Genomic DNA, 117499 nt, shown 5'->3' on the forward strand with positions numbered 1-117499 from the left:
ATAGGGAACAGATTATAGGTAATGGGATCACAGGGAGGCCTGCGTAAGGTATGCAGTGTAGCAACTTTGCTGATCAGTTGTTTTATTTTGGAAGAGGGTGAATGAACAAGGGAAAATCAAACTTTTTCAGTGGAAGTCTGGTACCTATATGCTTTAAAGTATCTGAGTAATGGTGTTTTACTGAATTGCAAAGTTTTCCTGCCCAAGAACAAATCAGAAACGCTTAAAACAACTGCAGCAAAGCTCTTTTCAGTTTTTTCACGTAAGAAGTCTTTAGCGAAAAGTAACCTCTTTGCTGACTTAAAAGATGGGATGGTGAAAAGTAAATGGAAAATAAAGATGCTATAATGGGAAAAACCATGAGCACATTTGGAGGACATCTGCTGAGATGTTATCAGTGGAGAAAAAGCCCTGCCATTTGGTGACATCATTTTCTACAACTTCCAGCCTGTCCTGGCAGGCTCAGGGGCTGCAGCGGGAACACTGTGCAAGAGCCAGGCTGGATGCAGCAGGAAAATACAGCCGGACTAATTCCCTCCAGGCTGGCAAGGAGTGTCTGGCCAAGGAGAAGCCGCTTCTCCAGCTGAATGCAGATGGCAAGGCTGAGGGCAGTGAAGACCACAAGGCAGGCCAACAGGTTGATTTCTTTCACAGTTGCCTTTATTATTTTAATATCTAGTGTGTGTGTTAGGCAAGCACCAAGAAGCTCCTGCAGGGACTGCGCTTGGCACTGGACACATGTGCCGAGGGGCAGGTCCTGTCCCACCAGCCCCGAAGGAATGGTCGCATCCAGATTTGCACAGGCTCCTGGTGGACCCAGCTTAACGCACGAGATATTCTGTTCAAGGCTGGGATGGGAACTTCAGCAGACAGGCAACATTTGATGACTTGAGGTCCAAGAAAACTGATTTTATGTGCTAAATATGGCAAGAGATGGGGTGGGGAGGGCAGCCAAATGGGTACTTGTTATATCAGCACACATGCAGAGCTTTTAAGCCTGAATTTTGCAGTGTTTATGCATGTGCCTGATTCTTACTCTTAATATCATCTTAAACTTCTTCCTGATATCTTCTTAACTTAAGGACACCATCAGCTCATGTAGCAGCAGTGTTGTCAATGCCTGTGTCTACATTAGCATGTTAGACTGGATCAGGAATGTGCTTTCGAAGCAAATCTCATGCTGCATTATTGTGCTTTGGTTCGTATCATGGTCTGCTCTGGGGGCGCATGAACTTCCAGTGAACCTAAAGCAGTGAGATCCTCCAGATCAGTTCACATGAGCTCTGGCCACCATTGAACATGCAGTGGGCATCCATGGGACCCCGTTGCATGCAAGTCCTTGACACAAGCTGAATTACTCCAGAAAACCTCTCCTCCAGGGCCAGGACTGCTCAGGCATACCCAGCATGTCTCAGCTAGTTGCCCACAGGAAACTTCAGGCCTTGGGGAGAGCAAGAAGGTTTGGACTTGGAGGGGTGCCCTGCCCCTCAGAGCAAGGTGGGCACAGCTCACTCTGGCCACAGGGTGCAACAGCCACAAGCCTGTCTGTAGGCACAGCTAACGAAACCAGTGCAGATGTAGACAAAGGCTAGTAAAAGCACTTGAAAGTTTTGTGACAATAAGAAGTGAGGCAGAAAAGGAGACCTCAGTGATTTCACTGAGGGCAAACCTGATGAGACATCAAAGAACTACAGGAGAGAGATGCTCTAACAGCCAAAAAAACCCTTGATATATTTTTAAAAATATATATTTATATATATGTGTATATAATTTGTAAATTATTACCAGGGCTGTCCGTTCATAGGACTGCTTCTTGTATTATAAATAAAGCAGAAACCTCTCTCTCTTGTTGCTCCATAGGCCATTGTTTTTTGGTTGGTGTCTGCATGACTGCAGAAACGCAGATGCAGCAGGGTGCTTAAGTAAAAAGAGCACTGATGATAGGAATTTATCTTTCCTCTCTTTTCCTGCTTTTATTCATGGTAGTGTCACCCCTTTTACATATGAGGTGTGAATACAGGTGAAGACATCACTAAGTGCAATTTTATGGCTGCAGTAGCCTGAGGGTCAGACCAGAATGATGCTGAAGAGGTCTCTTCTGCCCTTAAAAGTTTCCCAACTACACAATTTTGAGGAGGTAATTCAAAGAGTAGCAGATTTTCATGTGCATGCAGATGCCATTAAAAATGGACTAAAGAAATTAAAAGCAATCCCTGCTCTTCTAGCATCAATATACAAATAATTAAAAAATCTGTCAGTCCATATGTATATACATTTTGAAGGATCTAGGAAGTCCCTGTCACCATAATGCCTAAAACTTTGACCTATGGATTACAGCTCTTGATCTCAAGGAACGTGCAGACATCATGAGGAAGACTGACCTGCTCTTTGCTGGCTTCCACCTGGAGCTCACTGCAGCCAAGGCCAGCGCCCTGAGAACCCATCGCTGTGCCCATGTCCAACAGCACAACCTCTGCTCCTTCCACCTTGCCATGTGGGGATCTGCAGGGGTAACCAACCACTGAAACTGCACCCCAATTCCTATGCCAACGTTGTACTTAGCTCTGTAATTTTAGGTGAACAGCATAATCAGGATTGGGTGTGAGAGCTGGGAATGCAACAGGAACCTGCAAGTTTTTACCTTTGTTTTAATATGTGTATATAACTTCAGTATTTCTGTCCCAGTAGTTGAGGACGTTCCCGCCCGTTGCAGGAGGGGTGGACTAGATGACCTTTACAGGTCCCTTCCCACTCAAACTATCCTATGATTCTGTAAGATCATAGAATCACAGAATCAGAATAATTTTGGTTGGAAGAGACCCTTAAGATCATCAAGCCCAACCATAACCTAACTCTGGCACTAAATCATGTCCTAAGCACCTTGCCTATGCACCTTTTAAACACCTCCAGGGATGATGGCTCCGACACTTCCGTGGGCAGCCTGTTCCAGTCCTTCACAACCCTCTCTGTGAAGAATTTTTTCCTAATATCCAATCTAAACCTTCCCTGGCACAACCTGAGGCCATTTCCTCTTGTCCTAGCACTTGCTACTCAGGAGAAAAGACCAACCCCTCCATGCTACAACCTCCCTTCAGGTAGTTGCAGACCGTGATAAGGCCTCCCCTCAGCCTCCTTTTCTCCAGGCTGAACAGCCCCAGATCCCTCAGCCGCTCCTCATAAAATCATGGTGTTTCCTCACGCAGATCATTGGAATTTCAGCATTTTCAGGTATCTTCCCAGAAGTTAGAACTCATGACATGTTACTTTATAAGCAAGGGGGTAAAAGCAGGGGTTTGAAGTGGACTTCAGACACTTCAGATCAATGACTGTGTCTTCTGACATGTCTCTACAGCACTAATGGTGCCTGGTCCACACTGGGACTTGCAGTTATTACTGTAACACCTGCAGTGGTATATGGGACAGAAGTGTTATATTTGCTATTTTTGTATGTTCTACACCTAACTAGTGTGTTTTCTGTACAAACCAATTCGGTTCCTGTTCATGTACCAAATTCCCCACAGGGTGTTTGCTGCCCCGTGTCACAGCTCTCATTATTCCTGGTGAAGACGACTGTACGGCTCTCACTTTGGAGTTTGTCAACACTATCCATGGCTCAGCCAGAAAAGCTCTTTGCAGGACCGTGAAGTGTGACTTCTTCCTCCAGCTGGAGAAACCATGCTGCCAACCCAGGGCTGTCCAGCTTGGGCACCCTGGAGACCAGGAACAGGGGCTGGAAACCAAACCTCGGTCTCCTGTCCTACCTTTCCCAGGGCTTTTAGCCAGCCATCGGGAAAAGAAGCTTCAGCGCTTCACTTAGTCTTGTAGGAAATTCATTTGAGAAGTACAAAAAAATCCATACTTCTATTTATTCACAAGATGGATTTCTAAATAGCAAAATTACAACGTTTCAGTATGATTGTTATTTTTTTCCAGATAACCTGCCATTGTTTTGCTAATGAGAAATACACCTTCAAATGTTGGATTAGTTCAATTTTAGAAGCACAACTATGTTTCTTGTATTTGGCACTGTGAAATGCACTTTTAAACTTGTATTTTTACTGAGATAGATTTTTGTCTGATATCAAACCTGAGTTGTTTGTTTAAAAGCTGTTAATACCTAGACTGAGATGCTAGTTCTGTAATTCCAGGATGTCATATAGTCTTTTTATTTGAGTACAGCCCACCTTTTAAAAAGAGAGGAAGAAATTCACTGTTGGCCCATAAAAGTGCTCTCATTACTTGCAATTATGGAACAGAACTTGTTCTACTGGGGGTTACCTCAATAATTCCACTTCATCTTACAATGCTAGTCTTTCTTCCTATGTCTGACTGGACAAGAATAATTTTTATCTAAAGCTGCATAATTTTAGTTTTTTAAAATAACTTTAAAAAGTTACATCAAATTATATGTTACCTATATATTTTTTAAAAATGAATGAGAACGGGAGTGCCTGCTCCTCTAGTGTGGTATTGACACATTGTCTGGCAATCAAGCATCCTTTGCCACTAACCCCTCCGTTCAGTATTTTTTGATATTATAATACCAAGGGATAGTTGATGCAACTTATCCTGAAGCACTTAATAAACTAGAGTCAACAGATGTGAAATTTGAGGAAGCGCTCAGGGAAATCTAGGGACTTCCCTGAAAATTAGAGTTTATAGACTATAATCCCATTGATGATAACTGAGTGATAAAACCCACATTGTTTGCATTTGTAACAATTCCTGAGTGATTCCATTGTTCTCAGAGAAAAAGGAAAAAAAAAAAAGCCTGCTTTTGTTCCTTGTTGGTACAAAGTCACTCTTGTTTTTGTACACCAGGGACTTCCTACTTTACCTGGGTATTTTTATCCACAGCATTTTGCTGTGTTTGAGAGGTAAGCCCTTACTCCAGACTCCGAATCGCACTTCCCCCTCAGATTTAGGGAATGTCAGATCTGGATCGGGATCCAAACTTTCTAGTTTGGGCCTGTCTTTCATCATGGTAAATCAACAGTCAGCAAATCTAAACAATCTGTTCGTGTTGAATTTTTTTGTTTTTTTCTTTTTAATTGTGCTTCCCTTCTAGCAAACAACGGAGCTTTATTTTCTGCTCTTCAGGACAGAAAACTGTTTACTGTATGACCTTATTTTTTAAACTGCTGCTTCATTTGCAGGGGGAAGTCCTAAAGACCTCACTCACCACGCAGCCTGGGAGCTTATCCATCAGGACAGGCTTTGGCAGGAAGGGAAGAAAGCTCTTCTGCAATCAGATCTATTACCAGAGATCCCCCTACCTAGACAGAAGTGTCTTACAGCCAATAAACTGCTATACTTACATGCACTCTTTATTCCTACTAGGTTTACTGCAGGCTGTAGGCTCAAAAGTAGTTCATAAACAAATTTTCTTCTTTTTGTTTTGCTAAGTTTAATACATGTCTTCTGAGCTGCCTGCAAGCTTTGCACACTGACGATTTATTTAATTTTAAATATATCTTTAAGGCCTACCAACGTTTTAATCTACACCAAATATTCTGTATGTAATGCACAGTAGGCCGAAACGTGATCACAAACCCAGATTTTTTCATTTCCATTACCTTTGCAGCTTAGAGAGTTCTCACAGCTCTTTTATTCTGCCCTGATATTAACAGAAATCTTTCCACTGACTGCAGCAGGTGAGGATCTGACCCTCAACTGGGTAGCTGGACCCGTACCACAGGGTCTGCTTATTCCACTAAGTTGCCCAAATGGTACATTTCAAAAATTGTACTGAAATGTGCTCCATTAAACCTAAAGGAGAGCCACAGAAAACACCACGCTGCAGCAGCAGCTCTGCCATGAGAAACTGGTCTGCTCCATGGTGGGAAAGGGGATCTTGCTCCTTCTCCCTACAGCATGAGAAGAGTGAAGCCTTTCCCACTCTGCCTCATCAATGGTTCCTCTAGCACACTGGTGTACCCCAAATCCAGCAATGCTCAGGAACCCTTGTGACAGATATGATTAGACAGACCTAGGTGATCAAAATGGCAGAAGAAAGTGAATTTCACTAAACATGTACAATCACTCAAATGATGTGACGGAAAAGCCTCTTATCAAATAGGTTTGCTACTAGTGTAAAGGTAGTTGTATTCCCCAGCTTTACTACTGTAAATGCATTTTACGCACCTTTATGTTAGTAATGGTGCAAAACTGTGGGAAGATGTCCTGTTTTCAGAATTCCAGCTTGCTTCTGATTGCAGAAATGCAATAATTGGTGAACACATTTCTGAAGAAATCCAATCAGTTCTTACAGTCCAGTTAACATTTATGGCCCTGTCAATTAGAAAATAAACAAACCCCCTTAATGACCAAAGAGAGCAAATTTTGATACTGGATGCATGCAGAAATAATAAATCTGCCAAAGGCTTTTCCACAACATCGTCTTTCTAAGCAGAATGGCTGTTTAAAGATGTCATAAAACATTGCCGTGCTGTAAGGAACAGTTCAAGTGATTTGCAGTGTTCTGAGACATTCCTTGTTGCCAGAGCAAGACAAAGCAGCATCCAGCCCCATCACCTCGGCCCCTTTGTCACCCTGAGCGCCCAGGGAATTGCTGCCCCATCCCACATCTCACAGCCCGCTGTGGGATGGGATATTGCAATATCCTCCAAGGTACCGTGACACCGAATTATTTTATCAATCGGTACTTCACAGGGTGAGCGGACTGGCACCCCTCGCTTCCAGGGAAGCTCGCTGGTGGCACCTCAAGAGGTTTACAGGGGCTTGGCTCTTCCCAGAGGTTGAAACACCAGGGGCTGGCTCTGCCCTGCGGCGGGGTCGAGCCCCCGTTTGTTGGGGCAAATCATCCACACTCCGGGCAACAGGATCCTGACAGTGGCGACTTTCCCGCAGGGCTGAGTGAGGTGAGGCCACTTCATCTCGGGGCACCGTGTCCCAGTCGCCTGGGTCAAGGGCCGCAACAGCGCCGCGAGGGCGCCCCCGCCGCCGGGCTGCCCGGGGCCAGGCCAGGCCGCGCCGGGGGCCCGGAAACGCGGCCCTCGGGGCCTGGGGCCGGCCCGGCGCGGGGCGGAGGGGGGCGGCTGGAGGGCCGGGCCGGCGGGCGCTGCCCCGGCGCGGGGACGGGAGCTCTGAGGGCGGCGAGGCGGGGCCGGGCGGCGAGGCCCCGGCGGCGGGCGGCGAACCCTCCCCCGGGGAGCGACGCGGAACGGGGCGGCTCCTCGGCACGGCGGGGCGGGCGGGAAGCGGCGCGGCGGCGGTAGGACCCGGTGGCCGCTCCCCGGAGGATGTGAGCGAGCGCCGCGGAGACGCGTGTGGGACGAGCTCGGCCCCGGCTGCGGGAGCTCGGCCCGGCGGCGCGGGGGGAGGCGGCGGCGCCGGCGGAGGGGCTGCTGAGCGAGGCGAGGGACGAGGGACGGCCCCCCCTCTCGGCCGGAGGCAGGGCGGCGGCAGGAGCGAGGCGGAGCGGCGGAGAAGGCAGGCCGGCAGCCGGAGCGGGCGTGTGAGCCCCATGGGCCGAGCGCCTGCGAGAGGGGGAGGAGGAGCCGCCCCACCGCCCGCCGCCCGGGGATGGTGAGGAGGCGCCGGCTGCCGGGAGCCCAGTGAGGCCTTCGCTCGGCACCCGCCGGAGAATCCGCCCCGCCAGCCTCCCCCTTCCCCCTGCTCGCTCGCTGGGTCGCTCCCCTCTTCCCTTCCCCTGCCTCTAGCCCCGGCTCCCTTCTCCTGCCGCCGCCACCCTCCCATCACCTCCTCCCCGGCCTCCAGCCATGTAAGTGACCCGCTCCCCCGGCTGGGAAGGGCTGGGGGAAGGAAGCGCCGGGGCCGGGGCCTGCTCCGCTCGGCCGCGCCGTTCCCGCCGCATTGTGCGGGGCCGGGAGGGGAAGGAGCGGGGCGGGCGCCCTCCGCCTTCCCCGGGCGGCGGCCGCTGACCCGCCTAGGCCGCGGCGCCGGGCGGGGGGCTGCCCCGCCGCTTTCCCTGGGCACAGCCGGGCTGCGGAGCCCCGGGGCAGCCGGGCAGGGTGGGGGGGGTGAGGGGGGCCGGGCTGCGGGCGGCCTCGGCCGGCGTCCTGCCGGCGGGCCCGGGGCGGACAGGAAGCAGTTGGCTCCCCCGGGATGCGGTGGATGAGAGGGCGGCGGGGCGGGGGGCTCCTCCGGCGGCTCTCGGGCCTGACCCCGCCTCGCTGTCCTGGGGGCCGCGGCTCGTCCAGCGCCGGCGGGGCCCAGTTGGTGCCCGAGCATCCCCCCGGGGAAACGGGGGTGGCGGGGAGGGGGCGAGGGAGAGGGAGTTGTTTCTAAAACTGTGGTAAATAAAGTAGCCAAGTGCCTCTGCTGCTTCTCCCACTTCACCCGCCCCCATTTTCTCCCCTTGTCTTCTGTAGCCGCGTTGTTCAGCCCAGCTCCGCTTTACGGACCACGAAGTGTTTGCCGATGGGGGTGTGATTGTCTCCGTGGGCATTTGGCGTGTGTAGGCGGCTGTGCAGCGTTTGTGGACTTGATTTTTTTCTTATTTTTTCCTAGTCGTGTTTTGCAGAGCTGTAGGGAGCTGTCTGCAGATGCTCCCTACCCCCCACGGCTTCCTGGAGACTTCTAGGACTTTTGCTTCTGTTTCTTTGTAAAACACCTAATTGTAATCGAGTATATGAACAGGGTGGGAGTTTATTTTACTGACAGTATGCGACTGATGCTAATGCAGTTTGCACCTTATTGGTATCCCACCGCTCCTCCCACCTCCCTGGGAAAAGCATTTAACTGTTTTGCTTTGTTTTCCTACCACCTCTAACATACAAAAAGCAAATCCCTGATTTGCTCTTGTATGTTTGATTTATACCACAGAGGGATGTACATTTCAAAATACAGTTATAAAGGGAAGTTACTAACACTTAATTCAGAAGAATATTTGTTTACAGGTAAATAAATTTGACATACTGCATGACTAGTAATTACTTTTATGTAGTTGTTAATTTCCTGATGACAGCCACAACATTTGTCTGAGTTAATAGATTTAAAGACACTGTGGAACTACCTTTGATTTTTTTTAAATAGGAGGGTTTTTATTGTGTGTGATGTTTACAGAACTGTCTTTGGTGTGCAGCAGTGGTAAATCAAATTTAAGAATTAATCCAGTGTCCGCAAATAACTTGCAGCTCTGGCATTCACTTGCCGGCTTATAAAATGTCCTGTAAGTGACTACATTAAGAATTAAATAGGTTCACGACTGACTTGATTTGTTTGGGGACAGAACAAAACTTCTGTTATAAATACTGTAAAATGGAATTTGATTAAATGCATCCCAAGTTGGTACAGAAGTTCTGAGCAGCACAGTTCTTAAATTATATGAGGAGAGACTATAAGAGGACTTGTTCTTGTATGAGGACATAAAGAGGATTTTGTCTGGCCTGTGTCTGACAGAGAGGGTATGAAGAAGTCTCTTTTCTGCCATCACCGAGTTTTGAAATAAGCAGCATAGTTTGTCCTATCAAACTATAGTTGTGGTTGCAGCTTGGGCAGCTGAATGTCGTAACTCTGGCCCCTCACTGGAACAATATTAACCTCCTGTCCATTGATCAGCAAAGACACGAGAGCGCAAGCGTTTCAAATGACAGTTTTGTGAACCTAGGTTAGGCTAACAGATTGAAAGAAAAGTGGATGTGGCTTTAGAAATTTTTATTCTCCACTACATATTTTACCCATAGCTCTTAGTATCAGGGAAACGTTTCTGAACCGCGTGATAAACCACGCTTGCTTCCATGAAATAGCAGTTTAGATGCGGTGTCGTTCTATGCAGTACATGCGGTAGCAAATGCTATTGACCACACCTAACTCGTGGCCCACACTGCATTTTTGTAAACTAAGCCAAGATGCTGTAACAACCTGGTCCTTCTAAGCTTTCTTGAAAGCTGTCTGCCCCGATTTGGTAACTGGGTCACGGTGCGAAGCTACTGTGGGCTTAGAGAGCCTTGAACGGGTTGGAACCGCTGCTGCTCCCGCAAAACACCCAAGGCAGGATTTGCATAATGCAGGAGATGCACTTCACTGGTCAGAGCCTGGTGGGACACCTATCTGTACGCTCCACTTGAAATGCTGGCTGGAGCCCAACTTTGTTGTGTCTGTGCTGTTCAGGTGCAATTGGCTGTCAGCTCTGAGCAGATCTGGGATCTGCTGTGAAAAGAGAGCTTAGGTTGCTCATGATATCTCATGTAATGGGCCTAAACAGACACCCCCTGCCCCCCTCCAGTTCCTCTGTATCTCATCTGCTCTTCTGACAGTATCAGGTGTCCAGGAGTAGCTGGATCCTTTTTTGCTCGGTCCCGCTGTTGTGCGTTATGAGAACGTGTAAGGATGCGCAGCACAATTGCAGCTCAGGGTGTCCTGGGAGCATCGGGGCTGTGCCACACCAGGGCAGTGGGCATTGGTAACTGGCGGTGCAAGGGTCACAGTGTTAGTCCAGGAGCGTGCTTTGCTGTAACCTGCTTTCTGAGCTGGGCCGACTGGTGGACACAGCCTAATGTGCCAGGTGAGGCAGCAGCAGGACTGCGGTTGGCGGGTCTGATCTTCCTTCAGTCTCTTGTTTAGTCTCCTTCATAACGATGAGGTGATTACCATAGATGCTCCTGCATCCTGTAAGCTTACATTTCAGCTTCAGCCTTACAGAAGAATTCCTTTTCCTCCTGCTCTGCTTTAGGATATGAGTAGAAACAAATGTAAAATTTCATCTTTGAAAGAAGGTAAGGAGGACATATTCAGCTCTTGATTTTGCGAAAAAAGGTGAGCATAATAAATGTAAGAGAAGGAGAGAAGGAGCTCTAATGCGACTCTCCAAAATATATAGAAGTTGGTTCTGCTCCACCTTCTGTTGGATGGTTGGTTTGACTGACTCCTTAAAGTATGTTTCACTGCTGCACTAGGGAAGTGAATTATCTCATTATTTTGAAGAAGTTGTTAACCTTTAAGGAATTAATATGCGCGTAAAACCAGCGTCACTGTGATACGATGCTGATGTCATGCCATTCATGATTTACTGCACTTGAGCCACATGAGAAATACTTTGGTATTGAAAAAGGTATTACAGAAATGCATATTAGAAAAAAGCAAACAGAAGGCTAAGAGAAAGATGGGGTTGTTTAGCATTTGACAGTACTCAGTCATGTGCAGACACAGGCTGGAGCAGCCAGGTCATGCTTACCTCAGATGCCCTCTGTTCACTGGGAACCATTCCTAGATGGCCATAAATGAGGACTGTATTTTTTTTTTTCCCCCTCTAAGGATTTTATGGAAAAGGAACTTTTTCTGGTTTACGCATCTTCAGTAGTACATTGACCTGTAGTTAGCTTGCTCTTCTATTCTGAGAAATTACTCTTACTTGCTGCCACTGTCTTCAATAGCGTCTTTTACTAAATAAGATATATTAGGCACAGCTTGAGCGTGTGTTTTAAAATAAACCAGGTAGAGCGGGTTTGCTGCTGTTGCAGCCGTGTCTGTGAACATTTTGTTGGACAGTGAGAAGGGATCCCCAGCTCTTCGCAGCGTGAACTAAAAATAGCTTAAGATCCCCCTTATGAAATGAACTTTCTGATATAGCTGACTGAAGGACTGAGGTGGAGCCCATGCTGCAGGCTGGTATCAGGGAATGTTGAGTGTTTTCCTGCTTTGCTGTCCCGTACTGCCCAGTCTTCTGTGCGTGGCTCCTTTATAATACCCCCTTTATAATACGTCTTCTTGAAGGAGAGAGGTGGGTAAAGACATCCCTGATATCAGGGCTGTAGTAGCAGGTGGGGAATGTTTCTTTGGTTGAAATTGTAGGGAAAAGGAAATCCAAACTTTTTGAACGCTGCAGAGTAGAAAAAGTTCTTCCTCTGAACTTTGGATTTCTTTGTTGATCTGCTTTGTTGGGCTGTATTGTCATTCAAATTCAGATTATGGGATGACAGTTCAGCCGATGAAAAGCAGGAGGTTGCCAAGTGGCAATCTTGGCGTTAACCCAGAAAAACCTGCAGTAAGTTAGCTGCAGATCACAGAATTTTGGGCCTTCGCACTATTTTTTGTTTTTAATAACAGGATTGTCCTTTCTACAGACTACTTGAGCTCATAGCTTCCTTTTTTACATGTGGTTATTGAAAAGGATATTGATCGTTCAGTGCAGCTAAATTGTTGAATTCAGGCCGCAGAGGTAGGTTGCACGGTCTGTTATGGCACAGTGTTAGAAGCGTTAAGTTTCACACCGGGTGTTGCATTTCCAGACGTAAGCTGTGGTAACTTAGGGGTTTTGTTCAACACTTTGCAAATTGCTCGATGCTTAAACGCAGCCTCTAAATAAGGTCTAATCTCCTCTCAATATAGATGAGTTAGTCTAGCTCGCATGACTATTGTGCATGCAGTTTTGAAAGGTGAACGGAAACCTGCCATGTTCGTCAGGTTCTGTCCTAACTGGTCTGGATCTAAAGGAGTTTGTTTCAGGATAATTCTGGCAGCTGTGCGATACTGGTCTCTATTCTGCAGCATATGGTGTTCTCATATTTATTTATGAAATTAAGGAATTTTTACATGTCTCTTATTCCAGTGTCATTTTTCGTGTGTTTTCCCTTCCTCAGGCAAATGTCTTATCTATTTCTTGGAGTTCATAATTATAACCACTGAGATATGGCAGATTTGTAATTTGTGGAAACAACAACAACAACAGCTTGTTTCTGGGGGAAAAAAACTAGAAAAGTGTTACTGGAAAAGCTGAGGAGTAGTGATAAAGAGTGAAAGTTCATAGGCAAAGTATCGGGGGAGCGGCCTCTCTTCTCCCCATCCATTTCTGCTTGCAGTGATGGTACTTGTTCAGATTTGGCCTCCTTGCTTTGAAGGCGGCCTGTTTCAGAGTGCTGGTGATGTACCGTACAGAGTCCCCTGTCCCTGCTGGGGTTGCAATTCTAGGTTGGATTAATTGTGACCACCTGTTCTTCCAGCCAGGATTGTGTTTGAGTGAGTTATGGGGAATTAGTTGCTTTTTAATCTAGTTTCTGATGGATGGCTATCACCTGCGTGTTCAGAGGTAACTGATGCACATGTGCCAAATGCATGCAGAGATGGCGTATATTTGTTAGGAAGGAATGTGACATCTCTGTGGTTGGAAATAGGGTCCAGTAAAAGCCACATCTTTGGTGGTGAGTTACAAATGCTACCGGGTTCTGTTTTATTAAAATTCCTGTTTATTGCTGGGAATTCGTCACCAATTCCATGTTTTGATCACCCAAGTAATACTAAATTGCATGGCGGCATGGACGCTTTGGAAAGCACAGAAGTCATTAAAGAAAAACAAACAGAGAACATTTGTACCACAAGCAGAAAAACAATCAGATTCAATTTAGAAAAATAATAAAAGCTGATGCATTAGGGAAGAGATTACTTTCATTGAGGGAGAGAAATGCGAATAACATTTCTGTGGTAGTCAGCCATGAGCTAGACACATTTTCAATAAGATACGGCAATTTTGAGCTATTTAGGTAGGGACTGCATGTCATAAAGCTGAGAGGTGAAAATCCTTATTTGTGCTTAGGTGTAATTCATTGCAAGAAAGACGGCAGCAAACTGCGGTGTGTTCAGGGAAGTGCAATAAAATTGATCAGGGTGCTATAAGGACTGATTTACTATAATAGAAAGGAATGTGAGCTTATCTGAGATTCTTTGTATGCCTCTAGGAGAGGCAGGAATTATAAATACCCACGGTAGGGGATACACTTTTTGGGTGAGTCAATATCCAAGTGGGATTAACAGGATGATGCTTAAGCTATGAAAATTTGAAGGATAGAATTAGGAATTTTTACTGTTAGAGGTATATTTTTAAGATGCATTGTGTTGATAGATGGCTATACATCGACCTGTAAAGAAACCTTCCAGAACACGTTTTGGAAATCTTCTTACCAGGAAGAATTTAAACCCTGACTTTGTGAATCTCTGCATTTTTATTGTGGTGAAGAGTGAGGTGATGTTGAAGAGATGGTGGTCTTCTGGGCAAGGTCTTGCATTCACTTCTAATCCAGACAGTGTCTGGTGACGTGAGTCTTCCACAATCAAACTGCTCAGTGAAGAAGCAGGACTTTAGCAAGCATGTGTTTTGGCACCTCCACCCGCCAAGATATAAAATTCCTTGTGAAAAGCAAAGCCCTCATTTAGGATTTGTAATAATAATGTAAAAAAACCCCAAACCAACAACCCAGCAATGAAAGCTACTCCCTGTTGTATTCCTTACTGTACATGTGTGACATGCTTCAAAATGATGGTGCACTCTTCTTTTGATCCTTTTAGAAACAGCTGAGAAGGAGAAAAACGGAAAAAAAAAAACCCGTTCCTTTTGTGGAGCCTTCTGCGGGAGTTCCGGAATTTCAACAGAGTGATCTTTTGCTATAAACTGCTTTTTCAAGAGACATTCCCGCCATTATGAATGAAGTAGCAATAGTGAAGGAAGGGTGGCTTCACAAACGAGGTAAGTGTCTCTTCCCTGCAGGACGGTAGATTGGCTTTCTCTCTCTCCGGGTGATCTGTCCTTTAATAACCTATCTTCAAATAGTCTGTTATTTTTCCATTCATGCTAATGGGAAACCACATACAAGGAGCATGCGAGACTTTCTCTAAGTTTGAGAAAACGCACATAAAAGGGTTTTCTTTGGATGTGACTGTGTGTGTGTGTTCACCGAAAACTGTGTCAACTGCTTTGAAAATGATGATAAAGATAGCAACTGAAGGAGATGCTACTTGGAGTGTTAAAGGTTAAACTGCAGCAGATAATTTTATCGGTAGGTCTGTAGCTTTTCTTTTTATGTTACAAGGTAGAATTGTCTTGAAGTGAATCTTCATTTGAACGGTGAAAAATATGCCTGTATTTTGTGCACAAGGCTGTGCTCTTGCAGAGACTTGCTGGAGAATGTGCTGGTTTGTTTGTGTCTGAGCCGCTCTTGGTACCAGTGTCCTAGACAGGAAGAATTGCCTGGAGTTCGTGCGCTCTGTGCATTTCTGTCTTACCACTAATGACACTTGATTTTTATAAAAAGTCTTGACTGGGTGGCAAAACTGAAATAGCATAGTTCTGTGTACTGTTACGCTTCTTTCATTTTTAAGTGTTTTATTCCCAAAACAGTGGGTTTGTTCTTTTTTGGGGGGTTAGGAGAGTGTTTGTTTTCAAGTACTACGGCTTTGCTCCTATAAGGTACTTGACTTGCCTGTTTCTTTGTATTCTACTATTGTTTCTTGGAAAGGAGAGAGCAGCATTAGGTACTTTCCATAATATCGTCATTTTTTTGGACCAAAACCAGAGTCTTTGTGCTCCAGCACTAGGGAAGCTCACATGGTTCTACAGACTCAGGATTTTTCTAGAGGGTTTGCAACAACTTGCCTAAAGGTGCAAAAGTGTAGCAAAATTATTTGTGGAAGAAAGTTGAAATAAGTTATCATAGCCTTGATAAAGGCTGATCTGTGATCGTTCCACAACAATAAGAAATTTCTAAGAATTTAATAAACATTGATAATCTATGTTTTGAAAAGGTGGAAACATAGATTTCTAACAGCTGGATATACAGCTTAGTTTAGCTTGATGTAAAAATGTTTTGACAAAGTTTTTTTCATATTTTTTTTTCCTAGTTTGAGTTAGACATGCCTTTCCACTCATTGTCTCAAATAACTTATTCAATAATTCTGGTGTACCCAGGCTACCTTGTTCTGATAAAGTATTTGAAAATTATGCTGTGTTTGAATAAAATAGGAGGATTATGCTTCCTATTCCCATTTATGAATCTAGAAACTCTAAAAACACCTTTTTGGTGTGAGGTTTTAAATAATGGTTTTAGGCTGAGTTGTTTTGTTTTGTTTTGTTTTTTTAACTGTCTATTGTTACAATTCTCTCTGTGCTTACCTGTAATTTAAAAAAGAAAAACAAAACCAACAACCTGTTTTATTATTTTGGGGAGACACATATATTTTAAAAAATACAAAAATGGAATTGTATTGTCAGGATGATTCAGAGGCAGATGTGTCTGAAACTTTAAACCAATCATATTTTCTTTCAAGTTTGTATTTATGCTTGGGAACTGAGTGTTCGTTGTTTCTAGGATTGCAATAAAGCTACTCTGAAGTAAGGAAACCTCTGGAGGAGCTCTTAGTAAAAGATGCCCTGATCTCCTGATCTTTTTTTTTTAATTACCTTAGAGAAACAGATTATTATCTCTGATGGTTTGCTGATAGTATTATGATGTGATTATCTGCTGAACACATTTCCATTTCCAAAATGTTACTCTGCATGTTCTGCATATTTGAGACTGAAAATTTGTGCCCAAACTGTTAAACTCATCTTGGCGTTTTTTGGATGCCAGGTTCCCTAATCTTTTTAACCTGTTCCCCAATGCCTTCTTGCCTTCTCGATATGTGCGGTGACACCTATTTCATTCCACTACATTGACTTTGCAACTGTTAGCTTGGCATTGTCCATGCGAGGAGGGTTTTAGAAAGCGGTGCCATCTCCTTGGTTTGCCAGCGTGTCTGCTCCGTTACTCTCTTGGGTTTTGTAGCTGTTTTGGGATCAGTTGACAACGTTATTTTGACTGGGGGTGCTCATGGGGGGAGCTGATCCACTCATGTGCTCGTGTATTTTGTAAAGGATTTCTTTTTTTTAATCGTCTACATTTATTGCCAGACCCTATCAGTTTACTGGCTCTGCAAGATCAAATGCTTCAACCACAGGATGTTTCCAAAACTGATGTCTGATACTGAGCTTCTGAAGTTAAGGCATAAACAGTAATTACTGCAGGGAGGGACTGCTAGAGGAGGATTTTAGATATAGGAAATGTATATTGTTTGTCTTTTGGATCATTTATAAAACTGAACGTTGCACTGCATGTGTTCTTTAAAGATCCTAGGGCTTTCCACATGCAAATATTTTAAGTAGCAACTGGCCGAAATCCAGATTGGGCAATGATGTTCTCTCTACCTAACGTTCCCTCTGTAGCTTTGGCTGGATCTGGTGTCTCTTAGTTCACGTCCTGAGCAGTTGAACAGCATGGCTGTGTGCAGTTAAACAGTTGCTACATCTCACCCAGCAGTGGCTTAATTTTGGAAGTTTTAATGATTTGTGTAGGTATAAATCAGGCTGCAAAGTGCTCTGGAGCCCTTCTGGATGGCAGGTGTATATAAGCGTAAAGCCGTCATTAGCAGTAGCAGGTGTTTTGGCCTGGCAGGGAAATAGCAGGGCTTTCTAGAATTGTGGGGTTGTTTTCTTCTGTCAGCGTGCTTTACGTTTCTGTTTTTGTTTCCAAGATTAAGAACACAAATGGAGAAATGAAATTAAACGTCGCTGCCTGGCCGAGAGCTCTTGGCAGTTCTGTAAGTCAGTTGCTTAAAGGAAGTGCTACTTCCAGTAGCGCAGATGTTTGTTTGTGCAGGGGCCAGAGTCATCTCTATGACATGTCTAACCTCAACCAGGCAGAAATAGAAGAATTCATGAATGAACTTTTTTTGTTTTCCTCCTCCCTCTTCCCCATTGGCAACGCTTGGTGCTGTTACTTTAATCACAGTGACCAGATAGACTCTTGTGTGAAGACAAAACCAGTAGTTAAAATACTAACCGCTCTTGGGATAACTGCGTGGCTGAAATGTTCATGTAGAAAACATGAAGAAACTCTGACTGGACGGTAGCGATTGTATGTGTTATGGCCAGAATATGTAGTCCCTGCTTGTGTTACGCTGAAGATTTGTTTAGTGGGAATGGATGAGGGAAAAGGGGTGATGCAAAGGTGCTGTACTTGCGACTATGTGAGGGAAAGAGAAAATTATCTGCCTAAATCACTGCTTGTTCAGTTCCGAGATTACAGGTTTTCTGGATGTATTTCATGAGTATCCTTTCCGTCGTGTGTTGTGAAACTTTTTGGATAAAAGAAGTACGCTCAAGTATATTTCATTTATTTACTAATCCATTCTAAAGATCTCATTGGATTTCTTGCATCTTTCTGCCTGGCCCCTGTTTATAAAGGTCCTTCTATTGTCTTCAGTTTTCATCCTGTTTTTTTTTTATGTAAGTCTTCTGCGAGGCTAACAAAGAGGGGGATTGTGCGTTTTGATACTCTGTCATCTCTGTCTTCCCTAGTATGTCCGGTTTTCTTATTAGCGCATAAACTTGTATAGAAAAGGAGTCTTTTGGAGGCAGGGAAAGAGGGGGATGGAAAAATGTACACTGACATTTCAAAAAGGAAATAGAAATCTCAGTTTCTCACTCTGAAAACTCTGAAGCAATTATAAGCAGTAGGAGGGACTTCTGTGTTCATCCATTAATATTTAGCAGCAAAAGTTGAGCTACTTTTTGCCTTTTTTTTTAAATAGTACATAAACACTGCACAGTAATTTTAAGCATGAAAACCAAACCAGAACATGTCCTCCACATGTCAATTTGTGTGGACTTTAGGCAGGTAAAACTATTTGACTGGTTTGGAGGCTGGCTGCCCAGCTGATCAAAATTACTAGAGGTCCTTAAATGAGAAATTATACAAATTATAGGAAAAATTATACAAAAGATACTTATTCCAATTCTGGAAATACTACTCTTTTTTTTTGTTAAAAATTATTTCTGTGATGAAATGGAGTAGTCCATGGCGATTTGTCTTCCTGTAACTTCATTGCATAAAATGAATGCAGGTTCCATATGTAAAATACAAGCCAGGAATTAAATGCCGATTGTTTCTCTTTTAACTTTCTCTAGCAGAATAGCACAGCCGGTGAACTTCAGCTTTGTTATTCTGAGCATAGGTTCATACTTCCAGTATTCTGCTATTATGAATCAAAACAGGATCTTGCAAGATATGACCAGAAGTTAACTATTTTTTTTAGCCAGTGAGTCTCCTGTGTTACTGTTCTTCTTCACTTTTTTTCTTTTCTGTTTTCTATTCTCACCATATTACCTACGTCTGTGTGTGTGTGTTTTATTTTGGAGTGGTTTGGATTTTTTCTACCTTGGCTTCTGTCTGTCCCTGAGATGTAGCGGTGCACTTTCTTGATGACCTGTGTAACCAGAACCTTTGAGGTTCAGCTTAGTTCAAGGCTTGTCTGGCTTTCATGGTATTTCAAAGGAGTGGCTGTGGCTCTTGATACAAAGGATCCTAAGACACATCTGAACTCTGAAGATGCCAGCTATAGAGGTCACAGCTGCTTCAGAGGAAAAGCTGAGAGGAAGAGGAAAGGTAAGAAACAAAATAGGGGCTGAACAGAGAACAGAGAGGGGAAATTAGTAACAGAGGGAAATAAGCTGATGCTACTTCCAGAGCTGAAGGGTTGGGTTTATACGGAAATCTGTTGCTCTTCTTATTGGAAACAAAAGATAAGCTGTGTCAGTTTGTGGTTTGTGTGTCTCTTTTTCAACACAAGGGGCAATAGTTTTGCAACGCTAGCTCTCGGTTGCTTTCATTTTGCTCGCTCTGTTCTGGGAAAAGGGGACTGGGGAGGAACCAGGAAATCGTCGGCCAATAAATCTGACCTTGGTGGTAGGCAAGATGCTAGAGACATTAAGAAAGGATGAGATCACAAAACATCTGGAGAAATATGAGCTGATAATGGCTAGTCAGCTAGACTTTTGGAGGGTAAATCTCATCTGATGGAATTATTTGTGGAGAGATCATAGGAAACAGGCTGGATCCAGTGTACTGTAAAAAGTCTACTTGGGATATGGGCTAGTCAGATGCTGAGAATTACCTAGTACAGTGTAACTATACTGGACTATATCTTCGAAAGAGCTAGCATAGTCTAGAGATTGCTCATCTTCCACTCAGCAGACTACTGAAGTCTTTGACCACCTTTGTCACTTTGCCAGTGTCCTTCTAGAAAAGCCTTTCTTCCACAATATTTTTTTGTGTAGGAAAACCCATTCTTTAAGCCACAACTTCAAAGTTTTGAAGGGTGAAGTCCAAATGTTTCTTTTTTTCAGTAAAAATTACCCCCCCAAAATTTTTATTCCAACATTTTCCACCATCTTTCTTGCAAAACGCTTTCAGTTCTTTAGAGAAGTCGTGCTAGGTCAGCTGTTTTTCTCTATAAACTGTCTGGAACTTATATGCAAGTGACACCCAACAAACTCGCGCTTTGAATGGCAAAGAGGAAGAGCTCAGATGTTGATGCCCACATTATTTGTGTCAGTCCTGGAAGTTTACTTTCATATTCTGTTTATTGTACATCAGAAGCGAAACAAACTAGGTCTCAATTTTATCTCTGAAAGTGGGGTAGCATCATAAATTACTGTTACTTGTTGTTAAAAGAGATTTGAGAATGAGTGATCTAGGACGTTGCGAGCCCTGTTAAAGTGAGCCTGGGAATGCTTGATACAGTGGATCATGCAGAAACTGCCTGCATTGGCTTTCATCCTCTATTCCACGGTTCCTTCAAAAAGGAAAAGGTAGGCCTGTGCAAAAAAAAAAGAAAGTTGTCCACGTGTGGTTTTCTGTTCTTTTTTGTTTCCTCTCTCAGTAGACATATTGAGAAGTCATCAGGTTTGAATTTAGGAAGAAAGAAGTACTAAGGGAATATGCTATTTTGAGGTAAAGAGAGATCAAGAGAGTAAAGCTTGCTCGTTCTTGCGGGAATGCTTTTAGGCAAGGTTCTGTGCCGTGTGTTTTAAATTCGGCACATTGTCCTTGCTTGAAAACGTTCTTCCCTGCAGCCCCTGTGTAGATTCCAGAAGGTTCCTTCCCGGCCCGCATTCCCTGCTGATGCTCCCCCTGCTCCAGCACCCCCCGTCGCACCCCTGGCCTGTGCCCACGGCTTCCCCTGCCCAAACTTGCTCTGTGTTTGGCCCTCTTAGCCCTCAGCTTCACCATCTGAAAAGGCTGGGGAGGGCTTTGCTCTTAGAGCAGTAAGTGGTGACATGTCCTGTATCTCCTTCTATCCACTTTTTACGTGAGACTAATAATTCTCTTAAAAATTAGGGTAGTTGGTAGTCTCAGACTCATTCAGGAAACAAACCTCAATATGTGGTGGAATAAGGGATTTGGTTAACTTTTGAACATTTGATTTGAATGCATTGTAAAAAATGACTGTCAGCCTTGCGTGTTTTTTTTCCCTTTTACATATCAAAGTAACTGATTTACTAATAGAAAAAAAGGCTTCGATCTTATTTTAAAAGTCATGTCTCATGGGGGGAAGACAGAGGAAGGATTATTATTTTCAGATGTATTATGTTGCAGGTACAATGTGCCTCTTAAAGGGGGAACAAAAACCAGGAAACTATGTGAGGAAAGAGGAAGAAAAAGAATGGAGAAAGAATAGCACCATATTAGGTGTGAAGTAGTGTGCTTCTGTGAGAAATATTTACTGCAACTGAAAGGGGGAAATAATGAAGACTGGCTTTGAGTGCAGTTGAAAACATGTTACGGAACTCTGGGATTATTATCCTACCTCTTAAAGTCGAGCCAAAAATGTGAAAAAGATAGCTCGTCAAACAATGTTGTGAAATTTGTCAATTTATTCAAAAGTGCATGGTCATATTTGAGGACAGCCGAGTTAAACAATCATCACAGACTATGGGCAAGTCAGTTACTGTTCTCCTGAGTGTCTTGGCTAAGTCGGGAGAGCATGTTTTGAAGTGCCGTCCAAAGCCCAGACCTTTGGTGAACTGCATGTAGAAATCCACTCTGGAGTCAGTGGTTCTGTGCATGACTTGCAGTGTTTTTTTGTGCTAATATTGAGACTGAACACAGCTTGTGAACTATTTATGGGCCTATCAAATCAATCTCCTCTGCCTGTGCTTTACTAATGTACTCTTCATGAGTACCACAGAACATGCACGCCAGAAAAGTGGATTTTGTGTTGGTTGTGAACCACGGCATTCATAGGAGATACCTGTTTTGGGAGGGAGCTCCAGGCTTCAAATGGTTAGAGTTGGAAGAGACCTTTAAAGATCATCTGGTTCCAACCCCCTTGCCCTGACCAGGGACATCTTTCACTAGATCAAGTTGCTCAAAGCTCCATCGAACTTGGCCTTGAACACTTCCAGGGATGGGGTATCCACAGGTTCTCTGGGCAGCCCATTCCAGGACCTCACCACCCTCATAATATAGAATTTATTTCTTGTATATGTGTAGTTATAATTGACTCTCCCATAGTTTAAAACCATTAAGTGTTGTCCTGTCTCTGTAGGCCCTGGTAAAAAGCCTCTCTCAGTCTTTATTATAAGCCCTTGGTATATATTGAAAGGCCACAATGAAGTCTCCATGTTGCCTTCTCTTCTCCAAGCTAAACAGCCCCAACTCTCCTAGCCTTTCCTCATAGGAGAGCTCTTCAAGGCAAGCGTTATTGTGCTGGTGTGGAAGTCTAACTCGTGAGGCTGACACTGGTTTCTTGAGTGGACTTCAGGGCTGCTCACACCAATTGCTGCTAATTCTCAAATGTTAAATGCAGCCCTTCTGTTTGTGGTGTCTTTATAAATCAGTTCCCACCTGTAGAAGTCAGAAGATTTTGAAAGTTTTGCCTCTTTTTCTTTCCAAAGCAGAGGAGCTTGCTGATCCTCACCATGTAGAGAAAAACTGGAAAACACAACCTGAGCGCCTTCTTCACCATTTAGACTAAGAAAAAGGGCTGTTTAATTACTTTTAATGACAAATCTAAAAAAAATAGAGGATTTGAAGTAATTTATAATGTATGTTTTTACTTTTTCTGAGCTCTTAGCGTTAGCAGTATACGCTGTTTCCGACATTGTGTCAAAGGATGTGGGAATCAAGAAATGCATCCTGATAACCCTTCAGAAAGCAAGTGATATGAAAGAACAACTTTCGCGTTTTGTGGAGCTTTGCAATCAGAGTGTCAGTAATAAGTTACAGCCTTGAACAAACCTGTTGAGCTGTTCAAAATCCATTGTCAGGCCTCTTCATAGGTGCAAAGTGAGAATACTACCTTTTGTTTGCTGGTTGCTTCTCAGGGGCTTCTGGACATGGCTGTCCGGACTGGTGTGTTTTCGTGTGTCATACATATTCCTGCACCTGTCTGTGGTCCGCAAAACTTCTATAAATAGCAGTCAGTTAGCTAAATAAAAGTGTTTTCTCTGTAATGCAGATTTTCAGGGGTTTTGCTGTTTGGTGGGGTTTTTTTTGTGTGTATGTGTTTTATTTGTTGTTTGGTGGTTTTTTGTTTTTTAATTTTTAACTTTCGATCACACAATCTCCTTCCCCTTCTGTTCTCATTAAGTATAAATTAAATTTTGGGAACACGAAGAGAAGGCATTTATTTCTTAATTCAAGACTTGACTTAAACGTGCAGTTGTATAGGTTTAGCCATACTATATGTTTATTATTCCACTGCAAGCTTATTCATGGAGCAAACGAGAATCCAGTTGTGATAATCTGTGGTGACAGTGCTTGTTGTAAGGAAGTATTTTAATAGGTGGAAGTTGATTTCTGAACATGAAAGGATATGGATCCTTTGCCGCTATAAATTTAGTAATAAAGTCATTCTGTGAAAAGTGTTCTTTGTGCTGCTCTGGCAGTGTCTTGAGAAGACCGTGCTATAGATGGGGCGGTTAAGTGCCACTAATCATCATGGATTTTTCTTCAGTAATTTTTAAAAAAAGAAATCTTGCCTTTTTACATGGTTGTTAATATAAAGATGGTTTTTTGGCTTTAATATTGCCTTTGGGGATACTTTGCAGACTGTGAACGAGTAGGATAGTAGTTGACTTTTTCAACTTGAAATTTTCTTTGCATCAGAGATCATTGTAGTAGTAGGTCTTCTTTTCTGCTGGAGATACATTTTAACTACAGCGTTTGAAGGTATATAACTGATGTATCTCCTGGTATGGAAGTTGAAGTTGCCTTGTTACTCGCATGAATGGAAAAGTATTTATTCTAAATAAGAATTAGGGAAAAATTACTTTTTCATACATGGAAAATCACGACAAACTTGCCAGCAACAGCCTTCAGACTTGCAGAGATAGTGCCTATTGAACACTATTGTGACAGCTTCTTTCTGTCATTTTCGCTGGAGTTCAGCCTGTGAAGTTCAAGATGTCTTGATCTGAGAGATGGGGAGATAGTTGAATTACATCATCATGGAAGAATACCAGCGTAGTTAGCTTTAAAGCCATTCAAGACTGCATTGGCACCCCTTTGTTATACAGTGTAGCTGAAAACGAACTGCAGCAATAATGAACCAATCCATCTAAATCACAGCAGCTGAACAACTGACTGTTCTATCTCAAAATGCAAATGCCTTGTGCAGAATGAATTTAATTGTAAATGTTTGCTTAGTAGGGAATATGAGCCTTTTAGTTTGCAACAATAATCAGGAATACAAAGACCCACAGAATTTTAAGGTTTACATAGCTTGTCCCTGTTCTCATAACAATATTTCAAAGTCAGATTTTTAAAATTTGCCTTTTTTCCAGCCAGTGAATGGAAGTCTAATGCCCAATCTCTAAGCAGTGTTTCAAAAACTGAAAGATGAATTTAGCCCTATGTGTTTAGATCAGGCAGAATCTTCTGTTGTGTTTCTTTTAAATCTATGTTAGGGCTTTTATAGAGCTTCAGATAATAAGAGGGAAAAGTGCTGACTTTCAGAGCTTGGATTTGTTTTTGCACTGCAGAAATGCCAAGTGTAACTTAAGAGTATTAACATTTTCTATGAGATTCTAGTAAGGTGCCTCTGAGACAATGAAAAGGTTGTGGATAGGAATTTTTATTCTAGTAAAAAACTCAAACCTCCCAGTTTTATATTAAAATCTCCATTCTTTGCTAAATTCTTGAAATCTGGCTGCTGAATGCAACTCAGGAGAATGAAGCTCTGTCACCGATTTGAACAAATTCAAATAGAACATCATTGCCATTTTATGGCAATGCAAGGAAAAAGCGCTCAGAACTTCACTAGTAAAAAGAGGGAGAGCAGAAATACCTGCCCCCAGGCTGCTGCTAGGAATCTGTCTGTGTAAGGAAAGACAGATAAAACTTTGAAAACACATATACACACACAAAAAGTGTGCATGTTTATTCTTCTGTTGGCATTTTGTGTGCTCTTTAATAGCCTTCACGTGTGGATTAGTCCTTCTGGAAAAAAAAAAACAAGCAACCAAGCCCCCTGAAGAATAGGCCTTTGTGACACTGGACAAGTTTACTGCGCCAAAGTTATGGTAAGAATTTGTAAATTTTGGCTGCTAGAGTACTTCCTTCCCCTGCTGTGTTTTTAATGTTGGAAACTTGTTAAGTGTGGATAGAGGGTGTTTTTTGGTTGTGTGTGTTTTTTTGTTTTGGGTTGTTTTTTTTTTTTTTAGATGACAATGCAAACATTCATTTCACAAACTAAACCACCCGTTCACATGATGCTGCCGGCTGTATATAAACACCCTGTTGATCTTGTTCTGCAGAAATCTTTGGGCTTCCTGAGTCATACAGAAATGCTCCGCTGCTCTTTTTGGGGCTGTGCTGTGGACTTGGGCTGTATATGCTCAGATGTAGTTTGCAAAATTAACGTCCGTGAAAAAAACGCTTTTACTTGGAACCGGGCCCTCAAAGCCAGGATGTTTTTCTACGTCTCTTTTTCTCTGTGTGTTTAAAATATTTCATTCTGCTGTCTTGTGAATGGTTTTTATTTTGCCTGTACTCCTTGGATAAAGCTGAACCTGTTGGTGAGATGTTTAGTATTTCTTAGTTGCAAAACCATCTTCCTCTTACATATGTTGTTTCTTCATGCAGATCTTATGCTGAATGTTCTGGTTTGTGGTAGGCAAACCAGCTGGGGCTGAGCGAGCCCCGCAGAGCACTGGGGGCCGAGAGGATGCCGGTACCTATGCTGCCAGGTGCCTTCCTGGTGGCCTGGGACGTGGTGACAAGCTGTGCAACACAATTGACTTCACAGGGGTTTTCTGGAGTAACCAAAGGCAGAATTTGAGTCCAAGGCTAAACTGTCATGGTGACAAAATATTTAGAAAACATTTTCTTGCTCGAAACAAAAGCTTGGATTGTGCAACACAAAGTACCGTCCCAGTGTAATAAACAACGTTGTGCCTTTTTTAAAGGGTTCTCTGTGTTCCCTGACTGTCAGCTCTTGCCAGATTCAGCGTGTTCAGGTAAAACGAAGCAGTTTTCCTCTGCACAGTTGGTTTTACAAGCTGGGTCAATTCTCCCCTTTTACGCAGTGGGACTGCAAAAATGGAGCAGCCAAATCTGGCCTCATGTTTTGAACATGGTGGACAGTCCTCTTAAAGACAGATGCTATGGAGCAGCTTCTTCAGCCATTATTACTCAGCTGCATTAAGATCAGTTGCTTAAAACTTTTAACTTGCCGTTCATGTAGACTGATCTGATCCAGAAGAAGCTCTAAGACTAGACTTGGTGATCGCTTTTTTTGGGTTAGAACATACTGTCCTTGTTACAATAGGAACCTTTCGTGCTGTAGGTGTTTCATCTTTCCATAGTAACTGCTATAACTTTTTGTAATGCATGAGGTTTTGAGATGTCCCAACCTTCCTGATATCTACCCTCTGACTTAAAAGGAAGCCGGAGGCCTAAAGTGGCTGTATTAGATTGTTCATGGGGAATAATATAAAATGATTTTAAGATGAGCAAACCTGTGACAACTGAGTGAAGACTACTAGCCACCTGTGTACAATTCAGTTCAGCATAACTGTGCCATTTGGAGTTCATGCATTTTTATTCCCAGTCTAGTCTGTCTTCTTCCTGTGTAATATGCATTGTAATATCAGAGAAAAGCATGATTTTACATGTATACCACCCTCTCTGCTTAGAGCAGCAGGTGGCCAAATTTCTTTCTGAACTAGGAATTTCTCTCAACTCTACAGCAATTCTTGTTCTTTGCAGAGACTGTATTTTTTGGTCTTCAAAGAAGTCAGTGTTTTCAAAGTTGCTGTAGTTGTTGGAGTATACTGTTGTTCATGAAAATGGAAAACAAAAGCAAAACTTGGAGGGAGGGAATATGCATTTCTAAGGTTTGCATCATCTTGCATCTTTGTATGCTTGGCATGTAACCTTGTCCCATTCAGAGCGCTGCTCTGAACCAGGCACAGCTCATTCTTTGGGCTGCGGCTTTGTTGCTGTCTACTAGTTCCTCTGTTGCATTGAGCTGCAAAACCAGCTGCTTTTGCTTTTCATACCTATTCTTACCATCTGTAATTTGCTGTTAAGATGTTAACTTCTGCCTCCAGTTAGCTTAGCGTGTCTCTATACCAAGACTACAGCGTGGGGACAAGCAACCACTTCTGTGCTTTCTCTTGTGCTGCCCTTTCACACTTGGGAAATGGTCCCTGTAAACAGCTGCAGAACTGCTTTATTATCCTCTGTAAAAACTCTCGCTCCGTGTGTTGCTTATAAAAGGCCTTGACGGCCTTACAGTGCATGTGTACTGAGGCTGCCATTCGCTGCGGTGCCCAGTATCGCTCCCCTTTTTTCATGTGTCTGTCTGGCCTTCCGTTGTCCCCGTCCTGCGACAGTAAAATCTGTGGAACAGGGACTGTCACATTACTCTGTTTGTACAGCAAGTGGTCCAGGTTCAGATGTGTATCTGAAGTTGCAGTGTTCTGCAGTAGTACAAATCAATATCACCTAGAAAGCTGTATCTAGAATAGGTAAAAAGAAACAGATCAGATTTACTGGTTTATGCATTTCTAAGGGTTTTTTGGTGGGATTTTTGTGGTCATTTTTGGTTTTTTTTTGAGGGGGTTTCTTTGTGTTTATTCTCTGACAGGTTAGTGGCAGAAATGTGCAAAAATCAGTATTTATGAAGTTTTCCTCCCACTCTAGGGAATCCTCCTCCCTGTGGGCAGAGGAAAGCTTTCTTCTCAGCACCAACTCCAGTCTGTTAGGAACAGGCTACTTCACAACAGCTCGTGTTGGTGTCTTGGAGAGGTTTGTTTACTGCCTCGACTAGACTGGGTGTAATTATGGCCAAACCTCATGTTTCTGGAGACTTTCTCTTTTCAGGCACCATTTTAGACGTGGCATGATACAGAGCAGGATGTGTGTGGTTGTAGATACATGTTCATGCTTCAGAGGCCGCGCATACCTTTTTGGCCAGGTGCTGTGCTATTTCTCTCATCATTCATGTGGGGAAATAAAATGTGGAGGAACACAGAATTCATTTCTTCTTTTTTATGCCCAGTACACACACAGAATATTTACTGATACTCATCTCCTTGCTGACTCTTACAATACTCAGGCCAGTTGCTGGAGACAAGGAGATTAAAATGAAGACACATGGCCAAGCAGACTTGAGGTTTTGTTCCTCAAATTTGATTTGAAAGTTGCAGTTTAATAAAGTTGCATTCATTCTGGTTTTTGCCTTTGTATTTTTATAATTCTCCTGAATTACCTACAAATACTATTAGTGTTAGGATTTCTTTTGTAGGGTTTTGGATGGCCCTGCTTTGAGTGGACGATTAGACCAGATCACCTCTAACGACTCCTTTCAACATAAAGTATTCAGTGATTTTATGATTCTTGATGGTTTGATACTGTGAATCTCATGAAAAGCCCAGCCTGATTTTTGAAGGAGAATAACCACCCCATTTGTAGAAGTGTTTGGTTTTAGTTTTGATATTCCTTGTGATAGCTGTCAAACAGAAAATAAATAGCAGTTCCTCTGTTGTCGACAGGCCTTTTCATTTTTCAGTATTGACTGATCTGTTCAAATACAGAAGTTGGAATTTTTCAAGGAAAAGGTTCAAAACATGCAATAATAAACAAACCTTGCTAATTTACTACTTGTTGTTAGTGCTCTGAGTCTCTGCTTTGGAGCCAAAAGTTGCTTTTTGCTTTAATCACGAGAATGTCTGGTTTACTCAGATCGCTGTGTAGCTGTGAAGCTGCAGGGAGTTTTGCTTTCGTTTGTTTGTTTGGCCCTTGTTGCTGTGAGGCTCGCTGTCAGAAAGCAGAAAACCTCGTCCCAGCCTTTCTCTTTCGCCCTTTTGTAGCCCTGGTGTAAAAGAAGAGTGAGAAATAGGGGTAGCAGCATGTGTGGTGGGGCTAGATCTTTTCTTTCTGGTCCTCTTCAAGCAAGGCTTCAGTTATTTTATATCTCTGATGGCAGTTTAATTTGATGCCTTGATGGTCACCTTCAGCAAGAGCTGGTTGGCTGCAGCTCCTTGAGACTGAATATGGCAGAAACGTGCTTTAGCTTCACATTGTGTTGCTGGTGGGTGAAGTTCAGCAATAGCCCCTTGTAAAAGTAGAGGCCCGGGCCATAAGGTCCATCTTATCGGCAACATTTGACAGGATAGTCTGCTGACAGTAGAGGTGACCTGGAAGCTGAGCATGGCCGATCTGGTGCCCTCAGCTCACACCAACTCACAAACTTCTTCCTTTGTCCGAATCAGCATAGTGACTGTGTCTTTCGTCAAAGCCCGTTTGTGTTGGTTTGGTAGCGATCTGTCATCCTCTGGCCATAACCGTGAGCAGCCACCTTTTGGAGTCAGACTCGATAAACCAGGTGATCCATAGGGTGGTGGATCTCCATGCTTTCTTCCAGGGTAATAATCACCTCAAAGAGTTTATACTAAATACTGCTTTATGAATGCCCTTAAGTTGTAGAAGCTTGTTTCACAACTGGTGCTCTGGGTGGCTGCAACTGGAGTCCCAAAGGACAGAGTAAATTTTGGACCTGATGTGACATTTAGCTTCGAAAAGAAAGTCTTTGAGAGCAGTGTTGAAGTCTGGGTCAGCCAGAAATAGGAAACCTTGAGCAATCTCCAGCCTCTGGAATTTGTTTTATCTGAGACAAGATAGTTGTGTGAAGTCTGAAGCCAAGGTCTCCATGTGAAACTACATCAGATCTGTGTTTAAATCAGTGTCTGAAATGAGATAATTGTAGTCCAAAGGGATTTTAAAAAATTTCTTACTACTTTATAACCTAAAATCTCCAGAACAGGAAGCTTCTTGAAGAGTACATGTCTAATACCACCTTCATATTAAAACTTTCACGTACTATTTTAAAATTGTACTTATGACCTGCAATGGATTGTTGGGTTTTTTTTAATTTTTCTGCTTTGAAAACTTGATATGTCTTCCTTCTTTTTCCCAGAACACCAGGATAGTGCTAACTATTGCGGAAATTGTTTTCTTTGTTCAGATTTGCGCTTCTAAATGCAAACAACACCTGCATCTGATACCCTCTTCCATTTTTGCTGGACCACCTGTTAACAAAAAGTGTAGATATTCCCTGTTCCTTGTTTCCCAGGGAAGACAGGTAGGTCAAACCAAAGGCAGAGCATCTAGAAGCTGAAAGAGGTGGCTGGTGTATTAGAGGTACTGTCCTGGAACTGAGAATCGAAGCCAGTCCTCCCCAGCTCTGCCACAAACTTCCTCCTATATGATTGTCTCGGATAAGGTTATTTTTATCTCTCTGTGCCCCAGTTCCCTATCTGTAGAATGGTGATAACAGCACTTCCCTACTTCACAGGGATGTTGTGAGGACAAATGGGGCTAGGCTGTGGGGCTCTTGGATACTGCGGTAACTGGGGCCACAGATGGAAGAAGGGAAATGTTCCGCATAAAAGCTTTCTGTTCTTTGAGCCCAGTGGTAGGTTACAGCACTGATGTGAGTGTGGTTTCCACTGAAGTCATGGCTTGACTAGTGCCATGTCTTTTCCCCAAATGTTTCCTTCCTCACTACTGTGTGCACACCAGCAAAGCACTTAAGGTCCTTGCAAAGTGCAGTTATTTGCATCCTTGGCTAAAGGCTCCGAGAGCCCAGGAGCCTGGGTGAGACTTGCTACTCCCGTGTTTGCTGGCTCACAGTGACTTAGTGGAGAACGTGCTTCTGGCAACAGCCACCCAGTGCATTGCACAGACTCACTCAGGCCTTGGAAGTAGTTAGAAATACGTATGAATGAATCTCCACTTCTGAAATTCAGACTACTGTAGCTGTTACTCTGAACAAGCAATGGACTGCAGCCTGACCAGAAGAAAGCAATTTTCCTTGACACAACTGGTTAATTTTCATAGAAACCACATCCTTTGTGTTGCCACTGACAACATAACATTCCTTAACGTTTGATTTCAAGTGGTGCTTTATTACCCAGCTGTACATGCAAAGATGTTTTCTTCGGAAGAGTTTCTGTCCAAAGACACCACAGAAGGGTGCAAACCTCTTTCTGTTTCAATGTGGACTTTGTAGTGTTTGTTTATATATAGTACAAGCAGGTAAGAGACAGGAAATCTATCTGCTTAACATTTACATTGTCTCATGTCCAAAGGGAAGGCTGTGGTGAGTTGAATATTTGTTCAATCAAATCTTGCTCATGCAAATTGAATTGTGTTTTTGGAGAGCTTTTTGGCCAGGAGATAGGAGTGTACTTCATTTATTGCTTGCTCTTTGAAACATGTGGCTCGTGTCATCTTCCTTGTTCACCTGCTTTGATAAATTCTATATTTAGTTGTCACTGCCCATCCACTTGAACAGGACAAAAATAACTTCAGTGTAATCCATCCTCTCTGTCCTTTCCTTTCCACCGCTTCCCTCCCCTTCCCTTTCCTGACACTGGGTTTAGGGTGTTCAGTTGTTTGGAAAGTGGTGGATTTTTTGTTTGTTTTGCTTTGTTTCCATACAAGTAGGGCAGGAGAAGACATTTATACCCTGCAATAAAATTGTTGTGAGGAGTATGCAAACTGTCAGAAACACTTCCTCTTGGAACATTTGGTGAGGGGTCAGAGTGTGTGCAGAGTGCATGGAGGGAGGTGGAGCAGAGGGGTTGGGAAATGACTTGCATGTGGCATACATCTGTCTGACAAAAAGCCAACCGTGCCAGGGGATAAATGGACAAACAAATAGTGTTTCAGTTCTGAACTCCGAGGTTGAACCTGATGTTTGCGCAGGAGCAGCTCTTCAGATAAGTTTCCGGTGGACCTTGACTCCGATTGTGCAAATGTATAGTAGGTAGCACAGAGGAGACTGTCCTCTCAATCCCTGCTCGGCAGAGGATCTACGCATAGGTTGTGCTTTGCACAGCTTCTGCATCCCACGATGGGCACAGATACACAGTCATCAACACTAGCCAAAACCCCCCAGAAGTGTTCAAACACCTGACCCCTTGGCTTTAGCATGAATTAAGCACCAAATTAGTTAAGCACTTTTGTTAATCTAGCTGTGAATGTTGAGTGTTCTTAGCTGCAAAGTAGATAAAGAATGTCCCCTGAATTTACCAAAATATTTGCTGCCTACTGAAATATTATTGCTTTTCACTATTAAGCTGATCGGGATGTGAGGGAAACTATTGTTTTGGTGAAACTGCTTTGAACCTGCCGAGTTCTTGTATCTTGAGCTGAGTGTTGGGTATGTTGTTGTTCCTGACAGACACATTGTCTGGACATGTAGGGGAGTGTTTGTTCTCACCAAAAAAAAGATATTTTTTTGTAACTTCAGCCATTTTTTGGTTGTGTTAAAGGTGGTGATGAGGAGCAGAAGGATTGAGGGAATACTCTGTAATTGATGCCTAACAGAATTCAAGTTGTTCCTTGATTAAATTTTTCATTCACTATCTGCTTTTCAAAAGAAAATGAGAGTTTTCCTTTTACTTTGCATTCATAGAATTACTGCAAGACCGGAGGAAGAAAAAATTGGTTTTGAAAACCAGTCACAGTTTTAAAGATTAAAATTGTCCTTTCTCCCTCCTCTTTTGCCAGTGTCCCCGTGAGCGCCCGAGCCCCGTGGCAGGGTGACGGTGCTGCCCTATTTTGACCTGCAGCACCTGGGTGACACAGGCATGGAGGACAACTGACTGGAGGACACCAGATCACGTAGGGACTTCTGAGATGTGACGTGTGTTGGGCAGCATAGTGGCACCGCTAACCAAACCTGGCTTAGGAGCCTAAATCCCTGTTTGAACCCCCAGGCTATGAAATTGTAACAGAACTCACTACCCTGCCGCCTCACATCTCTGCCGTGGCATCCGATTGCCTTGGCCCCCATCCTCTGTCCTGCTTTTAAAACGAAGGGCACTTGTAGTTTTCAGGAGCATTAATTCCTGACTTCACAAGTAAGAAGTGTTTGAAACAAGCAGGCCCCAGATTGTGAGTGCATTTCTTACGCTTGCGGGCGCAGTGTGATCCTGTGAGGGGTCTGGGTTGCCGCGATCACACCGGGCAGGCCAGGCCGCCTCACAGGCATCTGCTGTGCTGCCTATCGACTCGTTAACGTCCCCAAAACTGTAATTTTCACTGTAATGATGGATTACGCTTGTCATGGTTTACAGAATTTTGTCTTGTGCTTTTAATAAAACAAAACAGATTCTAATGCTTATTATTTCTGAAGTCTAAAGCTCAACGTATGCAAGACAAACTACGCTTTAATTTTACAATTGTCTGATGGGACTTGGCGATTTATTTGTTGTTACTTCCTTAATGATGTTGCAGTCAGAGGCACTGTTTTGCTAAATGTTGTGTAAAAAGTAAATTGTAGCACAGCAGATGTTGGTATTTGGATGGATGTCGGTGCAATGGGGGGACAGCAACAGTCATCTCTGTCAGCTGTCTTCAGGCTCGGCAGGCCTGCTGCGTGGTTACTTTGGTGTGTAAAAACAGCTCGTTTTGCAACTGGGAAGTTTGGCATTACATTTGGCATCGAGCCATGTAACTGGCTTAACACAAGTGTTTATCCAGCGATTTTCTCAAAATTGGTAACTTGGAGAAAATGTTTATTAAACTTCTGTACAAAGAAAGGGGGGATATATGGCTGGATCTCACATTTTTAAAAGGCTTCGATGTTTGTAATGCTGAAAACCTTTTTTATTACTATTTTTATTTCCCCTACCCCTGTCTGTCTTTGCTCTTTTATCATCTACCTTTTTGCAGCTTGGTGTTTATAATTTCCTTTTTAAAGATTAAAACAGGGAAGCATACTTGATGAAATACAAAGTATATAGAATGTTGTAACTACCTTTCTTGCCATCCTGTGTGCTGTCATGAATTAGGTGCAAAGAACTGAGGACTGCAAATGAAGGTATTTAATTAGAACCCACTTTGCCCCCCTTTTGTAGAAATTCCAACTAAGCGTGGAATGGGAGCCCTGATCTGCAGAGCAGCTGATATTTGTATGATAAATTACTGTAGATTTTACCTTTGGGTTAAGTACAGGAATCCCTGCAGGCCATAAAAAATTTTTCACAGAACTACTGTCAATATCGGACATATTTCTTTATGGAAATAGCATTTTGGACTGCATTTTTAATAAGGGGGTTAGGGCAAAGCAATAGTTTAGCAAAGGAAGAGCAGTTTCAATCAGATTTTATGCCTGAAATTGGGAGCCTGTTGATTTAAGGTTCATTGGGAAACTTTATCATAATGGTGACATTTAGTTTGGATTAATTTTTCTAATCCATTTTAATCTTGTATTGCCCCTGTGATTAAATAATTAAATGTCTTCATTGTTTAGAAAGGCTCCCATTTCTTTTGTAAAAGAGAAGATGATTAAACTAGGAAATTTGGATTCTCTGGTGAAGGAAGGAAAGGTATGTGGAAAAGCTAGAAAAGCATATTTTCAAAGTCATGATGGTGACTCAGTGGTGGGCTTGTGCTTAGTTAATTTTGTAGTTGAACTGCAGTTTTATCATGCAATAAAATATCAGGACAGTAATTTTCACGCTGGTCCTTTATTCTTTGTTTGTGGGGTTTTTGTTTTGTTTTTAGAGGAGGGAGTATTACCTGTACGTTTCAATTTCTGTGTCCAAGTGTGGCTTTGTTTAGAATACCATAATTTGCAAGAAGGTCTTCCTGCTGCAGAGATTCATTCAGTGTGCTGTGGATAAATTAAAATTACAGATTAGCCACTGCGAGTGAGCAGTGATTGCTTTTAGGAAACTTGTTTTCTGTCTCTTAGCTTGATACTGAAGCTGTAGTCCTGATGTTAGAATGATTTTCTCACTATATGGATGGGTAGGGGGAGATAAATGCGAGACAGCATTAATTTTGGAATACTCCAAACTTCATAGCTTCCCCAGAGCAGAGGTTGGGCTGAGGCTTGGTGGACAGCCTGACCTTTGGAAGAATTCGCTGCGAGTGTTGGCTCTGCCTGGGAAGGAGAGGATCAGGACAGCGATGTTGTGTGCTCGTGCCCTGGCTCTGTGTTGGCTCTGTTTAACGTACGTACGTGTGTGTGTGTATTTAAAGGATGTAGCTTTGCTGTTATCTTGGTCGGATTTGGCCATGTTTCAAGAACAAGGTCCTGAATGAGGAGCAACACTCTCTGCCCATGGGCTGCACACAACCTGCCCTTCCAGCTGTCCCCATTGCAGCTGGGACAGGACCAGGACTGGTACTGGTGATGGGCGCAGGCACAGTTGGTGTGGCCTGGGGTGGGGGTCAGGTGCTGCCTTTCCCAGCACGTGCCCAGCAGAGACCCAGTGCTGGGGACACCCTGGCTTGTCCCCTTGTCAGCATCCTCCTCTCTGATGCAGCAGACTCCAGCCAGAATTGTGGCAGCCATTACTTGGCTTATCTCTACCACACTCTGCCCCTGGACATGATGCTTCTGTGTGTGTGTGTCCCTGCCCCATCTCCTGCTCTCCTCCCAGTTTTCACAGTGGCTTTGCTTGACTTGACCCTGCGGTGGCGGAGGAGCCCCCAGCAGCTGCCACCTGAGCCGACAGCATCAGGTCAGGGACCAGTGGGAGAAAATACGGTAACCGGACTATGTGCTAAGCATGGAACAATAAAGCAGGGTTTGCATGCAGGATTTTCTGTATGTGTGCGTGTACCTTCCTTTGCAGAGTCCCTGAGGCACGAATGTGGCCCCAGATGACCTTCTTCAGTAACGTAACCCCCGGTGAATTGTAGATTTTTTCCTCTTTTTATTTTTTTTATATATATAAGCAAACCAAAACACGCTCAGTTTAAAGCTTTATTTATGGCTTTCTGGTGTTCTCATGCTTAAAAGTATGTGAATCTAGCTCTTGTGGATGGTTGCTGTAGTTGTTGCAAGTGAAGGGTAGCGATACCTGAAGGGTACCGCTACCTTAAGGGTAGCGATAACCTGGCTATATAAGGGGGGATGTGTTTTGGTGTTCATTTTGCTTCTGTTCTTTGTGGGCACACTAGTAAGAGTGGGAAGATGAGCTACAGAGCGTGGACTGTGCTCAGTTATGGGATGGGGTTCAGGTGTTAAATGGGATGTGCATGGTGAGGAGCAGCTGTGTGGTGTGTAGAAAATCAGGTGCAGAGGAGAGGTGGGGCTGATGCAGCAGTCCCTGACCTCTGAAAATCCAGTGGGACAAGTGCCAGGTTTGATGCCCATGGAAACTGGTGTGAGTTTAGGGCTGGCTGGCAGTAGGGGGGTGATGTTTGGTTTTCTCCTGGGAACAGGAGCAGTTTTAAAACAGAAGATTGGAGTTTTTGCCATGTCTTCCCAAAACAACAATATAGGGCACCGCAGGCTGGAAAGTCTAAATTAAGCTCCCACCTCCTCATGTGCATCTGCTTTTTGTTTGTGTGGTGTATCCCTTTAATTTTTGCTGCTTTTTAAAAAATGAAAAGTGGCTTTAAGGTACCAAGATGCTGTTGCAACATGAAAATTAATTCACACTAACAATGTCAAGGTAGATGGGTCTTTCAGGTGGGTTTTTATTTTGTTCCTGCTTGTATAAGAAACATTTTCACGTGACTCACTGGAATGCATCTCTCTTCGAGCTTGAAGCTGTTAGGGATAGATATGATAAGCTTACTGTAATAGATTACTTTGGGGTTAAAAAAATAATAGTTCTGATTATGTGTTTTTAGTAGTAAATAAATCTGTTTCGATATTACAGGTCTAAATTGTGGTACCACTGAAATCCAGCAGGAATTTTCTTGTTTGATTTTATTGAGACTCAATATTTTTAGTGCTTAATGTAAGAAGTGAATTAATTTTGATAGTGTTTAAGGTGATGGAAAGTGTCTGGCTGAGCTTGCGACCACGTTGAGGCAGCAGCGTGGGTTGTGCTCTGTCTGCTTGACGGTGTTGACACACCTCAGTCCAAGGCACAGAAATCCTTGGCAAAGTTTCCTACGCCTGTGTTACTCTGCTAAGCTTAGCACCAGAGCTCTGGTGGCTGTTTGCTCTCGAGTTTACCCAGTGGTGAAGTTGCTTTAATAAACTCTCAGTATGCAATTAAGTTACTTTGCAAAATTCCTATGAACTGAGGCAGGCCCTCCTCTTATCTGGAGGAGACTTTTCGTTGCTGAGTTTGGGGTGATGACTCAGTGAAAGTTATCTGTGGAATACTAAATTTGGAGGCGTAACCAGGAGGTTGCCATGATAACAAATATTAGAACTTGCTTTCTGGGAAGTGCTTGTAATTTTTCCATTGATGGCCATTAAATGGCTCAAGATAAATGAAATGCTTTATTAGAATTAACATGGTCTCGGTGTGCTTGTCTACGGTATTGCAGACTTACTAGTGACGAAACGAAGAAGGGAAATCCAAATTAAGCCCAGCCAGATAAGCAGCTCACCCCTTTTTTTAATGTTGCTTCTCGTTTTTGCCATTGAACTATTTGCTTAACTTGTCTTGTATGCATCTTTCTATGAAGTATTTACCCAGTAGCTGTTTGTATAAACATGTTTAAAACTGTGCATTGAATTTTTTTTTCTTGCCACTTCTAAGAAATTTCCTGATGCACAGCATGGTCACACAATTACTGGTAGAGCTTTTATTGTAAGTGGCCTAAAACAACTCTGTGTATTTATGTTGAAAATTAGGACTAAAACACAGAAGCTAAAGGATAACAATACAATGTGTTAAGTTCTTACCCTCCATAAATTGCTTATTTATAAAAGTCCATGTTCTGCAGCTTAGTTTTTACAAATAGAGCTTTTTCTCCGTTTCAAACCGCTTCTGAAGTTGGTCCATATCATCTGTTTTAGAAAAGCTGCTGTTTCCATAAATCTCCCCTAATGTCCCTTAGCCTTTTTTTCACTGTTTCTTTACAATTCCCCACGGTTTTGATTCGCTTTGTGAATGACACAATGATCCAGCACTGGGAGCCTGGAAGAGCGAGCCAGGGACTTGCGAGTCCTTGCCGTGGATGTTTTCTGCGCCGCTGCCTCCTGCTTTTTCCCTCCCCTGCTCTCGCTTTCCCCCACATACACCCCCCAAGTTACCAGCTCCCCGCTCAGCTTCACCGACTGCAAGATTTCAGCAGGAAGCCTCTGCTGACTACTTTTCAGGTTTAATGTGCGCGAAGCAAATAAATGCATCAAAATCACTTTCACCTGAGCCTTTTTTTTGATGGGGCAGAGTGGAGGAAGGGACATAGAATCAATTTTTATTCAATTAATGGTGCTTTTTGTGTGCACCCCCTATGTATAAGCAGCTCTAGGAATACAAGCTAAAACTGTGCTTTCGGACTTACTTCGTTTAATGTGTGGAGGAGCTTGGGTTTGTGTGCTTTTCTTTGCTTTGTCCCCTCTTACACTGTCAGTCTCTAGACAGGATTTCCAGAAGAACAAAACTGGGTATGTCATATTCAAATAAGGCATGTGTTCAGATAAGTGCAAGAGTCGTGGCTAAGGATGCTTATGCTAAGAGGTAAAATAATTAAATCAGCGTTTAGATGATGTCTAGAAAAGTCCTTCCTTGTTCAAATACAAAAGGGTGTGGCATGTTTGTTTTTTGTTTTTGTTTTTTTTTGTCTTTGTATTTTTAGTCAAGATCATAAAATCTTTGGAGTCACACCCTTTGCATAAATACATGCAGTGTATTTAAGAGCCTGATTTGCAGGAATACTGATTGTATTAACTTCAGATCGAGCTTGAGGAACAGTTGTAGGTACCTGCATCCTTTAAGGGAACATACTTGAAAAGTTACAGAGGCTTGTTAGCTTAAGTGCCTTGTTAGCTGCTTGTGCTATTTTCCATCATAGTGTCAAGATAAAAATTACTTGGGGAGAAAGAATTGTTCGAAACCTGCATAATTCAGTTCAGTGAACCTGACACCTTCTCTGTCATTTTTATTTATTTGTAAAAAAGAGAGAGAGTTGGGCACCTGTCAAAAGCAGAGGAGTACATGATGGCACTTTCCGTAACAGGAATATTTTATTATTTTAAATGCTGTAGCTGCTTGCGAGCATGTTACAGAAAAGATTAATTGTGTTGGACACCTTGTGGTAGTTTTCAGTCCTTTTGCTCCCACCATGAGGTAGTGGAGATGCAATTCACTCTGAGATTGTTTTCAGCGTAGCTTAAGAAATTGCTTTATACTTTCCTGCGATTTACGTAGCTATACTTAAAACTGCTGTTTTTAATGAAACTTCATTTACATCTTCTCCCACTGGAGACAGCTGTAGGTTAGGACTAGCCTGACTAAGCTGTGCCAAAGGTAGGAGTAAGGAGTTTTTTACATGCTGATTAATTCTATTTTGCTCCTTTGGGAGTATCTGGTATTGCTTAAATTGATTGCTGTAAGCAATATGGCGACATTTTTGACCTTCTAAAGTGAAATTCAGCAAAAAAAAAAAAAAAAAGAAGAAAAAGAAAAGCCTCCATGTTTCAGTTTTACATAACCATACAGTTGAGATGCAGTGCTGAAAAATACAGAGGTGTCATCTTCTGTAGTGGTGGTGTTGACTGGTGATCTCAAACCCTTGACAGAGATGGAATCGGAAGATGTGGGCATTGTCCATTCCCTGCATGGACAGTATTTGGGTGAGAATCTGTTTGTCTTTCTCCATCATCTGATCTCTCCCCTGGCCCAGCTTTGTGAATCAGAGCATCCATTCCTCGCCTGCCTTAGGTGTTGCCCATCCCCGCTGTTGTGTAACTAAAGAGAGAGGTAACTTCCAATACACATAGTTTTGTACACAGGGCGCCCATAGAGCTTCGTGGGAAGTGCTAAGCCTGGGCTGTTTGTTGCATTCTGAGGTTGATTTGCAGATGTGGGGTGCCAGGTGACCAGGAGCCGGCCTCACGGGGCTCCCTTTGTCACTCGAAAGCCAGACCACTCCGCCATCCCCCTTTGACCCAGCACCCCTCTTCCTCCCCTCCCTCCCCAAATTCCCCCAAGATATGATAATGAAGCAGGTGCCCTGTATTGCAGCTTTGTGTGAGCGTGAGAAACGGCAGTAGGTTTAGAAAAGCTGGAGCCAGGCTGGAGGAGGAGGAGGCATTTCTTCTTAACCTGTTGGCAGTCATGTCAGTCACGGCCGTGCGGGCTGCCGGCGCACCGTGTGCCCGTCCAGCTGCCCCAGCGAGAATAAAGCGGGGAGCGGATTTACTGTGCCCCGAATTAGCCCGTTGCGACCGTGGGGACCCCGCATTAGGGCCGTGACGGGTATGGAGGAGCGGGGCTGCGAGCAGAGCAGCGCTGGCCTGGCGCGGGCTGCCAGCTGCCCTCCCTGCCGGGGAACGGCCCTGACGGCAGCCCCGTCCGCCTCATTGAGATTCAGGGCACAAGCGGCGGCTCTGCAGCTGTACGGGGCGGCCGAGGAGGCATCCAGAGAGGGGCCAAAGAGAAAAAAATCATCAAAGAACCGGCCCCTTTGCTGCGCCTCTCAATAGACAGACAAACCAGAGGTCCTGTGCTCTCCGCGAGAGTGTTGGGAAAGACATTAGCATAGCCTCTTTTTTTTCCCTCTCCTTTCTTTTTGCTTTCCCCAAGCTACTGAAAACCTGGCACTGTGTTTAAATATCTTGTTTTGACAGTTTGTTGAGGGAAGGGAAGAGTACTGCACCAGCCTGGTGGGTGTCTGTGCAGCTATTTTTTTTAAAAAAGAAAGTACATATTTGAACTGAGAGTTTTCATTTGGGTCACCCTAGGCTTGTTTAATTGTTTGGTGTCAAGTCGTTAAGATCCAGAATTAGCTCCCTGCTTTTGGAAAGGGCTTGCTTCCGGGTGCTTTAGATATGCAAAGGCGTGTTTTCAAGCCCTGCTTTCTTTTTCCAAATCTGTTTTGATTTCAGCTGGGTTTGAAGTGAGTGGACACATATCCTATTTACTCAAGCAGCAGAAACTAACTGTAAAGCCCCGTCCCACTCTTCAGCCCACACGAGATGGCAGCTCCCAAAAGCTTCACGTCTTTCTGGCATCTGTTTTGCCGAAACCTTCTTAGCCCGCCGGGTTGCAGACCACTTCTTGTAGCCATTGGAGTCTCAGAAACGAGACATTCTGCCTTTGACCGGAGGCGCGTTAGGGCTATGACTGGCATAACTTTCGTGTTTCCCTCGGACAGTTGAGGGTGGTACAAGCGAGGGATGTCGTACATCTTCAGAGCGGGTGGCAACGTAGCGAGGGTTTGCATGACCCAAAAGCTCTAATATTTTGAGTGTTAACCTTGCTTGTAATTAATGGTGCTACTGCTGATGCTCAGAGCAGAAAGTTTAATACGTTAGTTATCCATAGGTTTGTGGTAGCCACTTGAGTGCATTTAATATAACTGAGACTTTGTTTTCAGTTGGTGCTTCTGGGCTTGTTCTGGTTACTTTGGGGCATAAGGAAGCTAATAGTTGGTCCAGTGCTTTTGTAAACATCAAGGGTATCATTGGATGCTGACTTGGTTAACCTAATGATTTTTTTTTTTAAACCATTGGTATGTATGAGTTGATTAAAAAAAAAAAAAAAGGCAGAGGCTTCTTAAATATAGTCTGTTCTGAATTAAAGGGTGTGGTGTTGGCTTTGAATGAGCTTGATGCAGCAACAAGCATGCAGCAGTTGGTAAATAAAGATGGATTTTCTTTTGTTCTGCTAGTGCTTGCTGCTCATTATTCTCCACTTACCCCGTGAGCTTCCCAGGGAGTGGCAGCTGTTTCTGATGTTAGACACTCTATCAGTGGTAGACAGCTCCAGATTCGGTGAGATACTGTTGTGGGGAGGAGAGGAAAATAACCTAACCCTGCATTATTGTAAATCTTCAGTAGAATTAACTTTTCATGAACCAAAAGAGTTTTGTGTTTAACTTTTTCTGAAATATTCAGGCGTGAGCGCGCTTTGCAGTACGTGTTACTGTGAAAAAGCTTTTCTGGCAAGAGATGGATTTACATTCTAAGTGTGTGTTAAGTGTTTTAATGTGCAGTGTGTGGGGGCAGGCACGAGGCAATAAAGGGAAATTGGTCTATAACAATCTTTGTGTGTATTTCCAGATATATACAGTTTGGGAATCTTTGCAATTTGGAAATTGCTTGGAGTAAACCGAATGGTACATAAAGATTTTAAATAATAAAGCTAGCAAGCTACAGAGGAGTTTGTTTGGTTCCAGGATTTTATATGTAGGATTTATAACCCATGCTTTTGCTTTCCTGTCTCTGCAGTGTTAGCATTCTGTTACTGAAAACAAAGAAGGCTCTGCCAGGGCATTACACAAGCAATGAATCACAGAGGAAAAAATGTTTTGCTTTGTAAATTGTTCACTTTTCCATGGTAGATCATTATTATTTTCTTTTTTTTTTTTTTTTTTTTCTCAGTGTTGTCTGATAGAATTTGCCACACATGCTTGTATTTACTGTACTCGGTAGAATTCTTCTTGTGTGACCACATAACTACTAATATTAGTGACTTCAGGTAACTTCGTGCTTACGATTCTTAAAAACAAAACCGCAACAGGAACAAAAAACACAGGGCAAAAATTGAAACAGCTCAGTTCACTCTTCAGACATGACAGCTTACTGAGTATATCAGAGGAAGGAAAAGGTGTTAATGTTTTTCAGTCAGCTTTGTCCAAGTGGTTCCACATAATCCTTTTTTGTCTGTATTGACAAACTCCTGCCCTGCCTAAAATACTTGGATTTGCTGTCGTGATCGGTGTGGTGCTCACAGGCTGTAGGAAGTTTGTAGTGTTCTAGCTAACCATAAAAATATCAACCTGTTTCCTAAGAATATGCACTTTGTACATTTTCTTGATGACTGTTGGTGAGCCTGTGTTTCAGAACCACTCTAGAGGAACAATAGTTTGCTCAGGCTTGAATGTAGAATGATGCTTACAGATTATCTGATTGGGAAGTCGTACACCAGGCGATGTGTTGCCACTTTGCCGCAAGATGCAGAAGTAACCTCAGTGTGTTATATAATAAAATTATACCACAGATGCTTCAGTGTGCCTCATACTGTCCTTGGCAAGAGCAATAATCAATAATGTGTATGCTTGCCATATTAGAGGATTCATTAAACTCTAGACATGTGAAAAAAGAAGTTTTAAATCATGTTCCTTATTTACAAGTTAAAAAGGTGGATTAGAAACCAGAACCAGCTAAAGCCATGGATAAGAGAAGGTCCAAGTAAGATGACCCTTGCAGAATGCCTGGCAGTAATGAAATCCTTGATTTTTTTCACACAGAAAGAGTGAAGAAAGAATGAGTGTGGAGGAGGATGCTATATATGTATGTGGAATACACCGTTTAAAGACTACGTGATTAATCCTTTTACATGATGTGTTTCTAACAGAGAAAAGGTTCGGTGGAATCAAGCTGTAAGAAAGTATAAGAGCCAAACATAAGCATCTAATCTAAGAGAAAGGGTCTCTTGTGACAGTACAGTGTAATTTTGTGTGAAATTAAGCATACTTTGCTGAAAATAACCAGCTAATAATTTCAGAATCTGCAAAAAATAATGTCTCCTCTGTAAATACCAATGGGGAAGATGCATAGCATAGACAGGGAGTAAGGGAAATGGAAACTCTGTTTTGCCCCTCTTCATCCCATCCAAGCTGGTAATGAGATGGTTCCTAGGTCTCCTAGGTCTGCTTTATGCAAAAGAAGAAAATGCCAATGATCAGATGTGTAATATTGTGTTCCAAAATCGTGATAATCCGGGCAGCTCTTTCCTGACATGCTCATCTGCCAAACCTGTAGGCAAGAGCTGGGCTGAGCCGCCGTGGATCTTCTTTCCCTTGTAGTCACATCTGTGGTGTAACAGAAGTGAAATTTGACTGATCTCACCAATCTGGGCTGAGTTGCGCTGATAATTTAAATGTGAAAGGCTTAATAATCACCTACTGATCCCAGAAAGTTTTCAGCTTTTAATTAAGGTCAGAATTAAAAAGGCAATGACAAGAAGATCTTCTACATTTACCGCCTTGCTTATAAATGTTAAGTCATGACAGCTATCGGTGAGTTCTGAAATTCCTAAAGCAACGATGACATTTTTGTAAACCCTTTATGGGTTAGTATAATGCAGCTGTAACAATCTTCTCTAAAAGAAAGACCGAGAGGGTTTGTGCTTATTCCTTTTCCTTTCATCTTTCTTGCCCTGTTTCATCAGTGCAAATGGGTGTTTTCTGCAGACGTGGCTGCTATTGGGAAGGTAGTTCTTCTGTATGACTCTCCCCTCCGACTCCTTAACTCTTAGTTTTTTGCTTTAGATAAGAAAATTAAAAGCCTGATGAGGGCTTAACAGGTGAAAGCAGCAGCCAGGGGTGCGCATACCCATGGCTGCATGGTGTGGGCGATGGGTTGCTTATGTTTTTGTGTGCAGGGGAGAAAAGTGTGAGCCTGAATGGAGAAGAAATGACACAGCTGGTGCCTGAAGCAGGTTGAAACTGCACTGCAGACGGAGAGGAGGTCTGTGGGGAGAACAAGGAGGCAAAGCAGCTGCAGGGGAGTTCCTGGGGCAGGGTGCACATCGCTGGGAGAGAAATTGCAGGCAGCAGCAAAAGAGGGTGTGAGCGGAGCCCGGGAGAACAGGAGAGCAGCAGAAGGTTGCCAGAACCAGTGAGTCTGGGAGCCTTTTCTTCCCACTGCTTCTGGTTCGAAGAGCTCGCCAGCAGATGACACCGTGGGCACTGGGTACCAGCCGCTGCCAGGGCAGCATCGTGGGGTGGGCGGGCGCGATCCTGCTGTGACAGAGCGAAAGCAGTTTGGTTCCTAGTCTGCTCCCTCCTCCTCTCTCTGATGCTGAACAGACAAATGAGAAACGATACTGGAGGGAGGGGGGTGTAGCTGTTGCCCAGCCGTGGGCGCTTTGTAGCGACCACTTCTTTTTAATTTTTTTTCTTTTAAATCAGTTGTTTTTGGGGTGAGCAGAGTTCAAAAAGTGTGGCTGTTACCTTGATCTGAATGGCACTTGGAGTGAGGCTTTTGTGATTTAGCCCAATAGAAACATTACTGCAGGACCTTGTAGGACCTAGAGAGCCAGCTTGAGACCATGTAAAGCTCTGAAGTTCTGGATAGTCTGCCTGAGAAGATGACAACATGGACAGTGGGCAAAGGGGGAAACTGAGGCACATGAACAAAGACACCCAGAGGAACCGCAGGTGGAACCCCTGTCTTCCTTCCCTGAAACCTGAGTAAATCCAGTAAATAACAAGTTTTGATCTACTCTTTTATTATTATGCTACTGGAAATTTTGAATGTGGCTATAGCATGGTCAATTGACTACTATCTGTGCAAGTTACTCAGATGAGCAGTAGCACAGTGTGAGCAAGGGGTGTTTTCTCTGATAAAGTTGAAATATCTTTCAGAATAGATGTTTGTTTTCTTCTTTGTGGTGGTTATGCATCATCCAGTGTTTTCCCCTTCGTATTGTGATATATCATCTTGTGTTTCACGCTTGAGATGTTGTGAGAGGAGTGAGTGATGTTATGTAACTTAAGCAGAGAATGATCTTCTTATGTTCTAAAAGTGACTGTTGGTTTGATAAAGCAGTTGACTAATTAGTAAATTACCCATTGTTGTTTAAAATACTTGCGCTGCAAAATGTAAATGAAAAAAATTTCTCCACTTGTCAGTATGAAAAATGACAATAGCAAAAATAATACATAGGACATCTGCTCTGATTTTTTTTAAATTTAAAATGCGTTTAAGGCAGATGTTTCAGAATTTGAATGGAAATCGGAGTCTATGGAAGAACAAAACAGAGCTGTTTACCTTTTATGAAGTCCCATTTTTATGGTTAACATCACTAGCGATATCTGACTTAGTGCCTGTATTTTTCCACTGTTTGTAACAGAATGAACTGAATGTTCTTAAAACTGCTGCTATGTCAGGATGACATATAGTTTCAATATGAAAAAAAAAAAAGACAGTGAGTCAGTATTTTTGGGTGTTTTCTGATGATCATTCCCTTTGCCCATCTTTTTGCAGGAGAATACATAAAAACATGGAGGCCGCGGTATTTTCTTTTAAAGAACGATGGCACATTCATTGGCTACAAGGAACGACCGCAGGATGTCGACCAGCGGGAATCACCGTTAAATAACTTCTCAGTAGCTCGTAAGTGCTTTCACGTGCTCCCTCATCCGGTTTGGGGATTGGTGTCTTATTGGAGTCATAACACCAGTAAACTTCATCAGTAACATCCCAATCTGCCCAGAGTGATGTGTCTAAACAATAAATGTGTTTGTTTGAGATGATAAAACCCCCTTGTGTTTTCCAGGAATGGCTGTGATGTGGAGGTTTGATGCTCTGCTTTTTTTTGTGGTTTTCAACTATTTTACCATTTCTGGTTATAGAATGAAGTGAGTTTATTAGTTAATATTTTGTATATCTGTTGTTCAGCAAGTTGTTTTAAAGTGAAACTTAACCCACGCACATGTCTCAGGACTTGGCAGGTCGGCCCAGCCGAAGCATTTCAGCATCTGTTCTGTCACCAGATCTGAATTCAAGTGGCATTGACACAGGTCAAAGTTATTTGATTGTTAGCATAGGGGAATGCAGAGTGAGCACCAGTTTTAGTGAAACGTACTCAGCTTTTCTTAATTTTGAACACAAACCCATATTCTTTTAGAGCCAACAGAAAGGTTTGGAAATAACAATATCTCCTAACCTCTTCACTCTGTAATATGGAACATTTCCAGCTTTGGTCACGTGCTGCAGCACAGGATGCAATAGAAGAATCTGAAGATAATTTCTTGCTTGTGTTTTTAACATTTTTCTGTGTACTTCTGATTTTTATTTTCTCCTGTTCTTAATCTTTCCTGTCTGACGATCTGCCTGTTTCTCATTCCACCACTGAAAAATAGATCGTTGTGGCACCTGTTATTAACAACAATCTGTTCATGTTCCTGGTGACTAGTGGAAGTGAAGCTCTGCAGAGAGAAGGGTAGGGGCTTTCTCTCTTAGTTATAGGGTCACTTGAAATATATGGGGTTCATCTTTGTAGTTGACTATTAAGCAGATGGATTTATTTCGAGACACTCTGGGCCCAGAAGAGGCCTGGGCAACACTAGGAATTAATGCAAATGTTCTTTTTTTTTTCTGCTGGTAGCAACATATACCTCTTCTGGCTGATGATGTGAATAAATAATGGACATTGTGTTGCCTGGTGCATCTGTGCAAGATGCCAAGAGTGCTTTGGGGTTTTTTGTGTCTTTTTAGAGAGAGAATTGTTGTAGTGTTTTCATTACAATAATGACACGGTACTTTCCTCTTTAGACTGGTATCTCCATGTGGATCAAGAAAGTAAAGAAAAGCAGCAGAAAGTCATTAATTTATAAATGAATTCAGTACTTGGTCAGTAGCCAGAAGCTTTTAACAAATGCACTTTTTGCAGGACAGTTCCATCCTGTTGCGGCTAACTGCATTACTTACAATGATTATTTACTGCAGCTCAGTGCTAAAGAGGAAAAAAAGATGCGTCCATTGCCTTCTCTTTGTCCAGGTTGCCTTCAAAAAGGGTTAATTTAAATCAATTTTCATAAGAGGAATATGGTGCATTTTTTGGCAGATTGAGCCCCTTAGTCTTGGCATTTACAGCTAAACAAGTTTGTTACCATGGTGTTGGAGCATTGTCGAAAAAAAGCTGACACGTGCCTATAGAGCAAGGTGCAGCTGCCATAAGAGGGATTGCAGGGAGGCTGGTGGGTGGAAGGATGCTCCTAGCAGTGGTTCTCGCCTGCTAAAGCTGTGGCAGGTCGGGGACGCCTCGATGATGATGGGGAGGGTTCCTTGCTAGAAGTCACTATTGTGGTTTTGGGCTCACTGAAGCTGCGGTTGCCCCACCAGGATTTAATTTCTCGTGTAGGCACTGGCACACAGCGCTGCCAGCCCCTGATTTGCGGTTCCTTTCTGAGTACCCTCCACGCTTGTGTCGTTTGGATGTGTTTTGCACCACAAGTTTTCCCCGTGAACCTGCTTGCTTGGTACTTTAGTTTGGGTTCACTTCTCCAGTTGGTGTGAGTGAACTGGAGCTGGCTGTGGAGCCTGCAGAAGACTCCTGCCACTGCAAGGGGGGAATTTAGATAAATGTTTTGTAAAAATTCATCCTTTTTTTTTTTTTAAGAGCCCATGGTAGCGCTGACTTTTTTGCTAATTAGTGAACTAGATTTTTTCTTTTTTAATGAGATGGCAGGCTGTCACTTATTGGTCTGTTCTTTGGAAGTGGTCCCATGTTTCTGATTAAAGTCTGTACCCTCTTCTCCTGTAAAATAATGTAGGCTTTTTTATCTTCGTAAGTAAAAGGGTTTTTTTAATGACTAGGGCATTCTTCTTCCTTGTATTGTAAAATCCATATTAAGTGATTTTGCAAGCTCATGAGCGGTAGGAAATATTGAATTCAGGAGAAAACAGTAAAAGAAGAAAATATCTAATGATTATTTGCCTTTTCCCTTAACAAATATGAAGGAAGTGTTAGCAATGAATGCATAGTGCACGTTCCATGTGCTTGTCTGTTTCTTCTTTCTCCTACACTAGCTTTTTCCTTTTGGTCCGTGAGGGTTTTGACCATATATCTTTGGAATCTTGTTTATAGTCCCCACCATGGGTAAAGAAAGGCTCACTTGTTCTTTAAAGTACCTTCTTCTCCACCTAATTTTCCATTTAAAATAGCCATATATCTATGTTTGTAACTTAATTATATGTGTAAAGAGTTTTTTTCCTTGGAAGTTACCTGCTGGTGATTTATTTAAAAAACAAAGCAAAATTTCTGAAAGATAGTGCCTGAGCATTTAACTGTGATTTTTGAGTCACATTTGCATTCATGTTCTGTAGTTCACCACTAGTAAGGTGGAATAAAAAAGCCTGTACCTAAATAGCTCTGCTCCAGGGACCCTGCAGATAAATACCCAATAGAGCCTATGTTGTAAATGTGCGAGATAAGTAGCCTTCGTACTGATTGTAATCTCGGATTATCATGTATGTCTGCCTATTGGGTTATAAGCCTTTAAAACCATATAGCTGAGAAGAGCAGTATGTTGTGAAAAACCACATGGAGGGAGAGGCCGTTCCTGTTAGAAAGAAGGGATTATTTCTCTGACTGTCAAAAAGGTGGTTTTGTTGTACATCTGAAAACATAATTGCTGCACAGTACGAGTGCTCTTTTGGGACAGGACTGCCTGTCTGCAGTCAAGCATTTATCAGTGGGCACTGCATGGCCAGATAAGTGGACAGACTTTTTGTCTACTGTTACTTGGGGCCACCTTGGTCCAGGTCTGTACCTCAGGGCTCCCAGCTCTTGCTTTTGCCAGGCTGAGCTGTTTAGGGGTGAATCTATCTGGTGGTGCTAGCAGAAAACTAGCACTTCAACATAATATTCTTGTTTGCCTTTCCAAAGTTTTATTTATTCATCATTCTTGCCTGATTTACCTTTTTCTTTCTTTTATTCCCGCCCCCCCCCCCCCCCCCCCCCCCCCCCTTAAAGAAACCAAAGCAGGAATGGGAAGGATTCTTCCTTGACATTATCATTTTAAGTGTGATGTCATTATATAGGGAGCAGAGTTCGACACTTTTCATTGCAAGTAATCTGCCTTTTAGTTTAAGTGCTGGGGAAGCAAATATTGTGACATTTTAGAAAGTCACTGGGATAATACTAAGTGTCTTTCAAATACAAAATGGTAATTTACATTTCAATGCCTTGGTGTCTATTCCTGTTAGGAACAATTTCTCTGTCCTACTTACTTTAAAAGACCAAAGCCAGGAAAGAATCAAGAGGTTCTTTAGAGCAATTTAAATCATTTTTAACAAGCTGCTGTTCATAGCACTTACTTTGTTGCAAATGGGGAATACTTACATTGGCCTGTTTGACAGGAAAAACTGTCTTCAAAGCGGGTAAGTGACCCTCAGTCTGTATTTGAAACATGGATGTTTTTATAGCAGAACCCCCAAACATGCCACGAATCAGACATATTATACAGTATCTGTATCCGTGCTCTGCTGTAGTGGTGCATGTTCCAGTACATGATCACAGAAGGCAAGTTTGGTGCTTTTCTAGCTTGCCAGCCACAGTAAAGACCAGAGAGTTAATTTTAAAAGTAAGAAAAAAAACAACTACTGTTTCATCATTTCGTTGATAAAGTCCATGTCATTGTTGTATATGGGGAGAACAAAGTGGTAGCGTCAAACTTTCTGAAACCTATGTGGTACAGCACTATGGTAAAGCAATTTAAAAATAAAGCCTTCTGTATTTCTCGATATGTGCTGTTATGATTGAGCAGGGTAATTAGACAGCATATTGTTCACTAAACAAAACACTTCTATGTGACATACTTGAATTATAGTGGTTATTAACTGACAAATCTCTATTATTCATCTTGCTGTATGCCTTAAAGATTGCTGGATCAGCAAGCTCAACAAATATCAATGGACAGTGCTGATTTAGGGGAAAACTGGTGATTTTTAATTGGTCCCCTTCTATGACAGAAGATGCCTTGTGTGGTTTATTACGCTGAAATTAAATGGTTAAAGTTTAGAGTTCATGGCTAGTTTAGTATCTGTGCTGCTACTTCAGAATACGTAATCTGAGGCACTAAATGTGAATTTAGAGGCTGTTTTAAAAAAGTAAGCAAAAACTCTCAGTGTGTTTCTTCATCTTGTTGCACAAGTAACGGAGAACGGTTCTGGATTTGCATGAGGGTACAAATAGCCTGGGATTCTTCTTTGAGTCTTGAGCCAAACTCAGTATCTTAGGGCTGCATTGTGCATAGAGGACAACCCCAGCCTTCATCTGACAAGGGTAGGCAGACAAAAATGGGAGACAAAACAAACCAACCAACCAAACCAACAAAAATGGAACAATAAGCTAAGGTGGATGATCTGGGAGCAGGAATGGGATCTCATGAGCTCAGTTTATCAGAACTGGGCTTACTGGGCTGTGCCAGCTTGTGCATTTGTGTTCAGCCTTACCTGCTATTCTGCAAAAGAGGGCAGAGGTAGCGGGAGGGCTCAATACGGCGCTTTGCAGGCACGTCTGCCTTGTTGTGTGGAAGTTCTTTAATCTCGGTGAATGAAGAAGTGCCGTTTATCACACTAAAACCTTTTCATGACTCATTAATAAACTTTCTTTTATCTAATTGCGGTACTTTAGTAGGATGCAGTATAACTTCAGCGTGCTATTAAAGAAAAATTAGATTTTCTTGTCATGAAAAATGCAAAGTTACTCATTGAAAAGCTTATAATTCCAGTAGCAAATGAGGCATGAAATATATTGCCAAAAATACAACACCCAAAACCACTGACAGTAAATATTTTGTCTTGGTACTAATTAAGAACTTGAATTTAAAACTGAGTGTTCTAAATTCTCACAATAATAAAATTACCCTGCCGATACCAGTGTAGCCTTAATGACATGCACTATTTTTCTGGCCGGAGTCTGTCCTTTGCTTGCGTGTTGCTGATGGTGGAGGATGTTCATAGCCCTAGTGGTAACCTGAAATTTGTCCCTGTCTTCATAGGACCTTTTTATTTACTTGAAAGTTGATTTAGAATCAGAAGACTAAATAATAGTGAGCTTGTCGTTTCATTAACTGCAAGAAAAAGAGTTGAATGTAAGAAAAAAACAAACTGATCTCTCTCTTTTATTCACCTCCCCTGCTCACTTGTTTCCTTAATTTGACTTTCTTTTAACAGGAGCTGTTTAATTAGCATTAGAGTTTCTACTAAAATAAATCTGAAAAATGTGGTGGTTTGTTTTCTGCTGTTATTTCATTGATTTTGTTTTTCAGATTCTCTTTTTTAGTATAGCTGGTGTACCCTTAATCAGGTGGCATGTTTCAGGCCCAAATTTGAAGGTTAAACATTCGTGACATCCCGTGAAGCATAAAATGTGGTTTTAAAAAAAGTAAATAAAATAAAATAATGCCCAGGTCAAGAGAGAGCATTTTTATGAAGCGGTATTTTCGCATGTAGCTGCTCTGTAGCCTTTTTAGGTTGTGCTCAAGTACGGGCAGTGATGGAAGCGGTTGGCTGTCTGTCCAGCTGTCTGTCTATGCGGCAGCTGTCCCGAGGACGTTTAAACAGGGTCTGTTCTGGGGGTGCCTCTCCAGTTTGATGTTCCCTCTAGTGTTTGAGGACTGGAAATGCTGAGTGTAATCTTTGTCACGTCGCCGCAAAATGGCCAAACGCTCCCTCTAGCAGCACCTTGAAAGCCCAGGACAGGGTTTTATGTCCGGAGAGTCGAAGGGAGGGAATGTGGGGGCTTGGCTTTAGTTTCAGCGAGTGGAATTGCTGCATTATCAGCTGACTCTGTCTGTGTCCTCTGCTCTGGGTGACCTTTGGAGTGTCGGACCTGTGTCTGAACAGCTTCAGTGTCATCGCACCGCATTTCTACTTATTGCTCTGGGAAGACCAAATGCAGAATTTGATTTCGGTGCTGCTTAGATGACTATCTTCCAAGCTATTTATTGGTTTCATCAATACAGTAAATTGTCTCAAGTCTCCTAAAGAAGTACTTACAGAGATTTCTATGGCTGATTAATCGCAACAGTTTGCTAGATAAGAATAAAGACAAATGATTATTTAAACCTGCTTATGTACCATGACTTTCTCTTCCTTCATTGTGGTAGAGTGCCAGCTGATGAAGACAGAACGACCTAAACCAAACACATTTATCATTAGATGCCTCCAGTGGACCACAGTAATTGAAAGAACATTTCATGTGGAGACTCCAGAGGAGCGGTATGTTTCATTCATATTTAATACATAAACTACTTGCAAAAGCAGATGCAAGTGTTCAACATTAATAGCGAGTCTTTTGCTGAAGCTCTTATTTATCAGATGATGTACATCTAGACTGAAAAGCGACAAATAATTTTTGAGCGCCTCAGTGCGTGTTCCAGTATAAAAAGTACCATAAAGGGTGTTTCAGAGAGTGGATTTTGTATTTGTAGTATTTGTAAATGAAATGTTGCTAGGTTGAGTATCTGAAAGGGACAGGTGCAGGTGTGTACTAGCACACAGGTAGTTATTTGGGGAAATTCAGGGTTAATTTCTCACTGGAAATCTTGTGGTGTGTGAAATGAAGGGTTTCTGACCTGGGAGTTTCTGGAAGGATGAGCACAAGTGAAACAGAGATTCAGGCAAAGCTGGGTTGTATCAAAATACTGACCTTTTGAAGTCTTTTTAAACCCCTTGTTTTTAAAGGAAAAAAGTTAGTTGCATCATTTCTGATTGCTAATGGTTTATGCAAATAAGATAATAAAGGTGATAGTTATCTGCTGCAGGTGCAGGTTTCTGTTTCAGCTGTTAGGAAACAAAGCTAAGAGCGTGCATCCTGTGTGCTCAGCATTGGAGAATTGATCTCTTACCTCCTGGGAGAACAGTTTTCCAGCACAGCCATTCTACAACTACAGGGTATTTAAATATTTACTTGCTCTTCAGGAACCGAACTTAAATTTTTCCAATACCATTGCCCTAGGGGAGGGTGTATTTTAAAACCTGTGTCCTCCCTAGATATGATACTGGCACACATTTCCTTTATAGATCAGCAAATTCTACCTAATATTCTTTGGATTTTTTTTTTTTTCTTTTGTAGCCTTTGCATGCACTGATTTAAAGATTGCTGTTTATTGCTTTTGATTCTATTACAATAATCAGAAGAAGGTGAAATCAAATTAAAAGCAAACAACAATAAACTGGTCCTTGTTTCTTGTAGTAGCTTTGTGGTCAGTGACCTCAAAGGGGCTGAATAACAGTTTCCACTTGGGGGAAGGTTGTGTTCAGTCTTGTTTTGTTCCTTCCTTGTCAACTAAATCAGCTTTGTGACACTTCAGGAGTCGGGGTTTTAGTCACCTCTGTTGTGTACTCTTGAGACATAAAAGCTGAGGGTGAAGTTCTGGTCTCCCAGAAATCAAAGACATTAACTTCAGGAGGGCTGAGATCTAAACCAAGTCAGTAACAAACCTTGAAAGAGATGTGAAGGTAGATATGCCTTTAGCTTTCTCTGTGCCTTTAGTAGCAACATTTGGTTTTTTCAGAGGGATGGAGAGATAGAAATGCAGAAAAAAAAAATATTTTGGTAAGAGTTCTGAATATGAAAAATAACTAGTAATTAAAGGAATATGTTTGTGATGGTGAATGACGAGCTTTCTGCTGGGAGCATAGGGAGAATGTTCAGAATGTTCAGCATTACCTTGCTGCTCCAGACACAGCCTGGGTAGTGCACATTCAGACAAAATCCAAAATAAAAAATTGGCAGGGCAGGAAAGAACTTATGTGTAATTGATGCAGTTGGTATTAGAATCTTGTACTGGCTACTTTTTACACTGGACTTTGCTGCGTCTGTGCAATGATTTGCCTCTTCCACCCATCACAATCTGAAATTTGCATGTTCAGATATGATGGTTTTTTTAGCCTAGTGTTTCACTGTATAATTTCATAGCATTGACATTGATTAGGATAGGATGGCTTCACTGCAGATTATGTATGGAGTTGTTCAGCATTGGCTCCTGTTCCTGCTGTGGTAGCAAGGTATTTTACCTGAGGTGTCCTTGGGAGAAGAGTTTAGCCAGTGTCCAACAAATACCAACTAAATCACTATGTCCCATTACGTACAGATACAAAACACAGTAAAACATGCTAAATTCACATAGTCCACTGAACATGTCTTCAGCCCCTATATGCCTTAAAGCCTATCCCAAAACCCTATAAGCCCTTAGGAGTTGTATGCTTTATGTTCAATAAATGTGCAGTGAAATGAAGTGAAGGCCAAGAACTTTCACTTCAGTAGTTTCCAAAGGTGTGAAATTTCCCAAAGGACACTGGAGTGGAAGAGGTCTCCATCAGAGTTGAAGGGGTCAGACTTTAGAGCACCCGTTGCTGAAACAGCTCTGGAAACTTTATCATAACCAAGACCTGTGCCTAAGATAAAATGTCACTGCTTTTGCTGACATTCTGCTAAAATTTATGTGGGAATTGCTGTACTTCTGTCATCATCTTTACAGCAGGGGAATAATCTAAATATCCTGGGCTTTAATAACCTTCTCCTGGAACACCCCATGCCATTAAAATTTGGGATATGTGTGTGAAGAGGTGGCATCGTGCCCCCAGCAGTTGGATATATGTGTTTCAGTGTACCATAGGAACGGAGAAGTAGAGTTTAATTGTTTTGTGCTGCGTGGAAGCCATTTGGATTTTGGTTTTGGCAAGACCTTTTTTTTAATGTAAATCTCTGTATCACCGGTTCATATCTTGAGCTGCTGACTGAATGCCTATTAAAAATTCTGTTTTCTGAAAACCTTGTATTCTATTCGGACTGGGAGGACTTCAGTTGTGTCTTGTTTCTAGTGTGATTAATAAGGATCTATGTTAAAAGTGCTCTTAAAATGTGTTTTTACAGTGCTCGAAAGCGCATAATTCATTGTACGTTACATTGTTTCATCAGAGAGCATTAGTTGCACTGTATTCCTTGGTGACTCCTGCCATGGCAGGTGGTAATCTAAAGTCACAAGTAACGAACATCTTTGCTTATATTTTGACAGGGAAGAATGGACAAAAGCCATCCAAACAGTAGCAGACAGCCTCAAGAAACAAGAGGAAGAGATGATGGATTTTAGATCTGGCTCTCCCAGTGATAATTCAGGTGCAGAAGAAATGGAAGTTTCTATGGCAAAGCCAAAACACAAAGTGGTAAGTGAGCATAGCAGAAAATAACAATCTTTTTTAGGCCTTCTTGAATGTAGACAAGAAATAGCCATCAAGACACGTCTGTTCCCATAACAATGACATGGTTGTAGATGCAACATCTGGAGGAAACAATTGCCTGAGCTGAGCAGGTACCAGGCACAGCCTGTCTGGGTCCAGCAGAGTTCTGAGTTCAGGTGTCCTTACTGGATGGCTTTCAAGGCCAGCTCAGGTCTGGATTTGTTTTGCCTGTTTTCCTGTGGTACACAGCCTGAAATCATAGAGCCTCCTGGGCCCTGTGGCTATGTAAACTCTTTGCAAACTGGTGCAAAGGTGTTCCAGTGGATTTGCAGGACTTGAGTTCAGTCCAGTGGATTTAATTGCTCTGGATTAAGGGTTTAGGTGAACTCCCAGGCAGCTGTTGCATTGTCTGCCCATAGTGTTCCTAGAGCTCGGGTTTTTGCATCAGGCACAGCACTGTCTGAATGCACAGGGCCAGCTCAGCAGTAGCCTTCCATGAAAAGAGTATGTGCCAGAGGAGATCTTTGCTCTCTGGAACCCTTTTAGAGCACCCATTTTAGGTATCTATCTTCAGCCTCCCTTCACTTCTTTCTAACCCGTATTTGGGTTTCCATTTTCCAAAGCATTCCCACTTGCTCCTGTAAGAAAGAATTGATAGAAACTTCTCCCATGTGAGTGCTCTGTCTGCAGATTGTACCAAGGCACCTTGTGTCCTTACCTCACCATTGTTATCCCCACTTACTTTCATAAGTTTGTTTCAGTTTGGGGAAAACTGATAAAGTTTTTAAAGAAACTCATCCACCAGTGTCATCACTGTGTGCCAGCCTTGTGTCATGTCAGTGTTTCAGACTGATGTGGGTGGCTATTTACATGTCACTCTGAATTATAGCTGCCATGAGCCTTCTGTGTCCTTGCCTGAACAGGTACCGCTCTCCCTGAGCAGCTCTTCACAAAAATGCAAGAACCACCTTGCTGTTGAAATAACACACCGTCTTCTGAGACGGTGACTGTCTATCTCTGGGCATGTTATAGTGAGGATAACTGAAATGATTATTGGGGTTCTGGCATCAACTGTATTGCACAATTAGCAGGAACTCTCCTCGGCCAGCTCTAGACAAGAATATGGAGGCAGTTTGCTGTTGGGAGCTTCTTAAAATTTTTCCCAACCTGAAGCTGCAGTAGCCTTTGGCTGCGTAAGTCTTATGTTTGCCATATTGGCAGCAGTTGTTAATGTGAAAGTGGAGCAGCAATCCTCAGCTTGTATCAGATTCTGATTTTTTCCAGCGTTTTTCCTAATGGCAGAACAAATAAGAGTGAATGGCCGATCTGTGAGGCAGTCATTTTATCTGTGGGCTTTGGTGCTGTTCAATGAAGCACAAGAAAGCTGGTCCCCAGAGAGGAGGGAAACATCAGAGTAAAGGTGTGGGTTTAATCCCTGGAAGCAGAGCAACGCGTGCCTTTTAGTGATGTGTTCAAAATGTCTATGAATTTAATAGTACTATGTTGAGTGGTATTTGCGCAGTTGAATGTTGAGTCATGTGCAAAAGTGTTCTGTTAATTGAAAGTTTACGGTTTTCCCTAAATAGTTTGGACTTTGGGAGTGCACTGATATTCATTTTTATGGAAGAATCATTTATGCTCCTGAATTCTACTAAGCAAAAGGATTTAAAAGAGACATAGGCAACATATGCCATGTATTGTTATGTGAATGACAGATTCTAGTCTAAGAATGACGTACTTGTTGTTTGTCCATGTACTTCAGTTCTTGCTTATCTCTGTCATTAACAGACCATGAATGAGTTTGAATACCTTAAACTACTGGGAAAAGGCACTTTTGGAAAGGTTATTTTAGTTAAAGAAAAAGCAACCGGACGATATTATGCTATGAAAATTCTGAAGAAGGAAGTTATTGTAGCAAAGGTGAGTAGATGGGAAACTTGGGAATGTGGTTCACTCTTGACACAGCCTTTGGAAAGGTTATACCAAGGGCTCTCTGAGTACTTGTAAATAATTGCTCTGTTAGTGTTTGAAACGAACCCCTGAGCTGGGGAATCACTTTGCTGATTTCCTTCTGCTTGTGTTTCAGGATGAAGTGGCGCACACGCTGACAGAAAACCGTGTTTTACAGAACTCACGGCATCCATTCTTAACAGTAAGTGTTTCTCCGTCTGCTGAGCACAACTTGACATCATGACAACCAAGACTTTTCCTTATTTTTTTGTTGTTTGTATAATACATTTGAGATCTGTGTTTTCAGAGTGGCTGTATATTTTCGTACCCTTCCATTTTTGGGAAGCACAAATTAAAATGCTTTTTTAAAGTCTTCTGAGCCAGTCCTCAGTACCTCTTCAGGACAGTGTTTCAGAGTCTGGTTTGGCTTTACAGCTCAGCCATTTAATGGCTTGCCATCTCTGAGAGAAATGTCTGCTTTCCTTGTCCTCCAAATGTAGCAGAGATCAGGGTGACCCTGATCTTGTGACAAACAAGTTCAGGAGGACATAGTGGAGGGAAAAACCCTTTAATTTTGCCTTTCTTTGTTGGTTTTTTTAAGCTGCCAGAAGCAGCTCACTATGGGATCAGAGCACTGGTAATGCCAGCCAAAGGACAGTGGTGGGAGCACATGGGATGAGACAGGGAAGAGCAGGACTGTGCTTTATCTGCCACTTCACTTTTGGATTGGCTTAGCTGTAAAATCAAACCGTACTCTCAGTTTAGGCCTCCAGCACCATCAGTCTCTCTGGTTGAATTTAGATACCTAAGTTACACCTCAACGTTTTGTTTCTAGTATTTATTACCAGGTGGCTCTGAACTGTTGCCAACTGCTTAAGCTCTCATCCTGTGTAGGATCCCGGTTGTTTCCTTTGTCCAAGTACACAAGGGCTTAGCTGGAATTGAGACCTTTTAAGTGTGGTCTCTGGAAGTAAATATTGGCTATATTTGGTGTAATCAGTAAATGTTTGTTGACGTGCCTAAAACCTGATCCTCCCTTTCTCTGAAAAAAATATGACAGGTTTAAAGACACCACCCCTAGTAATGAAGGTGATGATATGCAGTATTTTCTTTTTAATGCTTTCATAAGCCCAAATATGCAAAACAAGAGCTATCTTAAGAAGCCAGCTACGAAACTGGGTTATGGCCAAGAAACTTAAGACTGTGGCACACAAGTTGATGTTTCTCTTGTCACAGGAATACACATGACAGGGCTGTACAAAGGCACTTTGTGATGTTCCATCACACCCTCCATCCGGCCTGGTTTTGTCAGTTGCTTACAAATCAACACTGAGAGCATTGCTCAGTCCCTGGCAGGCCGGCAGCAGGGAGCAGGGCAGAGACCAGGGGGCTGCTGTGTGTAAATATATACACGTTTCATATAAGAGGACTTGTGGCCAGTGTGGTAAAACCTTGTGCTCTAGGGTTTGGTTGTGGCCTCTTGTCCATACAATTAAACTGTGGGGGCTTGTGGCCTGAGGAGTGGACTTCAGAACCACTATTGGTACGTTTTATATCAGTGCTAACAGGCCAGGACTTAGTTTCACAGCATTATAGGCATTACTGGTAACTTCTGCAAGGGATCATTTTAATGTTTTATTAAATGTATTTATTGAAATAAGTTGGTGGTGGATCAGTCCTCAGATGCAACAGGAAAGTGTAAGTATTATAAAAGAGCCAAGGACAAAAAGTCCACTAAAAGAGAAAATTTCATGTCTGTCTCAGTTTCTGAAAATCCGTTGAAAATGCTTCTGTAACTGTCAGTGTGATCTGTCTTCTAAGTTTTGGTTTAAATCTGTTTCAGGCTTTAAAGTATTCCTTCCAGACACATGATCGCTTGTGTTTTGTTATGGAGTATGCTAACGGAGGGGAGGTAAGGGAAATGTAATAATAATGTTTAATACTTCAGGATTTTCCTGTGCTACTTATGCTTGACATTATTTAGCTAAGGTCCATGTCTGCAGTTCTGATTAATCCAGGTTGTCCCAGTTATGCACAGCTGTTGCAGGTTTAACAAATGTTAAGAATTGAGACTTAATTTTCTTAATTCAATTTTTAGAGAATAGAGGGTTTGGGTGTAAGTTCATGTTTTACATGACAGCAACGTATTGTAATCTGAGCTTTAATAATTCAAGAGGGGAAGATTGCTTTCTGGTTGCTCTTCAGACAGCTTTTCACACTTTTTAATGAATATTGTGAGCACATGTTACTTTGGAGGAAGAACTGGAAACTTAGCAAACTACTGTTAGTTAAGAATGAAAAGTGAGAATATCAACTGTAGCTCTAATATAGAACTGTAGTTCAGTCAAAATGAGTTTTTATAATTTTCTGTATGTACAAGAATGTGCAGCGCACAAACTGGTTATCAGTCTGCATCTGTGAATATGAGATATAATTGTCTAGTCATTTAATTTGTGACGCTTTGTAACACATTTGTGAACGCAACTGGGTGAGGATGCGAAGAGGTTTTCTCTTAGGTAGTATCTTACTCCAAGCAGGCTGGCCAGTGAAGTGCAAGGCATAACTCAGAAACCTGTGCAATCTAAATGTAAGAAATTATTGTTTTTGTAGTTGTTTTTCCATCTGTCAAGAGAGCGTGTCTTCTCTGAAGACCGGGCTCGGTTTTATGGAGCTGAGATTGTTTCAGCACTGGATTACCTGCATTCAGAGAAGAACGTGGTTTATAGGGATTTGAAGGTATGTAGAAAAATGGTTTCATAGGCTTTTTGGTTTCAAGCTTTTTGTTTGTTAGTTGCAAAAGCAAATGGGTTGGAACTATAAGAAAGCCTTTCCTGATCAAACTTTAACATAACAGTTATTGCAGCTGTTGGACTTGACTTTACAGGATGTCTAAATGCTTTTATAGTCTAAGAGCTTGTATAATGCATTTGTCAGGACCCTGGCAGCGCTTCAGAGAGAATATAAAGGGGCACTAAGCTACCTGGGTTGCATTTTCAGTTGCTTGCTTTTGTCCTAAGAGAAACTTCGCTTGCTCTTCTCTGTGGTGGAACATAATCCTGGGCTCTTCATCCCAGGTCTTATCAGATAGATACAAATTCATACTGTGTGGATGTTCTCCTTCCTTGCAATGTGTTGCACAGCACTATTTCATAGTAACTGGTTGCAGTTAGCAAATCGGATAAGCTTCAAGTTGCTTATTTTTTCAGTGAGCAGAGAAGGGGAAAAAAGAAAACCAAACAACCAAACAAGAAATCTCAGAGGGGAAAAAAAAAAAAAAAAAGGAAATTCAGAAATTCTTGAGGAAAATGCAACAATACCTCTTTCTTTTTCCTGAGAAGTGTTTTCATGAGAGGATGATGACATACTGGTGTTCATTTGGGAGCAATCTGAAATGAAGCATGCTGTGCAATGTTTTCAGGCTATGCCAATGTAATTTTGGGATTCCTGCTGAGATTTTGTTTCCCATATCACTTCCCTTTGAAAGTGCACTTTATTTCGTACACAGTGGAAACTCTGTCCTGAAATCTGGGTGGCTTTCTCAAAAATTAGTGGTGCTGGCTAGGACAAATACCACGAGCTGAGTAAATGTAGAAAGTGATTCTAATGTGAAGGGTCTCTTTGGAAGTGGTTCCTTAGCCTTGCATTTGATTTTTGTTTCATTTCCTATCCTCTGCTGGTACAGAATATTTCTTAAAATCATGTAGAGCAAAACCAAGGATGAAGTTGTGTGAGGAAGAATACTTAATGTACTTTTAAAAGAACTGACGTTCTGTTGGTGATAATATTTTAGAAGCATAAATACAATGTCTACATTTGCATTCTTTCTGTATATATGATCAGTTACACAAAGACTGCAAACTAATCACCTAACATTCCCTGAAGAACTAAGGAAAGTGATATAAATGTCTATTTACATCATGCATGCTTTGGCAACGACTGTGGTTCTGACCTCCGTGAGAACAAGGTTGAAAACTGATCTGCAGAAATTCATGTATTTTGTTGGCTTGCTCAGAGCAGCGTATGTTATACGTAACAATGTCTTTCATTTGGATTTTCATCTCAGTTGGAAAATCTTATGCTGGATAAAGATGGACACATAAAAATAACAGACTTTGGACTATGTAAAGAAGGCATCAAGGATGGAGCAACAATGAAGACCTTCTGTGGCACTCCAGAGTATCTGGCACCAGAGGTATGGTTATGTTGGCTACTGTATTAAATGATCTTCTGAAATGCCGTCTGTGATAGCAGTAGTGATGCAGAATAATTCCCGTGCCATAGTGTGTCCATACAGTAACTACTGTTATATAACATCACACGCTGAGTATCTTTTATTCATCGTGTTCTGCGGCATTGCTTTAGCATAATGATAGGTGATAACTTTTGGGCAGGGTTAGTATCTACCTTCCACTTTAGAGTATATTTACATTTTACTGTAGCAGTGCTTTCTTGTGTCAGAAATCTAATTTAAAAAACACCTTTTAAATCACTTCAAAATCTCCTTGATGGATTGGTGACTATTTAGCAATTTGTTTGCTGTGCGTTGGCCTATTTGAAAGCCATCAACAGGATTTTGCTTAAGTAGTAGAAGTATTGCCCAGTTCTTTTTGAAGACAGTGTAAGGTGACATGTTTCAGGAGCAGGACAGACCAAGCTTTTTCTGCAGTATTTGGCAGGATATGCATTAAAAGTGCCAACTGTTCTGGGAGTGTAGATGTTTCTCAATTTATGTGAACTTTTCAGTTTCAGAGGAAATAAGTCCAAGCAGAGGATCTCAGTCCTCAAACTGTATGTTTTGGAGATTGATTTTTTTTGCTCCTAATTTTTTTTAAGTGTAAAGCCTACATGTATGCTTGGAACTTTAATCCTGGAAGGACTCTTGAGAGCTGTGCAACACATCCATCCTGCTCAGAGCACAGGCAGGAGCCAATCTTGGTCTGCCGGCAGGTTTAATATTGTTGGTGCAGCCAGGCCATGGTATTTCCCCATAGTGGGAGATGTGGGCATTGCAAAGCCCTCTGGAGCTGAAGTATGCAGAGGTACAAAGTGTGGAAAGCCAAAGCAGAGGAGGAATATTTCTGCTGCGAGCTGATGTCTTTGCTGATCAGCGCCTTTGCTCTCTCTGCTTGTGTAGCTGCGGCAGTGTGTTCTTGTTTGGTTTTTGTTTTTGCTTTTTAAAACTCCCAGCTGCTTTCAAGGGCCTCCGGTGTCTCCCTAACAATGAAGAATGTGGGCACCTTCGAGGTAGCTTGCAGCAAAAGCCAGTCTCATGATAGCTGCTGGCTCTCCATGGACCACCAGAAGTCTTCAGTGAATCTAAACTGGGGTCCATACATCGCAATTTGAGATTTACTGATGCCGGGAGTAATTAGCAGCACAACAGAGTGTTTATTATTCATAAACATGGCTTTTATTTAGCTTCCCTCTTAAAATCAATTGCTGAACTTCAGTTTCTCATCAAGGATTTTATGAGGAGACTAAAAATATTTATTGTTTTGGTTTTGTTTTTTCCTCGCTTGGAATGTGGGGATTCCCTGTGCAGGTGTTATGTTTTTATTTCTGTTATGTTATTTGCTATTATTTTTCTTTTTAATATTTATGATGAGTTAGCTCATCCAAAACCCTGAAGGATAAATCCTTCTGTTTAACCCAGTTCTCTCCCTTACTTCCAAATCCCATCTGTGAGTTGGAGTGTTAAATTCTGGAGGCTTTTGTCATCTGGTCGATAGCATGCAAAAAATCTGGAAATTGTACACAAGTGATATTCTGTGCATTTAAGGTCATACATCCTTAAAAGCAGGGGTCTCAATCTTCTCGTCTGCGTTTGTAACTTGAATCCGCCATAGCGGCGTGTTTGTACAGTTGCTGGATCGTTGTTTTTAGGTTCACACTGGAATCTCGTGCATGGCTGACAGTGACTGAACCATGTCACCTTTGATGTGTCAGATGCATTGACGCTGTGATGTTTACAGCTGTTGTGCCTTCTCTTTCAAATTCCATCTCAACGCAGTCTAGAGCTGCTCATTAGGAAAAGATGATCCTTTAAAGTGAAATGACCTTGTTACTTTATTGCTCCCCAGCTATCCTGCATGTTGCAATAAATCGTGGATGAGTGCAATACCTTTTTTGTTAGGGTATATTTTAGATACTAACATCATTGCTCTGTTTTGTGCAATCAATAATATGAGCGTATGCTCGTTGCGATAAGGAACTTTGAAGAAATAAGCATTTTAGAATGCTTATTTAGAATTCCATTTAGAATTATTGCAGGTGAAGGGAAGAGTTGTAGTTAGTAATGTAGATTATAATGCAGAATTATTAATACGCTTCCTAGAGTAACATTTGAAGTATGTCATAGAATCATAGAATGATTTTAGTTGGAAGAGACCCTCAGGATCATCAGGTCCAACCATAACCTAACTCTAGCACTAGCCCATGTCCCTAAGAACCTCATCTAAACACCTTTAACACACCTCCAGGGATGGTGACTCCACCACTGCCCTGGGCAGCCTGTTCCAATGCCTGACAACCCTTTCTGGGAATAATTTTTTCCTAATATCCAATCTGAACCTCCCCTGGCACAACTTGAGGCCAATTCCTTTCATCTTATCACTTGCTACTTGGGAGAAGAGACCAACACCCTCCATGCTACAACCTCCTTTCAGGTAGTTGAAGACAGCGATAAGGTCTCCCCTCAGCCTCCTTTTCTTCAGGCTAAAGAGCATTTCAAAAGCACCTGTAGTGTTTATTACATACACGACAAAGGCCTCTGTGGTTTTGCTTTTCTTTCAGTCCTCTCCTATTGCATCTCTTACAGCAGATTAAAAAATAAAAATAAGAGGCGCTGTGACTGCTCTATTTTAGGTAACCCAAGCACAGGGGAGTGCGAACAGGAAGCGTTTATTGAAGGGGGTGACTCGGAGAGCAGTAATTGCGTTGTCACACAATATCTCCTGCAAGCTGAAGGGCCACGATGCCTCGGGAAGGACAGGGCCGGCTCCTGGAATCCTGTCCGACCGGCAGCTGTGTCGGCCGTATACATATACGGGGCAGCTGCAGAGCCAGCTGTCGTTTGGTGTGAATCATACGGCAGGGGATGCTGTAAATAGACCAACGTGGGGTAATCTAATACCTGGCAGCCTTTTGCTTTTTACTGCAGGCCCTTTCCCTCGTTCAGATAATTAAGGGGAATAATTAGTGAATAAAGAGAGGCAGAGAACAAACTGTTGTTACATGGAGTGTCTTGATGCTTCATTTTGTGTGCGAAACCTTTATAAAGGTTTATGAGAGGTTCAAATCCTCCATTTGTTAAACTTGGCATCAGCTTCATTTGTCTCTTTCACCCTTTAAATTTTGAGTGTAAAGTGTTCTGTTGGAACATAAAGCTCACACAGACACCATGCGACAATAAAACATGCTGGTGGCATGGCCATAGTTTGTGCTCTTGGCAAGAGTAACAGCTCAGCGCAGATCCATGGAAGTGTAAAGACGACAACTAAAACCTGAGGACAGGGGCTGGAACATGAGACTGTTGGTGTCAGCTACAGACAACTGCGTTGGAGACACAAAGTCTAGAGAAGTCCTTGGAACATCCACTCCATAAGCCACAAAACACTCCCCACTCCCTTCAGCAACCTTCAGTGCAGAAGATCAGAAAGGCTTTATAATGAGGCTTCTGTGGAGCAAGCGGGAGAGGTGGAAGGACTGAGGTCTCAAATCCCTGCACCAGACAGGGCTTTGTCAGGTAGAAGTGCCCAGGGGAAGGGAAAAATGAACCGTGCTGGACTCCTTCCACTGTGAGACCTGGCAGAAGTCCACCCCACCGACAGCTCCTGGGTTTGCAGCCCTCTAAGCAGAGGCAGGAGTGCTAGAGCTAGTGAGCGAGGAGGGGTGCAGAGGGGAGGAGATGAGACATTTCCAGGCAATTTGCCTGCTGTTCTACAGCCGGTCAAAAGTTAGGAGTTGTGTTCTGTCTCTTAGTGTTTAATGTATATTAGTCATTCAGTATTTGTGGGTGGTCTTTTTGGATGTGCAGACCCACCCTTTGCAGGGTGCAGGTTGATACGAAGATGATGGGGGTGTTCAGCTTGTTGCTTGTGAAGTAACAGGTTGATGGTCTTTTCTTTCCATAATGGCTCCTTGGGGGTCTGGTTTTTGGTTTTGGTTTTTAAATTTGATCCCATTTGAAACAGTTTGTGATGAATAAGCAAGAACTTAACAGCTGGCTTTGTAACCTGAGAACATTTCTCAGCCTTTGGGCTTTCAAAGGTTGTGCTTATAGTGACCATAATGTAAGGGAGGGTGGGAGGAAGAAGAGAAGGAAGCTGCTATCATGTACTCACTGCCTCTTCTTCACCCTCCTGCTCACCTAACATGGTGAACGTGGATACCAGTTCTTTTCAAATGGATCTTCTGCAAATGCTCTTCTGGTAGATTTGGCTGTGACACATGAAAACATTAACTTGCTGGGGTAAATTTTGCCACAAGTTCTGTGTCCGTGCCTGGTTGGGGAATGTCTTCTAAAGCCTTTTTCCTTATGTTTCTGCAGGTGCTGGAAGATAATGACTATGGTCGTGCAGTGGACTGGTGGGGTTTAGGAGTTGTGATGTATGAAATGATGTGTGGCCGGCTCCCTTTCTACAACCAGGACCACGAAAAGCTCTTTGAACTCATCCTCATGGAGGAGATTAGATTTCCGCGCACTTTGTCACCTGAAGCAAAATCTCTCTTGTCAGGTTTGCTGAAGAAAGACCCTAAGCAAAGGTGAGACTGTTACTTAATAGTTGCACTCTTAAGCACTTGTGGCCCTCAGAAATACAAAAAAAATGTTAAAGGCTTCACAAAGAGGTTAATGGTTGTGCTATACAGAGACACATCTATGAAAGGGAACTAACTAGCTTCAAGGCAACTGACTTAAAAGTGAGTTTCTATGCTGCTGTGTGAAAGGCCCATATTGCCATCATTGTAAACCAACTGAAAATGGCATAAAGGGCTATTGAATGCATGTGTGCCAGTTGTTTTTCTTTATTTAAAGTTGAGTAAGGTATTTCAGACAAAACTGTAGTTTTGTTTCTGATCCATTCAAAATGGTCATCCACTGAGATGCACAAGTGGACCTACTCATTTTTGGTGTAGCTGTTGGCATGAGCTGACACTGCAAATAGCGACGTGAAGCAGCTTTGGTAATCAGAAGGCTGAACTTCAGAATACGATGGCTGCCATCAACACAAAACTGTAGCCTGGGATGAAACACGTTAACCCTGCCCTCGGTCACTTACAAGGTGCTCTACTCAGAATGCCCTCACCTGTCCCAGTTCAGGCTCCTATCCATTCATTTACTTGAATTTTTCTTCAAATCTGTGCCAGTGTTTTTCCATCCTGCTTTGGACAGTAGGTGGTGGTGTTTGTACCATGCTCGTAGTGGAGTTCATACCACGCTTAATCTACTTGTCCTATTTTTTCCTTTTTTTGTTTGTTCTCTATGCTGAATTATGTAAAACGTAACCCTAGATTTAAAAACAGAAAAACAAAACAAGCCCCAAGCCCTTAATGGCTAACAAACAGTAAATAAACAAGATCCAGTAAGGATGTCGACCCTCACATGAAGATAAATGTCAGTTTAAAAAGCTGCCATCTTGTCAACCCAGACATTTTTAAAACAAATAATATTGTGACTCTGCCACTGATCTTCTGTCCTGAACTTTCCACCATAAATGGACCCCAAATAGGAAGTCTTTCATGTGAGGTGCAAGCAGAGTATTCCAGTTTGCTTTCTGAGGTTTCGTCTCTGTGTGTGTGCGTGCACATTGCAGGAAAATGGGGTTTGCTGGTACAGAGATACTTGCAGCAAGGACTTTTGTCATCACTGTCTGCTATTTCCATCACTGTTTTTGATGGAAAAATCCCGTTGAGGGGTCTTGTAATGCAAATCCAGTTTGTACTACTGGAGGATTCAACTTAGTGGTGACATGGGGAACCAGGAACAGTTGTAGTTGGGAATGTGTCGAGCTTTGTTGTAGGTGGTAAGAGCCCGGTGCCTGCGAGGGGACCCCCAGGAGCAGCCTCCCAAGCACTGTCCTCTGCCAGCATGGCTGCAGCCCCTGCCAACAGGATTCCTGTCCAGCAAGACGCTGGGTTAAATACAACCGTGACCCTTTCGTAGCTTATTCAGGTGGGGCCTTTCAATCACTGGAAACACAAGCAGCATCTGCTGTAATTTGTTCTTAAAGGAGCATCTCTGATGAACCAAAATGCAATTTGTTTACAAACAAAGAACGCCCACTTGTTTCTAATTACAAGGTTTTCCCAGTGCCAATAATTACTCAACAGTATGCTCATTTTATACAAATAGCCGGTTCTTCATATGTATCTTCTGCAGGCTTGGAACCAACGATGCTCTGATCTTGTTGGACAGATGATTTTCATGCTGCTGATAGAAATAACTATAGACTAGACAAGCCTGCACACATGCCCACAGCTTGCTAATTACACTGGTGCTTCCCAGGCTTTTTGGATCATGGACCATTCTTAAATACTGGTTTCTCACCAATCACTGTTCACCCAGCTTTTTAACTGAAGTTGTGATTCTGCAAATCCACTGTGCTTCAGGCAGTACGGAGAGCTGAGCTGCGAGCCCTAGGGGTACGAGTCCTGACTTCTGGACTTGTAGTTTTATGTTCATTTTACTGTGTGATCTGTGTGCTGGGGTGGGTGCCTGGGATACTTGGTAGTTGACTCATAGTGAATTCAGGGAGCCATATTGAAGAAAACCAGCCAGATAGCTATGAAAATACATTCAGTGCGAAGTTAAATAATGTGCGATAGTCTGGTTGACATTAGCCGGTTGGTGATGCTTTCGGGAACCACTGTGTAATTCAACAGAAATCTCCTCTTCCACAAAGCCCAGTGGTGGACAGAAGCTGGGGTCATAATGCTGTCTGTGGCAAAAACATCAGAATTGGCAGCATTTAGGAACTGCTGATGACCTTCGGAGTGGGATGGAGCAGACAGCCAAAACCATGAGAGAAACGAAACTGGGAGATGTCCCTTCCCGTAAAATCCTTAAAAAACCCTAAACAACAAAAATAGTTGATATAATGAAGCTCAGTGATGAGGATAGCTTAAGATAAATATCAAGGAGCTAGGGAATTGTGACCTGCATCAGTGAATTAAATCTTAAAATTTACCTGTTGTGCCTGAGCTGGTACATATATATATATATTTATATCTAAGCAGTCTTAGCACTCTGCATTCAGTAATACCAGTTCAGTCTCAAACTCAATGGCATATGGTGAAAATGTGAAGTGCAATAAATTGCATTCTGCTTTTAATCATGGCTGTTTTCTAAATTGGGTCATATCGTATCCGTTTTGTAAGAGAAAAGGAATTTTGAAGTTTCTTTTGGGATTGATATAAGTTTATTAATCTTGTAATGTGAGCCCTAATTTTCCTAAGAAGGAAAAAGTCTGCTCTGTAAATACTTCCTTTTAATGTGACCTGAAATTCTCCTTCTCTGCTTTGTGACGTGTATCAAACGGAAGGAAGTAATCAGAGCATTTTTTTCACACATAAAACAGCGGAGTTTTTAACTTGTATGATTGTTTCTCTGGCTGTGGAGGCTGCAACCTGTGAAAGTGGGCATGGATCAGAGCGCTTTGTATAAACGGGCTGAGTTTAGACAGGTGGGTGGGTGGGTTTGTAATGAGCAGAGTGTACAGCTTGCTGTAATCAGCAAGCTCTGAATCTTGGCAGGTGTTAAGCTTGAGAGAACTTCAGGATGGTTTCCTCTGAATTGCGATCATGTGTTTTCACTACATGCCTTAGCGCTCTCTGTTATAGGTCAGGGCTGTTCACCCTCTTTCTGATGGGGTTTGTCACAAGCTGCTTCATCTACTTCTGTGGTGCTGATGGATCTTGGCAGGCAGGAAGAAGATGCAGCATTTCACAAATGCCTTTTAAAAGATTCAGTGTCTTCACAGAGTTGTAGTTTTGGCTTTGGAGCACTGAAGGTGGTTGCTGGGAACTGGTGATCAGTCTTTGCAGCCATAGAGAGATCATAGAATCATTTTGGTTGGAAGAGACCCTTAAGATCATCGAGTCCAGACAACTACTGTGTCCTGGATATCACTTGAACTGCAGGGTGCTCATCAAGTCTTCATACGTGTTTCCCCAGGTGCTTTGAAGTAGACTGAGGCTTAGCTGTTTTGTTATGATAATTTTAGTCTAAATTGGTTCAGTCCAAAGCTGTTCAGAACAAGTTTGGGCAGACTCGAAACAGTTCACCCATAAGAAATCTAAGTTGAAGCTGAGGAAAACATAAAAGGCAAATTTAAAGAGATGATTTTTTTCCCCCCCCCCCAAGCCTCAGAATCCTCAAACATGTCCCCTTTGTGGTTACTAATGTTGGGAGGTGAGAGCTCTTCCACTGTCACTGGATCCACCATGTTTGCGTTGCACACGTGTGGTTAGTGGAGAAGTAGGGAAGTAAAGCTCAGCACAGAGCTGGGAGTTGCGTTACGCTTTCCAAAAGTCTTAATCTCTGAGCAGGAAAGCCCCCAAAGACTGTTTATACAGGACTTTGGGAAGAATACAGCCTTTTCTGTCCAAATCAGGAGTCATCAAAGCACAAGTTTATGAATGGGCTTATTTGGCAGGGCAGAGCGAAGACAGCCGTTTCCCGCTTTCCTGCGGTGGAGCCTGGCTGGTCTTACAGTGGAATCATTTTAACTACAAAACTAGGAGTTTGTGGGTTTCTTAAAGGGCTGGGCATGGACCTGGGTGCTGAGCACTGTTTACTTGTACAGGGACAAGTATAGAAAAGTATTTTTCCTGTGATCCACTAAGTGCAAACTTCTGGCCTGTGATGATAACACTTTCACTGTTGACGGTGTGCGTATGCACTATGTTTATATATATATACTAAAAAATTACAGTACCTACATTTTGCCCATGTTTTCTCTCTGGAATGATAACTGATAACCCTTGACTGTGGAGCACAGACATTTGTCATTAAATGACTAAAGGGACTTCCAAGCATTACACAATTTTATAAAAATTAAAAATGTGGAGATGGTTTCAGTTTAATATTTATGTTGCACTTATTAATAATTTTCTCCTTGGGATGTAGCTGAAACATAGAAACAAGGGCTCTCAAATATAGATGGAATTTAAATGAATAACCAGAATTGTTTGGCAGGTATTTTTTAAGGTGACCAATTTAGACAGAAGTCTGGGTTGTTTGTTTGTTTTAATTGCTTTTTTGCCTGTATGCTTTCTGTTGTATTTCCTTGTATACTGTAAATCTCAGTAGCTTTTTCTTTTTAAGTCGTATTTAAACTGGTTTTGCTTCTGTCTGAAGACTTAAATGCATGGAATTTTCTATTGTACAAGAATCTTTTCAAGACTTTTATTCCTCCTATATTTTTCTTCAGTTGTTGCATGTCCTTACAAAAGACAAGCCTGCTGCTTTTTCAGTTATTTTAACTGCTATTTTTGCGTTAGGTACTGATTTAATTTTGTTCCCCCTGAGCGGGTCCTTTCATAATAATTGTGAAAAACAAGAGTGTATTTTGGAGCAGGTCCATATCCAGTATATGAGGTTTATATATTTGCCCCATTTGCTTTGAATGGATTTGTTTAGCAGTATAGATTTTTAATAGGTAACTAAAACATCTGGGGCTTTTTGTTGGTATTTCCCTGAGAATGTATTTCATGGAGCACAGAGTTGTATTAGATATGGTGTTATCCAAAGCCCTCGTACGTGGCTGCAGCCAACCAGCCTTCCTGCAGGCTTCTGTAAAATGTGATTCAGGTTCTTCTTAGTCTGTAGCCGCTCCGGAACGTCCGCGCAGAAGCGCAGTCTGTGGATGTTTGTGGACAAAAAGGATTGACTCCACTCTGTTCTTCGCAACCGTCATCATCTGCGCTGGGGAAGCAGTGAGGAGCCTGGTAGAGACTTGGCAAAGCCTCCAGACCTGTGGGGCACCAGCCAAGGTCTGGTTACTCACAGAGTTTGTCTCTGTTCCAGGCTGCTCTGCAGCTCTATAGCGTGCTGGCACGCGGATAGGAGAGCCACCACCCAGCGTGGTTTGGCCTCTTGGGCTCCAAGGTGAGCTTAATCCTGGTCTTAGAGCTTACCTGGGGAAGGAGAGAGTCACTCAACACTTTGCTCCTTGAAGGCTGGGGACCTGTTCCCCGTTCCCCTGCTCATTTCCTGAAGGAACGTGAAGGAACAAACCCTTTCGGTTGCTGTGCTGCTAAATGGAAGAGGGCCAGGAAACAAACCTGGACTCTGGTGTCTGTGGTACCGTGGTGGCCTCTGCTAGCCTGTGCTCTCTGAGGATGGTGTTGGGCAAGGCAGAGAGGGCTGCACGCACCAGGATCCGTTCCCAGCCAGCAATATGGACAAAGCGTCAGCCTATTTGACTCTTCCACACCAAATGCTGTGCCTGTAGCGTTGTGCCTTCAAGCTACGTCCCAGAGCATGCAGTGCAGTCTCAAGCTGTACAAAAATACCACTTCGATGGCTTGTAGCACAGCCTTCACATTACCTCTGATATTTTGAACCAAAACCCTCCCTTGTATCCCCAAATAATCATGCATTAGTCCCGCAGGGTTACCACATGTGGCCCAGTGGAGATTCGTGGCCAACTGCTGTGCAGCACAGATGAGGCCTGACCAGGCAGTTTGAGTTCAGGTTCAAAGAACAATCCTTAGCCCTTTTTCTGTACTGGTGTAGCCTTGGTCATGTAGAGCCATTGCTCTGGACTCTTAAAATAGGGATAAAATTTCAGTTTGTCAGTGACACCAAGCATATGAGAACAGGCAGATACTAGAGGTCAGCCTGGATGAACGTGGTCGCACCTCTTGTACTTAAAATCCTGAGCATCTCCTTAACCTTGTTACCTGAAAGTAAGTCTCCTGCTCATTGCTCAGTAAGTGTTTTGTTTTCTCACTACATGCCTTTGCTTGCAGATGTGGTTCAGTCTTTTAGAGAACATTTTAACCTCCACAGCAAAACCTAAGCATCTGCTAGCTCAAGACTGCAACTAAACCGATTGCATCTCTTAGCTGTGTGGACAGTTTTATTTTGGAATGAAAGTGCTTTATCTTGATATACCTTCAGTCAATAGAACACCCTCTGTGCTTTCGTGAAGCCGAAGAGGAGGAAGGATTTGCATACAACATGATATTATCACTGCAGTTGTCAACTGTTTTCTTTAATGGAAATTTAAATCAGATATCATAAAATGGTTTGTCTTAAAAATCTTTGCCTCTCTTATGCTTCAAAATCAAATTCCATTTTACTGCTGGCATCATTGTGCTCTGGAAGATTGTGAGGGATAGTCAGTTGTTAATTTAGAAAGAGAGAAGGGTGGGTGGCTCAGACCTTGTACATGCACGATCTGCTGTGGTCCCTAACACAGCATCTTGCTTTATGGTCTTTTGAATTGTGATTATTATTTTTTGTCTTCATTTGTTTGTTTAATAGAGACCATTATTCTAATTCTGTTTGCTAGCTTGTTTTCAAATCTTTTGGTGGAACTGTGTTGCAACCTAAGATAGACTGTCCTGCAGCCCTTGCACAAAAAACAAATGTGAAGCAAATGCTAGAACTGCTCCCAAATGTATTATATAAACTCAGAATCTTAATAAAAATTGTATGAGGAAAAAGAACTGTACTCAAACATCTAATTACTTATTTTGTCCCAAACAGGTTAGGTGGTGGTCCTGATGATGCCAAGGAGATTATGCAGCACAAATTCTTTGCTGGCATTGTTTGGCAAGATGTATACGAGAAAAAGGTACTTATACAACTGTTCTCCCAAGGTGAATTGTAACTGTGGGTACACTGAATGTTTCAAATTTTGTTGTCCTCTGTGAGGTACATAGAAGCCCTCCACGAAAAAGGTTTGCAATTGTTTTTAAGAAGGCTAAATTGGTTCTTCTTTCTTAAAATACTGTAATCGAATTACTTTTGAACCAAAGCTTTTATTTTTTTTTTGCAATGAGAGGTGTATCTCTCAATAAGATAGTTGTTTCTGTGACTGAATAAATAGGATGTAACCAAAATTGCTTCCAAATTTAGAAAAGTGTACAAGCCTTTAAAATGGCTTTTGCCATGAGTTCTTGTTGCCATGTTAAGTGACATATTGCTTGCAAGCCCAGGAGTTATTGTTGGCTCCTAAACATCTGGAAGCAAAACTTTCTAGAAGCAGTAGTGGAAGATGGGCTGATTGTTCCCTTTGCATCTTTCTCTCTTGAGTGATGAAATTAGACTGAATTAGGCAAGTGGCTTTTACATCAATCCAAACCTAATTTATTTTTTTTGGTGAAAGAGCGCTGATGTGAAGTGTCTGCACTTCATGGAACTCCTCACTGGTTTTCCTCAAGACCCACTGAGTTCGTAGGCTTCCCAGTGGGACCCACTCAAGTTGGACCCCAGCCCTTTCCATATGAGCGTGTTTCATCAGTTGTCTGTTCCTCACCGTCCCTTCATTCACAGATGATTTGTTACACTCCTCCAAGATGCCCTGCTTCATGCTTTCACATCTGCTGTCATCCTCTCCCCTATGATTCTCACCAGCCACATTTTCCCTAATGCTGCCATGAAATGCAGCTGATTAAACCTGGGTCTGGTGATTCCAGGCTCTACTGGTGCCCCATGGTCTCACTCAATCCCGGCCTTTCCCCATTTTCCTCCCTTCCCCCTGCAGCCCCTCATGAGATCAGCTCTCGTTTGATCTCTAAATCCAGTTTAGTTCTCCCTCGAGTTCGTGGGAGCAGGTAAGAAACTTAGCAGAAACTGAGCTTTAATTCTTTGGATTCTTTCAGTAGAACTAACACACTGATCTATTTGCAACGTTTCTATTCTTAAAGAAATCGAGCATAACACTGCTGGTTTCTATACCATAGTGGGAGAATTGTCCAGTGCCTGTATACAATTAGAAAGAGTGCTCTGTTTGCTTCTCTTCTTTCACTTCCTCACACATTTGCCTGGCTAAAGGGAACTGAAAAATCATAAAGTCAGGTTTTGTGCCTTGAAAGATTAGGTAGAGTTTAGACCTCTGGCCTTTCAAAGCATCCGTCGATAGAGAGCTGCATGTAGCCATGAGGGCAGGAGGGATTTGCATGGAGTTTATCAGTATAATGTAAAAAAGTACATCTGAATTATTGTTCTAAACAGGAGGTTATCCTCATTTTCACCCAGCTGACAAGCTCAATACTGGGGGTTTTGCTGAGTTTTTTGCAGTTTAAGTAGAAAGTTGGTAACCGGGCTCAAATGTTTTCAGTGAAGTTGTTATTTGATGGTAGTCTTGCTTCCCTGAATGGAGGAGGAATCGCACATGCTGGAGGCAATTTATTTATTTGTAGGCCTGAGAGAGCCTTCATAGATTGTCCTTTAGAAGTACTGACTCAGACTGTTGTGGAAGCTACCAGGAAATTCCAAATGTTATGTATTTTGGAGAAAATTGCACTAATTGAGACTATTTCTGACCTCGGTGTATCCAAGGGGGCTGGATTCTGGTTTTGATTCTGTCCCATTAGCATGTGCATCTGAAATTAGATGTAAACCAGTACCTATTGTAGAAATGTCCATGCTGTGCAAATGAAGAGATTCCAAAAAGCCCGTCAGTAATTGCTGCCTACGTTCTGGGTGGCCCAAAGAGGATCTTGCAGCATTTACCTGAAATGCAGTCTCATGGATAAAAGCTGAATTTTGTCGGCTGCCTAGAGGTGTTTATGTGCTAAGCTTGGTTACCCACTATCTCGATAAAGTGGTGAATATGTTTATGAATATAGGCTTGGGATAATCGAGAACACTTACTTTGTAATTAAGCTTTTTGGAAACATAGCTTTGCTTTGAATTATAAGGAGTTTAGAATAACTGGGGTTGTCCCAAGAATTTAAAATATTCATTAGACTCTCCTGGAAGATTGTTGTTTTTTGTCTCCAGTGCAAAGAAAGGTGTGATTTAATTTACAGTATTTTGCCTACCCACAAGCAAAGCATCCGCAATGAGATTTTAATCACATGGAGTTTTCTTTGGCTTTTTTTGGTCTCTTTAAACCAAGATGAGCCTGTGGGTATCATGCTGGTCTGCAGCAGTGGGAGGCTACAGGTGGCACCTCCCTGCCAGCTGAACTGCAGAGCTATTGCAGTGACAGCTTCCCAGGAAAGCAACATATTTGCTTGGTAAAGCCGGTGTCTGAGCTTTCTGCAGCTTCCCCTCTGTTTGCACCTCAATGTTCTGAATTTGACAGCTGGAGGGGGGGAAAATGCTCTTGTGGGTGCGCCATAATCTGTCTCAAATTGCTTTTAGCAGATACTAAGATAAAAGGGAAGATGCTAGAGGCAGCGCTAGCCCGTTACACGTGTGTTCTGAGCTGGATGTTCTGACGCGGGTGGCTCAGGTCCCCGATCAGCCGGGGGTCACCGCGGGTGCCACAAGCCCCCCGGCTTCAGAGGACACACAGAACTTCACTCGCACGCACGGCTGGTCAGAAACACACCGAGTTTCCCTATAAGGAGCAGGCAGAAATGGCTGTAAGGAGAAAGAGAATAGAGTTAAAATGTGAAAGGAAGAATGTTCGTCCTCAACAGGATTTTTATTCTCAATCAAGTCACACCAACATATTATATATAGTGTTATTAACATTATAATATGAAGCATTCCCTCTTCAGTAGCTTCAGCAGGTCTATAAGGCTCAGAGTGACTCGCGACTTGGGCATATCCTGTTTCCTTTTCCTTTTTAAACCCAGGACATAAAAAACACTTCTAAGCACCCAATTTTTTTGTTTTTTGACAGGAACATTTGCCAGGCTCCTTTAAGCTGTCCTGGGGCACAGAAGATGATCAGTAATTAGAAGAAATTATGAATGCATACTCTAACTATGCTCTCTTATAGGAAACAGAATTTTTGTGTTCCTTAATTTTCAAAACACAGTTTTAAACTGTAGAATCTTTCTTTGTATTTGGAAATACGACCATATGTGTAGATTATACTTCTTAAAGTCTCTACATTGAAAATGGAAGAGCTTTATTGGACTGTAGTTTGTCAGATGGGACAACACTCTGTTAGGTGATCTCAAAACAGATCAGAAACATGATCCTGGCGATCGGGAGCTTGAAGCTTAGTGCTTTTCGTATTAACTGACTTACCAAGCAAGCGATTCTTCAGATCTAAGCTGCAGGAAAAGCTGGGGGTGGGGAAGAGGTGTTTTGCACACTCGAGACGTGTTGATTTTTTTCCAGGTAGTGATTTCTGCCGGTGCAGTTCTTATTTCTGAAAGAGCAGAAGTGCGAGTCTCGGGGTCACTGCTTAATTTACCATTTGCCTTGATAAACCTTTCCCTGCAGTTTCAGCTTGGAAGCCGTTTACTTCCTCAATCACGCTCCGAAATTGTTGCCCGGTGTGGCTCAGCGCTATTAAAAGACGGCCACGCTTAACCCCAGGGGTGGGCGAAGTGCAGCCCGACGCTCAGCCCTATTACATGTCCTCTGTGGAGGGCTGGGAGCGGTGTTTACATTCTGTTTGTGCAGCGGGGAGGTGAGCAAGGTCTGAATCCCAGCTCCGTTGCCCTCCAAAATTGTCCGGGTTCCAACTCGGTGCATGTGTAGGCGCCCGGCCCCGTGTCCCCAAAAGGATATTAATTCACCACTAAGCACGCTCAATTTTTTGGTAAGCACTCCAGATTTTCTTAATTCAGAGTTGATATCAAACTGCTGTTGGGGACCAGGAGTAGAAACGCCTCATGTTGCTGCTGCCTTGTCCTAAATTCGCCCGGGTTGGTCCGACCTGCAGCATAGTTGCGGTCAAAGCTGCACGGGCACAGTAACTCCATAGCCAAAACGTTTTTGTGACCGTTACAGCCTTGTGGTGTTACACAAGTCTAGCTGATCAGTTTGGTATCACTGAGTGTCTTTCTTATTCATTTTCATCCTCCTCAAGTATAAATCTGACCATATGAAGTTGACAATTTGTATATAATGAGGCAGGGAATTGGTATATATGGTTGAAGAAAAGTTAGGATGTTAGGTTTTTCTTTGTGCAGTTAAATCCTAGGAACAGAACTACTTAAATGCCCCAGAAATAGCAAGTGCATACATAAACAAATACTTTTTACTGTATATGGTTCCTTCTTTATGAACTGGTATTACTTAAACTTATTTTAGGAATTTAGGAAAAGGCACTGTAGCTTATATCTCCATTTCAAATGCTCCCTCTTTTAAACAAGAAACTGCAAGAACCTGTACGTGGATGGTAATTCTTTTTCTTTTTCATAGCTTGTACCTCCGTTTAAGCCACAAGTTACATCTGAAACAGATACAAGATATTTTGATGAAGAATTTACAGCACAAATGATAACAATCACTCCTCCTGACCAAGGTAAAGTTTTCTCACGTGTTGCCCACTCTGTTCTCCTGACAACCAGAAATAATTCACTGTAACGTTACCTGGTCTCTTTAGATCATGTGAAAAAGCATCAGTTTAAACTTGCTGGTTTTCCATATATGTGTTTGACCAAGAAGCTGGTAAACGGATGTGAAACTTTCCATATGTCTTTCCAGTTTGGGAAATGAAAAACCTGTTGTAGGAGATGGTGAAATGATTTGCACTGTTGTCTTTTCCAAGTTTCTTTATTGCCACTGGGAAATAATTCTTGTCCTGAGTTTTGCTTGTGTACATCTGCACACAAACCGTGTGTGCAAACAGGCAGTTGAGTATGGACTAACATCCATATTCAATGAAAAAGTGTTTTATTTTCGTGGAAACGGAGCATGTTTGATGCTCTGAAATAGCAATTTCCAGAAATTCCAAAAAGTGAAGATGGATTTAAGCAGCGCAGCTCCTGGCAATTTTAAATGGACGTCCAAACAATTATTTACATGCAACAATCAGGATCTTCTGTGATGTCCATTTAATGGGGTGAGATTTAAGAGTTCCTGTTTCTTTGTCCGTTCAAGTTGTGGAAGTAAAAGGCAACAGTGAAATTTTCTGAAATAACTTTACCGTGCGTTATCTTATTGTTTGTTCACGTATAAAGGTACCAAATGTTGTCTACTTGTTTCTTCATTTTTCAGATGACAGCATGGATTGTGTAGATAACGAGAGAAGACCTCATTTTCCTCAGTTCTCCTATTCAGCCAGTGGAACCGCTTAATGTTTTGCAATGTTTTCCCATTCAGAAACAAAACAGACTGCATTTTGGGGACCTTACTTCAATGGACACTAGAGAACTTTCTATATTATCTGAATTACAAACTGTGTTTGTATTACGATTTAGATGAATTTGTAGGAAGCCTCACAGATTCTGTATTTAAAACAATTCTTTGATGCATTTTTGAGAAGGAAAACAAATCCATTCTTAAAGTGTTACGTCAAGGCTTTTATGCTGAATGACCATAGGTTTTTAAGAATATACACCAAAACTGTTTACTTTAGAAATAATTAAGGTATTCAACATATCAGCAACTCTGACCAGAAAATCCCCTTATTTTATTTATTTCATACAGTTCATTATCTAAATATAGAATCTGCACTCTGAACAATTAGATTTCTATAGGAAGATGTAAGACTTTAGTAGCTAGTGCAATAATATAAGCAACAAAGTGAACAAACTCTGGAGGGTTACGGTTCAAACGCATTTTGGACAGCAGTGAAGTGTCATCCAACTCCAGAAAACCAACTATAGGAACAGCATTAATGGCCTCAGTGAGGTAAATCAAAAAACAAAAGTTATTTTTGTTATAACATCTGCTACAAGACATTACATATCCAACAGAACCCAGTGGAATTGCCACATCGTACAGACGAGTATTCCATTCTAGACAGTGCATTTAATGATTCCATTTGCGTAGAGTTTAGGAATACTTCATAGGATTGGCTTCTCAGAACCTAGAAAACGCTTGATTTACCGATCTAATATGAAATGCAACAATGCAAAATCACCCACTTTCACCACTGTATAAAAATATCATGCAGATCTAAGTGAGAAATCATCTTAATGAGCGAGTCAACCAGACAAAGTACATTTTGGCACTGAAGTAATGACTTGTTGCCGCTTTTTTTTTATGAAAAGGTATATGAATATATATAAACACTTAATGATTTTTTTTGCGTCATGCCAGATCATTTCTTCTTGAGTGTGCGTTAAAGGTATCAGCCAACAGTTCATGGTGCCTTCTCACTCTTGAAAATTCACCTTAACAGTGTTTCCCATGTATAAGAAAAGAACTAGGTTGAAACTTCATATGTTTTTGAATAATAAGGGTGTTCAAAAAGTGAATTCTTTTTTTTTGTTTGTTTGTTTTTCATTTTTAATCTTAGTGGAAAATTCCCCACACCCTATTTTTGTTGTATCATGTTTCTTTGTAATTTTCATAAAAGCAGTCTTATTCTGTCTCTGCTGCGGATGAATTTATTCCATTGTAGGTTGCGTTCTCTTAAATTGCTTTTTTTTTGTTTTTCGTTCTCTTGACTGTATAAAAAATGATGACATGTACTGCAGTTAACTAGCATTTAATTTTTTTATTTGAAAGGGAGTATGTTATGAAAAGCCTCGCTTCCCCTTTCCATCAGAAGCTGCTGTTTCACAGACAGCCCGTTATCTTGACTTTTTTAACAACATTCAACTCTAGTATTTTTACTCATGATATGAAAGTTTCCCTCCAAATACTTAAATAAAAATTGCTTTAACAAGTTAGGTTCTTATTTCTTGCGGTAGGAGCCTTCTGAATTTGTAGAGATGCAGAAGTGCTCCAGTTTCTTGAGTTTGATGTGAACATCGCTGAAGGATTTAGGCTTTTCTCCCTCCACTCAGTTGTTTCATCTCTGTGCCCGTCATTATGCAAAGATAATTTTGGAAAATGTCTGTTAAAAGAAATACATCCTGTGCCAGAAATAGTTTGTCTTGAGGTGAATGAGGACGGGTCTCATTTGCCGTCGTCATTGTGTTGGTGAGATTGTGTTACTGAGGCCCTAATCTTCAAAGGTGTTTCTATTCCAGTCACTTGGGCCAGTGTCCAATATATAATTCTGCATTTTTCTTTCTTGGGACTAATATTATTCACTTCTAGGAGGTAGTTACACATGGCTGGAATGTCCTTTTTCAAGAAAGAATACAGAGAAAAATACAGGAATGTCCAAGAACACTGCAGTACGCTTCAACCGAGCACACAAGCTGCAACTACAGTAAGTCATTAAATGTACAGAACTTCTTTTAGTTCAAGGAATCAGCTGTAATTCCCAGTGGAATGTACTGGACGTTGTGTGCAAGGAGGGAAGGTGAAAGAAGGGCTCTGTCTCTGCAGCGGGTACCTTGCGCTGATGCTGCACGGACTGTCCCGTTCTGCAGGTCTGACCTCCTGCTCTCGTTGCTTTGCATCCAAACCTTCAGCTGCGTTTGCAGCCAGCCCGGGGACGAAGTCCAAAGAACTCTTCTGCAAGCCCCGACAAGTTCTCACTTTGTGCATCCAAATAAAGGCAACGTGAACAAGCAAAGGTGACCAGAATCTGCCCCGGGAAAATCTGGTCTTTCAAATGCAGGGACATGGTTGTTCTCTTGAGGCTGATTATATCTCAGAACAGTATTTTTTCTGCCAGTTGTTGCTAAAGGTTGTTTGTTTGAATTCCCATCTATAAAATGGAACTGAAAAACCAGCCAAAAAAGTCTGGGGATCTTAGTGTTGTTAGCAACAGGGAGATGTGAGGACCACACCTGAACACAAGGTCTTCTGCGTATTTTCCCTCATTTTGCCTGTGATTATTCAAAATGCCTTGCCTGTTATTTGTAACGGAATGATTACCAGCGTTACAGCTGTCAACCTGCACATGTTCTTTAGCATGTTCTTTACATTTTGATTTAGCATATCCATCACTGTTAGCATCCTGTTGTCTTTCCCTACCTATCACAAAAGTCTGTGACCTGAGCGTTATTCACCTCAGATTGCTTTTGTATTATATATGCAAAGACTGCTTAAATCTTGTGCATTCCTTTAGTTCTTTTATTTGAAAACCCCAAACTCCTCTGTTTTTACAGCCAAAACCTCCTCATTCTTCATTGTGTCATTTTCAAGTGTCGCCTTGCTCTGGTGTCACACTGCTAGTATGTACATATACATATATATATATATATATATATATATATATATATATATATATTACAGCCCAGGAACTCAGTTGTAAACTCAGGTTGGAAGAAAAATGGGAACAAAACCAACCTCTTTGCAAGTCAGTAACGTGCATTTCTCTGTGCCCACAATAAAATAAACTGCTCTTCATTTTCCTTTTTACACCGTCACCCCTCCAGAAGGGAACCTGCACCTGCTTTCCAGCTGCAAGTCTCAGGTATCTCTTCTGCTCTTTGAATTTGCCTGTTTTCCACCTGAGAAACAAATTGCAATAATTTTCAGAGGCTTGAGGTAAAGAAATGCCTTGATTGTTTGAATTAAGTGATCTTTGCCTTAAATGGGGGTGAATTTCCTTGTCTGTTACTTTGGGTTGCTTACATGCATTTAACCGATGAGTACAAGAATATTGTATTCTTCATCTTCTTAAGTGCTTGGGGTTTTTTTTAGTTTTTGGGGAGAAATTACTCTTTGCTTTTTAGAGAGCATGTCAAGTCAGATTTTATTTCCAATAGCAGGATTTAGTATGGGGGTCCCAAATTAGAGGTGAGACTCTAATTTTGGATGACAGTTTCTACTCCAAGGAGACAGGAGCAGCTTCATCATCACTTTAAGTGCCTGTAAGTTGTGTGGGGTTTCTGCCTGAAAAGTTTGGGAAATGGGAAGCTGGGAGGAAGGTTTGATTTGTTTCACTGTATGTGAAAGAGCTCCAGTGGTAAAAACACATTTGAAGAAATGGGCATATGTAAAAGCATCTTGTTTCTTCAGCGTTGCAAATGAGTGTGTTTGTCTTCCACTTTTAGCTCAATTTTCTTAATAATAGGGAGGTTAATTGCCACTAGAAGTAAAACGAAAAGAACACGCAGTGCCTATAGCAAATGGGAGCTTATTATCCCCAGTGCAGCTGAGTGTACAGACGTTTGGTAGCTCTGTCTAATGGAACATATGTTGCATTCTAATCAGGTGATGACTGGTTGCTCTGTGTCTGAAATAATTTTAAACAAAAAAGTTGGGTTGATGGTCATCCTTGCTTATCACTTCTTTTTTTCCATTTTATTTTTAACTGCTGGTCACTATCTGGTTCTGTGAACATGGTGGGTTGTCTCAAGAACCAGGTCAAGGACTTGATATGTGACAACACTGCTTTCCTCTCTAGTTTTCGATGTGTTTGTAGCTCAGTTCTCAGTTTCTCCTTCGCCAAAGTTTCATGTGGTTGTCCGCCTGTTCCTACTCACTCTGCTCCCCCACAGATGGACTTTCATGAACTTTCTGTGTCACATGTCACCTTGGTCTATGCTAAGATTCCATTTTTATGATGTTTTTCCACACAGGTTCTCCATGTCTTCTGTCATACTGCTGTAACTTCCTGCGTTTTGCACCTTCATCAGCTCTTTTGAGTTTGTTTCAAGAAGATAATGACAACACAGCAGTTGCTGTATTTTCTGAATGCTGAGGGTTTCTAAAATGCTGCATATATTTAAAATATTACATGGCTTTCACCCCACTGAGATACTAGAATTATTTTGTGTACTAGTGAAAATTATTGACAGAAACAGATGCAATGCCTACCCCAAATGTTGTTATCTTTAGATATTTGCAAACCCTACCATATCATCTATTTCCTTGCACTGTTATGTTCTTACAGTACTGATGCTGTTGTGTAGGACAGAGAAAACCTGTATTGGAACAAACAGAAAAACATAGTGACTGTGATCTGCAGCACAGTGCCTGGGAATTCACTGAAACTGGATAAAAATGATGAGAAAATATGTGCTTAAACATTATACTGTTTTTGGGGAAAAAAAAGAGGCAAACCCAGTAATACCGATATTCCTTCAGCTGATGGAAGGACAGCGGCTGAACAAACTGGCGTTCTTCAGAGCACTGGGCTACACAATCTCCAGAAGCTCCCACCAACCTCAGCTGGTCTGTGATTCCATGTAATGGCTTAGGTCCTGAAGGTGAGAGCATGGGCTTCAGGGAAGGAGGTTCTTCATGTGCTTTTTCTGTCTTTGGGATGTATTTATGCTTAAAGACCCGTATACGACTTTCTTATAATCTATGTGGCTCAGCTTTGAGATGCTTCCAGTAGTACAACAACTCCCACCTTTTTCTTGTTTTATAGCATTGGCCCCCGGTCATCGCAAGTACACTTACTGCTTTAAGCAAACTATATATCTTTGTTGAATGTGCACATTTTATTGCATTACGATTTTGTCAGTGATTTTCTCAGGGACGTGAAGAGCACTTTTATGTCAGCATATCATCACTGTCCTGTAAAGCTGGAACAGCAGCGGTTGTGTTGCTTGAGATGGGCACAGGGATGCTGGATGCTCTCGGGTTCCTCCTGGCATGACCAGGAGAGAAAACCCCAAGTCATATTTACTCTTTCAAGTGGAGGATGATGTCTGCTTTGCATTAGAATTCCCACTCCAGCAGGATCCTTTGGCTCCTCCATAAGCTCTTTAGTGAACTTTAATAATGAAAAATAGCATGATACTATTCTGAAGATGGTTGTAGCATATAGTAAGCTTTCCATATGATAGGCGGAGCTGCTGCAATTCTTCCTTTTTCTGATATTATTGGGGGAAATTAAACTAAACAGGGAACCAGGAATACCTGCGGATAGTCCAGTAATGAGTACAACATGAAACTGCATAAAAACAAAGTGAAAGAGCAAGGTCACCTGGTGCAACTGCAGACTGGAAAGTTGCACAGGAAGGGAGGTATAAGCAAGCAGAACAAAATGTACTTATTTACACAGGTGAGGTTGTAATAAATGTGTAACTAAGATAAAGGGATTAAACTTAGTATCTCACTTTACTTGATTGTAAAGCTTGAAATTACGTTACCTATCTAGAGTTTTACTTCCTGTGCTCCTTTGCTCAGCTCTTAAAGAAGTGGAGACCAAAGGTGACTGCATGTTACTTACAATGGATTTATTTTATTCTAGCAAGCAGCTCAGTTTTGATGAGGATGATGCTTCCTGGGCTGCCCAGTAGTTTTCCAGGTAAATTTGAGAAAGTTGTCCCATCTGCGCTTTGCCAGACGTGGGAAAGGACTGCAGGACACCGCAGCAAAGCGCCGAGATGGACGCAGTGGGGGTGTGAGTGAGGCCATGGTGTCCAGGTTCTGCTGTGCAAAACAGCCGTGTCAACTTTCATCTCAGGTCGCTGCTGGTGGCCCCACTTTTTTTAGCAACCTCTTCATAATGAAAAAACACCAGCATATATTACAAGGAAGGAAAAGTACTTTTCAAACATGGAGGAAACCCTAGATATAAACGCACCTATTTTTTTAACAGGTCCAGCTGGAATTTTCACAGTGCCGGGGTGCACGTGTGCACCTGTCTAAGTGGCAGGTGATGGGGTGGGCAGGCTGGTGGCGGCCCCAGGGCTGCTGGAGAGGGAGGCTGGAGCAGCACAAAGAGGCTTCCAACCCCATCTGCAGCCCCCCCGAGGAGCAGCGGCGACGGCAATGCCATCTGTCCTGCTGCTGCCGAGCGCTCTCCTCTCCCGGGAGCAGGGAAAGCTGGCACACGGAGCTGGGCTTTCGCTTCCCGGCTGCACAGAGGCTGGACGCAGATTGCTGCGTGGCACCTGTAGGGACCAGGCTGCTCTCTGCTGTCCCCTCTTGCTTGTTTTAGTCAGTTTTGTCTCAGTTCCAGTTCTGTTTTACCTGTTGACTTTTTCCTTAGGACACCTTCCTCCTTCCCCTCTCTTCCCAGCAGACAAGGAATAATCAATTTCTTCCTCCTCCCCAGCATTCTTTCATTCTTTTTTATGCCATAACCTACTTCAGATCTTTTTCTGCAGTCCCTCCTAGAGGGTGTGCTATGAACTAACATCTCTTATTTTAAATATTTTCTCGTGGGCAGTGTTGTGATGCTGGATGCTCCCAGGGTCACTGTGGGGACTAGGGACCCAGTATACAGCTCAGCTCCCCTGTAAATGGTAAAAGGCAGCTGCAAGACCCTCTTTCCTTGGTCTCTTGGACAAGTGCAGATTGAATGAGCCAAAGGAGGTACGGTAGGTAGTCCATAGCATAGTCCTTCCTCCTCCCATCACCTCCATCTGCTGTGGCACAGAGATTGGGACAAAGTCCTGGCCGTGGCTTCCTGCCTGGGTCAGGGCTGCGCCTGCTGCTGGGCTGGGTGCAGTGACTTTCCTAGGAGAGAGAAAATACTGAAGACAACCAAGAATTTGAATTTAGGGATGGACATATAAGTTGTGCTCTATCAATTTAATCTCATTTTGGATACTACAGTTCCTTAATGTAGCAAAGCCAAGCTGCATTTTGTCATCTGACCCAAACCTGTAAGACCACTTTGTCTATGGATACCTGCATCCTTAGGTTTCCTGAACAATCTTTACTGATATATTTTGGCATGAAATATTGGCCTAACCAAAGAAACCATTGAGTTTTAAAGCTACTTCCTATTCCTAGGGATATTTTCAGTATCAGTTCTGCTGTTAATACTGCTGTGGAAGCACAACTAGAAATCAGTGGGGTAAAAAGAGGAGATAACTGCCCAGTGCCTTGCGTCATGCCCTCCTGTTTCTTTAGTAGAGGTAGGAGTCAGCTGCTTTAAATATATATATATATATATATATATATATATATATATATATATATATAAAATATAACATTAAAAAAAGGTCTATCTGGTCATCCCTCACTGTCTGATACCCAATCCTGTTCAGAGTATCCCTACCATCTTCCAGCTGGTTGTCAAGGTTTAAAAATGTAAGAAACCTGGAGAAAGCAAACCAGATCATTTCTCTGCCCTTTCACCAGCTTATCTTTTCATTGTAGTATGAACTTTATCGTATCCAGAGGTCTCTATAAAAATAGTTAAATTGCTGATAAGACATTGACTGAAAATTGGTGATAGAAGAGATTTACATATTTTCTTTAAGTCTTTAAAACTCTTAAAAATCGGGGAAACTAACACCAACCTTTTTTGGCATCCTCAAGTTCACTGCCTCACTCTGTAGCCTGTACATCCTGAGACCTGTTTAAATCCATTTTTCTAGTGGTGTGAAAGGCTTGTGGTCCGACCTAAGAAAATGGGTTAAACTCTTAGACACAAGACTTAATCATGTCTTTCCCCATCCTAGTTCTGCAGAACCGCTGAGGCTTTCTGTCCCTGGCACCCACCCCTCATCATCCCCCAGGAACCCACTGATTCCATTTTCTAAGAGGAACGGGGGGCAGGTCCTGCCAGGCAGCTCTGTGGACATTGCCTAAGAAGTTTCAACACCATATCCCTGGATGATACTGTCCCATCCTATAGTTACCCTGCTTGGCTCCAGCTAGTCTGCAGATGCAGCTTCAGAATAAAATCAAGACAATATAACCTCCATATTGCTCCCTCCTCCCCCCTTATTTAAGCAGCTAAATGAAATACAAACATATGGACTCCATAAATTGTTTTGGGAATGGCCTTGTGTTAAATACCCAGCCAAAGCAATGGTTATCATTAAACAAATAATGACAACACTAGAGCGTAACACGAATTACATGCGGGATGAGAGCCTCAGCTGTGTACTGGGCTGATTTACACCAGTCCTTGGTGGGAGTGCAACCAGCAAACAGCTACCAAACCAGCAACGAATCCACACGATCCTCTTGCAAACCTTCAAGAAGTGCTCCTGCAGCTTGCCAAGCTCTGAATGAAATGAGGTTTTGTAGTGTTTGCAGAAGAACAGGACATGATAGCAAATCCTTCCATAAACAGTCAGCATGGGCAAACCAGACTAAAACAACTGAAATAAAATACTGCTGGAGACAGGTTTAAATATAGACTGACTCAAAAGCATGTGAAGAGCAGTTCTACTGCTGGGGCAAACTGTCTCTCAGGAATACAAAATGCCATGGGGAATGTGTCAGAATCGTTTGCTATAACAAATAAACACATGTGCGCACACCCTGCCCAGCCTACTGAATTTTTTTGGTAATGAATGGTTAATTCTTAAGTGCAATCTAGGTATTCCCAAAGCTTTCTGAACAGCAATGAAGCTTTAGAGCACATCGCATTAAAATAAATATCAAAATAATGATCTTAAATTTATGTCACACCTCCCAAGGATCTCAGTTCACAGCACTTTTGCTTGTGTGGCATATGACCAGGCTGTCACAACCCATTCTTGCAGGGTGCTGCAGGGTACTGTATCTTCAGTGATTCATGCATGCAGCTGTTGGAACCGCTTGTTGGGTTGTGAAAAAGCTCACGGTGCCAAGTGCTGATCTCAGAGAACTCGGATCTCCATCAGCCGTCTTGGCTCTGAGTAGTTACTGAACAACAGATGGTAGCACGAGTTAAGCAAACTAAGAAAATATTCTGAGTGGGGGAATAAAGTTAAAAGCCTCCCAAGAACCAAAATTCTCGAGAAAATACAGAGAACAAGTGTTGAGGTTTGAACTAGTTGTCATGTCCAAGTGATGTACGCTGAACAGTAAAGGGCAGTCTCCCTTCTGACGGTGTTTCTGAAGGACTCATTATTACGAAAGTTTTCATTTCACTTGGGCAGAAGACACTACCTGTGAAATTAAAGGTACAGGCATTTCAGACGCAGCTCAAAGCCACAACTCTTGTGTAGTAAGCTATATGTGCACTGTAAAATACAACCAAAGACAACACTTGGCACAAAGGATGATGAAAGAACCCCAAATCATGTCATTTTGCAGTAGATCGCAAGCACCAGCAGAAGCAAAGAGACAACAACTGCTTCAACAGTCTCCTCTGCAGAGCAAGGACAGCACCACGGTTCCACAGACAGAAAAGTTGCTAAGGTGCAGCACACAAGCTCTTGCGGTATCACAGTATCACAGTATGTTTGGGATTGGAAGGGACCTCAAAAGATCATCTAGTCCAATCCCCCTGCTGGAGCAGGAACGCCTAGGTGAGGTCACACAGGAACATGTCCAGGCGGGTCTTGAATGTCTCCAGAGAAGGAGACTCCACAACCCCCCTGGGCAGCCTGTTCCAGGCTCTGTCACCCTCACTGAGAAGTTTTTTCTCAAATTTAAGTGGAACCTCTTGTGTTCCAGCTTGATCCCATTACCCCTTGTCCTATCATTGGTTGCCAACGAGAAGAGCCTGGCTCCATCCTCATGGCACTCACCCTTTATATATTTATAAACATTAATAAGGTCACCCCTCAGTCTCCTCCAAGCTAAAGAGCCCCAGCTCCCTCAGGCTTTCCTCATAGGGGAGATGCTCCACTTCCTTCAGCATCTTTGTGGCTCTGCACTGGACTCTCTCCAGCAGTTCTCTGTCCTTCTGGAACTGAGGGGCCCAGAACTGGACACAATATTCCAGATGTGGTCTCACCAGGGCAGAGTAGAGGGGAAGGAGAACATCTCTCGACCTACTAACCACCCCCCTTCTAATACACCCCAGGATGCCATGGGCCTTCCTGGCCACAAGGGCACAGTGCTGGCTCATGGTCATCCTGTTGTCCACCAGGACCCCCAGGTCCCTTTCCCCTACACTGCTCTCTAATATGTAATTTCCCAACCTATACTGGAACCTGGGGTTGTTCCTGCCCAGATGCAGGACTCTACACTTTCCCTTGTTAAATTTCATTAGGTTATTCCCCGCCCAACTCTCCAGCCTGTCCAGGTCTCTGGATGGCAGCACAGCCTTCTGGCGTGTCAGCCACTCCTCCCAGCTTGGTGTCATCAGCAAACTTGCTGATAGTACGCTCTATTCCCTCGTCTAAATCAGTATCAGTAACATTAGCGCAGAAGGGACAGAATCAGAACAAGGTGTAAGAAAAAAGGTTATAGCAATGATCCTAAACACAAATACGCGGACATACGAAAGTGCACGGAGCAAACAAAGAGTAGGAGACTTGTAAGTCCCTCCAACTTGTTCTACAGTAACTTCTAGTTGTTGGTCTCACTAAGGCAGCTCACTCCAATATTGGATAGGTGAGGAACAACGTATTTTCAGGACTTAAAAATGCTTGTGTTGAACGGTGCTGATATGAACTCACATGAACAAAGCAGTTTCTATAGAACCTCTTTACTCCATGCTATGGCTGAACAAGAAAGCTCTTGCGTTCATGTGAAAATCTGACCTAAATACACAGCGATCTTAAACCAGCTCTGGAAGTAGCAACACATGGGACTGCACGTAACTGAGACCAAGTTCCCAAATTTTCAGAGAAGTGAGAGACTTTCAGCACAACCTGGAGTTAAACCACTCAGCAGAATATGAAACAAGGTACAAAGGAAGTATTTGAGCTGGCTTTCTTAATACTTTTGGGAGGCGAATATGAAAATTCGCTCATTGACTACATTTTCAGCCTCACATTTTACTATACCTTAACTCCTTATACTGTTCATCCAACATTACTACAGTCCCAGGTTTCTAAACCTGTTTTTACTGGGTTTAAAAATATTTTAAATTCAGTTTGGGGCAGTAAACAATCTTGCTCTCATGGAAAGAGAAATCAGAACAAGAAGATTGCTCATTTAGCAAGGTATTACTCAGTGCGAGAAAGCGTGGGAGAAGTAAGCTCCTAAAACAAAACTCGCTGGGATCGAAATACAGAAAAGCACATTAATGTCTGTATGCAAGTTACTTAGTTGAAAGCTTATTTATTTAGGCTCAGGAATCTATATTCTGCAGTGCTGCACTCTAGAGCACAGCCCCTAAAAACACTTAAGGGTATGAGTAAGTTTCATCGTATCAGTAGTTCTAGCAGAGTAAACAGGGTGTAAGAGTGGACATACTCAGGCCACATATCCTTGTACTAGGTCATGATTTCTGACAGCTGGCAGCGGTCAGTGCTTAGAAAAGAGGAAGAATGTGGCAGGTCTGAGAGTGCTGAAGAGTTTCAACAGTACTATGAATTCCTACATATATTCAAGACACCATAAATCAATATACAGCTTTGCAATCCCAATAAAAAAATACTCGTTCTTTTGATAGACTCAGAAGGGCACAGACGTGCCCAGCCTGTGAAGTGAAGGAGCCAGGACTCCTGTCTGCCCGTGGTGTCTCTCTGCACTGTGGGGTCTTCAGGACAACTAGAGCCTCTGTGCATGACAGGGACACTGCTGGACCTCACTCACACCCAAAGGGACCTGTGCTGCCCTTGCTCACACAGCCCAGCAGTTCAGCTTTACCACAGCAAGGACACACCGTGACATGGGTGCAACTCACCCTCCACAGCATCCAGGTCCTTCCCTGCAAGGCTGTTTTAGAATCACAGAATGGTTTGGGTTGGAAGAGACCTTCAAAGGTTGAGTCCAACCCCTGCCATGAGCAGGGACATCTTCACCCAGCTCAGGTTGCTCAGAGCCCTGTCCAGCCTGGCCTGGGATGTCTCCAGGGTTGGGGCATCCACCACCTCTCTGGGCAACCTGGGACAGTGTTTCACCACCCTCAGTGTCAAAAATTTCTTTCTCATGTCCAGCCTGAATCTCCCCTCCTTTAGTTTTTTCTAGTCAGCACCAGTTTGGGCTACAGACAGTGTGACTGTCCCCATGGCAGGACTTCACACTCAGCCTCACCAAACACAGGAGGCCTTATCAGGTACTGACCACTGCCCACACCCAGCATCATCCAGGGACTGGCTAAGGGTCCTCTCTGTCCCATTATCCAGGATATTAGCAAAGAAATCCAAAAGCACCAGTTCCAGTAAGACCCCCGAGGAATGCTACTGGTAACCAGCTGCTGGTTGGGTTTTGCCCTGCTTGTCACAGCCCTTTGTATCTGACAGTCCAGCAAAGCTTCTGCCCACCTTATGGCTCACCCGCCCAAACCAGACCTCTGCAATGCTCCCACAGCCGCACTTTGGGGGACTGTGCTGAAAGCCTTGCTGATATCAATATGAACATTTGTTTCTTTCCTCTCATCTGGTGCTGCTCATCTCATCAGAAAAGGCAGTTGGCTTGCTCAGATATAATTGTCCCTTGATAAATCCATGTTGACTGTTCCCAATTATGTTTTTGCCCTTCAAGTGCCGGGACGTAGAACTGGGCACAGCTTTTGTGAGGATTCGCACTAGAATCTTCCTGTGGACTGAGGTCAGACTGACCAGCCCATCATTCCTCCAACTGTTCTCCTCAAAGAATGGCACAACCCTCACCTTTTCTCAGCCACCAGGACCATCCCACAGTTGCCACCACCACTCATAGGTGATGGCAGCCTGCTCACTCCGCACCCTTGGATACGAGTTAAAAATCCATTCCTACAGTCCTGTTATTGGCACAAAAATCACTGTGCTCTCCCACATCTCTACAAGAAGCAACTACTCAGTGACACGTTAATTTAATACATAAAGTGTTCAGTTGTGGGTGTCTTTTTTAAAGAAAAGGATTATATAACTTGCATATTTCCTGGCATATAAATACCTCTGTTTGATACTGATACCTTAAAATTCAAAGGAAAAAAATAATGTGATCAATTTATGCTTACACATACTATTCATATTTTGCTTTTGTCTTTGCAGACAGCAAAATAGTCCATTTTGAATTTCAGGCTATATTTTATGAATGATGCAAAGTATTTTGGATTCAAAAAAATTTATATTTTGGAAACATTTGATTTGGACCTCCAGATTTATGAGGGGGATATTTTAAACCACCCCCCACACACGCTAGCAGTTCAATTCTAACAGTATCAAATCAAGCTCTGAGGACTTGAGGAAAACCCAAGAACTTGGGTAGCAATCGACACAAAACTAACATAGTGATGCCACCCTGTGGCTCTAACGCGAAACTGCTGCTGACGAGGCAGGATGAATGGTTGTGCTTTAAGACTCTCATCAGATTAAAGTGACCTGCACAAGGAGCCGCTTTAAGAACTTCAGCGTGAGTTTAAGAGCACATGTACGTAGAACAGATCAAGACAGTACCTGGTGAAATCTATGTGGATTTTGATACCGCTGTGCAGGTTATCAGGTGGACATCAGCATTGCTACCTACAACATTTGTCAACAAACAGGAAAAACATCCACATCTTACAGAGTAAGTGACAACAGAACAAACAAGAAGGTGATTTTGATTTCAGCTGTTACATTTGAGGAAAACAATGCAAGAAAATACAATTAAATAAATCCTAAAGTTTAAAGTAAATCGTACAACCACAAAATGTTTAAGCAATAATAACCTCCGCAGGACAGAACTAATATAACAGCTATCACTGGGTTTTAATGGAAATCACAACCATGAGAACTAAAAACTTGTAATAAAAGTGTAGGCTATAATCGTTTGATTCCAGCTGAGTCTTTTCCTAAAGGAAAAAACAAAATAACGAAAGCCCAGAATACACAACACCAGCAAACATCGTTAAAACTTGTATTACAATGGTAGCAGTTCAAAAGGCAAACGACTGTGAGAAGTTATGCAGAAAACGACTGTAGAAAAGTTATGCACATAACTGTGCTAGTCATTACATATTATAAAATATACAGTATCTGATCACTTTCTCTCTATTGCATTTTTATTAATGTAAAATAGGAAGTAAGATTTAGAATAATTTTCTTCCAATTTTCTATGCACAAGCAATGCTGCTCTTTGAACTGAATAGCTGCTGTTTATTTTTTAAAGAGGCATTAACAGCTTTTGAAGCGTTTTGGCTGCTTTTAATAACTTACCCAATTTGCTTCAATACACAACGTTCAAAGCTTTGCTACCTTTCCCTGTGAGATCTAGTAATGAAAAACCCTAAAGAGACTGCAAGAAACAGCACAAGGAAACTCAACACTGCTCATTCCACACATGCAAAGCTGTAATACCCAACATTATGTGACACAATCTTTGTTCTGTAGCAGTTTTGTTCTGCCCGTGGAAAAGTGCTTCTGTTGGTTGGTTTGAGGTTTTCTTTCCTCTGCTTGGACAACCCCACACGTTTCTGCAATAGTTTGGGATCTAAGCTTAGTCTGACAACTGATGGTAAATCACTGCATCGAATGGAGGACAAGCTCGACATATATACAATAAACTGTGTAGATATACTGCCACACTCCATACAAGCTGGAGTTTCCCCAGCCACTGAGGATTTCACACCAAGGCAGTCATTCTACTGGAATCTAGATGGAAGTTATCGGCAGCACAAATAGCAAATAGTTGCACCATCTGATATGATAAAATAGTACTACAACTAACCAAAAACTACAAAGGAGCAGTATGTCTAAGTTTGCATACATACAGCATAAGTAGGAGTTTAATATCAGCTGAGTTTTGCTAGGGTTCAATTTTTTAATCCAATCTGATCTTGATAAAACACAAAACCATCATGCAAATGTAATACTCGTAGGGTCCAGCATGGCGAAAGGGAGAAGTACGAACACGTGTGGCTTGCACGGTACTGGCCTTTGCTGTTGTCTAACAAATTCATCCGGGGCTAGTTGTGCATTTTAAAAATAATCAGACCAAGGGACAAAGATACTGTTTCCATTTCTACATCTTGGCTGCAACTCTTCAGAAAAGATCCAGAAGATTTAAACCATTTGTAGATTGCTGTCACTTCTTAGTATCTCACGCCTGATAGTAGCTAATATATCGCAGAGTCAAAGCACAAATGTCTTACCAAAATTTATAAAGAAAAAAAGGACATCTTTCACTTACACCTAAATAACTTGGGGTTTGTGCTCTGTCCCGAGATAAAATACAGCTGCATCTCACTTCTGACCTGGTGTGCAAGACATACAGGAATTACAGACTGCATGCATAGGACTACGGTTGTTTGTTCAAAGTCTGATCTACCCACCAAGAACAGAACAGTAACATGAGGGATGCACATAATGGATAAATGCTATTGAGCAACGTAACTCAAGGGTGTTCGATCTTTTTACTGAAGTTCATAATATCGGGTGGTTTTGTTCTAATGTAGATTGTAGATACTGGAGACTACTGAAGTAATTTACCACCTTAGAGTGTCCCTAAAGGAATATTTGGTATCTCCAAAAGCATACGTTTCTAGTATTTACTCACATATTAGGCTTAAAGCAAATTGTTTTATCCTGATCAGTTTGGTTGACCTCCTTTTAGACATAAAACTGTGTCCTTTGAGATGTGTTTCACCAGTACCACTACAAAGGCCTCAGAAGAAGTTTCTCATCCATGTCTAAAATAATTGCTGTAGGATATTTTCACCCATCAATATGCTGGCTCCACAGCAGATCTCCTTCCCTCTGAATGCCAGGCAAACTGATTGTTGACATTTGAATAGGAGGGGAAGAACATGTGATAACAACAAAGTACACTACAAAAAGCAATTTCCTGCTCAATTAATAAGCCAGACAACTTATCTGGCTCTCCTACGCAGACCCAGGAGTACCCAAGGTACCTCTCTATGACAAGTGGCAATAGACAAGGCCTTTTGAGCAGGAGTTAACAAGACAGAAAAATCTTTGGACCTCTTGCCCAAAGATTCTTCCCTTTCCATAGGTTTTCTCTGTAGGTAATATAAAGACTTAAAACCAATCCCAAGTCCTGCCTCTCATTGCTCATTTAAAACTTCAGGACTAAAGCAGGAACTTTTCTCAATAATGAGATCTGAGTCTTTTGTGACACACCAGAAGCAGTTTTTCATACCTCTGAAGCCAGCTAAGCCAATGAGCTGGTAACTACTAAAAAACCCCGTTTCTTAAATGTATGCTGCTGGACCACCCTGATCCAAGTGCTGACCAGACTGTTCTGCGCTCCTTCCAGCCTCTAACCATTCTCTTCCAGCCCTCCTGCTTTTTCCTTCTCCCAACTCTTCACCCTGTCATCAGGTATCTGTCCCAATGACAATCTTCCAAGGGGCAGGCTAAAGGATACCAAATAAGAACTTTAAGCCATGAAATCCATGTCATTGTTTATTGAGGACAGCTTCCTATGAAATACAGCAGTGACTAAATGAGCCAAAAAACCCCATATCTATCAACTACTTTGAAACACAAAGCATTTGTAAACATGTCTCATGTCTGGGAGCCTAGAAGCAAAACAGTGTATTTTCAGTCTCCCACCCTTGGGAGAGAACAAGCAGATACACATTTCAAGGTTTGTTTGAAAAATACACTTGACTGAAAAACATTTTTGTTCACTGCTTAGAGCGTCAAATGAAACAAAGCCAAGTTTTAAAACTCTTTCCTAAAACTAACATTTAGATGCAGTAACTCACAGATTCCTCTCATTCATAAAACTCAGCTTTGTGTTTTATGACCATTACTACAGGAGCTACATTTTATCTGCCCCGTGACACCTCCCAGCTGGGTTGCTGTCTGCTGCCCTATAATAGCTGGCAGCTGGCACCAGAGATGAGCCAACATCCCCTCTTCATCTTTCACAGTTTTGAAAAGACAGACAGCACTGTGCAATTACTGCACACTCTGAGTAATACTTCTACTGATAGCTCACCTGACTGACAGACTCTGGTTTGGGGTGTAAACTCTCCCATTTTCATTTTAAACAGCTACAAAGCACATAGAACAGGGAAACAGTCTGCCTCATGACTCTCATTTATGCCAGCACACAGATGGTTGGCCTCACCATGAAGTGACCCCACTAGGATACCCTAAAGGGCACAAGTGCTTTTTGAAGAGTCTCTGCATAGTTACACAAGGTGTTATTACACCAGGGTTAGAGAGAACATCATCCTGCACCTCACTGTGTTCATGTATCCAAAGCCACACAGCAAAGGCTGTCACCCCACCTTTTCTAAAGCATTTTTACGGTTTGGTTAGTTGTAGCATTCTGAAATGTAAAAAATACCCAGTATGCTCTCAACAGCATGACAAATAAAGGTGCCCCCACAAGAGAGAAGTCTCTCAACTGAGGTAGCAGTGCAAGGGCCTTTTAATTTCTTCAAACAGAAGTGGCTAGAGGGGAAAGGAAGAGGTAAATAAAGTTACTCCATGCAAAACATAGTAATCAGAGTTGAGAAGACTGGGAAGCATGAGCCATAGATTTTGCTTTGGGAGTTCAGAGCAAATAATTTGGGAAAGAGAGCATTAGCTCTGAGTCTCTCTTAAATCTGTTCTTTTTCTCTACAGCCTGAAATCTACCACTCCAGTAATCATGTGACTGTAGTTTTGTTTTACATACGGTTGGTTTACAAGATTAAAAGTCTGGTCTTTTTTTTATTTTGAAAAACATTGCAAAAATAGTGCAAGAAAATTACTTTGAGGGGCTCTCCAGTGGTACTTAGCGACAGCCTCACTCCTACAGCACAAACAATACCAAGCAGACCGGTCTCTGCTTGGTGATATGAACGGAAAAGAGGAATGAGCTGGTTAGTGGAGATGTACACTTGGGTGCTGACCATTTTTCAGACCACTTCCTAAGCTATTCTTGAGTTGATATTGAGGATAATATGAAGTTTACAGCGTAGATAATCAACTTATTCAAATAAGCTGCTTTCCAAGAGAAAGACCTTTCAAGGAAGGTACAGGAAAACTAGTCTTTGACACTAAACTACTGAGAAGAGCTTTTTTGCTTAAAGCCTGGTACACCAGTGTTCTGTCACAGCTATGATGGAAATAAGAATCATTCCAGCTGTCAGCAATCATAAGATGTCTGCAACAGCTTTAACGAATTAATCAGAAATCAGCAAATTCTCTATTAGAAAAACTGTTTGGGCTTGGCTGATTATCCTAGTTAGTTCACAAACGAAAGGTTGTGTCTAGAATAGATTTATGCTCACCTGAAAGCATGCAAGGATCTATTCTGATCCCACAAAGGATGCCCTGACATGAACAAGTGGAGAGATGCTGAATGGGTATTCTGAATTTTATATCACTTAAGGAACATCATGTAAGAGCACAAGGTGGCCACCCCAGACAGGCATCGCAATTAGAGACAAAGCAGAAAGTTGACTCAAAATGATCTAGAAATTCTCAAAATATAAAAGTTTATTTCGCTACAATATTAAAAAGCACAATATAAAGATATAAAACATAGAAATTCCATAATTAATTCACATGCTAAAAGGATTAATCAACCAGCCATAAGGAAGATACTTCATGAAATTTACAGATGTCTTAGCCATAAAAGCTATTTCATCGAGTTTCAGACTTGAAATATTGAGCAACCATTGCAGAGAACTTGCTCTCCCACATCACCATAACTAAAGGGAAGAAAGAAAAAAAAAGAAAACCAAAAGAAACAAAGTCAGTATGTCTGCTGTTTCTGGAACACAACAAAGAATGCCACCCTAGACCATTATCAACTGAACCCTCTGGACTCCCACACAACACTCTCAGTATTTCTTTATATCATAGAACTGCTAAAAATGACAGCAAAAGCTTAATTTTAACCCTTGAGAGTGCATTCATTCATCATTGACCAACATGTTATATTGCTGGTGGGAAAACTTAAGGAATTTTTGCCTCTTAGAACATTTAAATAAGAAGTTAAACTAGACTTGCACTAAGACTGATTAGACTACTCCACATAGGCATTCTATTTACCATGGTTCAGACAGTTTTACTGCTGCTAAAACAATATGAGAATTCAAGTTCTTTACACAGATGAGCTAGATATCTTGTTAAGTCTTCATATGCTACAACAAGTTTTCAGGGCATATAAAATTAAAATAAGCTTAAAAATCCAAAAGGCACTTACTCAATAGTGGAGCACAAAGAACAGGTAATTGTGTTACAGCAGCTGCAGAGCCTGCTGCAGTTCTGGCAGACGAACTGGTCGCACTGTGTACAAGCTTCCTTGACATCAGCAGTTCTTACACACGATGAACAGGCTTTGGAAACTCCCATGGGTGGAACTGATTGGAAAAGATGCAATTAAGCAGAGGTGTACTTTACAGCAAAACACAGAAAGCACCTGGAAGTTCCAAAAACTGCAGAGTGTGGTATCTCCACTCAGCATTACAGCTACAGGTGGCAGCACTTGGCAGAACACACTTAGAATCACAGAATCATTTGTGTTGGAAGAGACCCTCAAGATCATCAAGCCCAACCATAACCTAACTCTGGCACTAAACCATGTCTCTAAGAACCTCATCTACATATCTTGTAAACACCTCCAGGGATGGTGACTGCACCACTTCCCTGGGCAGCCTGTTCCAATGCCTGGCAGCCCTTTCCAGGAATAATTTTTTTCCTAATATCCAATCTAAACCTCCCCTGGCACAACTTGAGGCCATTTCCTCTTGCCCTATCACTTGCTACTTGGGAGAAGAGACCAACACCCTCCATGTTACAGCCTCCTTTCAGGTAGCTGCAGACAGCGATAGGGTCTCCCCTCAGCCTCCTTCTCTCCAGGATAAACAGCCCCAGTTCCCTCAGCCGCTCCTCATCAGACTTGTGCTCCAGACCCGTCCCCACACTCATCACCCTCCTCTGCACTCCCTCCAGCACCTCAATGTCTTTCCTATAGTGAGGGGCCCAAAACTGAACACAGTACAGCACATGGCCCATTGTGTATAGTTTTGTTCATTCTTTTTCTGCTGCATGGCAAGACCACTAAGAGATTCCCAATAACGTAACAGTTTCTAAACAGCTTCTAAAACCCCTCGAGAAAGCTCAAATCAAACATTTCTTTTAAAAAAACGAAGAATAACGGAGGGACACACACACACCCCGTGCCGTGTGCCGGGCAGGTCGCAGAGCAGCTCCGGCCGCCTGCCCGCGGCGGGGCCACCCACCCGTGTCGGTGTCACTCACCCGTGTCGGTGTGGCCGGGCCGCCTCAGCAATTTCCCGTCCGGGCCGATGAGCAGCTGCCCGCTCCAGCCGCGCCCCGCGCCGCCGCCCTGGGCCTCCCCGCCCTGGGCCTCTCCGCCCGGCTCCGGCGAGCGGCTGAGCGCGCAGGTGGCGGCGGGGCTGGCGGGCCAGGCGCCCTCCATGTACGCCTGGGCGCCCTTGAAGAGCAGCCGCCGGGTCCTCTCTGCCGGCGGGAGAGGAGAGCGGAGTTAGCGGCGGCTTCTCCCCCTCAGCCCCGCCGCCATGCCCGGGGGAGGCGGCTGGGGAGGCCAGCGGGTACAGGCCAGTGGCTCCGGCCCCTCCGCCTCCCCCTTCCCTCCGTTCCCCGCCTCACCGAAGACCTCCTGGCGGTACTCCTCGCCCCGCACGCCACGGCTCAGCTCCCGCAACCCCACGCGTGTCTTCCGCTGGAGCGGAGCCGCCTCTCCGAAGGGGCAGGAGCGCTTCGGCATGGCGGGCCCTGCCAGGGCACGCCCCCTTCGCGGCGTCACCGCAGCGCCTGGCCAATGGCGGGACGGTAGGGCAGCTCGAGGGGTGGGCAGTGTCACCTCAGGCTCCGCCCTCTCGACTGCGAGGTTCCGGAGCCGGGCACCATCTGGACCTCATCTGGAATGCTGTGTCCAGTTCTGGGGCCCTCAGTTCGAGAAGGACAGGGAACTGCTGGAGAGAGTCCAGCACAGGGCAACAAAGATGATGAAAGGAGTGGAGCATCTCCCGTGTGAGGAAAGGCTGAGGGAGCTGGGTCTCTTTAGCTTGGAGAAGAGGAGACTGAGGGGTGACCTCATTCATGTTTATAAATATGTAAAGGGTGAGTGTCAGGAGGATGGAGCCAGGCTCTTCTCGGTGACAACCAATGATAGGACAGGGAGCAATGGGTGCAAACTGGAACACAAGAGGTTCCACTTAAATAAGATAAGAAACTCTTTCACAGTGAGGGTGACAGACACTGGAACAGGCTGCCCAGGGGGTTTGTGGAGTCTCCTTCTCTGCAGACATTCAAAACCCGCCTGGACACCTTCCTGTGTAGCCTTATCTAGGTGTTCCTGCTCCAGCAGGGTGATTGGACTGGATGATCTTCTGAGGTCCCTTCCAATCCCTGACATTCTGTGAACACTCCGGGCCGATTCCGGGGAACCGACCGCTTCGCCTGTGGGAAAATCTCGCTGTTCTCTGCCTCCTGAGGGCCCAGTGCCGCCTGCCGTGCTTGTCGGCAGTGCCCGGCCAGCCCTGCTGCTCCTCATGCATGTCCAGAGCTGGGAGTCACCTCCTCCGTGCGCCTTGTCCTTGGTGTAAAGAACCCTGCTGCATAAAGCAAAACAAGGCTCTGAAACTCGGTTTTGCCAATAAACCCTTCCCCCGTGAGCATTTTCAGACTCGTCTTCCTTTCTGCAAATCCCGTGGGTTACGTTTGTGTTGAGGCTCACCTGCTGTGACTTACACCGCCTGCCAAAGATTTAGCCGTCTAAATACTCTAGAACCAACGAGAATGTGCACAAGTGGAGGAATTAGCTTTCTTCTTAAACCAGAGAGGAGGCTGGAGATTCTCCAGCTGGCCGGGGCTGCTCCTCTGCAAGAGCAGGTTCACCTGTCGTGGTGCTCAGGGGGTTTTCAGGGACAGATCCCAGGTTTCAGTTAAATCACAGATCTCTGAAGCTTTCTGCTGTCATTGTGTGACAGGGAATTGCTACAATTAATTTTCTACTTATAGGTGAGCTCTCTACAGCAGCCTAGGCACCAGTCCTTGGATTAAAAGCATCACGTTCAATCTCAAGTACCAGTCAGTCTGGTTACTACATATATTTTCAAAATACATTGTTTTCCTCAGGGCAAACGACCTTTAAAACTGACGTTGGTGTTCCCAACACAATGTTTTGTGTCATTTGAAGAACCTGGTCAGTCACGACAGTTGTGTGTCATCCAGAGGGGTTCCTGAATTCAAACCTTCACCTATATGCATACTAACATTCTGGACAAAATCACAGCCAGGTATAGGAGTGATTTTTCCATCCATGAACACCAAGAGCATGCTACCACTGTCTGCTGAACTATTAGGTTGCAGGCACAGCCACACTGATTTAGTACAAGTTAATGTGATTATTCATTTTTGGTAGAGCTGGTCAGTCTGGTATTGTGCTCTGTGGAGTGGAAGCTATGGTTGTAATGCGCAGTAATTCACAAAAATCCCTTCGAAGCTGGAAAGTCTGACTCCTGCCACACTTTCTTTAGCTGTGAAGAATTCTTCTTTGGCTTTTTCTGCATGTACTTGCAAATGCATGCTTAAAGACAATTTTTCCACTGCACCTTGAAAAGTCATGGTCTCTTCTTTCTCTCTGAGGAAATTCCCTCATAAATATTCATTAGATATACCCTATAGTGTCCCTGAAGCTCTCTGGGGAATACGGGTGGATCAGAATGTAATCGCAGTCAGACGGAGCCCCGTCAGAATAGAGCGCAGCAGGATTACATGTTTCATTAAAATGGCATAGGATAAGTGGATGCAACTCGACTGCCTAAGGACTGGATGAAATACAAAGAAAAAAGCTAAAAGTGCTGTTCTGCTTGCAGAGGAGGAGTGCTCTGAAATGGTGACCTTTGAATATGAAGCAGATTTGAGAGGGAGCAGCATGTGCTGCTGGTGCTGTCACCAAAGGGCAAATTTAAGAGCACTTTCCCTGAGGGCTGAACATATTTGAGAGGTGCCACCACCCCCCACTACAGGGCAGATGGTGAAATCTTCTGGTGCAGCTGAGTCAGCCTCAGGTGCTGACATCTCTTAATTGCTTTGCAAGCCTCAACCTTAACAACATCCGTTACTGATCAGTATTTTTTTAAGCAATAAAGGCAAAATAATAGTTCTTGGTCTGTGCTGATGTACTTCAGCATCCTACAGGGAGGAACTTGGTTCATCTGCTAGTCACTCTGCTGACTTATTGGTTGCCCAGTAGGATGATTTTGAGTGTTTTCTTAGTTTCGTAGCAGTAAGTATTGAGGAAGATACGCTGTTGATTTGGAAGTAGAAGAAAGGCTGAGATCTGACTGGCAAATCTTGCTGGTGTTGAACATTCATGAAAATGAATGCTGACAGCTTCGCATGCTGGTAATGAGACTATTTGTTACATTACACAGCTTCTGAATATGGAAAACAAACAAACAAACAACAACAACAACCCAAACAAATCCCTGACCACTCATGGTAATTGTGAAATACAATGTTTTTGCGATTATCCTTGAAAATGTGTTTGTGAAAAAAAGCAGAGAATAAAAATCACAGTGATTTTGTTGCGACTTTGCTTCTCCTGTGCCTATGTGAATATTACAGGCAAATCGCCTGGCTGATAGCTTTGTCACCTACAAAACAAAGAAAAAATGTGTATCATTTTTTCCAATAGTTTTCATTTCCAGTAAGCAATTTTAAAGAGCAAAATAGACAGAATCGTGCTTGCAAAATCCATCTCTCCTAATATTCTACTTCTACTGGTGCTTCAGGAATCTCAGGGCAGACAAAGGACTCTGGCCATACTTCATCTTCATTATTTAGAGCAGTCTGGGGTTCAGAAATTTTCTGTGCCAAATTTTGCTTCAGCATCTTAATATTGAATCATTGTCAGTTTGCACACTCATCAAGAATTTGGCCAGTCCCCTTCTCAAAACTTGTAATGTTTAATTTCTTATTTTGTCTAGAAAGGTCTATGAATTAGCAATATATTATTTTTAAAAGTTCTTATGCTGGCTTATTTTCAGTTTACCCTCTGTTAATTTTCATGGGTATCTCCTACATCTGGTTTTATAAAATGTAACAAATAGCCATTCCATATAGACTTTCTGCAAAAGATCCATGACTACAAACATGTCTGACTTATCATCCTACTGATGACACTAAGCTGGGAGGAGTGGCTGACACTCCAGAGGGCTGTGCTGCCATCCAGTGAGACCTGCACAGGCTGGAGAGCTGGGTGGGGAAAAATTGAATGAAATATAATAAGGGCAAGAATAGATTCCGGCGTATAGGCAAGAACAACCCCAGGTTCCAGTATAAATTGAGGAATGACATGTTGGAGAGGAGTGTAGGGGAAAGAGACCTGGGGGTCCTGGTGGACAGCAGAGGAGCAGAGAAGCTGGTAAAGGGGCTGGAGCAAAAGGCAGAGGGCTCTGGTTTCAGTGATTCTCTGGGCTTCGATGATTCTCAGCTTTCATGGCTTAATCCCAGTGGGCAGCCAGACACCACAGAGCTGCTCAGTCACTTTCCCCCATGTGGCAGGGTGGGGAGAATCTGAAAGCCAAAATGGGAAAAATTGTGGGTAGATCTAAGACACTTTAGTAGGTAAAGCAAGAGCTACACGTCCAAGGAAAACAAACTAAATAGACTCCTGCGGTCTGCTGACCAGACACATCTTTTTGGTAAGCGTTCTGCCCCTCGAGGCCTTGGGATGGAACCAGTGAGGCTGCAACTCGAACGTCGCGTTCGGTTTTGGGCCCCTCACTACGGGAAAGACACTGAGGTGCCAGAGGGTGTCCAAAGAAGAGCAGAGAAGGTGGTGAAGGATCTGGAGCAAAAGTCTTCTGAGGGAATTGGGGTTGTATAAAGCTGGAGAACGGGAGGCTGAGGTGAGAGCGTATGGTTATCTACACCTACCTGAAAAGACATTGTGGAGAGATGGTTGTTGGTCTCCTTTCTCAGGTAACAAAAGACAGGAGAAGAGAAAATAGCCTTATGTTGTGTCAGGGCAGGATTAGACTGGATATTAGGAAAACTTTCTCCATTGAAAGGGTTCTCAACCATTGGAAGAAGCTCCCCGGGGAAGTGCTTGAGGCACCATGACTGGAGCTAAGTAAAACAATGTGTAGGTGTTGCCGTTCGAGGCACAGTTTATTGGTGGAGTTGGCAGTGTGAGATCTGCGGTTGGAGACAATAGTCTTAAGGGTGTTTTCCATCTGAAATGATTCTGTGAATCTGTGATTTCACTTGAAGCCGGCCTGGTGCGGCGTCAGGGCTTGGCCTAGATAGTCCTCGTGGGCCCCTTCAAACCAGAGATATCCTATTCTTATGAGATTGCCATTGGCAGGCAGAGGATAACAGCCCAACATAAAGCACCTCACAAGGTGCAGTGAGCCACTTTTAACCCTGGCCCAGCCTTCGCCGGGACACCAGGGCAGCTGTGCTGTGGGCCGAAGGGCCGGGTGGCCGGCGGGCGTGCCTGTGACGCGCTGTGGCGCCTGTGACATCACAGGGGACGAGTCCCCACGGGGCGGTTATCAGGGGCGCCAGCAGCAGCGCTGCCCCAGTCCGGCCTGGGCCAGCGGTGAGTGCGCAGGCGGGGGGAGGCCGGGCTGGACGGGGCAGGGGCAGAAATGCGGCCCCCGGGGGTGGGTTCTGGCCCCGCATGGAGCGCCCGGCCGCTCGCAGGAGCACCTTGGGCAGGGCACGGAGCTGCCACCGCCGGGGCTGGCGCAGCCCTTGCTGCCTCCCAGCTGCCTCGGCCCCGCTCCTGCCTGCCTCCAGCTCCCTGCGGCCCCCGGCTCCGTTCCCCCTGCTGCCAGCTCCCTGCCTCTCACCCAGCCCCACTGAGCCCCTTCTCTCTCTTCTCCTGCAGGCCATGGCTTTCAAGGACCTTTTGGTCAGCCTTTTGGAAATTCTAATCAAACATGTGGAGTTGGTTGGCTATGAACAGGATGAGGAGACGCGCGAGCGCATGAAGCAGCGCGAGGAGATGCTGAACCGTGAAATGGCTCGGCTGTGGCAGGAGATAGAGCAGAGGGACCAGGAGCTGAGGGACCAGGAGCTGAGGAACCAGGAGCAGAGCGTCTCTGCCTGGGCATCCCTGTTCCTCGCTGCCTTGCAGCACTGGCAGTTCTGGGCTGTTGCTGGAGGCCTGGTGCTGCTCTTTGGGCTCTGCTGGTGGTTCAGGAAACGGAGCCATCAGACAGCCAGCAAACAGACGGCCAGCAGCAGCGAGGACAATTCCAGATCGGATGTGGACAAGAAGGAGCCAAAAGAAAATCTCAGTATTGCACTGAACGTGGGCAGAATTTCGGCCCAGCGCCTCCTGGACGTGCCGGAATCATTCACAATGGTGGTAGAGCTGGTGGATGAACTTCTCCGTACATGCCGAAAACTTTCCAGGAATGCTTTTGTGCCACGACCAAAGCTCACCATGGCAGTGGGAATCGACATTGATGATATGAGTCACTGTGAGGATCACATTGTCTACTGTCTGCTCGTGCCCCTGAAGCCCCCCCGTGGGCACTCCTTCCACCTGGAGACGGACACCGTGGAGGCGATGCCGGCGAGGAAGTCCAGGCTCCGCGTGGAGCGGGAGTGCACCTGCAGGAGGGAGGACATGCTGTGCTTCGTGCACTGCTGCAAGGAGGAGCTGAGGCAAAATGAGAGTGCCAGCCTCCTAGACACCCTGTGCACTGGCCACCACCTGGACATGGAGAAAACCACCCGCTGGTTCCAGATACTGGTGAAAACAGCCTGGGTGGTTTTGCCTCAGTCCACACGCCGGCGTCTAACAGTGCTGCCCTCCAGGCGCTCCTGCAAGCTCCGGCTGACCGACCGTTCCTCTAACACCGTCCTGATTGAGGTGATGTTTGGGGTGCAGCAAGATGGCTCGGACACCGTCCTGAGCATCGAGTAGGCACAGGCCGGTGTTGGCAGCAGCAGGAGCGGCCAGAGAACAGTGCTACGGCAGAGGTGCAGTTCTTCAGGAACAGGGCCGGGCTTGAAGACGCTAAAGAGACCATTTGCAAGCAGGCTTGTGACAGAGACTCTGTTACCAGCTGGACAGTGACCACCCACACTCTTCAACACAGTCCATTCCCTTCCTTCTGGGACCTTTCCTCTGTTCAAAGCTGCCAATAAATGTTGTGTTTGGACAAACACTGTGTCTGCCTGCATCAGGATTTTTGGGAAGGTGGGCATGGGTTGCTGGCAGCTCAGCTGCCATACAGCTGCTCAGTCACTTTCCCCAGTGGCAGGGCGGAGAGAATCAGAAAGCTAAAGTGGGAAAAATTGAGGGTTGGTCTAAGACAGTTTAGTAGGTAAAGCCAGAGCTACACGCCCAAGCAAAACAACTGAAAGAATTAATTCTCTGTTCCCCTGGTCTGCTGCTCAGATCTGTCTTTTTGGGAAGTGTTCTGCCTCTCTGGAGCTTGGGTTGGCACCTGTGAGGCTGCACCTTGAACATTGTTCTCAGTTTTGGGCCCCTCACTACAAGAAAGACCTTGAGGTGCCAGAGGGTGTCCAAGAAGAGCAGAGAAGCTGGGGTAGAGCGTGGAGCACGAGGCTTCCGAGAGAACTGGGGGTCCTGGTGGACAGCAGGATGACCATGAGCCAGCACTGTGCCCTTGTGGCCAGGAAGGCCCATGGCATCCTGGGGTGTATTAGAAGGGGAGTGGTTAGTAGATCGAGAGAGGGTCTCCTTCCCCTCTACTCTGCCCTGGTGAGACCACATCTGGAATATTGTGTCCAGTTCTGGGCCCCTCAGTTCAGGAAGGACAGGGAACTGCTGGAGAGAGTCCAGCGCAGAGCCACAATGATGATGAAGGGAGTGGAGCATCTCCCCTGTGAGGAAAGGCTGAGGGAGCTGGGTCTCTTTAGCTTGGAGGAGACTGAGGGGTGACCTCATTCATGTTTATAAATATGTAAAGGGTGAGTGTCAGGAGGATGGAGCCAGGCTCTTCTCGGTGACAACCAATGATAAGACAAGGGGCAATGGGTACACACTGGAACATGAGAGGTTCCACTTAAATAGGAGAAGAAACTTCTTCACAATGAGGGTGACAGAGCCTGGAACAGGCTGCCTGGGGAGGTTGCGGAGTCTCCTTCTCTGGAGACATTCAAAACTTGCCTGGACACCTTCCTGTGTAACCTGATCTAGGTGTTCCTGCTCCAGTAGGGGGATTGGACTGGATGATCTTTCAAGATCCCTTCCAATCCCTGGCATTCTTTGATTCTGTGATTCTGTGAACTGTGGTTGTTGGCCCTGCAGAATGGGAGCCTGAGGTGAGACCGTATCGTTATCTACATCTACCTGATGTTGTGGACATTGTGGAGAGATGGGTGTTGGTCGCTTTTCTCAGGTAACAAAAGACAGGATAAGAGAAAATACATAAGTGGTGAACGAGGAGCTGGATGAGGAGACGCGCGAGCGCATGCAGCAGTGTGAGGAGATGCTGAACCAGGAGATGAGTCGGCTGTGGCAGGAGACAAAGCAGAGGGACCAGGAGCTGAGGGACCAGGAGCTGAGGACCCAGGAGCTGTGGAACCAGGAGCAGAGTGCCTCTGCCTGGGCATCCCTGTTCCTCGCTGCCTTGCAGCAGTGGCAGTTCTGGGCTGTTGCTGGAGGCCTGGTCCCGCTCTTTTGGGCTCTGCTGGTGACTCAGTAAAAGAAGTCATCAGCCAGCCAGCAGCAGCAAGCGTGGCAGCTGTGGAAGCCTGGAAGAGGAAGTGGAAGACAAAGAAGACCCCTTCTGTATGGAGGGGTTTCAGTGGGAGTACCCCTTGTGGCCCCTGCCACAAAGGGAAGAAACATGCAGCGTGGTGGAAGACCTGGTGAATGAGCTTCTCTGTGTCTGCTGAGTCCACTCTGGCAATGATTTCATGCCGTGCCTGCAGCCTGCTGTCGGGCTGGGTGGCTTCCTGGAAAGCCAGAGTGCTCTTGGAGAAGACTTTTTGTCTATCGCCTGCTTGTGCCCCTGAAGCTGCCCCCCGGGCACTCCTTCCATCTCGAGCTGGTCCCCGAAGGGGAGATGCTGCTGAGATACTCCCGCCTGCGTGTGGAACTGGAGTGCATGTGCATAAGGGAGCGGAAGCTGGGAGACATGCTCTGCTTCATGCACCACCCTGAGGACGAGCTGATGGGCCATCAGGAAGCCAGCCTCCTGCAGACCCTCTGCACCGGCCCGTACCTCGACATTGAGAAAACCGCCTTCTGGCTCCAGGAGCTGATGACAGCGGCCTGCGTTGCCGTGCTTCAGTCAGGCACATACAAGCTCACGGTGCTGCCATCCCAACGCTTCTGCAAGCTCAGGATGACCACTGCCTGTGAGACATCCCTCCCCATTGAGCTGGTCTTGGCAGTGCAGCAGGGCAACTCAGACACATTTGTGACCATGGAGTAGGCAGAGGTCAGTGTCGGCACCTGTGAGGAGGCTGAAGAGGCTGCTGCGGGAGACAGAAAGGAAAGGGAAAACAAGAGCAACAGCATCATTCCTCAGACAGTCTCCTCAGCAAAGCAGCAGGTGGTGAGTGCAGTGGCTACAAAGATGACTGTCACCAGGCTTTTCTGTCACTCTGTTGCATTTCAAGTGGTGATTTCCCCAGGGCCTAGACATTCCCAAATGAGAAGCACCACTGATGTGCCTCCGTGTGTTCAGTGTGGCTGTGATACGGGATGTGACCGCCCCAGACACTCCCCGGAGAGCTGGTGATGAAGAACAGAGCACGCTGAATGTGGACAAGACGCCACTCTATTGCCAGTGGGAACTGCTCCTTCACAAGTTCTCCAGAGCAAAAGCACACGCCAGGGAGTGGGATCCGATGCAGCTGACGAGGCCATTGCAAGGAGGCTTGTGACAGAGATGGCATTGCCACCTGGACAGTGACCGCCAGCCCTCTTCAGGAGACGCCCTTCCCTCCTGGACATGACCCTGTGTGAGAGTTCCAATAAATGTTTCATTGCCCGTGAGTGTCCATGCAACGGTTTGTAGAGGAACGTGGGCACAGGGTGCTGGCAGCTCAGCAGCCCCAGAGTTGGGGAGCATTGTGCAGAAGGCCTGATGCGGTGGACTCTGCTTTCATTGAGTCCGTAACCAAGGCTCCCTCACCTGTCTGCGCTCCTCCGTTGGGGCAAGGAGAATAACTCATCCCCTGCACAACTCTGCACATTGTTTGTTGCTTTGTGGTGTGACAGGCTCAGGTGGGAAAGCAGCTTCCCCTGAACAGCACTCCCTTCTTTGTGCCTGGAGCTGGGTACACAATCCCTTGCCGTGTAGCGGCGGCTGGAGTCCAACTGCCTCGGACCACAGGGCTTTCCAGGTGCAGAGCTGTGTCCCCTGGGGCAGTATCAGCCTGCACATGATCTCCACAGCCAAAGAAGACGTCGGAGAATGGAATATGATGCAGCTGAACAGGCCGTTGCAAGGAGGGTTGCAGAGGAGACCACTTTACCACCTGGTCAGCAAAAGCCCACCCTCTTCGAGAGACTCCAAACCCTCTGGGAGCTTTACCCTGTGCAAAGATTTCAACCAAGCTCTTGTTTAACAAACAAACGCTGCATCTGCGAGCGTCTGTGTATCAGTTTGACAGAGAAAACAGTTATAAGGTCCTGACAGCTCAGCTGCCCCCAAGTCCTTGAGCTTTCTGCAGAGGAGCTTAGGCAGAGGGCTCTGGTTTCAGTGATTCTCTGGGCTTCGATGATTCTCAGCTTTCATGGCTTAATCCCAGTGGGCAGCCAGACACCACAGAGCTGCTCAGTCACTTTCCCCCATGTGGCAGGGTGGAGACAATCTGAAAGCCAAAATGGGAAAAATTGTGGGTAGATCTAAAACACTTTAGTAGGTAAAGCAAGAGCTACACGTCCAAGGAAAACAAACTAAATAGTTCATTCACCACTCCTGTGGTCTGCTGAGCAAACACATCTTTTTGGTAAGCGTTCTGCTCCTCGGGGCCTTGGGATGGAACCAGTGAGGCTGCAACTCGAACGTCGCGTTCGGTTTTGGGCCCCTCACTACGGGAAAGACACTGAGGTGCCAGAGGGTGTCCAAAGAAGAGCAGAGAAGGTGGTGAAGTGTCTGGAGCAAAAGTCTTCTGAGGGAATTGGGGTTGTATAAAGCTGGAGAACGGGAGGCTGAGGTGAGAGCGTATGGTTATCTACACCTACCTGAAAAGACATTGTGGAGAGATGGTTGTTGGTCTCCTTTCTCAGGTAACAAAAGACAGGAGAAGAGAAAATAGCCTTATGTTGTGTCAGGGCAGGATTAGACTGGATATTAGGAAAACTTTCTCCATTGAAAGGGTTCTCAACCATTGGAAGAAGCTCCCCGGGGAAGTGCTTGAGGCACCATGACTGGAGCTAAGTAAAACAATGTGTAGGTGTTGCCGTTCGAGGCACAGTTTATTGGTGGAGTTGGCAGTGTGAGATCTGCGGTTGGAGACAATAGTCTTAAGGGTGTTTTCCATCTGAAATGATTCTGTGAATCTGTGATTTCACTTGAAGCCGGCCTGGTGCGGCGTCAGGGCTTGGCCTAGATAGTCCTCGTGGGCCCCTTCAAACCAGAGATATCCTATTCTTATGAGATTGCCATTGGCAGGCAGAGGATAACAGCCCAACATAAAGCACCTCACAAGGTGCAGTGAGCCACTTTTAACCCTGGCCCAGCCTTCGCCGGGACACCAGGGCAGCTGTGCTGTGGGCCGAAGGGCCGGGTGGCCGGCGGGCGTGCCTGTGACGCGCTGTGGCGCCTGTGACATCACAGGGGACGAGTCCCCACGGGGCGGTTATCAGGGGCGCCAGCAGCAGCGCTGCCCCAGTCCGGCCTGGGCCAGCGGTGAGTGCGCAGGCGGGGGAAGGCCGGGCTGGACGGGGCCGGGGCAGAAATGCGGCCCCCGGGGGTGGGTTCTGGCCCCGCATGGAGGGCCCGGCCGCTCGCGGGAGCACCTTGAGCAGGGCACGGAGCTGCCACCGCCGAGGCTGGCGCAGCCCTTGCTGCCTCCCAGCTGCCTCGGCCCCGCTCCTGCCTGCCCCCAGCTCCCTGCGGCCCCCGGCTCCGTTCCCCCTGCTGCCAGCTCCCTGCCTCTCACCCAGCCCCGCTGAGCCCCTTCTCTCTCTTCTCCTGCAGGCCATGGCTTTCAAGGACCTTTTGGTCAGCCTTTTGCAAATTCTAATCCAGAATGTGCAGTTGGTTGACTATGAAATGGATGAGGAGACGCGCGAGCGCATGAAGCAGCGCGAGGAGATGCTGAACCGTGAAATGGCTCGGCTGTGGCAGGAGATAGAGCAGAGGGACCAGGAGCTGAGGGACCAGGAGCTGAGGAACCAGGAGCAGAGCGTCTCTGCCTGGGCATCCCTGTTCCTCGCTGCCTTGCAGCACTGGCAGTTCTGGGCTGTTGCTGGAGGCCTGGTGCTGCTCTTTGGGCTCTGCTGGTGGTTCAGGAAACGGAGCCATCAGACAGCCAGCAAACAGACGGCCAGCAGCAGCGAGGACAATTCCAGATCGGATGTGGACAAGAAGGAGCCAAAAGAAAATCTCAGTATTGCACTGAACGTGGGCAGAATTTCGGCCCAGCGCCTCCTGGACGTGCCGGAATCATTCACAATGGTGGTAGAGCTGGTGGATGAACTTCTCCGTACATGCCGAAAACTTTCCAGGAATGCTTTTGTGCCACGACCAAAGCTCACCATGGCAGTGGGAATCGACATTGATGATATGAGTCACTGTGAGGATCACATTGTCTACTGTCTGCTCGTGCCCCTGAAGCCCCCCCGTGGGCACTCCTTCCACCTGGAGACGGACACCGTGGAGGCGATGCCGGCGAGGAAGTCCAGGCTCCGCGTGGAGCGGGAGTGCACCTGCAGGAGGGAGGACATGCTATGCTTCGTGCACTGCTGCAAGGAGGAGCTGAGGCAAAATGAGAGTGCCAGCCTCCTAGACACCCTGTGCACTGGCCACCACCTGGACATGGAGAAAACCACCCGCTGGTTCCAGATACTGGTGAAAACAGCCTGGGTGGTTTTGCCTCAGTCCACACGCCGGCGTCTAACAGTGCTGCCCTCCAGGCGCTCCTGCAAGCTCCGGCTGACCGACCGTTCCTCTAACACCGTCCTGATTGAGGTGATGTTTGGGGTGCAGCAAGATGGCTCGGACACCGTCCTGAGCATCGAGTAGGCACAGGCCGGTGTTGGCAGCAGCAGGAGCGGCCAGAGAACAGTGCTACGGCAGAGGTGCAGTTCTTCAGGAACAGGGCCGGGCTTGAAGACGCTAAAGAGACCATTTGCAAGCAGGCTTGTGACAGAGACTCTGTTACCAGCTGGACAGTGACCACCCACACTCTTCAACACAGTCCATTCCCTTCCTTCTGGGACCTTTCCTCTGTTCAAAGCTGCCAATAAATGTTGTGTTTGGACAAACACTGTGTCTGCCTGCATCAGGATTTTTGGGAAGGTGGGCATGGGTTGCTGGCAGCTCAGCTGCCATACAGCTGCTCAGTCACTTTCCCCAGTGGCAGGGCGGAGAGAATCAGAAAGCTAAAGTGGGAAAAATTGAGGGTTGGTCTAAGACAGTTTAGTAGGTAAAGCCAGAGCTACACGCCCAAGCAAAACAACCGAAAGAATTAATTCTCTGTTCCCCTGGTCTGCTGCTCAGATCTGTCTTTTTGGGAAGTGTTCTGCCTCTCTGGAGCTTGGGTTGGCACCTGTGAGGCTGCACCTTGAACATTGTTCTCAGTTTTGGGCCCCTCACTACAAGAAAGACCTTGAGGTGCCAGAGGGTGTCCAAGAAGAGCAGAGAAGCTGGGGTAGAGCGTGGAGCACGAGGCTTCCGAGAGAACTGGGGGTCCTGGTGGACAGCAGGATGACCATGAGCCAGCACTGTGCCCTTGTGGCCAGGAAGGCCCATGGCATCCTGGGGTGTATTAGAAGGGGGGTGGTTAGTAGGTCGAGAGATGTTCTCCTTCCCCTCTACTCTGCCCTGATGAGACCACATCTGGAATATTGTGTACAGTTCTGGGCCCCTCAGTTCCAGAAGGACAGGGAACTGCTGGAGAGAGTCCAGCGCAGAGCCACAATGATGATGAAGGGAGTGGAGCATCTCCCCTGTGAGGAAAGGCTGAGGGAGCTGGGTCTCTTTAGCTTGGAGGAGACTGAGGGGTGACCTCATTCATGTTTATAAATATGTAAATGGTGAGTGTTAGGACGATGAAGCCAGGCTCTTCTCGGTGACAACCAATGATAAGGGGCAATGGGTGCACACTGGAACATGAGAGGTTCCACTTAAATAGGAGAAGAAACTTCTTCATAATGAGAATGTCAGAGCACTGGAACAGGCTGCCCGGGGAGGTTGTGGAGTCTCCTTCTCTGGAGACATTCAAAACCTGCCTGGACACCTTCCTGTGTAACCTAATCTAGGTGTTCCTGCTCCGGTAGAGGGATTGGACTGGATGATCTTTCAAGGTCCCTTCCAATTCCTGGCATTCTTTGATTCTGTGATTCTGTGAACTGTGGTTGTTGGCCCTGCAGAATGGGAGCCTGAGGTGAGACCGTATCGTTATCTACATCTACCTGATGTTGTGGACATTGTGGAGAGATGGGTATTGGTCGCTTTTCTCAGGTAACAAAAGACAGGATAAGAGAAAATACATAAGTGGTGAACGAGGAGCTGGATGAGGAGACGCGCGAGCGCATGCAGCAGTGTGAGGAGATGCTGAACCAGGAGATGAGTCGGCTGTGGCAGGAGACAAAGCAGAGGGACCAGGAGCTGAGGAACCAGGAGCTGAGGAACCAGGAGCAGAGCGTCTCTGCCTGGGCATCCCTGTTCCTCGCTGCCTTGCAGCACTGGCAGTTCTGGGCTGTTGCTGGAGGCCTGGTCCCGCTCTTTTGGGCTCTGCTGGTGACTCAGGAAAAGAAGTCATCAGCCAGTCAGCAGCAGCAAGCGTGGCAGCTGTGGAAGCCTGGAAGAGGAAGTGAAAGAGAAGGAAGACCCTTTCTGTATGGAGAGGTTTCAGTGGGAGTACCCCTTGTGGCCCCTGCCACAAAGGGAAGAAACATGCAGCGTGGTGGAAGACCTGGTGAATGAGCTTCTCTGTGTCTGCCGAGTCCACTCTGGCAATGATTTCATGCCGTGCCTGCAGCCTGCTGTCGGGCTGGATGGCTTCCTGGAAAGCCAGAGTGCTCTTGGAGAAGAGTTTCTGTATCGCCTGCTTGTGCCCCTGAAGCTGCCCCCCGGGCACTCCTTCCATCTCGAGCTGGTCCCCGAAGGGGAGATGCTGCTGAGATACTCCCGCCTGCGTGTGGAACTGGAGTGCATGTGCATAAGGGAGCGGAAGCTGGGAGACATGCTCTGCTTCATGCACCACCCTGAGGACGAGCTGATGGGCCATCAGGAAGCCAGCCTCCTGCAGACCCTCTGCACCGGCCCGTACCTCGACATTGAGAAAACCGCCTTCTGGCTCCAGGAGCTGATGACAGCGGCCTGCGTTGCCGTGCCTCAGTCAGGCACATACAAGCTCACGGTGCTGCCATCCCAACGCTTCTGCAAGCTCAGGATGACCACTGCCTGTGAGACATCTCTCCCCATTGAGTTGGTCTTGGCAGTGCAGCAGGGCAACTCAGACGGATTTATGTCCATGGAGTAGGCAGAGGTCAGTGTCGGCACCTGTGAGGAGGCTGAAGAGGCTGCTGCAGGAGACAGAAAGGAAAGGGAAAACAAGAGCAACAGCATCATTCCTCAGACAGTCTCCTCAGCAAAGCAGCAGGTGGTGAGTGCAGTGGTTGCAAAGATGACTGTCACCAGGCTTTTCTGTCACTCTGTTGCATTTCAGGTGGTGATTTCCCCAGGGCCTAGACATTCCCAAATGAGAAGCACCACTGATGTGCCTCCGTGTGTTCAGTGTGGCTGTGGTACGGGATGTGACCGCCCCAGACACTCCCCGGAGAGCTGGTGATGAAGAACAGAGCACGCTGAATGTGGACAAGACGCCACTCTATTGCCAGTGGGAACTGCTCCTTCACAAGTTCTCCAGAGCAAAAGCACACGCCAGGGAGTGGGATCCGATGCAGCTGACGAGGCCATTGCAAGGAGGCTTGTGACAGAGATGGCATTGCCACCTGGACAGTGACCGCCAGCCCTCTTCAGGAGACGCCCTTCCCTCCTGGACATGACCCTGTGTGAGAGTTCCAATAAATGTTTCATTGCCAGTGAGTGTCCATGCAACGGTTTGTAGAGGAACGTGGGCACAGGGTGCTGGCAGCTCAGCAGCCCCAGAGTTGGGGAGCATTGTGCAGAAGGCCTGATGCGGTGGACTCTGCTTTCATTGAGTCCGTAACCAAGGCTCCCTCACCTGTCTGCGCTCCTCCGTTGGGGCAAGGAGAATAACTCATCCCCTCCACAACTCTGCACATTGCTTGTTGCTCTGTGGTGTGACAGGCTCAGGTGGGAAAGCAGCTTCCCCTGAACAGCACTCCCTTCTTTGTGCCTGGAGCTGGATACACAATCCCTTGCCGTGTAGCGGCGGCTGGAGTCCAACTGCCTCGGACCACAGGGCTTTCCAGGTGCAGAGCTGTGTCCCCTGGGGCAGTATCAGCCTGCACATGATCTCCACAGCCAAAGAAGACGTCGGAGAATGGAATATGATGCAGCTGAACAGGCCGTTGCAAGGAGGGTTGCAGAGGAGACCACTTTACCACCTGGTCAGCAAAAGCCCACCCTCTTTGAGAGGCTCCAGACCCTCTAGGAGCTTTACCCTGTGCAAAGATGTCAACCAAGCACTTGTTTAACACACAAACGCTGCATCTGCGAGCGTCTGTGTATCAGTTTGACAGAGAAAACAGTTATAAGGTCCTGACAGCTCAGCTGCCCCCAAGTCCTTGAGCTTTCTGCAGAGGAGCTTAGGCAGAGGGCTCTGGTTTCAGTGATTCTCTGGGCTTCGATGATTCTCAGCTTTCATGGCTGAATCCCAGTGGGCAGCCAGACACCACAGAGCTGCTCAGTCACTTTCCCCCATGTGGCAGGGTGGAGACAATCTGAAAGCCAAAATGGGAAAAATTGTGGGTAGATCTAAAACACTTTAGTAGGTAAAGCAAGAGCTACACGTCCAAGGAAAACAAACTAAATAGTTCATTCACCACTCCTGTGGTCTGCTGAGCAAACACATCTTTTTGGTAAGCGTTCTGCTCCTCGGGGCCTTGGGATGGAACCAGTGAGGCTGCAACTCGAACGTCGCGTTCGGTTTTGGGCCCCTCACTACGGGAAAGACACTGAGGTGCCAGAGGGTGTCCAAAGAAGAGCAGAGAAGGTGGTGAAGGGTCTGGAGCAAAAGTCTTCTGAGGGAATTGGGGTTGTATAAAGCTGGAGAACGGGAGGCTGAGGTGAGAGCGTATGGTTATCTACACCTACCTGAAAAGACATTGTGGAGAGATGGTTGTTGGTCTCCTTTCTCAGGTAACAAAAGACAGGAGAAGAGAAAATAGCCTTATGTTGTGTCAGGGCAGGATTAGACTGGATATTAGGAAAACTTTCTCCATTGAAAGGGTTCTCAACCATTGGAAGAAGCTCCCCGGGGAAGTGCTTGAGGCACCATGACTGGAGCTAAGTAAAACAATGTGTAGGTGTTGCCGTTCGAGGCACAGTTTATTGGTGGAGTTGGCAGTGTGAGATCTGCGGTTGGAGACAATAGTCTTAAGGGTGTTTTCCATCTGAAATGATTCTGTGAATCTGTGATTTCACTTGAAGCCGGCCTGGTGCGGCGTCAGGGCTTGGCCTAGATAGTCCTCGTGGGCCCCTTCAAACCAGAGATATCCTATTCTTATGAGATTGCCATTGGCAGGCAGAGGATAACAGCCCAACATAAAGCACCTCACAAGGTGCAGTGAGCCACTTTTAACCCTGGCCCAGCCTTCGCCGGGACACCAGGGCAGCTGTGCTGTGGGCCGAAGGGCCGGGTGGCCGGCGGGCGTGCCTGTGACGCGCTGTGGCGCCTGTGACATCACAGGGGACGAGTCCCCACGGGGCGGTTATCAGGGGCACCAGCAGCAGCGCTGCCCCAGTCCGGCCTGGGCCAGCGGTGAGTGCGCAGGCGGGGGGAGGCCGGGCTGGACGGGGCCGGGGCAGAAATGCGGCCCCCGGGGGTGGGTTCTGGCCCCGCATGGAGGGCCCGGCCGCTCGCGGGAGCACCTTGGGCAGGGCACGGAGCTGCCACCGCCGAGGCTGGCGCAGCCCTTGCTGCCTCCCAGCTGCCTCGGCCCCGCTCCTGCCTGCCCCCAGCTCCCTGCGGCCCCCGGCTCCGTTCCCCCTGCTGCCAGCTCCCTGCCTCCCACCCAGCCCCGCTGAGCCCCTTCTCTCTCTTCTCCTGCAGGCCATGGCTTTCAAGGACCTTTTGGTCA

At 44.2% G+C, this 117499-nt stretch overlaps 2 protein-coding genes across 2 annotated transcripts; one reads left to right on the plus strand and one right to left on the minus strand.

The window, feature by feature from the left end:
• The first annotated feature begins 7202 nt into the window (after positions 1 to 7202).
• Positions 7203 to 80012, plus strand: AKT1 (AKT serine/threonine kinase 1). The gene is made up of 14 exons (XM_080346027.1): positions 7203 to 7744; positions 14263 to 14440; positions 45949 to 46077; positions 52581 to 52692; positions 55494 to 55641; positions 57445 to 57576; positions 57743 to 57808; positions 59450 to 59518; positions 60217 to 60342; positions 61670 to 61798; positions 66155 to 66369; positions 73322 to 73409; positions 77894 to 77996; positions 78692 to 80012. The coding sequence occupies exons 2-14, from the start codon at positions 14395 to 14397 to the stop codon at positions 78769 to 78771; spliced, it is 1443 nt and encodes a 480-aa protein (XP_080202153.1). The 5' UTR covers positions 7203 to 7744; positions 14263 to 14394; the 3' UTR covers positions 78772 to 80012.
• A 17476-nt stretch (positions 80013 to 97488) lies between these two features.
• On the minus strand, positions 97489 to 99859 carry SIVA1 (SIVA1 apoptosis inducing factor). Its single transcript, XM_080345086.1, has 4 exons — positions 99736 to 99859; positions 99364 to 99585; positions 98306 to 98462; positions 97489 to 97808 (listed from the first exon to the last, which is right to left on the minus strand). The coding sequence occupies exons 1-4, from the start codon at positions 99851 to 99853 to the stop codon at positions 97751 to 97753; spliced, it is 555 nt and encodes a 184-aa protein (XP_080201212.1). The 5' UTR covers positions 99854 to 99859; the 3' UTR covers positions 97489 to 97750.
• Positions 99860 to 117499: the final 17640 nt, after the last annotated feature.

Source organism: Nesoenas mayeri, assembly GCF_963082525.1.
Source record: "Nesoenas mayeri genome assembly, chromosome: 5".
In the NCBI taxonomy this organism is placed as follows: domain Eukaryota; kingdom Metazoa; phylum Chordata; class Aves; order Columbiformes; family Columbidae; genus Nesoenas; species Nesoenas mayeri.

Bases quoted from the DNA above. Each gene is read 5' to 3' on its own strand.
- AKT1 (XM_080346027.1), top strand. From the start codon at position 14,395: ATGAATGAAGTAGCAATAGTGAAGGAAGGGTGGCTTCACAAACGAG. The intron at 66,370-73,321 runs GTGAGACTGTTA...TGTCCCAAACAG, and splicing joins AAGAAAGACCCTAAGCAAAG to GTTAGGTGGTGGTCCTGATG. The intron at 73,410-77,893 runs GTACTTATACAA...TCTTTTTCATAG, and splicing joins AAGATGTATACGAGAAAAAG to CTTGTACCTCCGTTTAAGCC.
- SIVA1 (XM_080345086.1), bottom strand. From the start codon at position 99,853: ATGCCGAAGCGCTCCTGCCCCTTCGGAGAGGCGGCTCCGCTCCAGCGG. The intron at 99,586-99,735 runs GTGAGGCGGGGA...TCCCGCCGGCAG, and splicing joins GTACCGCCAGGAGGTCTTCG to AGAGGACCCGGCGGCTGCTC. The intron at 98,463-99,363 runs GTGAGTGACACC...TTTTCCAATCAG, and splicing joins GCCCGGCCACACCGACACGG to TTCCACCCATGGGAGTTTCC.